This window comes from Pagrus major, chromosome 19 (genome assembly GCF_040436345.1).
Source record: "Pagrus major chromosome 19, Pma_NU_1.0".
Classification (NCBI taxonomy): domain Eukaryota; kingdom Metazoa; phylum Chordata; class Actinopteri; order Spariformes; family Sparidae; genus Pagrus; species Pagrus major.
Window position 1 is genome coordinate 14,981,998 of NC_133233.1, and position 144,179 is coordinate 15,126,176.

The 144,179-nt window shown below is 43.1% G+C and overlaps 1 protein-coding gene across 1 annotated transcript; it reads right to left on the reverse strand.

Annotated features, from left to right (window-relative positions):
• Nucleotides 1–10,198: 10,198 nt before the first annotated feature.
• sema5a (sema domain, seven thrombospondin repeats (type 1 and type 1-like), transmembrane domain (TM) and short cytoplasmic domain, (semaphorin) 5A) lies at nucleotides 10,199–102,619 on the reverse strand. Its single transcript, XM_073488559.1, has 21 exons — nucleotides 102,472–102,619; nucleotides 91,770–91,869; nucleotides 88,717–88,762; nucleotides 79,525–79,587; nucleotides 76,117–76,215; nucleotides 71,113–71,326; nucleotides 69,556–69,841; nucleotides 66,768–66,903; nucleotides 61,791–61,995; nucleotides 58,128–58,335; nucleotides 56,098–56,215; nucleotides 52,389–52,570; nucleotides 50,479–50,622; nucleotides 45,569–45,716; nucleotides 35,222–35,447; nucleotides 21,748–21,957; nucleotides 19,098–19,268; nucleotides 18,695–18,850; nucleotides 15,991–16,035; nucleotides 13,928–14,139; nucleotides 10,199–10,318 (listed from the first exon to the last, which is right to left on the reverse strand). The coding sequence occupies exons 1-21, from the start codon at nucleotides 102,617–102,619 to the stop codon at nucleotides 10,199–10,201; spliced, it is 3,237 nt and encodes a 1,078-aa protein (XP_073344660.1).
• Nucleotides 102,620–144,179: the final 41,560 nt, after the last annotated feature.

Below are 144,179 nucleotides of genomic sequence, written 5' to 3' on the forward strand. Positions count from 1 at the left end.
CCACCGCCTCCTGTCATACATTTTTAATACTATTTTTCTTTTGTAAACACAGCTGTTAGCAGTATGCATGGCGATGAGGTAATCTATTTGTGACTATGTAAGATTAATAATGTATTATGACGACAGTGAAACAAAGAAAACTGTACCACCAGACTAGAGAGCTGCTTCTTTTCTCAGTCTGTGAGACTCCTCGATTCATCCTCAGCACTGCGCCATAAAAAAGAGTTTTAATTTCATGGTAAGTTGGAATCTGACCGGCAGGCATTTAGAATAACTACAATAACAATGCAGAAATAACCAATAACCTCACTGATGGCCTTGTTTAAAGTAAAAGCACATAAAACAGGTTGAAGGAAAGCAGGTTCATCTCACACACTCTGCCACAAACATGAGAGACGGATGATTTACAACGGCATTGAAGAATTGCTTAGTCCTCTGAGGATGACAGTAAATAGGATTCTGACTTTGTGGATGCAGATATATAAAATCCACAGTGATTCACAGGCGTTTGGGCACATTTCCTACCTCATAACTGTCGGCTCTGCAGTGAAACACAAAAGTCATTTGGATGTACAAGTTTCCACAAAGTCAATATTTTGGTTTGTTTGATGTTTGGTTTGCAGTTATCCATTTTGATGACTTCCATCATTGTTTATTTTTCAAATATTGATTCAAATATTGTAATTTTAGGAATGCCATAAATGAATTTAGCTCAAAGCTGTGCTTATGATAGAATTTGCATATATAGGCTGGAGATTGTTGGGTATGTTGAACAGATCTGCTGAATGCATATTAGCAGCTTATGCTTTCCCCCTCTTTATTATTCTAGTGCTATCAGCAGAGCTGTCAGGTGTTGGACAGAGAGTAGCAGCGAGTGAGAAAAAAGACCTGGACAATCAGAGCAGAGAAGTGGCCACTCTTAGGGGAGTGTTAAGTACGACTGAGAATCAAGTGCAGCTCCAGAGGATAATTGTAGAGGAGAAAGCAAAAAATAAAAGTTGAATACAGATGAATGTCTCATATTTTGACTGGAATCAGTGAGGTTCATGTCTGAATGATGAGTGAGGCTTGTGTCTGAGTTTGAGGTTAAATAATAAGAATGAGAAGAGCATCTGATATATTTATGCCCTATGCTGCTTGGTTAGTGGAGTTGAAATTCCTGAATTTTTATTATTAACTCAATATAATGTCAAAACTTCGAGTGTGGCGTTACGCAGCCGCCATCTTGGCTTTTTGAAACTGCTAATTCTACTTGAAGAAGACTTGAAACTAGCGATTGAGACCATAAACTCATTAGGATACTGTTTACTAATACATCAAGTGAGAAGTAGCCTCATTGTCTCATAAGCTTACATACAATTTGACTTTAAACCAGTGGAGTCGCCTCCTGCTGGCCACTCGAAAGAATGCAAGTTTAAGGCCGTTTTGCATTGGGGGAAGCTCCAACCCTATTTTATACAGTCAGTGTCCAAAATGTACTTGTTTCTTCTATACTACTACTGTTTACTGCACTTATATCGATTACAAATACAATTTCATCATTCCCTTGCTTTTCAGTCTGCACACTCAGAGCACTGAAACCAGATTAAATGCTGTGGGCTTCAGGGTGACAGCCAGTGAAAAAGAAGCAGAGGAGCAGAAGATGGAAGTGGTGTGTCTGAGAGAGGCCCTGAACAGCACCATGACTGAACTGCAGCTCCAAAACAATGACATAGAGCAACTGCAGAAAGAGACTGCAGGTAACATAGACAAATGGCTTGAATGTAAAAGGTTATATATCACTTTTCTTGTAAAGCCAGAGTCAGTCACAATAGATAAAAGTACCTATTAATGTCTGTGCTGTTTCCAAAGACCATTTTGAAGCCTAATTTATAAGAAAATAGGTTTTCCATTTTATTCAAAGGATATACTTAGGCTGTAGATGTAACAGCGCCACTAATATAGAGTAAACACTCAAATTAAGTGTAATGATCACTATTTATCCCAAACTACCGGAGTAGCCTTCAATCCGCTGTCTAAAATGCTCTCACTTTTTTCTGGATGTCAGCTCTATGTCACTTTGTGATTAGGAGGAGTACTACTTCAGATTCGCTGCAGCTGACCACCACAATGAGAACCTTCACCTGTATCGCAATAACCAGAATGTAATGTCCGACTGGGAGCAGAACAATAATGAAGGACATTTATATTTTCCCCCTGGGTATAGCTTTCATGATCAAGATAATCACAACACTTTCAGTGGCTTCTTACTTGTCAGTATGTGACGGTCATGAGATTGTGCAGCTTGTTTACGGTGAAGCAAGACATGATAAATCACCACGATCAGCTGTTGTCTCCTGAACTATTTAATTGTTTAAAATGTAAACAGTTTTTTGACACTTCATTCTGGTGAAAAGCCCTAAAATGACCCAGGTCTGAGCTAAACCACCTGCAGTTAAGATTAAATCTGACTTTTATGAACTACAACTCAATTTAAAGACTCATCATTTTGATGTTTCTGGTTAGAAAGATAATTGGACACCAAAATGGATTGCTTTGTTTGGATTAAATCAATCTTTAATTACCTTTATGCAGTCATCTCAAGATGAAAAGCACTGTTGTCGGCACGCTCGGGCAGAGACGGGTTCAGTGAGTTTACACTCCTACACTGAGAGAGTTTGCTGTGTTGGTTTGATGCCAAGATACCAAAAAATAACTGTTAAAGAAAATATGATTGAGATTGAACTTCATTCTTCCCAAATAAAATTGTGCATATATCCATAGTAGGCTCAGCCATGCCTTTGCTATCTACACATATATTACCTAGCCTACTAAAGCAAAATAAAATATGAAAACACGTATTTACACATGTAACAAAGCAACGTACAAAGTGCTTGAAACGTAATGAATAAAGCTAAAAGTCTAGTCTCTATTTTGAGCTAAAAGCTAACAAGCTAAATGGTAAAGTTAGCATGCTAACACGCTCGAAATGACGACGCTAATATGCTGATGTTTAGTGTTCACCATCTTTAACTTCAGCACTAGCTGAGGCTGATGGGAATGTCTCTGCAGGCACTTGGTAATGAACCAAACAACTGGACAAATTAAAGTTCAATATGACCTTTAAATCCTGTATTTAAATACAATTTTGAGGTACTTGTATTCCATTTTATGCAACTTTATACTTTATGATCCACTAAGTTTATCTGGTAGGTGAACGTATTCGTTACTTGTCAGATTTAGACTTACAAAGATGTTTGCTCGAGAGGGGCTGCCAAAATCTGGAAATGCTGCGGTGAGTTGAAGAAGTTATCTTGTAGCCTATTCGGCCGTCTTTTGCCTAAAAATGTGGCTGTTTTGAGTATTTTAGGAATCATGTGTATTGACTGAATCATCATATAATTATTCACTCCAGTGCGGGCCACTGATTAAAGCTTGGAAAGCGCCGTGAGACAACTGTTTGTGCCAATTCATCAGTTGTGGAGATATTTCAGTCCAAAGTGATGAACCAACAGACAGACAGAGAGACAGACGTTGGAGCCATGACGACAGCATGGCTAAAATGAATGAAAGTGCAAAATGTGTTGGCTAATGTGTCGAAAGTAATACAAAAAAAAGAACAACTTTAAAAAAAAAAGGTACTTTTATGTTTTTATATCGATATAAAACATAGTTGACTCTATAGCAATAGTAATCAATGTCACAACATCTCTCAAAGAAAAGATAATTTCTTGTTGTGTCTTTCATATGTCAACAGCAAAACACACATAATTGCACTTTCTCATTGCAGATGGCAGTAATAACACTCTTCCAATGACACATGATGAAGAACTTCCTATAAATGATCATTACGACTCTGTTTTCTAATGTGTGTAATCATCTCAATCAACGTGTTAATTAAAAACTGACTGCAGCTCTCAGTTGGTTCATTGTTTACCAGTATTTGCCACTGACGCTGCACTTTGAGAGACACCTTTCTGCTATTGGTAAGACCCGCTGTACCGAACACCAGAGCAGTCATCAATAGCCCTTGTGAGCGAGTCTAGCGCTGACAGAGCCCTTCTGTTCTGAAAGGTCTCCCTCTGAGGAAGCGGAGCAGCGCCAGAGCAGCTGGGCACGCTGAGGAGAATCAGGGCTTGTGGGGAAGCTGGCAGAGAGAGATGGAGGAGACATAGTGGGTAATTGGAGCGCAGCGATATCCGCCATCTTGGCTCGTTACCTAAATAACAGCTTTGATTGAGGTGAATAGGCCCATAAAGGGTTGTGGTGGCGCTGATAAGCTTCAGCGTGGCTTGGCTGGTGTTTCAAGGCTCTTGGCAATCCACGAGAACTCTTGGCTTCCTGTAGCTGAGTTCGACGGGACGGGCACCTGGGATTCCAGATGTCTTGGGGTGGTATCTATGGTGGCATCCTTCAGCTGGCATTAGTGCCTACGGTGACATTCATCCTTCAGTCTGGCATGACGGAACCGGCAACGTCGAGCCAGCTTCCGATCTATCCACACATATCTATCTGAGCGAGCGCTGCTGGAGGTTCCTTCTGTCTGGAGAAGAAAAAGCAGAGTTTGTGCAGGACTGCTGCGCTATCTGGAAACTTGGAAAGTTACACGGACAACAACAGATGCTAATGTAATGAGTTGAGGATTCTGAATATGAAACACAATTTTCCTAGAAGATGTCAATGAAGTGGAAAATATTTCACTTTAAGCGTAGCAGCAAGGGCGTTATGGAGATTAGAGCTGCTTTGAAAAATCTCTCTCATCTGTTTGCTTTGAATACATAGGAGCGTTAATCTGGAGCGAAGCTGCATTAAGGAATGTTTGCTTCAAAATACACAAGCACAGAGAGAAAATGTACTTAAGGGGATGCTCTAATGCGTCGGGGAGTAGTTAAAGAATCTTCTGTCGAAGCCGGCCTATTTACAGCCTCAAAGTAACAACAAATAAAGTGGCAAATCCACAGGGCCTCACCTTGGCCTCAGGTGGAAACAGATAGAGAGTGAGCGGAAGGTAAGCTGCACCTCAGCGCTGCTTTGCTGTGAAAACTAATTTAAAGTGTCTGTGTCTGCGTGCGCAGATAAACGTGTACTAACTGTAACCCCCCCAACACCCCCCGCTCGAGGAGTCAACTGCACGACAGGCGTCTGTAATCACTGTTATTTTCCAACCGAAAAAAACACAACATTTATGACAGCTCATAAATTGTTCAGTAGTCTTCAGTCTTCCCTGGGGTTGTTTAGTCAACATCTACTTCCATCACTTCTCCCGGCTCATACAAACATAACGCAACAATACATTCATCATTTTTTTTTTCTCCCCGAGAACATTTCTTAGAGGGCAGTGCACCGACTGCGAGGGGTCCCAGACTTAGATTTTTTGTAATCAGAAGAGAAAGACTGACCTCACAGGACAACACAACTGTTTTACTTTGTTTATATGTGGCGGACCCTGCCACCTTTCTAGCTTCAAACTGTGTAGTGGGGACCTTATTTTCTTGTTCATTCAGGTATGGAAACAATTTATATTTCTGAGTTTGGCTGGCTCTACTTGGTTTGACTCAGCGCGGACGGGATTTTGCATCTCCGCCACGACTGGGCTACCTGCTTGAAGGTGTGTCTTTAACCAATGACGCGCTTGTCCCGATCCCCGCAGTACTAATGAAGAATCACCGCTAACAAAGTGGCTCCGCTAATTCAGTTGCAAACATGTTTCATTTTTATTTCAACCTCTCCACAATAAAAGCCCCCTGTTATTTAGTTATTTATTTGATACTTCTATTTGTATCTTTTCTATTTATTTCTTAGGGACTACGGATGCAAATTAGCAGCTTTGCTATAATCCGGCATATTTACATAGATATTTAATATCGATGTTCATCAATGTGCACTGTCCCTATCCAAAAATAAAGCATTATTATTATTATTATTATTATTATTATTATTATTATTGTTATTATTATTAATATTATTTAAAATCTTTTATCATGAAGCAGCATTACAGGAAACGCTGTGTTTTCAGCAGCAGGAACTAAACACGACAGCTGATACAGCTGAAAGTGAACACGATGAAACAGTAAAACACAGCAGATGTTTGAAAGTACAAACAGGACGAGAGAAACTAAAGAGATTCAGTTGGAAGCTGCAAAAGTACTGAGAGCTGAACACACTGACTTTTGAAAGATGTCTTTCTCTCAGGTCTCCCGCACAGACGTGAGTTTTCGTTGAGCAGGACCATCGCCGGCACGGCTCGGTTTAAGGCAGTAAAATTAGTGATGGAAAAGCAAATCAGCCGGACTCGGTATGATGACTCGGCATAGCTAAAAGGAAAAACAGCATTGGTGCCCCTTTAACTTCCTATAATTCTCTCCACAATCAATGACTACACCGTTCTGGCTAGATTAACCACTGGCAATGAATAACATCATTAGACACTTGTAGTCTGGGGACATAATTTATGGCCGTTTGTGTAGTTAGTCCTGCTGATATTACAGGATGGTGTGGTGTTCAGGGAGGCTGGCGTAAAGCACAGTGATCCATGTGAATGAGAGAAAAACTGGGTCTCGAGAGGAAAAAAAGAGGTGTTTAATGGGATGTTCACGCTCTGTTACCTGCCCGACAGGAACAATCTCACTCACTCACCTTGTTTGCCACTCACAGGCCTCTGTACACAGGCTGCTAATTAACGGAGCTCCTGAATGCTTCATGAGCTAAATGGTTACATGCGCAGAGAAGACCGGCTCATATTTGGAGAAAGCTATTCATAGGAAATGTGTTTTGTATTCAAATGGCGTCATGAGGGTATCAATCAAAACAAATGTTAAAAAAAAAATGAGCATGGCATTCACAGTCTAGACAGGATTTTTATGGGTCAATAATGTTGTTGATATTGTCGTAAAGATTAAATTTGAACTCTTCAAAATTGGGATCATGAGCTTATCTAGGATAATGAGATGTTGTATTCATACACTTCAAGTCATTGATGTAATACTAATTAAACAGCTGACCTTTTCAAATACATTTACATTTTTTACCCTTCTGTATTGTCAGTTTACTTGTTTTGGCATATCCATGATCAAAATCTTACCATGACAACTGACATTAATGTAAATTGAAGTTGAAATACCGGCCAACAGGTGAAAATATACAGTAGTGCCCATTTAGTGGTACTTTTACATAATACTTTAATTGTAAATTCATATTTGATTTATGTATTCATTTATTTTACAACGGCAACAAAATGTAGCTTCCTGGAGAAAGACATTTGATTGTTGAGTCTCTTAAAATACTAACACTTTGGAGCAATGCATCCAATAGTTGTTGATGTATTTCATTACAAACAACAAATGTCAACTTCATGGTGGTGCTACAGGCATTCTTAGAGTATCACTATCACTATTACTATAAAGTAGGATATATCATCTGGGAACCATGAATGTCTTTATCAAATTTTGTGCCAAACTGTCCATTAAATGTTAAGATATTTCACTGGCTAAGTGAAAACATTGACCTGTTGGTGGCGCTAGAGAAATAGTCAAGGGATCACCAGAGTCCGTAGGATTCATCCGCTGGGGAACATGAGTGTGTGTTCAAAACTTTACAGCATCCCATCCAGCACATGTTGGGATATTTCAGATTGTACCAAAGTGGTTGTCGCTATTTCGATTATACCTACGTAAAACAGGACGCAGATTGGAGTCCGTCTCATCCTGCGAGTCACATCTCACTTTGACTTCTTCATACCCATGCAAGCACTCACACAGTCCGTTTCTCTGACAAGCTCAAGCCCCGCTATTGCGACCTTTAGCTGTGACCTTTAGCGGTCCCTGAATGCCACTTTGGGAAAGTCATTCATTGTCCTCGGCGCTGCTGTCAAAGTGGAATGTCACACGTGTCTGCGAACTGCATAGCTCATGTTGCTCGCGAATACGCGGAATGAGGAAAAGTGCTGAGGAAAGCTTCTCACCCTGTTGGTTGTAGGTGTGTGTCTGGAGGAAACGTACATTATGTGTGCATCCACTAATGATTCATCAATCAACATTTGGTGAGGTCAATGTGGAACAAATGGCTGTTTTATACAACATGCACATAGTCTGAAACTGCATATTGAGAGAGAAATGCACCCTTTTTCAGCATCTCACACCACTTTCCCAACCTTTAACACACACACTTACATGTGCATACACACTTGCATACACCCACTGACCTCCACTCCCTACATACACAACCATCTGCGTGACGATTGCTGCATTGGTAGTACGAATGAACTCAAGGTAGAGAGATTGATTCTCTGGAGCAAACAGCGCTGGGCTGTACATTGGGCTGCCTCAGCACCCTCCCACCTCGCCTCCATTCAAGCAACCAAACAGTGGGGTGATTAATAACACCCCCTCCATTACCCTCTGCACACAGATGGGACGTCAGGTTGAAGGTTGATGGAGAACAGCGCGTCGGTGGTGTTACACCCCATCATACAGATTAGAGTTTGGACTTCAGACAGCGCGTCCCCCTCCCTCCACCTTTACCCTGCTGCCGCACGCGATTTGTATCCTTCAGGTATCCTTCCACTGCTGCCGATGCCATTTGTCACTGCAGGGCCCTGCTGAAGACTCCCTTTAAAAAAAAAAAAAAAAAAAAACAGGTGGAGGGACTTCCACTCTGATTTTGAGTGATTTATGAAGTGCTGCTGAGCGCTTACAGTGCTGTGGTTTTACAGTGTTTTGCCGGAGGAATATCAAAGTCTCTGAAGTTGTCAGAGCAAACCACAGCGGGCAGAAGCGTCTCTCACTTGTAACTGAGTGCTTTATATCACTGCTTTCATTTCCAGCTGAAGCCGTCTTTGTGTCATAAAGCAGAGGAAATAAAACTGCGGGAGATCAAAGATTCACAAATGAGGAAAAACGCATCCAGAACTCACACTCTGACAAGTCTGTTGTGTACGAAGCAGTTTTTAATTTATGCACAGTAACACAAGCAAACATGTAAAAAGAGTTAGTTGCAACTGAGCCATTGAATAACCTAATATTTGGTTATACACTCTGAACAGAAATATCTCAACTTGATGAATGGATTTCATCTTATAGTATATGAGTAGCACTCCAGCTCGGGGTTCAGGAGAATAACCTTTGCTACGCTCCGTCTGTACAGTAAATGCCGTTAACATCCTGCTCTCACAAACACATACTGAACTCAGAAGCCAAAGGAAAAGCGAACACTATCAAAATTCAAAAACATTATTATTATTTTTTTTTTTTACAAAAAATATAAAAAGTACGGTGACAAAGACTGAACTTGATGCGGGCTGATGTGAAATCTCCCAATTTTCAGAATGCACATAAACTTCTTTTCAAAAGGAAATGTTTTATTTTAACACTTGATACATTGAATAAATGTATTTAGAAAACTACAGACATAGGCTTCAAACTTAACTTCCTGTACAAAACATATTTACCTTTAAAAGCAAATAATAAAGAACAAAACTGTAAGTTCAATCACTGCGAGCTGCTAGAGCCTGTAACAGGAAGAAAAAACAAAGAAATGGACAAACTCGACCACAGACTTCAAATATCTACATCCTGATTCGAGGACTGGGGGGGGGGGTGGATTGATATTGATCCGTCTGGAGGTTGCTGCAGCAGTAAATAGTAAAAAGCCACCAGGCATCACCACAGTCTTTGCTTTTATGACTTCCACAACCAATCCCGAACCAGAGACCAGCGAAAACGCTTCGAGTCCCCAAACCCTGGAATGCGACCAACCATGCAAAACGAAACAGAGAAAACACGTCAGATGAAGTCATGCAAAGCGGTTTTTGTGGTTATTTCCCATCATTACAAATACATGTCTTTTTTTCTTTTTTTAGAGGCGTCACAGGAAAGTTAAAAGGGATCACATTTTTCCCACAGTTTCATTGAGTTCTTAATTTTTCCCCTTTTGTCCACGTCGGGAAATCCAGTTGTCCGTTTCTCAGCGAGAGTCAAAAATATGAGCTTTCCGAGCGTACCCCAAGGCACCTGAGAGAATGTGGGCGTTTCCCTCTGTTGGCAACACTGCGTGTCTGTTTTTACGTTACATACCAGCTGCCATAGAGTCTCAGAGTGGGACAATCCCACGCATGGTGTCACGAATCTCAATACAAAGCACACAGAAAAGAATACAGTCAAAAAATGGATGAAAGGGTTGGCGTCCTCTCAATGGTATGGAGTCTGAACTGCCGAATCGAGGGTTAATAGTCATCGTAGGTGTTGAGGTCGGTGAAGTATGCGTTGGTATATGTCTTCCCGGCAAGCTGTGGGTTGAAGTACTTATTTCTTTCCTCCAGGATCAGATTGTTTTTGTTGAAGGCCTGGGGGATAAAAAAAAAAAAAAAAGAATAGATGGAGAGGAGAAAGGGAGAGGAGTCAGTACGGACTTGTTTGCGACACATGGATCAAGTGATTATTCAGCCCAGATGGCGAGGTAAAAAGCAAATCCATCTAGCCCAAAACAGAAAAAAAAGGGGGAGCAACACAAATCAATGGGGAGGCCGCTCAGTGAATGAAACATACATTTCACAGAGCAAGGTCAAAGCATTTGCAAACAGGCTGGAAAAATGATAAGCCACCACAGGGCTAAACTTTTTCAATGCGCGTCCGTATGTCCACCTCTGTCATCCCTAATACCCAGCATCAGCAGTTTTTATGGCCCTCAGATTGTCGGCCCTCTAGGACAATCTCCACCATAAAAATCCATCAAAGGAGGGCCTCTTCTCCGTTAAACAATAAGGAAGAGCCATGAGGGCATCTTCTCTGTGCCTGCGTGACACGGTAAACATGGAATGAGCTTCTGATGCGGTGCTCAATACAACATCAGCAATTTGGCAAATGGATGTGTTCATAGCCAGTCTGTTGTACACTGAGAGTGTGTGCTGGGAGTCCCTTGGGGCAGTGTAATTGAACACTTGATGATGCTGCGTTTGCGGCTGATGGATGTTTCAGACACTGATAGGGAACGAGCGTGCCGGACAAAAAACTCATATATTTTGCCTGTTTCCCATTATGTGATTTGCACACAGAGGGATTGTAATCAGCACTCCCGCAGCCCCGGAGACGGTTATGTGTCTCTGCAGGTGGCCCCATGGCTGCTTTTAAACAGCTGTGCTGCGGTGCTTGTTAGCATTATCTACTTTGTCTCCTCGCCTCAAACCTGCTTAATTGGCTGGAGAATGATTACATTTGAGTTTTTTGGCGCAGTAAACAAAATTTGCCTAAACTATGAAGTGGCATTAGTGATAGAGAGGTAACAGAGGAGCATAATGAAACAGCATCACAATGAAATTGTCTTCCGCCACCCATCAAATCAAAACAATTAAGTAAAAATAGAGGACAGAACAAGACAAACATGGAGAAAAAAAACATGCAGATGGAGGCACTTGTTGAAAGAGGAAAACAAAAAAGCAGGGATACACTGCCTTCTCACAAGCCGGGCGGGAGAAGTGGGGTGGGGGGTGGGGGTCGTGATGGAGGGATGAAGGGGGTCTGAGCAGTGAAAGAGAAACTAGAGTCTGTACTCCAACCTGCCACACACAGGAAGTGCCACAGGAAGTGGAAGGGCGGGGCACGGTGGGGAAGAGGAAGTAGTAGTGGTTGGGGTGAAAGAGCTGTTGGGGGGGTCAAGAGGCGGGACGTTGCAGAGGTCAGTGGTTAGTAGAAAATCTCCAGGCCGCGCATGGACACCCCCATGTTAGCAGAGAGAGGCTGGTGCATGGCGGGGTCGTCCAAGGGCAAGAGTACCGACACATCTGGCTGCAGGGAGGAGAGGAATGGGCAAGAGTCATCCTCAAAGAAACCCTAAAGCCACGCTCTGTCTCAAGCCTGGAAATATGATCAACTGTACATAAAACTACAGATCAATGGTGACGTCAGTCTGCTGGAGACACCAGCATCTACGATACATTGTGACTAGGATCATCAGGATTTGAGCCAAAAACTCTAAAGCATGGCGTCAGGTGTTCATCAATCCTGCCTATAAACGCTCAGAAGGAGGCATATTATGTTTCTGCACACTTAATGGTTTAAAATTCACTGCAGCACCCAAACTGTTTAGGCTCAGTGAGTGACGGTCGGAGGCAGACTGTGCTTTAGAAAAAAATTAGACACTGTTCATTCGTCATGCAGCTCCTTTTGTATTTTCACATCGACTGTCTATATTCATATCCAGCGCTATTTGCAACAGAACTAACTGAATTACGCTCTGTGCTCCTGACTCTAATTGCATGACAGATGAACGCTCCTCACACCTTTATTCCACAATGAAATTACATTCGGGGGGGCTGACGCTTGCTCCGAGCCAGAGGATCTGTTCTCTCCGTGCCACAAAACACTTTAATATGTGTGAAGCAGTTTTGCAAACAGAGATCCATGATTTCACTAAGTTTATAATATGTATCTGACACTGAAGAGTTTCTCTGAGAGAATTGAGGATATCAAACATAAACAAAAAAAAAGATGATTTATCAATATAGCACAGTAAAATCAAGTTAGCGCATTATTAATTAACTAGCCTACATTAGCTTGTGGGATAATAGATTACGTTCGTGCGCCTTCACAGTAAAAAAACTGTTCGTCTGCTTTAACATAAGCTGCAAATGTTAGCAAATTCGGCTGTTAGCTTACCGCCTAAAACATTAACTGAGAGTTACCTCGAAAGCTACATCATTACCTGACTAGATTAGCGTGTTGGGTAATAGGTTACATTCAAAAAGCAGTTTCTAACTACCTCCACTGCGTATTTTCCTATGCTATCAGAGTTTAGGCTAACATTAGCAGCTCTGTTGTGATTAGCTTACACACCAGCAAGTCCTGCTTACGTTACATCTGACAAACGCAATATCCAAAAGCTTCTTTTCTTTTTTTTTTATTATTAAGAAGTCAGTTCTTGTCTGTTTGAATTCAAGGACCCATTGTTTCAAAAGTAACTACAAATTTAAAATTCTTTCTTTCTTTCTTTTTTTCACTTTTATGATTATTAAGAGCTGCATATCTGCAGTGTGAGAATAGAAAGCTTGACAGGCGTAGTAGCAGTAAGTTGGCAATTAAATCAAGCTAAGCTTCCCTCTAACAATGATTCATGCCATGTAGCGTGGCTGCATATATCCCAGTAGCTGCAACAGGAAGACAAGTTGTTGCCAGAGCTTTTAAGTGGCCTGCTAGTGCCAGACTATCTTACAAATGTAATTCATAAAGAATATTTTGAGGCTAATTCTTTTATTGGTATAATCTCATGATACCAGATTCATCACTTCTGAAGCTCCTTTGTGGGGCTCAAAAAATGCACAGTGTGTTAAAGTGGTTGAAACACCCTTTAACACAGAGCACTGGGAATCCTTGAAAAAAGCCCAGCTGGAGCTTGAAGTAGATGTGGACAAGCATTAATCACCAGCTCAGTCTGGCATTAAAGGCCTGATGTATGAGCGGATAAGAGGCTGTTTGAGTAGCTGGATCTCTGTCACAGGCTCTGCTACATCCGACTGTCTGCAATTTAGGATGCAATAATGACACAAAGAACCTGTCTAAGCAGGGAAAAGTGCAGATGCTGAGCGCCTTCGCTGATTACCTACCCACGCGCCGATAAGTACTGTAATTGCATTAGTATGTTATGAGAAAGCAGTGTATGACCACTGACACAGAACAAAGTCACACACTGAGACACACAGCGGAGGAGCACACGGAGAAGAGGGTGTACGCACAACTGCCTATCTGTTACACGACTGGAGAGCGTCAGTGCACGACAGGAGGTGGCGTGACAGTGAGAGTCATGCAGTAAGAGGTGTGTTTAATCACCACCGACACTGGAGGAAGAAGGGGCACTGACTCAAAGTGTGACATCCATAGATTAAGTCAAACAGTAAGGACACGTTACAAAGTGCTGCTCTACACATCCTGACCCCCCCACCGGCGCAAACCTGCCCACAGACCTTGATGGCTTCCACCGAGTCGTACTTGTCCAGCTTGTTGATGTGGTTGGTGATGCTGGTGTTGAGCGGGGCGGCTGAGATGGGGTGGATGACGGTGGCGTCGTGCGACTGCTGCTGGTAGCGCTGGCAGTACGAGTACACGAGCAGGGTGACCAGACAGCCGAGGATGGAGCTGCTGAGCCCCACGGCGATCATGTGGAAGAGGTTGAAGTCTGGAAGAAGAAAGGGAGAAGGGGTAATTCTCTGTCAGTTCGCACGCGTGGAAGTGGTAATTTAAGCTGCAATTCATATGGTAATAATGGAGTGCTCTGCAATAAAGAAGACGCTCCGGGACTGTTGAAGAATTTTTTTTCCCGGTGTCTTCATTTTGCTCTATTCTTACTCTGTGCTGTCGGGACCTACCGTATATCACAGATGAAAGACGTGCACGTGTTGTGTAACACATACAGCGCGCCCTGTTTTCATCTGGCATTAAACGTGCCACTTTAAACTACATCTTGTACACATTAGCTGTAATTACGGTAACAATTTGTCCGGCTGTCTACTTCTTTTTCCTGCAATAGATGCCACTTTACTGCGTGGCCTCCGACTGTGAGACTGTTGTCAGAGAAAAGTAAGAAAAGAAATAAAAGAATGAAAAAAAATGCTATTTACTGTATTTTTAAACGCTGCTATATCATGTATTTAGCAGTCAGACACAGTAATAGCTGCATTGGTATCAGTATTATTAATGCACAATCCCAGGCGTTGTAAAATGTACATAAATATACATAAGTAAAGGCGTGTATATACACTATGGGTCGACTGATTATTGGATCTTATGTTCTGCCTTCTTCTGAATCAGTATTTCATTTTCACCTGATTGCAGATAAAATATATTAATTTAAAAACGCACTAATTTAGCTCTGATGCAGAATGCAATCAGCAAAGTGAAGGGCCTTTGCACACCAAGTCGTTTTTTAAAAAGAAATATAAGCCCATGTTGTGCCAATCATGCTCACACTTTTTGTTTTGCAATCACTTTTGATTTTCTGCACTTTTTGCGCCTGTCAAAGTTGTTTAGAGGGTTATTTGGCTACTCAGAGCCACCGTAGTGTGATAAAACAGACTGACCACAGGATTGACCGTGAGCTTGACCGATATCTGTGGCTCCAGGTGAAACTAGCACTTTTCTGATGCCATAATTTGGATACTAACGATGTAATGTGATGTGTGTGGTGTGTATCTGCGTGTGTGTGTCGTGACATCGTAAAAATACAACTGGAAGCGATCTGGATAATTTCGCAGCTCCTTCATCAGCAGGTGAAACTCTCTCTGCTCCTGCTCTTGACTTGTTTTCAGGAGGGGATGGACGCAGTATTTTATTTTTATTGTTTGTGAGAGGACCACAAACTCATCTTCACTGCTTGACGACAAATTTTTGCATTAAACATTATAAATAACTGATCAGAATCCATGTGCAAGGTCTCTGTCTGTCTGTCTGTCTGCAGAGCTCCCTGTCAGACCTCCTCCTCCTCTGGGGTGCAAAAGGTCCCAAAAGTCTCGCTTCTCCTCAGGTGGCTTACTGCATTCTCATATTTGGACTGTGCAACTTGGCAGTAAGATGACACTGTTAAAAGTGACTTTATTGATTTGTCCAAACTCCAACTGTAACAGTGGAAACTGCAGCGTTCTGGCCATTAAACGTGGTTGAAGGTTTTCCAGAACTACGATTTTTTACAGTGTAGTCTGTGGCGTCTGCTGTGCCGTCTCGAGTTTACGTTACTATTCTGGGGACGACGTGATATTTAGGGCTTGAGAAGTGCTGTGCAGTATAAAAAAAAAAACAACAAATTTCACACAGTCTATCTTTGACTACCTCCAGATATAATCAGATCGTCATTTTTCTTGAATGCATCTCGGGGACGTTTCCAGCTGGATTTATATGCCGTTAAGCAGGATTAGAAAGCTGTCTCATTGCTAAAGATGCTGTACATGTGCAACGCCAGGTGTTATCCTCACATCTCTCCCCGACACACATACACACACTCTCTCTCTCTCACGCACACACACAAAAAATTTACCTCCACAGCGCCTCTCCTCCTGGCTGGAGCGTGCAATCGAGACTTCTGACAAAGGAAAAGAAAACAGCAAAAGGCAGCAGAATTAGGGCCAGAAACCACACGCGCGAACACGTCCCTGTTAGCATGACAAATCGTACCCTTGAAGGTGAGAGTGGAGATGAAAAGCCGTGCTCAATATGAAACAGATCATCGTAAAAAACTCTGCGAGCTAATCACGGCTGTGGCACCTGGAGTGGTTTATGAAAAGTATCAGCTCTCATTAAAGGAAATGAAGTACAAGACGCTGCTAATGAACCTTAATGGACTACCTTTCCCATTAAAGGGGATGGATGATAAGGTATGAAGGCAAATGGGTGATTTTATAAAGCCCTGTGATAAGTTTTCACGACTATCATATCCCTGCTAATTAATACCGAATAGGTTACACATTTGTGTTTCAATCAAATGTTTGTTCTGTCTAACAATTAACGACTCTTGAAGTTTGAGACTCAACTCATCAATATATAACTTTATCCAAACGTGTACAGCTGCGGCGACACAATGTGAATAACACACAGCATCCTTTGTTGCAGGGAGGAGTTTTAATGATCTCTGTGTAGTCGAGATCAATGCTGTAGAGTGTCTCGCATTACTAGCTGTCAATAGGGTGATGCCTGTCTAAGCAGATATCAATATGAATGGTCGGTGCGGGTTGTGTGGTTCTATACGCTGTTTATGTAGGTTTTAGGGGAACTTTCTAAACTTTAATGTTGTCAGGAAGAGTTAAACAGCTGTTAGCTTAGCACGTTTAACCAATGAGACTGTGGTGAGACGGATTGAGAAAGACTTTGGGGGGTCCGGATTGTTATTTCAGCCCTTTCCTTCAAGATTTTTTATATATTAAAGAAGAGATCAAACAGTTAGATCAAAAAGATGGCTTTTTGTGTCCCCCACAGGTCATAAAGATGTGTTTTACATGCAGAAGATCAATCGTATCTCTGTATCAGGGTGTCGCTCTCATCATCATCAAACAAGCAGCTAATGCCCGTTTTGAAAAAGGCAATACGTGGGGATCTTATTAGTTATCGCTGATTGAAGGTCTCTAGTAAAGAGCGCGTCAGTCGTCTGTATGGTTTTTCTTTTCACCCTGCAGCATAACAGAAAGGTAACCAACAATGAGCCAGTGGCGGAGTCAGGATGTTTGAGGGGCAGGGGCAATAGAAAACAGAAGGGGCACCAGCACGCCAACGTAAGCTGTACTGTTAGAATGTCGGGCTAATTAGCTTTCTACTTTACCTACAGTCGTAACGAATTGTCACTACCGAGGCCAGGGAGCACATCATTAACCAACTAGCTTAGTTTGTGGGGTTACTTTAAAATCAAACCATTCATAATTAGCATCTCTACTCTATAACTTATCAATCCCGGAGGCTAGCAGAGTTTACGGCAGTGTTAGCAGCTGCTCTTTATTGCATTCCTTTACAATCCAGCAACCCGAGCCAATATTACGTTAGCCAAACACACAACAGTCTGATCTTACATGTCTTCTTATCACACTAACAACAGGCTACTGGCACTAAGTGGCTCTATGCTGCAATAAAAGAGCAACTGTTTCACCATTTAGCATTACTATTACTAACTTTTTGCCTGGGATGTGCAGCTTTATAGCCTCAGGTTTTTAGTATTATCCTGATGTGAAGACATCAAGTGCATATTTAAGACCCCTTCGCCAGGTTCTCATTTTAAAACGAGTGTGCTTGCAACATTAAAAAGTCAAACAGCTCATCAAGCTAACATTAGCCTAATTAGCTTGCAAGCTGCAGCCATGCGACAGTTGTCATTTTGACTACATCTGAAATCAAGGAGCCTTTGTTTTAACATTTTGAGGTGGTAAATGTGCAACGATTATCATTAGTAGACTGTGGATGTGCTTGAAATGGTAAAGTCGATCTTATCTTACCAGATTTCTAAAAATAAAAAACGAAAGTATGTAAGTAGTCTACCCTCGATGTAGTTAATTAAATTGACTTGACATTTAAGAAGTTGTTGCACTTGCGTTGTTAATAAACAACAGTAAAGCTCCCACACACTATTTACTTAATGCTGCCATTAGAGCTACATTAAGAAAAAGGTTGCATTATTAAAGGGCAAAGGATCACATAAACATGGACACCAGACAGTAAAGTAAGAATAAAAATGCTTATATGACCAGGTACAGAAAACAGCACACAGGAGCCATTTCTCTCTTTCCTTCCAGCATTTGAAAAAAAAAAAAAAAAAAAGTAAAACTGCTGCTGTAAGTGCTTTTTGCATGGCCTGACAAGACTCCTAGGCTCATAATGAAACTAATATAGCAGCGGGTTTGTTGGAATGAGTAGGGAGACAGCCCTTAAGTGTAGCAACCGGGGTTCACGCCCCCGTGTAATCACCTACCGCACTCAGGAGTCCTTCAGCTAGACGCTAATCCAAACCATCCCCAAAAGTGCTGCCCTGACGCTGAACCTGACCTCTGACCTGCTATGAGTTCCTTAGAGGGATCAATAACGTATTTCATTATCGCAGGATTCTTGGAAATGAACTGAATTACCGCTGTGGGCATATGGTGGCAGGTGGCGCAGAATGAGTGTGTGTGCTCAAAGTTGTGTGTTTAGTCATGCAAGAGTGCCTCAGACTTTCCCGAAGAGAAGAGGCGACTGTGTCAGTGTGTGTGTGTGTGTGTGATCACCTGGTATAAAATTGGAGTCAGGAGAGCACGGTCTGGTCTCGCTGTTGTTTCCCGAGCACTGGTTTCCAGTGGGAAACAGGACGTCGCAGTGACGCACACGCATCTGGGCCCCGTTGGAGTCGCAGTGGGACCACTCCGACCAGCTGGACCAGCTCTCTAGAAAACGGCGATGACAGCACATCTCATTGCCTGTCCAGTGTGTGTCCATATGTGTGTGCCTGTTTGAGTTGTGTGTGTGCGTGTGCCCTCAGTTGCACATTAGTCATGCATGAGTGCCCCCCGAGAGACTAAAGAAAATAAGCAATGAACCTGTGATGGATTGGTGGCCGAGTCAGAGCCCTAAGCTGCTTATCACTGAGGTGTGAGTGTGTGGTTCGGTGTGTGTGTGTGTGTGTGTGTATACCTGGACAGGATTGTGTGTTGCACAGTGCCTCCTCGGTGTGCAGGCCCAGGCAGATGTCCCCTCCGTAAGCCGGCGGGGGGTTGCTGCAGGTTCGCGTCCTCATGTAGTGTCCCCCTCCACACGTCACGGAGCACTTGGACCATGAAGACCAGCACGACCAGCTGCCGTCCACTAAAACGGGGATATCAGGGTCATATTTTTATAAGTTAAAGGAGCAATTCAACCTGACAATCAATAAAATGCATATTTTCCTCTTATCTGTAGTGCTATATATCCATCTCGATTGTTTTTGGTGTCAGTTGCAGAGTTTTGGAGATATCGAACATAGAGATGTCTGCCTTCTGCAAAACTTTTAGTTAGCTTAGTTAGCTAGCCTCTTGCCCTTGTGTAGATGTAGGCTGTCTTCTGCAGAGTGAGTGGTGAGTTTTTCAGACGTACTTTGGCGCTTTGGGCACACAAGGCGAGTGGCTTGTACGTTCATTATATTTGAGTGAAGGCAGACATCTCTACAGTCGATATCTCCATGCTCGGCAACTCACACCAAAACAATCTAGATGGATTAATAGCAAGAAAAATATGTACTTTTGATTTTCGGTTGATATGAAAACTGTATGATTAATTATGATGAAGCCTTTTTTTAACTCTAAGATTCTTGTTTTCGAGTAAAATATTTATCTTCTCTCATGTTTTCTACGATCGAGGTTCCAGGTCATTTCCAAAGACAATTTCCTCTGAACATCAAGCGACTGGAAGTCATTCCAAGCCATTTCAAACAGCGATGCGTGACGCGCAAAATATGAAGCAATTTGAATATGCGTGCCAGAGCGTTTTGAAGTGACAGGAAGTGTTCTTCACCCAGCTGTTACAGCACACGCCTGACCCCCTCCCGTGCTCAACAATCTCTCCTCTGATTAATAAAGATAAATGAAGCATCGCAATCCGCTGTTGTTGTTCCTCCCTTCATGTGGTGCCAAGTGGCAAACAGCAGTCGATTAAAAAACACATGGAAATTCATGACTGTATCAGCACACGAAGAAGATGTAAACAGATGAGTGAGATGTGCGAGAAATGAAAAGAGGGGAGACTAAGGAGCAATAAAATGGGGGCATTGTTTGGCCATGAATCACAGCAGAAGTAAATATCCTCCTGGTCAATCATCTGGATAAAACCTTACTTCATTGTGACAGAGAGAGATTCCCTTTTCAGAACCACTAGAGAATTGCTTTTAAAGACCTGCTGATGGCTGGCAGCAAAGTGCAGGTAATTGAAGTTGCCGATGCTTTTTGTCATCTCAGTGTAATTTCTCTATCACAAAGTGACACCCAAGTCGATTCCCGGCCCTCGATGACGGATCGTCTCATCCCGGGTGCAGACGCAAGAAAAACACGGATTCATTCGTCTCTGAACCAGATGGATGTTAGGCATAACGCCTTTTCTCTCCCTCTCCTTCACAGTGCACATTTAAAAAGCACTGGATTAGCCATAGGAGGATTACAATTGGTCTAGCGGCGCGGTCTGCCTGCCTCAAAATAATATCTCACTTCCAGAGGGGTGCTAATTGAGTGTGCATTAGTATTCATTGCTACTCAGGCTGGGTTAAGTCAGTTCCTTTGGGGGACAGGAGTGTGGAGTTGTTCATCAACATATTGTAGCTACGGTATTATTACAGTCAACAGAATAGGTGTACCACATGTATTAGCATAGCGATGCGGCACAGGAAAAAAATCAAAGTACATCACTCAACGTTTTACTCTGGGGGAACACTTTTGGCAACCACTCAGGCAGGCAAAACAAATCTAATGCTCTTAGATCCATCCAAAGTCTTCATCTGAGCTCGCAGCTGATAACAGCTCACTCTATTAGCGACTGCGTTCAAGCTGTTGGGAGCTGAACAGCGGCCACTTTCACTGAATGAATTAACAGGCTGTAAAAATAGTATCGATGGCCGTCCACTCTCCTGTGCTCCTCCGCTTGCTTGCAGCGTGGCAGCGGCCATGAAGACAGATTGCGCCTGCTGAAGATGACGCGCCGATCCAGGTTTTTTTAGTGGGATACCTAAGCCCTACTCCAGGGGGCTTGATTAATAATCATCTGAGAGAACGCGTCTGCTTGTCTGCTCGGCGCCCATGCTGGATACCAGGTGTGCTTTATGCCAAACTAAGCACTGGATTTCCATTTAGACAGCTTACTTCCCCTGTCAGACGGAGCATTCTTTTAATTAGAAAGCTTCCTCTCGCTGTCTTCCGCTTTGAGGAGTGTTGAAAATGCATTGTCTCAAGGCTTTTCACAACAGAATATGGCCTCCCATGGCTGGCAGCATAATTACCCAGCAATGTAATTACATACTGGAGCGCTGCAGGGATTGTCTCTGATTCCTGGTGTAAATTGGGGTCTTCGTCACACCTCTTATCTGCAACTGATTTCTTTTGTGGTTCCTGATGATTTGGTAAGTCATTCTGTCAGTGTAATTCTTTATCCATTAATCAAGGGGAAACATAGCTTGAGTATGTTGTGGATTACTGTGTATTTATCTGTGTCTGGGTGAAAAAGAGAGCTGACAAAGTAATTGACTCCCGGTCTTTTTAATGTGTTTATCTCTGCGTGCGACTAAAACTGGCTTGCAGCTTGTGGTTACGTGTGCATTTCTTACCTGGACAAGGGGTGATGTTACACTCCTGATACTCCTGTGCTGGCCCCAGGCAGGTCTGTCCTCCGTACCTGGGCTCTGGGTTACTGCAGGTCCTCTTCCGGCTGCGGATTCCCCGGCTGCAGTCTCTGCTGCACTGGGACCAGGAACTCCAGGACGACCAGCCGCCGTTCACCGTGTGGCCCGAGATCCTCCCGAGACGAAGCACTTCTCCTGGGAAGAGAGTCGGCAACATGAAAAATGTTGACTACTGCCAAAACATTTTCTACTCTTCTCCGCATTAAGACGGCATTTCCCTTAAAAAGCTGCTCTTTTCTGGTAGAAAGTGGATGATACTTGACGTCCCTTCCTGGCATCACTGTGTGCATTTGTTTTAAAGAGCAAGAAGAGGGCAGAGAGTCAAGAGCAGCTCCTGATCACGTCGTCTTTATTCCACAGCTTTTGAAGTGTCACGATCTCTAAAAGCTTTTGCTTGGTTTATGCTGAAAGAGCAGTGCGCACTCCATTTTTTATGCTGTTATTAAGTTATTTTGTGCTGTAAAGCAAATGGACAGATTTAATTTCAAATCAACTGGTAGAAAACCATGTGCATTCAGTCTGTGAACTAAATTATACCTGAAATTACACTGGTATCTTTGGAACACTGAAAAAGAAAAGCCAATTTATTGATCCAAAATCATTTTTATTAGCCATGTTGGGTTGCAAGGCTCTAGCGCTGGCAATGCAAGTCTGTCTAGCACTTTTATTCAAGCTGAAATATGTCTGAAAGCAATAGATGGAGTTTCTTAAACTTTCCAACACATTCAGGGTCCCAAAACGATGAAGTTTAATTACTTTTCCTCCAGGCTTCTAGTGCTGCTTGACAACTATTGCTGGGATTGCTGTGATATTTGGTACAGACATTCAAGTCTCCCTCGGGATGAGCTGTAAAACTTTTAACTTTTTTCATCGCATAGCGCCACCATCAGGTCAAAGTTTCGGTTTGTCAAGACGTATGACATTTCCATCAGCCTCAGATTTGTGTTCAGTTCGAATTAGCATATGCTAGCATGCTAATATGCTAAAATTAAGATGCTGAACATGACAGGCGTTTTACCCCGAGTTCTTTTTGTGCACTAGCACGAAAAAGTAATAAAAACAGACTGATAAAAATAATAATTAAAACAATTTAATTCTGTATTTCATCTTTTAAAAATTGTTCTAGTACACCTGCTGCCACAGCTCGAACATGAGTTGCCAAAATGAGTATTACAAAAACAAACACTCCCGACCAAACTTTTCTTCCCACCTGGTTTCACACATCAATAAATAAATAAATCAGTAAATCTCCCGACAAAACTTATTTCCCACTCGGTTTCAGATTACAAAAACCAAAAGTTCTCAAGTCACAAACACAGTTTAAAAAAGTTAGAGCTGAAAGAGAATTCACCCGAGAGAACGGAGCATTAGATAAATCCAGTACAGAGACAGATAGAGAGATAGATACCACATCGATGGTGTCAGGAATCAGCTGCACAAATGTAATCCATCATTTAATCCTTCACAGGCCTCGTGTCACTCTCCGAAGATGGATTCCGTGAGAGCCGAGTGTCAACACGCGAACCCGCCCCTCATCAAACAACATCAGCTGACTAATCTGTGTACTCTCATCTGGAATGAGTCGAATAGAGAATTCCTAATGAAATATGAAACAGTAATTTCTATTAAACTATAATTACCGTGCGCATTAATCAGCACCGTGGAAATGAGCAGAATGAGCGGAGAGAGAAAGCTTCTGGCCATTTCTGAATGAAAAGAGTGAACTCATCTGTTTGAGTGAATGATAATCACCTCCAATGAAATTACAGACACTGTCCAAGCACTTCACGGATGATTCACTCGTTCAACAAACTGGGTTATTATCGACTTTTTCAGATAACATTGGAGGACTTCATTTTCCGTCTGCTCCTGGTTGACGTCATCCTGCGTTTTGTATCATTCTGCTCTTTCAGTTTTCGGCCTCTTTGCCTTTATAGGAGAGCATTTTGTGTGTTGTTGAAACGGACTGCAAGAGCACATCAGGATCCTTCGTCTTAATCACTCGACCACGTCACAGCAACCTTCATGTTGTGTCTAACTCTCCTTCTAATCTCTTGATTTATCTTTTTTTTATGATCCCTATCTCGACTATTTTTCTCTCTGCCTCTCTTTCTCTGTCTATCTTTCCCATTAACCTTCTCTTGCTTTTTGTGTCCGCCCCGCTCCCCCTCTCGCTGTCCTCCAACCTGGCCTCGTTGTTTTGTCAGCGTGCTCTTTTCACTGACAGTTAGCGTGGCATGGCTGCTTTGTATTCTCAGGGAGAGGACAGTGTGTTTACCTAGCCCAAATCCTCGACCTCTTCATAACTACGGCCGACCTTGGCAGTGCATGGGCCGACTCACCCCGGCATCAAGCTGGCGTGAGCGTTGACAGGCCCGTCGAGGCTCCAGCTCTTTATCGATTCTGAGCAGGCCGTGGCATGGACAGTCCCGCCTGCCACCATGACCCGCAGTCTTTATCAAGCCCTGTGTAGCTCGAGAGACTGGACTGCTGCTCTCCTCTGAAGGCAAGGGGGTGCTTTATACTATCATTCCCATGCAAACATGTGTATACAAGGGCCGAAACTGGACACACACATGCACAAACGCAAACACGGACACTTAATTACGCCAGTGGCCGCTATTCAAACACTTTGCTCACTTTGCTTGGCCTGCTCTGATGTACTGTGAGCATTGTTAAAGCTACTTCACAGGGGCTGCCCTCCCGTCGCCAAAACAAACAGTGTGGTGCCCTCCCTCTCAAATAGGTAGCGACTGGATCTATCGATCGGCTCAAGAGCCACACACAGCCGGAGAGAATTAATCCTCGCTCTCCTGACGAGCTGGGCCGAGCCAAAACTAAGAAGGACACAGCGAAACATCCAATAGTCCCCGCTGCAAAGAAACTAGGACATGGGAAAAGTTCCCTCCTCCCTCCCGTTGCTCAACCTTACACCCTGCTCAAAGGCAAAATACGCTGTAACCAAACTTATGAACTCGTGTGTGTGTGAGAGAGAATATAGACGGATGCATGTGTGCATGCGGGGACTCAGCGAGGCCACACAGACACGCAATGGCGTGCAATCTAATGTACTGTACAGGCAACTGTAACGCAAAAGAAGAGAGAAGAAAGTAATAAAAAGAGTGATAGAGGCGATGACAGTGACGGGGTGACATCTGCAACCAGGAGAGACAACCGCTTTGATACAGACGGATCTGAGGGACAGGGAAAAAAAGAGATGCATTGTCATGTGTGAGTTTTATCAGCGTCAGAGTAACAGCGGACCACACTGGGGGAAATAAAAGTGCTTCATCCCGACTGTCCTAGATTCAGAATTGCACATTTACTCCCCATTACTCTTCCTCCCTCCCCCCTTTCTTACTCACATCAGCAACGTCTCCCCGCGGAGGAACCCATTTCTCTGTCCGCGTGTGCTTGTACATGCAGTCTATGTGGCTGTTTGTGCACACGTTGTGCCACACAAAATCACAAAACCAGGGTTTACAGTGGCACAGTATGACAGCGCTCCCAGAGCTGTCCTGAGGTCTGCCGAGCGATGGTTGACCCAAAAAGCCTCCAGAGGGTTATCCTCGCGAAAAATCCGATGAAAAGTTTGCAAGGGCGCAATTAAAACCCTGTGCTGGAGCGCATGAGGGATCAGCGCACATGTACGGAAACACAGACGCACACATAGCCCAGAAATATAAATGCTAACTTAAAGTAAAGGTTTAGATTTGTTGGACTGAAGTGGTTTTATTCATTTTCTGTCTGGGCTTATAAGGATACAAGGACAGAATACACAACATTACCTACTACTAGCGTGAGACATACTTGTTTGCTTTGTGCAAAGGGTTTAATACTAAAAATGATCTGCAGTAGGTTTAAACTCAAGTTCATGGTTACGTTGCTTTGCTAGACCATTAAGTTCAAATCACACACTGTTTCCATCACTGCCAACATCCGACATCCAAAGTTTCTGTGAGCTGCTGGAACCGCAACCTTTCAGTGCCACAGACAACTAAACCTATGTTATTGTTTCCTCAATGTCTCATCGTTTGTCTGGTGAGTTTGATTCCAGACGACGCGTGACAGGAGGTCCTCGGCTTCTGACTGAAAATTTGCCCTCGAATGCGTCATCAAGGAGAGCGGTGAAATCGGTCCATGCCGGTGGCAGACTCAGGATGTTTGAGGGTCAGGGGCGAAAAAAATGAAAAGGGCACCAGCACACAGAAAAGGCACTGGAAGGACACCCTAGAGTGCACTTTATCATGTTTGATCTGCCATAGGGGCATCCAAGAGGGCACTTTGGCTGCGTTTTTTCGAACATGGGGGCGATCGTCAACGCATGATAGAGGGTCCTCAGCTTCTGACTTACAATTTGCGCTTGAATGCGTCAACAAGAGGAGTGTTTAAAATGGTCCCTGCCAGTAGCAGACATGGGATGTTTGAGGGTCAGGGGCAAGAAAAATGGCAACTAAATGTTTGCTGTGATGGAGGGGAAATGAAAGGAAACCAGCAAGTGGTTGAAAAGTGGAAAATCAGCCTAATACTTTATGGTATGTTTGAGAAAATTGTTGTGATGTAAAACCCATTTAGATGTAACTGACATTAATGGGTTTAAATATGCAAAGCAGTGGTGCTTTAAGTCATTGATTTAACCAAATATCGAAGATAAATGTGCAACTTTTTAAATTATGGATTTCTCTCGGTGCACATTTCCTCAGTATGAATTGGCTGTTGATGAAACCGGCCTTGATACACTCGCACAAAAGCTCTCACGACCAGCTTCTTGTTGTTTTTTGATTAAGGGAACACAGCAGTAAAAAGCAAATATCAAGAGGTGGAATTCGAGACCAGTTCTCTCCATTTATCCCTCTTGCCAATACAATCACAGGTAACACAAAGTACCAGCTGGTCCTGCTGGCTGCAGCGGTGGGCTTCAAGTGTCTTAATTGTAGGTGCTTTCAAAAGAACGGGCCAAGTCCAACAACCTGAAATTGTCAACAAACAGTACAAACAGGATTGATTTTTTCTTCTTCTTCTAGTTAAGGAATCTTGCTTCCATCAAAGAAACAGCCATTTCCTTTTTCCCTGGTAATTTGAAGTACCCACAGCAGTGCTCTCTGCTCTGAGGTAGCATCCGGCCTGATTGGTCAAAACCAAAAAAGCACCAAAGCGGAAAGTGAACCAGTGTCAGAGAAGACAGGCGAAGACAAGCTCATGAATAAGTCAGAAGGTGTGAGGGCAGAAAACTTTCCTTGCGTGTTGTTAATCTTAAGTGCTGAAACCTGATTAGAAGGTACACTGTCAAAACCTTCTGTTGTGATGTTTTTTAAGAGCTCAGAGCCATAATTACACACACGCATGTTGAGTTAGGAGAGGCTTTGTGCCAACAAAGTTGATTTTTTCTGACAGGCTTGTGTGTTTTCTCATCGCCTACGCTGATTTGCTAATTTGTTGACTTTTTCACCAAAGTCTGTTCCCCCCTGTGAGTGCCATGCTGGGGGCAAATGTGAAACAGGCAGCGTGTCACTGGCAGTCCATGGTACTCTGCAAATTTGGTGTCAAGGATAATTGCAGTAAGGTTGTGAACTCTATCTGACAGTAATCTGGGGAAAGGGCAATGGGTTACATACTTAACTGAGGCATGACAGACTGAGAGAGACATATATAGAGAGAATCATCATCAATTTGGAAAGAGCTACTGAGCTATATGAGAAGAAGCCATATCACATTTTTCAGCAGACTTATTGGGCAAGAAGGACAGACATCCTGTATTAAAAGGTATAAAATATAACATTTCTGCCTTTCAGCAGCAATGTTCAAACCCAGAGAGATCCCTAAGTATACTCAAGGTGCATTTAATTTAGACTCAGGATGTTTGAGGGGCAAAAAAAAAGAGGCATCACTGTGCTGTATTTTTTTTTTTTAACATGAGGGCACTGTCAGTGGCACTGCAATTTCACATACGGTAATTTTTCAAAATAAAGCCACTACCTTGTACGTACCCACAATTACGCTGCTTTCCAGACAACTCGGAACTTGAACATTTCCCACTTCTGACCAGAAAAAGTGCAATAGAATGCCAATCAAGGTCGTAATTCCTACTTGTAGACTCGGGGCACATCCATCTACCCGGACTTCATGAGGGATCAGTTGTCTGATGTCACACAACAATGGCAGCACCCATGGGAAGGGGCTAGGGTGTATTTGTAGACTACTTTATTTGTAAAAGGCTGTGAATGAAATGTTTAGATATGTTTACAAGTATTAAAGTGCTGCAAAATAAGATTTATAATGGCGTCTGTACTGCTGAGGGTGCAACTCGGTGTACACTTGCCAAAGAGACATCATGTTGTCACGGTCAGACAAGTTTTTTGTTCACTTTTGGCAACTTTGAGGTCGGAAGTCTGAAGTTTCAACTAGGAAATCTCCGATGGTGCCTGGAATGCAGCATAGTTTACTGCTGGCTTTAAATGGACCTCTTGAGCTTGTTCGTGCTTATGTCATGAATAGCTGAATATCAATATACAAGAGGTTAAGTCATGAGAACACTGGTGTTTGGCAACAGCTTCTAGAAGCCACTGAGGCTGACAATTTAGCAAGCTACAAGGCAAAACAAAGACGAGGACATTTAACTGTATTATTTATGTTTTTTATCCCTATGTAGCAGTTTTTTCTAACTGTTGTACATGTATTTCATGTATATGTATTATTTTTATTTTATTCTAGGATACTGCCGATGAAAACTAGCCACTCATCTAACTTGGGTGTATTTACATTTGTTTGAATTTTGATTAATGTACACGTTCCCTTTTTTAAAAAAAAAGGAACTGAAGAATGAAAGAACATAAACCTTTTCCTCAGACGTATAAAATCACAAAGACAATCTCAGAAAATTATATTATTTTAACTTAAAACCCACCAAAAATCTAACATCTGTGGCCTCCACCATTTCTGAAAACATCAGCGCACACATCAGAACTCGTGAACTCAGAGGTTTGACAAGTAAGATATATGCTTTTTTCATCATTATAAGTCTGTGACTCTCTTTCAGACCTACAATTACACAACCTGCCACTGCCTCCCTTTTTGGGCGCTCCAACTGAGAGCTTCCATTTTCCGCCCACTGGCTTTAGTCCACCTCCACCATCACCAGTGTCTAGACTCTGGGGGAGTCATGTCTTCTCTCAAATCATGGACTTGATAAATATGCTTCATAGCTTCTGTATCGTGATAAACAAAGTATTTTTCTTACATTATGGTGTGGTAATTCAAATATTCAGAGAAAAAAGTCCTCTTAAGCCCATTGTGTCCTAACCTTCATTTTCAATAATAGCTCTGAATAACAGAAACTTGGCCATTTAAATTTACATACGCACGTATTATTTTGCTTGAGGTGCCTGTTTCCAGCTGAAACTGGCTCCTCAAGGACCAGACTTAATTTAGCTCGACCGTGCGTTCGCTTATAAGCTCAACCGGTTCTGTTTCTTTCTTGATAAACACTCAAACACTAAAAAAAGAGCGCTGACTGTAAGGAGAGAGAGAAAGAGACAGAAAAACAGAAAGACAATAAGGACGCTGGAATGGTTGCCATCCGTCAGAGGCGTCCCTCAGCACTGTCCTGCGTCTACTCAGTGTCTGCTCATGACATCCGTGCGGGAGAAACTAATCTGTCGCCCATGAGAAGGCCCTGGCCTTGATATCAGATCAGCTGAAGTGAAACACATCAGGCTGCTGACACGCTACCGTTTCTCCCTGGGAAAAAATGAAGCCATCACTCACCGACACAAGCCGGCAAAATTACAAACTCGCAACCTTCTACAGAAATGTCTTTCATCTTTTCCAGTTGCTTTCTTTTTCCCTGGATGTGTCTGCTTCTGTCTTTGTGAGATGCAAATGGAAAAAAAGCGGTGATGAATGCCTGAGTTCAAAGCCTTTTTAAGCCTGATACTACTACGCCGCATCATAAAAGTGGCGACTAAACTTTTCAGTCATTCATATTGTGAAGAGGCATTGATTACATCAGACAGGCTTATCTGTTTCATAGACATATGGCTTCACAGAAATCATCGTTTAAATTGTCGATTTGTGCAGCGGGCCGGCCTATGGCAGCAGAGACAAAGTGACTAATAACAGAGAAGTTTGTAGTTGGAGGCTGACTAATGATAGACAGGTAAATGCTTTCAACCCTGGAAACAGCGGGAGGGTGAATTCCAGCTGTATGCAGACTTCTGCAGGCTGGCTACTAATTAACTGTTTGCAAAACCCTAACAGCGAGTGTCCAGCCACAGCTTTGGCAAACCTAAAGTACATATACAGGGCCCGTCAAGCTTTGGATCTCTCCGCACGCTGAAATGGTGTGCAAGGGGTGTTTCTAAAAGCAAAAAGAAAAGAGCGAAAGAGTAAGGAATGGATTAAACAGCGTGTTTAGTGTGGCCTTCTCAGCTACAAACCTGTGAGGTTTCATGGCTGTATCTTGCACAGTTGTGATGGTAACAGGAGTTATATCCAAACCAAAAGGAGCACATTATTACGTGCATTGCTTTGTCAGGTTGCATTAAAAAAAGCCCAGCTCACAATTAGCTCATCCTCTGTGTATTATTTCTGCACCTGGGCACCACGATGTCAGAGTTTTAGTTTGCAGCGTTGGCACCTCTGCGATGCTCTTTATTGGAATTGGGGAAAGTTTAAACTCCAGCAAGTGCAGACAATGTTTGTGGCAATCTTTTACAGGCCTGCTGACAATTTCAGCCATAACTGAAATGTTTAATGTTCTTATTTTATGTATACCACCTAGAAACAACTACCTCATGTTCTTTATGTGCTGCTTTTTTGGCATTTCTGATAAACCAGATCTACCAAACAGCGACACACCACTGCCGGTCAGATTAAGCACTAATTTTGGGGAAACTCAAGCTGTCATTTTCTTCAGTTTGTGGCCCAACAGGTAATTAGTGAAAGTATTGTTATTATATGAAAGCTTCAAACATGGATTTTAAACCTCTTTTGCCAAGCTGTCGGGTTCAGTTCCATGCCGTCCTGTTTTTGCCGTTGACGTACCAAGTAAACTAATGTGATACTTGCAGGCGGAGTTTAAAAATCATGTTAATTAAGTGTTATATGAAGACATTCTGTATTATTGAGCGAAGGGAAGGGTCGTGTAGTGGACGGAAAAAGAAAGCCATGTTTTACACACTGCCTGTAGGATTTTCTGTTTAAAAAAACATGTCTATGGAGGCAATTATGCAAATCAAATGTTTGGTTTTTCATTCAGGCATGTGAAATGTGATAAAAAGGAAAAATTGGCTACAAAAGATCCAAGACTAATCACTGGGTGTACATGACAAGAGAGGTCTTTAAATCACGACAGATCTTAAGTAATTAACTCATCGCTATCATTAAGCTATGATCAGTGATACGAAACAAGTCAGTATGTTAGATAAAAGCTCATTGTAAATGCTTGGTTGAATCATATATTCACAATTTATCTCTCATAATAAAGACCGATAGAGATCTTAATATGAGAGACAAGCAGACAAAAGGAAAAAGAGAAGCTGGGGAGAAGTTGGGAAAATCGCTAACATATCTCAACAACAGTTTATTCTCTCTATTGATGGGGGGATTAATTCTCCATATCTGTGCGTCACAGTCCACACTTCCAGGCGTGTGTCCATAACAAGCGCCGCGTCTCTGAGTACAATCCAGATCGTCAAATGTCAGGTTTATCTGATGGCTCTGATGCTCAAAGCTACAAACACGGTGACATTCTGCCCGAGCAGAGGGAGACGGGGAAGATCTCAGACAAACATGGCAGGGTGGGCTTTTTATTGAGTGTCTGTGGAGCGACATCAGTGGGACGTGGACAGCAAAGTATTCTTTCAAAGTTCACATGCCGGTTTCAGATGACAAAACAAAAAGGACAGTTCTGGCTGTAGGGTGTGGGGTATAAATTCTGATGAAAGACTGAATGCTAAAGATGTTTGGTAAAGGGAGAATGTTTTGTTGTTTGCAGACACAGTTTCTCATATTAATTTTCCTCACTGACAAAGTGTTTGTCATTCAGACATATGAAATGAACCCATACATACATATACTGTATATATGAAGCTTAGCGTGAGTTTATTATTCACATTTCTTCTCACTCTTCTCCCACTTCCTTCAAAATCAGCTGACTATCTGCATTTAAACTTGTATCCAACCAGATTATGCCACGATATTCATCAGCCAGGATCCCTAGCTTAGCATTGGAGGTTTGGGAAGGTGGGTAGTCGGATAAAATAAGAAAAATGCACCTCTTTGTAACTGAAAGTTGTCTTTTCCATATGTTGTGCCATTTTAGCTGACTGTTAGCCACTGCTAGCGTCACCTACATTCAGTTAGTAAGCCTACAGTTGAGGACGGGACTTCTCTGGAGCGCTCATGTGGTCAGTCAAATGGGCTAAGCTAATATTAGCTGTTGATAGTAAGTAAATATCTCCAAACTGTTGGCTAGCTGCTTGTTGAACCACCATATCTTGTTCTTTATTTACTGGTGCTCATTACGAAAGACGGGATGTGTGGATAAAACGGGCAACATGACAGAGTTTTAGTTGAAAACACAAAAAAAATAACTAACAATTATCAACAGAATGTGAAGAAATAGCAGTTTTGACGTTATGATGTCTATGCGCTAACCAGCTAGCCTCCTGGTCCAAAGCTCCTGTGCTAGCGGTGTAAACAACAACAATCCCCTGGCTCCTGAGCACCCAGTCTAAACAACTAGCTGCACGGCTAACTGAGCCAACTAGCTAAAAGCAGCTCTAGTTAGCAGCAGTTAGTGGTTACTCTGGTTTTAAATAGGAGTCTGACAAGGTTGCCAATTCTTACATACTGCAAGTAATGCCATTAATTACCCTTATTTGGGGAATTTAGTGAACAAATACAATTACTTTATATAAGAAACTGATGCAAATATTCAAGTCACGTGCCCAACAACCTGTTTTTTTTAATGGTTTATAATGAAGAGGTTGTGTGGAGCTCTGCTCGAAACTTAGCCGCCTGATGCAAACAGTAAATCTTTATCGTGTGACATGCCATTCCTTCTGGGTGCTCATCATCTCAGAGGGATTTCTGCATCCTTTGCCCTCGTGCTTGGACATCAATACACACCACCACTGAGGTGGTCATTAGTCTGCAATGGCTGCTTGCTTTAAGTGAAGTTAACCGCTGTCCCAGAGGCTCAGGCACCCCATGAATCTATGGTGGGGAGAGAATGTATTGGAAAAATGTCATGTCCACACACACACACACACACACACACGCATTCTCACACACAAGCTGATGCACACATCCGCCTGCTCACAAAAACCAGCAAAAATGCACATCAAGCCACCTTCCTACTTACTTACACACACACACACACACACAGAAAGAGACACACCAGTGCTCTCCAGATGGATGGCAAGTTTGATAATGGTTGAAATGAAGAAGTGGATCACAGGAGTCCATCCTCTTTTTCGACAGTTATGACCTGATACTCCTCCGAGAGGTGAATCATATTGAGGTCTGGAGATGAGCAATCAAAGCGGGACAAGAGGCGAGTAGCAGACAAGGCCACGGACGCCCCGATAGCTCCTGTTTTCACTCGAGCTGTACATTACAACCGGAGCGAAACAGCGTTTTTTATAGGAAAAAGGAAAGTGTTTCATATTCTACATGGAGGTTTTTTATCCCCCTCAAACGTACATCGGTTGCGCTTTTGATAAAAAGATGAACCGCATCTTTTGAGTTTGATGTTGAAAAGCAATTTTCAGTGAGCATTTAAACACATAAAATCACAGCTGTATTAACAAGGCCATGCTTTGAGGCAATGTAGACCAGCCATACTGCCCGCAGTGATGTTAGCTACTTACCAGGTTAAAATACCAATATAGGAGGAATAAAAAGTGGAATAACATGATGACTAATTACTGCAGTTCAGAATCTTTTCCACTGAGTTTATAAAGAATGTCTATTAAAATTATATTAATATGATAACTGTCTCTAAATGTGACCTGCAGCACTGCTGGTACATACTTTGCACTTTCATAAGGTGAGCTGACAGAGTTTCTCACTGTTACTGATTCCTGTTCCCTGACAACAACAGGGATTGTTGAAGGGGATTTGGCGCTTGCGCCACTCAGCTCATACATCACCATCTGCCTGCTGTAGCCCAACACAGGCTGACAGATTTTGCCAAAAGTGAGCACTGAACCCTCAGCCTTCGCTTTTCAATTGGTATAATTAACGCTGGAGCTAATCTGACGTCAAGGCTTCTGCTGACAACCTCTAATGAAACACACGGAGCCTGTGACTTCCTCCCACTAATCAGAATCAAGACAGGCCCATTAAAGCGCGAGTCTTTGTTCGCTAATGTCTTGGATGTGTGTCTGTCACTCCTCTTAAGGCTTTTGAGTCCTCAGGTTTCCTCCGTGCCTGCCAGCGCTCACGTAAAAACCCTTCAGGAGCATTCAAGCGTCTGCTTCAAAGTGTGAGGAGAACAAGTTGTACCAGCGACAGCACAGCAGGAAAGACGGATATTCATAATCAGAAAATGCGGAGGAAGAGAGAGAGATCAAAAGAGAGAGAACGCCAGTGATAGCGTACATGAGGGGCTAACCCTGGTGATTACTGGTGCAGCGACAGACCACCCAGAGACACGCAGGAACTCAAAGGGATGGGAGGCCGCCGCCGCAGCTTAGCTGGGCGCTAACTCCAAATAAAAATCTGCTTTTCCTCTCTGAGGCGAAGAGCAACACCATAAACAAACTTTAACTACTGCGTCTGCATTTGAAGCCCTTTTTGCTGTGGTGTGGTGCCACCCCGCCTGTCTCCCCTCTAATATGGATCCTTCCACTTGACAACATAAACAACTTGTCAATTAGCAGCCTGTTTGTACAAACATTTACAGGGTTTAATTCACAGGGGGTGTGGCTGGCTGAGACTGTGTGGTGCGAAGGGGAATAGCTGGGATGACGGATAAGGAGTGAGTGTTTGTGCTCCTTTGCAAGACTATAATTTAAGTTTGAGCGTCTGCGTCTGTGTGTGTTTGTGTCTTTGTGAATGGCTGATCGGCTTTGTGGATTGGAAGTTCATTAACAACGCTCGGCGCTTTGATCTGTTGATAAAGTCGTGGAAGACGGAAGAAGACGTAAACACGAGGGCTGATTAAGACGCCGCTCTTTCACAACTTTTGCAGGACAGAAAACGAGCGAGGGGAAAAGTTCGAGGGAGAAAGATCTAATGGACAACAGACAGGGAGAAGGAATGGCTCGAGGCGAGGAGGCCAATAACTAGCCTGCAGAGATACGGAAAGCCAGTTGGAGGGAGATAACACAGAAACATCCAGAGGCTGAGATAGCCGGAAAGAGACCATCTGTCTCTTCCACTCTGCACTCACCGTCAGTGGAGCAGCCCGTGGAGCCGTCGCTGGAGCAGTAGCGCATCTCGATCCTCTGCCTGCCCACTTCCAGCAGGCTGGGGTCCGGGATGCGAGCTTTGCAAGTGTATCGGAAGCGTTGCTCGTAGTGGCCGCCGTTGTCGGAGATGTTGACGGGCGTCCAGGGAGTCCAGGGCGTGGTCTTCTTCAGGTCGGGACATGGCAGGGTGTTGCACGACTGGTACTCCTGCAGTGACAGAGAAGCATTTTTTCACTGCATTGTAGTGTTTCTTCATTTCAAGCACGTTTTGCAGGCAGGTGAATTTGCCACGTCTACTGTAAGCGTGGGAGGAGATAATCACAAATCATTAAAGCAATAATTAAACATGACAGGCTCGGACAGAATTTCTGGTGTACTTCCCAAGCATGATAATGGACAGGACAATTGCTTTTTGAAATTCTCAGCAGTGACTAATATGAAATTAAACAGCTTATTTTACGAGGAAATAAACATCCTTTTCAAAGCTCTCATCATCATTCATCCTTGAAAGCCTCCTGATTCTAGTTCTGGCTGGTTTACTGTACCGCACGTTGCCAATCCAGGGCGGCTCATCCCCCAAAACACCCCTCAGAATCCATCCGGGGCCACGTTCGCCTGGCCGCTACATAACCTGCCAGTCTGCCGGCAGGATGCGTTCCCATTAGACCACTTGCTGAACATGGCATGAGGCAAACAAGCCAGGCAGAAAAGGTCATTGATCAAGTTTAATTTATAACCAAGGGGAAAGGATGGAGGAGATGAGGCAGGAAGAGGAAGAAAAAGGTGTGGAAGTGGAAGGCAATAATGGCAACTCTTTCTCCTATCTGCATCTGGCTTCGAGCGCCGGGCACTAAAAATGAAAAACGCAGCACTGAAGCTCTAACAGCATGATATGTGAGTCTCATTCAGAACTCTCATAAGTATATATTTTGCCTCCACTTCTCTCAGCCAACTTCTATTTGGACTGAATAAAAAACACTCTTGCTTCTTCTGCGGCACCGCTATATATGATGATCTCATTCAAGAAGATAATAGGTGGGTAATAGGCAGTCCGGACCTCTTTTGTGCCTGGCTAAATAAATAAGGGAGGCGGAGGTAGTGATACGTCTGAAGGGAAAATGACACCGCAGAGGGGAAGGTGAGATGGCTGCCATTTTCCCTCACACTTGTTTATTTATGCTGAATAGCCCTTGAGTGACTGCCAGACCTTGACAAAATAAGATAAGAGTTCCTCTCTGCACATCCGTCAGCCTGTCACACGGGATAGGCTGACAGGTCAGCCGGGGAGAGGAGCACTATACAGTATGCACTTCCATTTCTCACCATCCCACCTCTTCTTTTATGCTCTCTCCTGCTCTCTCACATTCCATCCATCTATCCATCTTTATGTTTCTCTCAGCCTCCTTTTCACACACTGTTCATAACTCGCTTTGTGTCAGCTCCCTTCCTCCCTCCCCTTGTTTCTTTTTGCCTCATCTCTCTCTGTCTCTCCCCATCTGCCCTCGTCTCCTCCCCCTGCCTCTCTTCCCTGGGGTACCAAGGTTAAAAACACAGGGAGGATTTAGATTCTGTTAGGGCCCCCGTGATGAATGAGGGTGTCACCTCCACCGCACTTCCTGCCTCTCTCCATCTAGCGCAGTAATCATCTCCAGACATTAATATTTAACATCATCACGCATCGCGGACCGGCCCACAATCTCTGGTTATCGGCCAATAACAAAAAAAGGGAAGAAAGGAAAGTCCACCTCAGCGTCTCGCCGCCGCCACCGCAACACATGGGCATGAATGGAGGGGAGAAAGGCAAGCGATCTGTGGGTGTTTGTTGTGTGAGTTGTTGATGGTGGCCAAACACAGTAAATATTTAATGAGGCTTGTCTGCTAAGCGTTTTTTCCTGTACTCTCTTAGGATTAGTGTCGATGCAGAGGGCTAAGGAGATAATTACTGGGTTTAATGCTGAACTTGATTCAAGGTCTCCGAAGGCATCCACATCTAGTACAGCTAAAGTAGGTGAGGTGGTCAGTGTATATGTAACAACAAGAAATCAAAAGCTGTGTGGCACAGCATGTGTACAGCATGCACTGGAGCTTTAACTGGATACTCTGACCCGTTCACGCCTCTAAAACCCTTCACACAAAACAATCTGAGATGGAAGAATGACTCTTTGTTTAACCTGCTCAAAACTTATATCCACATTAAGGCCACAGCCTGTGACAGGCAGATATTGCTTCGCTTTAGCCAGTCAAAAGCCCAAAAAGTCGGTGACCACTGCTTAAGGTTTGTAGTGGAATTGTAGGGATTTGGTGGCAATTCGGTCTGAGTACAACCTGAAACACATGTATTTGTATTATTTCAAAGGAGTGCAATTAAGAATACATCCCTCATACACACAAACATCCTGTCGTTCTCTCGATTGTTTGCAATTCAGAATCATCAGGATTAAGACAGCAGCAGTGAGGGTTAGCTAAAGAGCCTCGAGTTACGGTGATTTGTGTCACCAATGAAACAGAATCCAGTGGCTGTCAGCTAAATGTTCAGTGGGAGCCATGCAAATTTAATTGCGATATTTCCATGAACCTTACATATTTATAAATGTACTGATTTATTTATGTGGAAGGTAACGGGCACTTGTTCAAGCCTGTGGGTTTGATGAAAGCGTTTGTGAGAGACATGTTTCTGGACTTTTATTTTGAAAATCCTGTCAAAATAGCTGAATAATAACAACAAACTACAATCATCACTCCGCAGTTGTATGCAACCGCTAACCAGTCAAGTTGCACATTGCATCCGTTTGTCCAGATTCATATAATAGTATATGTTAAAGCTGCTGTGAGCTATGTTTTAGCTAACTTCCTGTCGGTTTTGCAGTTAGCGATCCCCTCCCTCCGCTCTACGTCACCACATAAATGCGACGCGGTAATTGCCAGACAAAGCAGCAAACAGGAGGAACCTGCTCTCTACACGTTCAGACAGGACCGCCTCTTCATGGAGTTCTCTCTCCTGATTGGATAAAGTGGGCAGGGATACCAGAAAATGTATTTTCTCTTTTACTGGATGAGCAGGGGGAGGAGAGACATGCGTTACTGACCACTCTATATCAGTGAGCTATTTAACACTTACTCCAATAAAAATATATCACTTACAGCAGCTGATAATGTCACAGTGAAGTCGACCTTTGACCTTTTGGATACAAAATGCCATCACTTCATGATTTTATCCTATTAGACATTTGTGTGAAATTTTGTCATAATTAGCGTGTGAATTCTGTGTTTTGTAAGGTCACAGTGACCTTTGACCTTTGACCAGATCCCCCATAATCAGTTTATGTGTGTCCAAGTGGGTGGCTGTGCTATATTTGAAGAAATTCCCTCAAGGCGTTCCCGAGATATGGGTTCACAAGAAGGGGACAAAAGGACAACTCATAAACATAAAGCCTCCAAACACGGCTGGCACTTCCACAGAGGTGTAAAAAAAACATTCCGGCAGCAAAGATAATAAACTCTGCTGGTGTAAATATGACGTAATGCAATGAAGATATGATGGTGGTCTCCAGTATCATCCCACCTGGGGATCCATGATATGAAAAATAAAGGTTGAAGACCCCTGCTGTTGACTACAACATCCAATAAAAAAAAGGTGAAGGGCAGCGGACAGTTTATTGCCTTTTCCTGAAAAAAAAAAAAAGAGCCTTGTTATATTGGCTACGCACATGAATACAAAATCTGGCATAATAACAAAAACACAGTCAGTCCCCTTGCTTTGAGAGTGGCAATTTTTATAACGTTTTGAATAATGCATTCAAAATAGACCTGAGGATGTGAAATAAACATCACTATGTCTCTGCCCATAAAAAACCCTAAACTCAAACTCACACACAAGCAAATGACATTCACCGAGCCCGAGCAGTGAATAGGTCATCTCAGGCATACATTACATGTCAGCCATGTAAATGTGCCTCTGAACAGAAAAGACTGTGTTTTAATTAAACTTTTGATTCACTAAGAGGCAAAAAGAAGCTGATCAACATGAGCTACTGAAATGTTTTTAGCTCACTCTTTCCACTCGGTGTGTCCAGCTAATAAAACACACTAATAAAACCACAAGAAAACAACAAAAAAACGGGAAACATTTCCTGCCACTCGCATCTCAATTCCAGAGAAATTAACCGAAAGTGAAAACATGGCGGAAGGCAGTGGAACGTGACAAGTGCCATGTGGAACACAAAATTGGATTCAATTAGTCTGCTGATTTTCGTCTCATATCCGACCCCCCTCCCTCCGAGCGTGAGCGGTGATATGCATTATGGGCAAATGGAGAGCAGCGATTTTCTGCTGTGCAACACCTTTAACAGGCAGCTGCTCGGAGACGGCCGGCGCTGTAATGTGTTTTTGGCTGGAGCTCAGGAGAGCTGGGTGGGAGGAGGACGCCTGATAGCATCTTTACTGCCTCACACAAACAAGCTGGTCAGTATGGAAGTGGTGGTCTGGCTGAGTGAGTGTGTGTGTGTGTTTCTGTCAAGTTGACTGCTGAGTGAAAGTTTGACTTTAGGCTGGCACTGACTCGTGTGTGTGTGTGAGGCGCGTGCATGCTTATAAGTTTATGCATGGCTGATTTATGGATTCAGGCGGCTCCTATCTCCCTCCCTCTCCATCCTTTCTGCAGACCCTTTCTGCTTATTTTTTTAGGTGTTATATGCTGAGGGGATACAGGCTGAGGAGGAAGAAGAGGGAGAGCAGTGTGTGTGTCAGCATAGTGCCTGAGAACTGGGGAAGTATAAGCCCTCAGCCTCTCTCCTTATTTTTATTGAGGAATGTATGAATGTGGAGTGGGGAGTGAAATACATTGTGGGTCTTAACTTGTATGTGTGTGTGTGTGTGTGTGTGTGTGTAGGTACAAAAGGCTCTCTGTGGTGTCTGGCCAGCTGTGGGAGGTGAATAATAAAGAGTCGTGCCACTCCAGCCTGCTACCATCATTACACTCATTATATGTCTCATTGGACTGGGAGAGCTGCGAGTGTATGTGTGTGGGAGAGAGAGAGAGAGAGAGAGAGAGAGAGGAGAGGGAGAGGAACGTGTGTGTGTTAACAAGGACGCCGACGCATACACACTAGTGCCCAATGTTTAAGTAAATGGTCCAGATGTGAGATGTGAGAGTGACTAATCCTCTCCAGTGCTTACATCTTTATCTATTGTGGTCGAGTCCACGGAGACGAAGTCCTAATGTTTCTCAAGTCTCTGTGACACATCAGTTCAATTAGCAGCGCCGACCACAACACACTTTGTCAAACACTGACTTCCTCCTCTCTCTCTCTCTCTGGTCTCTCTGTCTCCCCACAAGTCTGACTCCATAATGAAGCCTGCTGTCGGCCAGGAGCAGGTCTCCTGGCTACACACCAGTGCGCACACACACGCCAACACCCCAACACGCACACACAAACACTGAACAACACACAAAAAACTGCACAAGTGTGTTCACACATCAGTCTGCCTACACAAACACTGGGTACTTAACTTTCATTTCACAGCCTGGCTGCACTACTGAATTTATCGCAGGTAAATAGAACAGCTCTCGGTGTCATTAAGCACCTCTGCGCATCGTCAGTTCTGCATGGCCCCATATCTGACTTACTTAACTCTGTGAGGGAGAGTCAAGATGTGCAGTTCTGCATAGAAAAATGATCCTTTTCGATCATCCTTGGATGTGTAAGACATTTGATGTACAGTGCTTTGGAGTATAAAGTAGGAAATTCTAGAAATTACTTCTTGAAGGAGATTTGTTCCTTTGGTGCCTGGTGAAGAATGTAATGGGCAAACTCAAACATCAACTGAAAACACCATAAAGTAGCCAGGAAGCTGAGACTCTGACAAAGCCAAATTAAGACTGCATGTTTGCTGTGATGTATTGTGAAGGTTGGACAAGTCTGTGGGAGTTTCCTCTGTTCTGGGGACAAAAAATGAGTCCTCACAGCTGATCAGTAAGCTGACTGCAGCACCAAAACTAATTCATTAATTATGACAAATATACAAGTCACTTTAATCTTTTATGCTCATGAACAATGATTCCTTCAACTGCTCAGTCAGCCTTGATAAACAGCATGTGGGTTTTACGATGAGGTGTGAAGTGTAAACCCGCTGTGACGTGGGTTCAGCAATATGGCGGTCACCATCTTGGTTTATTCGAGCCAGAAGTGACCACATTTGGACGAGAGGGTGGAGATAGGGAGGATATCCCGATTGGATCTGTCTGAAGATCATTGATCAAGCATACCCTGCTTTCCCTTCCATTTTATCCTAAATGGGACCATAATTTACAAAATGAACATCATGCTGTGTTGAAGAACCCCTCAAACTAGTGATTGAGTCCATGAATCATGAATAAACCAGTTACTGTGGTAATAAATCAAGTGATAAGAAGGGCCACAAAGAGGTGGGTGGTTCTGGGGAGAGCTGAATGAACCCTGGTTACTAAAACACATCCACCTAGCTGGAACTACCTAGCTAGCTAAAGCTAACAAGCTATCTGTGTTTGCACAGAATTGCAGGATCAGGGTTCATGTCCGCACAGCGTTTTCAAATTTTCAAAAAGATGCTGGTAGTGTCACCGGCGCTCTTTTTCAGGCAACTATGTATTGGCCGGGAGTTGTCACCCATCACCCTGGTAACCAAGAAAATGGAAGAACCTTGTTCTGGCTGTGTTTGTCTATCCTGAGCTTTATCAGTCTGAAACTGAAAAGTCCATTTGTGGGAGCAGATTGTTTGTACTGTACACTGACTGTTGCTGATGAGTGTTGTGCTTTTATCAGCCTACGCGTTGTAAGCTTGTTATCAGCTGTGTGGTCAGCCCTTGTTAACATATCGTTAATAGCTGTCAATCAAAACCAACAGCGATTTTCTGTCAGTGGACACGGGCTCCTTATTTGTGTTTATTCACCCCAAACAGCCAGAATACCTTGCTGTAAATTATCCCTAAGATAGTGAGTAATTGTTGGCATCGAAGGTGTATGTGTCTGTGCTCAAGTTCAGTTTAGCTTTTGGTCAAAGGAAATCAGCTAAAGCGATCGAAACCGTTTTTGTACCAGCCTGCAAACATGTTTAATTCTGTTGTAAAGTTGGGCATTTTAATAGGGTCTTGTGGGGATTGACTCACTTTTGGAGCCAGCCTTAAGTGGCCATTCATGGGACTGTAGCTTGTTGCACTTCCGTTTTGGCATTATTCGTCAGCCCCAGATACAACCGCATTGTGTTTTGGCAGCACTTAAAAACTTCCAAATCTTCGGTATTAATAACTTCTTTTTCAGAGTACCTAACCTTTACTGAATTATGACTCATCACTTCATTGACATGGGAAAAAACATGTTTTTTTCCCCCCAAGTCATCCAAGGTCGGCTGACCGAGCTCGCATCCTATTTTCCAGAAGAGTTTTTGAGAAACGACACAGGCAAAGGGTCAAGAGTCAAAAAGCGCTTGTGGTACGCTGCATCACCAGATTTTGCCAGCTCCTCTTGGGAGTCAAACCTGTAATGCGGACACAGTGAAACGAGAGAGACGGAGCAGCGCAGTGCATGGACCAGGGCTCAGACTGATGAAGTTGCAGTCATGTGGCCTTTTGCATCAGCAAAATGAGGCACGGAGCACCTCAGGACTAAGTACTTCGATGATGATAAGACTGCTGAGGGCAATGGCACACAGGGCAACACTAGGGCAGGTTTGATGGAAATTATGCACCAAGAGAGTTTGTTTCTTTTAGTAACATTTAGTTTTTACCCTAGCAGGGCTGTAAAGTCTGTGGAGACACTTTTGTTTAAACTTAAGTGTCCTTGACCTGAATCCCTACTAGCTTCACTTGAGCTATTCTGTATCTGACTCTGCTGTGAGCTCCCTGTGGAGGGGTTATAAGTGTAGAAAATTTCGCTTCAGGGATCAATAAAGAATCACAAGAAATGTATCAACTGAATGCTCAGTGATTGACCTGAGACTGGTTACTTTAGTCCATCTCTGTACACTTTTCAAACTTTCATGTAAGTATTTCTCTGCCTGAAATCTCAGTAAATCACCAAGCAGATGTTGGCTCACTGCTGTCGATTAATGTCTGGCAAACGCCTGGAGCTGACCGCAGGTGGCTGCAGCGATATCAATCCTGGCTGGTAAACATGAATACTCACAAGTACATACCAAACACCAATGAATAAGACATACACGGTGTTCATCTCTTCAGGTCTCAGTTGGGTGCCTGGTCTAAAAAAAAAGTAGCTGTGATGACAGAAGCTGCAACATGCGTGTGTGCAATTATGTGTGTGTGGTCTCCTTCTGTTTAATTAAACTTAGATCCATCCGGGGGAAGAGAACTCCGACAGATGGCACATAAAAAAACATCACATTTATCACTTTTTTTTGGGGGGGGGGGATACTTGATGAAATTAAAAGAACACACTCCCATCATCATTGATCTTCAAGTGAGGAATACAAATTTATATAATTCATTTCACTGAAATGTTTTCCTGTCTTGAACACTTAAGCTTTACTTCTTCCGGGCATTAAGTGCATTGAAGCAATTGTTATACATTACCAGCTGTGTCATTAAGCACCTTATCAGTGTTGTAAATGAAAGGCGGCAAATGTTTCTTTGATCTGAGTAAATATGCAGCTTGAGCACAAGCTAGCCAAGCTGTCCAAATAAAGTCGTCCTCGGGAAAGAGAAGGTGTCTGCAGAAATCTGCATGTAATTACAACTCTGGCGGGTGACATGGCACCAATTAAGTCCGTGCGGCCGTGCTCGAAGACAGGGAGTCGATGAGGCAGCAAAACAAAAAGTGACAACAAGTTAAAGTCCGAGAGACGGAGTGGGTGAAACAGACAGAGAGAGTATTGAGTCTATACAAGGTGATCTTTTGACCTTTCCCGCTGACCCGCCTCAGCTCTCTCTCGTATGTCACTTCCTTGCCTGTAATCACTATGAAACTGTCCCCTCAGCTGACACCAATGAAAACTCTCTCTAACATCTCCTGCTCAGTGAGCCTGAACTCGTCTCCAGACATCAAAAATACCAGACACTCAGAGACGGGCTTTCCCCTTTTGGAAACGGCGGCGACGAGCTTGCTCCTCGGATTTCCTCGCGCACGTCATCGCTTTACTCCTCTGAACCGAGTTCCTCCAGGAATGCTGCTGCATTCCCAGGATGCTCCGGTGAGGATAATGGTCGCTGCGCAGTGACAGAAATACGACAGCTGCCATCCGATGGGAATGTGTGTGTGTGAGAGAGACACGGAGAATGAGAAGGTAGGTACACGTAGCAGTGGGTGATATGGTGTGAGTGCTAAATTGCGACTTAATGGGAGGTCAGTCTTTTCATTTGGGCGTTCCGGAGCTACTAATGTGTCATGGGCAATTATCAGATACTATATATGCTCTTGGGGTTGCGAGGCCTTGTGTGGGATGTTTCATAATGCTGGCAGTGTGTTATTTAGCGTCACAACGGGCCATTACACAACCTGTGGGATGTGCTTTTTCAGCTAAATGTTATTTGGGTCATTGAAGGCTTTTTCAGTGTTTGGCAGAGCTTTTTTTTTTTTTTTAAACAAACACCATCCAAGATCCTTTTAATTTTACATGGTGTCCGATCATTTATTCCACACGCAGACACTGAGAAAAGGCATGTATTCATACATGCAAATACAGCACCAAAGAGGTAGCATCTGTGTGTAATCCTGATTATAATCTTAATTCTATGCCTAGATTCAAAGCAGCTATTCAGTTTTTTTTCCCTTAAACCATCTAAAACTCTTTTTTACTCAAAATGACAAAGAAGCAAACAAACAAACAAAAAAACACACTTCAGGGATCTCATGCATCCACAAGACCCTGACCTATATTCTTTAATCCGTTTCCAAGAGGGACACGAGAAGCTACAGCTATCATGTTCATTCTCTCTTATTTTTACCCAGACTGTGGATGAGTGTGTGCGTGTGTATGTGTGAAAATGGCAACAGAAATAACACGAGCATCACATAATTCTGTCAACAAGAGGAGCGGTCGTATTTCAACACTTCCCTTGCATCATCCATGCTTTGGAAAAAGCTTTGCGGCAGAAAATAAGCCTATTCATATGTGAAGTGATTACTGTGTGTGTGTGGTATTAAATAGGTCTTGGTAATAAATCTGATGGCTGCTGCCACTGTATAAATATAGCCAGGGGATTTGGTCGTGTTAGACGTTCCAATTTCATCACCACTGACTCTTCATCGCATTAAATGACTGAGGCTCAGCTCCTAAACAATGAGCAGACGGATAGAAAGATGGTGTGTGCATGAGAGCCATTGTTTCGTGTGACATACCTGACCACACCCGGGACAGTCGTTGCCGTTCTCACAGGTTCTGCGACGTGACTGGATGCCTCCGCCACAAGGCTGGGTGCAGCGTTCCCATGCCGACCAGGCTGACCAGTAGACGTGCGGCGGGCAGGGCAGGTGTTCGTTACAGTACCTGGGAGGGAAGAGCGTAGACAGCAGGGGGTCAGTGTGCCGATATTCTTTACTTCAAAGCTTATTTAACAATTATAGGCAGTTTATAAACTTAACATAAATAGTTTGTAACACATTATAACTTAGTTTTAAGTAGATATAAATATGTATTAATGTACCTGTAAATGACAACAGGAGTGTGGGCACCCAAAAATGGAGCACAAGTTATTATCGTTGACAAATATTGCACATTGAGAATGTCCATATACCTCCATAAAGATTGTGCTCAGAAAAGGTGGATGGGGTGGTTAAAGTGAAGTCTTATTAAGGATAAGATCTAGCGTTCAGTCAGACAACCACACAACAAGCAAAGAAGAAACAACAGATGAAAAGTCGGACAACCAGAAAAACAAGTAACAGTTAATTTAAACAAAACTTAAAAACAGTTATTGACAACAACTATAAAGCTTTTTAATCTCCAGGGAGAAAGGAATGGTACAATATATATATTAGCTGTTTGCAATTTATTACATTTTCAAGGAGCACAGCACCATTATATATATATATCTGCCAAGGCTAGTACGTGATATAGTGGGATATCCAAGGTTACACATTCATTAATTGAATTTTTGTCCAGTTGGAGGAAGCACAACAAACAAGCTGTAAATACAGAACTGATGTATAATCACGTAAAAAGCTTTTAAGGACAAAGATCATGGCAAACTCTTGGCTATTTACACATCCAGCAGTATGGAGCAACATTAACAATTATTTAGAGTCGTGCTTATTACTCTGCTAGCACCAGACCTTTGGACCGGGATGGGCCAGGGTGAGGTTGTTAGCATGATTTCAGTATATCTCTGCAACATGCATGGACCTGTCACATCAAAACTGTTATGTCTTCACATTCTTTTGATCATTTTAATTAATTTTTAAATGTTTTTAAAACTAAAATTCTTACATATTGGGTCTTTAATATATTAGTGTATTCAGACGTGCAGGAACAGACCTTCGTTGTCATGGTAACAATAATAAACACATGGTAAACAAAACTGCTTGGTGAGGGTGAGGAAAAAATAAATTAGTTACATCAATTAAGCTGCGTGAACTGGTGATACCAGAGTGTGTTTATTTGGAGCAATAGTCAGAAAACATGGGCTTTTGGTCTCACGGGACATTGGCTCCCTTTGGTGGTGGGCTGGTAGTGTACAGTGGGTTTATCAGAGCTTTTTTGTCTGAGCAGTTTCCTGCTGTTAGAAAGGATGTTGGTGAACAGGATGAGATTGAACCAAGCTGCGGACATGAAAATCAAAACGAGCTGAAAGATACTGAAAATGTTTCGTAGCGCTGAAGGCTACTGTAGATGTATCACTACGAGTGATCCCTTTCACACTGCACACACTCATTTGATCCATTGTTATTACAGAAAAAATGAAGAGTGCAGCTTTAACTGGATTGTTTACTCTAGTTACAAGATTTAAATGACAGATACAAGGCAGCGAGCTTCAACAATAAGCTTTACTCATACTGGATAATGACTGACGCTGTCTTTTGAATGGTCTGTGGAAAATGGAATAGCTACTTTATCTGACTGAGCACTAAAATTAAATGTGAAGGGCACTGAAGACGTCACCACACTTCTAAAACCTTGCCGCTGAACTGAAATAGCTACAAAGAGTTCATACCACAAGACAGGGCAGTCTGAGCAGGCGTGTAAACTCCACTTAAAACAAACTTTAACAAATCCCGGCGTATGTCTTTGATGTGGCCGCAGACTGCAGAGAACACGGTGAACACTGCGAAGCAGAACATCTGATCGACTCATGCTAGTAGAGACAGGTCCGTCTGCGCGTGGCATAACAGCCAGCGTTGCATAGAAGAACATCTAAGAACATTCCATCTCCAATCTTAATGATCATGCATATGCATTTTGCATAATTCATTGACACAGCCAATTAAAAAAGCCACAATGATGCATGCATCATCTCTAATTACATCGTTTTACAAGACAGGATTACTGTGATGTCTAAAATACTTAATTACTCAGTCCCCATTATACAATAACGACAGACGATTGCCAGGCTTATTAGAGCCATATAATTTATTTTACAACTTCTACGCATCCTATAAAATTGCTTTTATTGCTATTTTGTTGTGTTTTGGCGCATGACTGCCTTTTGAGGAAAACTGAGTCTTCTTGTGCTAAAATAGCTTTAACTTTATACCCTTCCTCTGGAGGCTCAGGCTGGGTATTTCCATTGTGCTCTTCTCAAAAACTCTTGCTATTGTTCATGGCAAATCAAAAGCTACACTCTGTATACCCTGGTTATAAAAAATCCTCAGAGCAGAGTGTTCTTTCCCACTTTTACTAATCTGCACGCTTTTAGTGGGATGATACGGCGGGGGAGTGTGGAGCAGTGAGGAAGAGTGTGGATTACAATCTCGCTGAAGCCTGAGAGAAGGAGGAAGACGCGCACCCTCACGCGCACACAAAGACAAAATACCCCTGCTGTGCACCGCAGCGCAATGAAAAGCTGCCGCGATCAATATAAAGCAGATTTAGGGCTTCAAAATCATCATCATACACACTTTAATCATTTCAGACAAATCAGAGGCTTTAGTCCCTCTTATCCTTTTCTCTCCTCTTTAAAAAACACACAGAGCTGATGGGACTAAAACGCTGCTAATTACTCGCTATAGGCTGAGTAAGCAGTGTGGACGAAGTCAGTATGCTGAGGGGAAATACTGACAGAAGGTTCATAAATGCAGGCATTAACCAGCCAGATTTAAGCCCATAGCGCTGCTGCTGCTGCACGGTCGGTTTCAGAACATTTGCTTTATCTTTAAAAGCTCTCCCTGCTGCAAACAATCAGGGCCAAACTTTAGGGGAGCCTGTCGGCAGAAAAACGCCACAGAGAAGAGGTGAAAGAAGAAGGACTTTGAATCTTTTTTTTTTTTTTTTTTAGTTATGTTTGTTTATGTACACATGAGCTCACGCCATATGCATTCATGTCTGAACATAAAGTCTGGAGCATTAATTCGAACAGGGCTCGATAGGCAACACGGGAAGAACAAAGTGAGTGGTGAGGCTTGTAGCAGACGCCTAACACCTCTGAAAGGAGGCCTGTGCCCCATAAAATAAAAAGCCTTTTGCGGCATTAAAAGAATCGTTCGGTGAGCAAAAAAGCGGATAAAATGCCAGTCCTTTTTCATGCTATGCGTATTAAAGCTCGTACAGAGGACTTGACTTATTTCACACATGGGTAGCTATAAACAACAGATGTGCTGGAAGTTTTCAGGACGTTGCGACACAGTTTGAAGTTTTTTTTTTGGGTGATATGCATGTCTGACACACATGGATATGCTCATGTCATGAACACACACAAAAAACATTTTCTCGCATCCCTCGCCTATCTTTTTCTCCCTCAGGCAGACTCAGACTGACACAGCATAATTCATCTGTTAACACATTTTCTCTTACTATCTGTCTGTCTCTCTCTCACACACATTCACACACAAAATCTCCTCTCGCTTCTCTTCTTCTTCTTCCAGCCCTCACAGCTGGCCTCTAACTGGCCTAAGGTGTTTTTAAATAGCTGAACGGAGCAAGTACCGAGAGCAGTGAACAAAGGAGATTAAAGAAATAAGAGGGGGTGGCAAAAAAAAAACCTGCTTCTAGGCCTGCCGTGGTCTTTCGATGCCAGCCAGCGGTTTTTTGGTGCGTGTAGGTGGTGTAACTGCGCCGTGGCCGGTTCACTCAGAGCTGCTGGTGGAGCAGTCGTTGAGAAAAGGACTGCTCAACCAGGAGCACTAGTGAGTGAGAAAAGGGGTGGTGGGAGGTTAAAGAAGATGAGAAAGTGTGAAAAAAGAGGATGTAATATGAGGTTCATCCTTGAAGGTCCGTATCCAATAACTCGTCCACCGCAATGCTGTTGCTGTTGCCATGGTAACAATTGGTAACAATTGATTACTCCCTTTTCCTTCCCCATACCCTCTGAACTATATTTATTTGCTCTTTTCCTGCCTCCACCTGTGGTTAACAGCAGGAGTTGGATGAAAAACACCAGCATGATGCCTCACAAACACTATGGACACGGGAGAAGTATGCCCGAGTTCATTAAGCAACACCAGTTTCTATTAAAAGGGAATTTAAAATAATGTAATAGAGCCACGCCGTGTCTAATTTTTTACCACACCACGGAAGCTGTCAAGGTTTTTTCCGCAGTTGTTTTTTGATTTGGCAAACACTTGAAGGGAAAGTTTGAAATAACCCGAACAAATTGAGAGGCGAGCAACAACTTCTCAGCTCTTGACCTTTTCTACCTGGGCTGCTTTGTGTGTCTCTTTGTGCTTTGTCACACTCCCTCTCTTTGAAATACTGATTTATTTTTTGCAGGCCTTGAAGGTTGCTTAGAAACCACACAAACATCTTTAAAAAGGCGATTATTCTACGCCAAAGCCTCCAAAGCTTCAAAACGCAGCCTCGGTCTGTGTGTGAAAGCCAGATAATTACCCAAGCACAGGCCTATCCCACTCATTCCTTAATTGGCTGTCACAAACTTGGACAGAAGTGAGGGGGAAAAAAAGAAAAAGGAACAAGAAAAAGTCACAGTCAAAGTCATACTTACAAACTGCAGGTTGCAAATTATGGAACAAAGAGCCTATTTTCTTTTTTATGACATGCACGCAAATCCAATCGCAGTTACTGCATGAATTTGCTTTCATCAGGACATGGGAATGAATGTATGAACATGCAATCGTGTGTGTAGGTGTGCGCATTATACCTCTCCTCGCGGTTCTGGCCCACACACACTCGTCCGCCGTGGCGAGGGGTCGGGTTGCTGCAGGAGCGCTGTCGGACCTGGAAGCCGATGCCGCAGCTGGTGCTGCAGGGAGACCAGGAAGTCCAGGGAGTCCAGGCTCCGTTTCTATGGAGACAAGCAGAGCAGCATTAGTCTAAGCTACAACTTTAGCCACCGATAGAAGGACAACAACGAGATAAGAGCGAGAGGAAAGTCACATTATTCTCATGAGCTGATAACACCACGAGGAATGACTTTGCTTTCTCATAGAGGGGTTACAATATGGCTTAAATTTAAGTTCTGGAAGCTGATCTGAGGTTGTAAATCAATCTAATTAAGAACACATAACAACACAGAAGTCACAGAAGATGTTTTTCTGCCAGATCTTTATTGTTCAGGAAGAAATAAAGGTGCAGATATAGATGAGTTTCACAGATGAAGATCAAGGCTTCTGGGGCTGTTATCATAAAGCTACAAAGAGTCGCTCCTAGTGGTGACGATCCTGTGACGAACGAGTGACGATCCTGGTAAAGACAGAAGTTATTCACAAAGCGTCTAAGCCCTAAGGAGCGCTCCTAAGGTGGAACACTGCAAGGAGTAGAGAGGGAGGACTTTTAAGAGACAAAGGAGTTTCTGAAGCAGAGGAGAAAATGGTGGAAAGTTGAAGAGGAAGGAGAAATAATTCTCCAAATGCTAAATGACAACGAGTTAATGAAACGCTACAGTTTATCACGCTGGGATAATGTTTTTGGTCAATCTCATTAGATATGCACTCCCATCTCCAAACCAACGCAATAAAGCTATAAAGTGATCACAACACTAAGATATTTGGCAACTGAAAATGCAATAGTGCGGCAGTGATGACTCGGGTCTGTCGCAACCTTCCATCAGCGGAGTGATCACACAAACAGCTTTCACAGTCCCCCTCTCCCCTCTCGCTTTATACTGCAACACATACCACCAATTTTCACATTCCTCACTGGTGCATACAACCAAAGGGAATGAGGAGTTTATTTGTCGCACTACGTTCTCCAACACCTTCCTCTTTGTTTGCTTTGTAACACCTGCGTCGATCTTTCCTTTTAAAATGGTTTCATGCTCGTTAAAATCAAATACATTAAGAGGGACTACTAAACTAGTTCCTGTTGATTTCACTGTCAATTTCATGCCCAGGATATAACTTGATGTATATCATATGTTAATGTTTAACATTGTATTGATGGCAGATGTTAGGCCGTGTGTATCTCATGCTTATCATCTTATCTGGCCGCCTTTTCACTGTCCTTTAGTGTAATTGTTCTTTGTTTTTTTCAACTTTTGTAAAGATGGTTACACGTCCCTACATCCATCAGCTGCATTTTTCTCTTTCTGTTTCATCGTAAATGTAATATCTGGGGCTCTGGTAACTTGCGATAAGCACATTATTACTTTCAGACATTAATTAGACTAAGAGATTTAATGCTTCTTAAACAAAAACAGAGATAAATGAATTAATAATGAAAACAATTCTTAGCTGCCTTATCAACACAGATGTGATATCTTTTATGCATGGATATGTTCATAAGCTCTATTTGGCAGGCACAAGATTGATGCACACCAGCAGATAATTTTAACCCGGAGTGTTAAAATCATTCTCATATCAGCTGAGCGAGTGGAGTGAACAACACCCAATCAACACTTTTCAGCCCCAAATAAGTGACACTGAATGTGTAATAGGAAACAATTAAATGTGTGTGCTTTTCTGATGACTAGGTGTGAGGATGCAGGGAATAAATTAACAATTTTTGGTATCTACACCCTTACTGTGCCATCCTCTTTATACAAAAGACCATTGTACATATTCATAAACTGCCGGCAAAGACAGATGTGGCGTCGTCACAAAAATGATTTACCTGGAGCAGTTGGCGACCTCCACGCTGATGCCATGGCACTGCTGGCCTCCGCACTGAGGGGCGGGGTTGTCGCAGGCTCGTGTCCGACACAGACAGGACCCCGCGCTGCCTCCATCATTATGACTACATGTGGACCAGCCTGACCAGGAGCCAAAGCCTCCATCCACAGTCACGTTGCGGATCTGTTAGCAATGAAAAGAGCAAAAAATAAACAATTTCAGAGTAATGGCCTTTCTCGGAAAGTGGTCATTGCATTAGACCGATGCTCTCAGGGATGTGTTGCTCTGGGAAACACCGCCCACGGCTACTATGGCGGACGCAAACAGAAATCAATTTCCCTCAAATAGATGCAAAAATAACTGCATTACATCATCTACAGCACATCCAAAATTGTGCGGTTATATGGGCGAAAATGTGCCATAAACACGAGGAAGATGTATGAAAATTGTCTCAGGGTATGATGAGATTCCAGAATAGCAAAAGGGAGATTCAGAGAGGAAAATCAATGCCGTGAATGGACACATTCAAAGGACAGAAATATGAGGAAAAAAAAGTGGCAACATAAATAGATATATGAAGCAAAACAGAATGAAACGCGAAGGCTCCGATATTGCAGGAGCTATGAATTACGAGTGATGTCCTTGGCGTACGAGCTAAATACAAAAAAAGCACCGGCGTGAGATTCCGAGCTGCAGATGATATGAGCCACGTCGCTGCTGCATTCCAGGGTGATTTAAAAATGCAAAGGACACTTATGTATGGGGGGAGAGGCGAGAGCGTGATCATCAGCTGCTTTGGCAGAAGCAGAAATAACGTCTGCCCTCCGCTCTTGCTGGTAATTGAACTCTGCCGTCTGCCTAAATGGGGGACGCTTGGCTAAGACAGACAACATTTGCATCAGTGGGCTGCAGAGAAAACAAACAGCTAGACAGAGACAGGCAATATCGCACCTTTCTTCACCAATCATTTACAGCTTAGACCATAAATGATATAGGGCATGAATATATACTGATCAGTCGAAACCACTTAGTACTATCCAGTGCTCTGCTGGAAAAGCTTGAGTACTAGGAATCTTGTGGATGCCACGTCCACACCCACCTAAACATAAACATTGTACACCCCCTCATGGCAACAAGTTCGATCCATTGAGGCCCCACCGTGGATCAGACTTAGCGTTTTTGGATGATCCTTTGAGCCCTGTGGGTGGTGATGTAGGGCCTCCATGAATCATACAATTCTGGCACGACCCATGGATGGTCGATCGGTTTGTGATCTGGGGAGTTAGGAGGCCATGTAGACGCATTGAGCTCTTAGTCATGTTCTCCGGGCCGTTCCTGAGCAGTTGCAATGTGGCAGGGTGCATCATCCTGCTGCAGGGGTAATTGCTATTGCCGATTGCCAATGCCATGAGGGGTGTACTTGAACGGTAAGGTGTTTGGGTGGTGTGTGCCTAGTGGAATCCACCAAAAATGCCAGGACCCAAGGTTTCCCAGCAGAACATTGCATTGTAGCGAGTGGTTTCAACATTGTGGCAGATCAGTGTATGGCGTTATAAATCTCAGGTTGAATATTTGTCCCTGAAAAATATATATAAATAAATAAAAGAGTAGGTTCTTTCATTCAAGTATAAAGCAGAAAGAAAAGGACACAAGAAACAGGATGATCGATCAACCCCGAAGGATGATGAGAACCACTCATGCTTTATGTGGTTTATAAGAGAAATCATGTCTTTTTCACAGGCTGAAATTGGAACAGCTGTCCCATTTTTTTATTCTAAAGAATATTTTCATTTTACCTGAGTGAAAAACATACAGAACACTGACTAAGACTTGTACCTTCCCCTGAAATAGGAACTAATTTTTGCTCGTTTCCATATAGATTTGAGACTGTGTTGCCAGATGGTGTTTGAGAACAGGTTGGTAATGTGTATCTACTGTCCCTGCCTACACAACGCAACTCACTGTACAAACCCTTGACTGGCCTCCAGCTCCAGACTTCCAGACATTCAGCCAGTTAAGCCTTTTTAAAAACTGTTAATGGACTCGTAGGGAGTGAAACACTAACTGTGATAAAAGGCAGCTTCTTGTTTCCCTGTTTTTTTTTTTTCCAGCTTGGCATTAAATTGTTGCCAGCAAACAATTTAACCATCCTGCTCTGGCTTCACGAGCCCTATTGTATGGCCATTTCACTCTGCCAGCATTCAAAGTTATAACTGCCAAAGTTAATTCATGCTCACGCTAAATGGATCGGACCTGGTTAGACCAAGGGTAAGTGAGTAAATACAGATGACATTGCCGGTGTGGACGGTGCTGTGGCCAAATACAAATATAAAATTAAAGGCTTGGTGGCCACACTTCTGCTGGAAACACAGATTTTTGCTCAAATCTTGCATTGAAAGTAATAGTTTGGAGACAGATAGCTTAGCTTAGCTTAGTGGACAGGAAACCACTGCTCACGTACTGCTCATGTTCCCTTTATGCACTGATTAAAGTAGCGATATATAAAGCACACAATGGGTTAACTGGTGAGTTTTAGAGGTGTGGATTGTTTTATTTGTTATTTATTTATCTTTGGACAGATCCAGACTGGCTGTTTCCAGTCTTTATATTAAGTTAAGCTGACTCTTTCCAGGCTCCAGCTTTATATTTGCCATATTTATCTTAAAAACATGAGGGTGGTATCGAGCTTCTCATCTAAATTAGCACTGTTCCCAAAATGTTTAACTATACCTCCAACACATACGGTAAATAAACTATAAGCTAAGCAGTTTCAGGATGAGATAAATGACAGCATGACTATGTTTAATGTAGTAATGCTACAGAAATGCTCCAATTGGCTAAGGGAGTTTCAGTCTCCAGCGTATGAAAATAAATGCTGAGTTGCAGCCAATGTGACTTGGCAAAATCATAATGTGTGTGCCTGTTTATGCATATAGGCATGCATGTATATATATATATATATATATATATCTATATATATATATATGTATATATATATATATATATATATATATATATATATATATATATATATATATATATATATATATATATATATATATATATATATTTATACATATGTGGATGCAGTATTGGCCAAGTTTCTGCCACAGCTTTGCTGACAGATGCCACTGGGCGCTCAGTGGCTCAAATGCCAAATATCCCTCTGAACACGAAGCCACATTAAAGGGTAGGGAGGCACACCGCACTCTCTGCTGTGACTGGCCTGAAAATGATGTCCGCGAAACGCTTAAAAAGGAGTAGAGCCATTCTGAAATTGATAGGCTTGCCACCCCCTTATACTGCTCCCAAATTTGGTGCACGTTAAAATAAATGGATGAGATTGTTTCACTAATGAACAAGTAGTCAGAGGTGAATGATTGAGGCAGCGCTCTGGATCATTCCCGGGGTGTGCGTCACTCCCTTAAAGTCAAGTTGTTCAATCCCAAGATGCCCTTTCTCCGGCGCGGATGTGTTTCCGAGGCTGGTTTTTAGGGGCTGCTGCTTGGAGATTGTGAGTGTATGGAGAGAATACAGAGCAGGCTGTGGCTTCCAGAGGAGCACAGATGAATGTGAGTATTAAATCCACGTGAAGAGGAGAGCATGAAGGCCGGGGAAGTATAATTGTGTTTTCTTACAACTTTAAAGTTTCAAAGTGGAGACAGCCAGTGAAGTAAAATGATGTATGTAGACATCAGGTAGCAACTCACAGGGCATTTTGTGATGCTCTGCTCCCACTGACTCATTCTGACACTCTCCTCCAGCGTGGTGCATTTCTTCAACAGCAGGTCCCAGCCACAGTACGGGTCCCTGGCCCCCACACAGGCTCTGAAAGGACGGAGAGAATAAAGTTAACTTTTTTTTTTTTAATATGCTTTTATTAAGCTGTCTTATGTGAATAGAGATAGCTCTGCACTGTGACAGGACACATAATCAAACATCAGGTTTAGACAGGGAGATTAAAAGAGCAGAGATTATGGAGAAAGTTGGGAGATAAGGTGAGGAACTGATGGATGAAAAATAGGGAATGGGAGAGATAAGATGGGAGAGGAGGGCAGGGGGAGTGAGTGACAAAGGAGAGGAGGGGAGAAACATTGAAAAAGAGATTGGGAAAAGACAGAAAAGTGTCGAAGCTGGAAATTAACCTGGACGAGAGGGAGGAGAGAAGAGGAGAGGAGAGATAAGACAGGCAGGAGAAAAATTATAATTTTGTTTATTTATGAATGGAGAGTGCTACGATTCTCTCTACGATGCTTACATCGCATCAGCGGCCTCAAATCATGTCTTAACACAATGCGCTGATTTCTCAGGTAATCTTCAGCGCCAGGATTATAGTTCTGTGTCCGTACACAGACACACACACACACACACACACACAGACACACACACACACACACACACAGACACACACACACAAACACACACACACACAAATACATCTCTGACTCAAATAGCTTATCAGCCCAAAAAATATTGACTGTGAGGATACTGTCGCGAAGATAGCTGGATCCGTCTCTGCCATATCTGCTTCGGGTTGTTTATCGAGTGCAATAAAAAGCCTGATGTTACTCTTTTCATGCAAATACTAGTCTGCGGTGACAGCACAATGACATATCTCCCAGCTGCAAGCATCAGCGCCGCCTGACATGCCTCGAGTGAAACGCAACCGAAGTTGTCCGTGGCTTTCATAACAATGAACCGAGCGCCGACACAAGTGCACTTATGCAAGGACACGGGACTAATGCAGCCATCCATTTGAGAATGCGGAGAGGCAAACACCCGGTGGTCGCTCACGCACGCAGGGTGACTGACGTAGCGTCTGGGTGGCTAAGGAAAAGCATAGAGTTATGGATAGGGATAGAAGGGATGACGGCAGCGGTGCAAAATGAAAGAGTGACAGAACAAGCTAATACCTGTCTTTCAGAGGGCCTTCAGGGCCTTGTGGTTGTACACCACCCATCAGTGAGTCACACAGCAAAGACAGCCAAAAAGAGAGACAGCCTTCTAATATTTCAAACAGGTAAACCTCAAAGAAATGTCAGTGATGAACCCAGTAACTCTCCCTGTACTGTAGCTGCCAGTTCGTGTGCAAGCTTTTATTTCTTCTATCTGTTTTGTTTTCCCTTGCACTCTCTTAAAAAAAAAAAAAAAGAAAAAAGAAAAAGCCGTGAAAGAGGTGATGAAGTGCCATAATGGCTGCTGCATCTATCACAGAGCCACAGCTGTAACATGAAGCCTTGACTCTTCTCTGTATTCCAATAACAGCTCATTGTGCGGGAGATAAGGAATGCAGGTGTGATTCCTTTTCTCTGCCCGTGATGATGGATGGGATCCCAATCTTATGGTGAGTCTTCGCACCGCGGCCTCTGTCTCGGGTTTTCTTTGCCAATATTTATGCCTTGACGGCGCGTCTTCCAGACGGACAGAAACTCGATACAGTATATCTGCTTAATACACACACACACACACATACACAGCTGCAGCACGGTTCAATGACGAGAGGAAGACAGTGAGACGGACAGACGGAAGGCAGCCCTGGGCACCTCCAGTGGCTCAGACAAAAGCTGATTTACGGGGTTTAAAATCTCAGCGAAGGCCCCCTGACCAACACACAGGCCTGGCCCTCGCAGATAAAAAGCATCTTATGAAAGAGGCAGCTTTAAAACTTCGTCGTGTGCATATTTGCTTTTGACAGTTTCCATTGAGATTAATGGTGTTTTTGTTTGTGCGCTGCACTCACTCTCTGCTCTTGTGGTAGCTGCATCTCTTGAGCGGGATCTTGATGACCTGATCTCTAACACCGACATAAAGCTCGCTCCGGCTGTGCAGGATCAGCAGGCTCCGGATCGGCTGCCGCTTCCTGGGTGGGAACAGCTCGATTTCCTCCAATAGGCAGCTCCCCGTGGACTGATTGAGAGGAGAGAGCACTTTCCTGATAGTACCGTAATCTGGAGGGGAAGAGAGGGAGGAAGAGAGGATTCGGTCACAGAGAGGAAGGAGGGTGTTTATCTATACGAGGGAAGGCAAGAGTGGTGAAGAGCGAAGAAGAGGAGGGGTAAGAATAGCAGAGTTTGAAGAGGGACACGGAAGTCGACGTGAACTCAGTGTGAACCACACACAGAAATCACTCCCGAAATAAGAAAGACTGGTGGCGGCTGACGTGCCAAGCTTGGTTATGCCATCAACATGCAGTGCTGTAGGTGCAACCAGGGAATTGGTTATGGTACCTGAATGCATGATTTCTGGCCTACTTTTCTTTAAGGGGGATATTCCAGGGGAAGAAAGCACTTTGTAGTTCTGAGAAAGAAAAGCGTGGAAATGCATGTCATTGTGAATACGTCCTGACCTTTATTTTTACGTAAGGTAGGCCCCGGGAGATAAAGTTAGGGGCAGATTTTCTTTTGGGAGAGCTAAAACAAACATAATCTATTATACATGAAATCCCCTGGGTGAAGAAAAAGTAATTAGGTGCACAGGGATGCCATGGGAAGAAGGGTGAATTGCTAATAGATTGTTTCAAAGTAAAGGATATAAAAGTTAAGTATTGCTCCGAGCAGGGTTGGACAGTAAAACATTACTTGGTAATGTGTTGCAGTAATGTTACTTTTTCAAGTTACAAGTAGAGTAAGGGATTACAATGCAGTTACTGCTCCCAGTAATACTTCATTATTAACTTCCAATCAGTGAGTAGACTGGTCCAGGATATGTGCACTGTTTTTCCAACCCTAAGCTAAGAAAATAGCAAGACGGGGCACTGAATTTATTGAACGTAAGCTTATCAGACCATAAATGAGACGAGAATTAGCTAGCTAGCGTGCTATTTACTAACTATATGTTCAGTGGGTGTCTGGTGTTGAGTAATGGGAAAGTCTCTTTTTTCATGGTGTGTGTTCTTAGCTAGCTTGCTATATATATATATGTATGTATATTTAAGAATTCTTCTATTCATTCATTTCTCTTTGTGCTGCTGCAGCGCACTGAGGATCAATAAAGGGATATCTTATAATGTCTCCTGTTCTAATTCCACACAGGTTGAAATTACCTTTGCTGTTCAGTAATTACGAAAGCAATGTAATTTAATTAGTGATATGTAATGAGTAAGTGATTAAAGTTTTCCAATAACTTTCCAACACTGGCCTTTTAATTATTTTTTCTCAAGGCATGTAACTTCACAATCTCTCAACTCCATTACTGGTTTTAAAAAGTGGTACTTTGGGGAACCGGGAACTTTCGGAAATCTTTTGCAGTTAACTGAATTCTGTTCACGTTAACTGCAAGAGAAAAATACTGCTGCAGGGCTGAAATTAGTAATGAGGGCTGAGTAACAAGGGAGTTGAAATCTGCTGTTTGAATAAAAGAACCTTACACCTTGACATCTTTGGACCCCCAGTTGGGAGCTATCAGGTTTTCCACAACGGACCCAATCAGCGGAGAGCATTTATGCGTTAATAATAGAATGTGATTAGGTACAATATGTGCGCTACCCAATGGCCTTGGCAGCGTTTCAGATGTTTTCATTAGCGTCTGGGTAGTGTCTGGGGAACTTGCAGTGTGGGCAGTTCTGGTCCGACACTACATTGATCACAGCGCCATGCAAACAATGAGAGGGGAGTTTTCGAGGGAGATGCCAAGCACAGAGCCACTGAACTGGAACGGGCCGTGCGTGTGTGCGAGAGGGTGTGCTTGTATGTGTGATATCCTAAAATAACACCGACGGTACAACAGGAAGATCATGTTGACATTTCCCAGTGGGCCTACGGTACATTAGCACAGTGAAGTGGGTCACTACGTTCAAATTCTGTTCAGCACATCCGCTCATAATCCATATTGTCTGTTATATCATAATACAGAACAGACACCGACCGCTGCTGTGTATCTGGTGTCTTGCTGATACTGTTTCCAGCACTTTGCCAAGTCCAACATCACACATTGTCACACCCGTGTGATCAAACAGTCCACTGATAAGCAGGCAGCGCCGTGCAGTTCAGACAGGGATAACGTGGAGGGGTTAAATCAGAGCTGCATGTATGTATATGTTCTTAATCACCCATCTGTCTTCTTTTGACACATGTGGCTCTTGGCTGTTTCACAGAGTCTAAGATCTCTTAGTGAGGGGTTGCACCAGAGTGATACGTTGTGCATATGGAGGACATATGGAGGCGAAGAGCGATCAAACTTGTGTCAGACAGCTAAGCTTTGATGTCTCCTCAGAACTACAGATCTATTGGTTTCATTATTCTTCTGGCGGGCCCTTTTCTCATACATAAAGTGCAATTTGGGGACTTGAAGCTCCTGAACTTGGTTTTATATTGTATGTATTCATCTATAAAAATCAACACTCATGACAATAAAAGCGTCAAGTAAAGCTCAAGCTGGCAACGCAAGGTTAGGTGTTATTTATTAAGAGTTTAGCACTCCTACAACTATGTTCTCCAAGACTATGCAGGTGTGTGTTGATCAGATTAGCCTGACAGTGCTGGCAACATTGGCAAACATCCCCACCACTGTCATTATTGCTTCATCCTGACTGGTGTTCGATAGTTTGTGACGTCCAGAGCCCTTGAGTAGAGAGAGTCGCGCCATTGCCTTTCACTCCAAGGCAATTTCACTCCATTTTTTCACTGCAACGGCGGATCATGGAGCCTCTCAATAGTTAGCTGCTAATACTAGCAGCTCAATAGAGTTTCAGCAGAAGAGCATTTATGCATTTATTGACTACTGTAACCAATAATTGCTGTTCTGTCTCTATATATTCTCTATAAGCTTCCTGGAACTATCTGAGGTCTCCGTGAATCTCGTGACAGTCAGCATTTTGAACTTTCGTTGCTGCGACTCTCTCCAATTAATGGCTCTGGTAAAATTGTGTCCCTCATTAACAGAATGATTAACAATTATAAATACATACATTTAAACAATAATAAATGAATAAATAAAGTGGAATATTAAATGGGAATGTAGATAAATAGAGGAATTAATACAAATGCAAAAGGTACAGGTACATTGATATACAGGTATATCGATTAATGTAATTTTTTAAATTATTTAATTGAATTTATTTTTGGCATACAAATTGTTTTACTGAGTGATTTAGTCGCTTATGATTTTGGCAGGTTCAGTCCTCCATACGCCCACATTAAACCTGTGAAAGCAGACAAAATTAAAGACAAAAACACAGACATCTCTTCTGTGAAATTACCAAAAAAGAAAATTACATATTTATGAAGAGCTCCATCACTCATCTTAGGATCACAGCAGACACATGCAAGACTCCCAAAATGATGCCAATGAATAAAAAAAGAAATCAATATGTACAGTATGTAGACACAAATAGTCTACATGTATGAAAACCTACTGATTTTGCTAAACACGCACTCAGAAGTCACTCAGAGTGCCAAAAACCTACCAGTAGCCAAGTATATGATGTGAAACAGCATGTCTTTCCCCTGCACCACATCCACCGCCACATGAGTGAAGCGCACGTTGTCCTCCATGAAGTAGGGCACGGGAACCACGGGTTGGACCACCTCATGCATCAGCAGAAATTTCTGAGCGTCCTGCAGGTTTCTTTCAGTCAGGTTCACGTAGGAGCCGGAGTCGATGGTGCCGCACTGTGGAGGTGTGGAGGACAGAAAGGACAAGTTTGACTGACTCTGTTAATAACAGCCAGGCTCTTTGGGATTGACAAGCTACATTAATAAGTGAGTTTTTGCCCAGAAATGCCAGCAGAGACGGGAAAAGGGAAGGACCGAATGATTAAATGAACAAAGCTTTAAAGTCGATTGCCGCCTCGTTGTGATAGTTTGCTATCCTCACAACCTAAAGGCTTTGTAGTCAATACACCACGGCTGATGGGAGAAGAGTGAATGAATGTTTGACTGAGCGAGTAGTTATCTGTTTTATTAGATTCTTCCTCATATGCATATATATTGCTGGTGAGTACCCCAATTGTAATGTTTCTGATTGTTCATTCAAAAATAAGCTAATATCTTAAATGTTTTCATCTTCAGAGCTTCATTATTGCCTTTCATATTACACAAAACAAACCGCATTCTCTTCTGGTGCAATACCCTTCAAACAAAGTACCCCAAAAAAGTATTAAAATGTTTGGATCTGTCTGAAAAACAGTCCAGTTGGAATAACGTAAGTATCTCATATAAATAGGTAGACTTCATTGTCGCAGATTAATTTGGTTTTATCAGGCGTTGTTGGCTCGACGTCGTCGTTCTGCGTCCCAGCAGAGTTTTCCAACCTGGAGCCGAGTCGGTGCCACAGCTCGTTGTTATAACCTCTAATATCTAATATGTACGATATTTCCCTGAGTTCTTTTATTAAAATGAGCTCAATAAAGCGAACGGTCTCCAAATGGGACTTAAAACAGGGAAGGGAAGTTGCAAATATGGTTTGTATTTGTGTGAGTTTCTGTGTGTTTTAATAATAAAATTGTTAATTTCTTTAGTTTTAATGACACGATTTTTACTATATTTCTTTATTTTCTTGTGGGATACAAAATGAGGGATTATCTTTGGCATTTTGAAGCTGAAAGATGTTCCAACTAGCACTACATAGTATATCATACTGCTGAGAGAGGCAGGCTTTATCATCATGGCACACTGTAGCACTGATAGCGTGCTAAAGGAATATACAGTCTATAGTTTTGTGGCATGTTGTCGTTGTCCAGTGAAAACTATCTATCTCCAGATTGTAAAGGATTAAGTTGCAATATGTAAGAATAGGCCACCTCTTGAATTCATACTCAATACAAATAGGGGGCGGCATACAGTATCACTAGAGTAACTGCTAACTGCTGCTAACTAATAGCTCAGTTAGCCATGCAGGTAGTGGTCATAACAATTGAATTCTTACATATTGCACCCCCTCTTCTTTGACCAAATAAACCATTTTAAATAACTTTTCAGCTCATAGTTAAGTGTTTAATCTCTAAGATGAAAACAGGCCATTTTTTCTGTGAAAATCTGACATTTTGGAGATACATGGCCTCCCCAGGACAGCTACAACATTCATGCTTTTTAATGTAGTGCCTTTTTTCCACCAAGCAAAATGGAGCAGAGTGAGGCTTAAAGCCATCCCAGCAGAGGCAGAGCTGGATGACTAAAGCTAACCATGCATGTCCTTCTCAGTAAAAGAGGTCAACGGCTGGGGTCAGGATTGTGGATTGAGGCGCCTTCCACAAAGAATAGACCTTCTCCAAGACGTAGAGCGGCAGGGAAAACAAAAATAAGCCGAGCACGACAATTACACTAACCCAAATGACGGGTGCTGTTTTTGTTTTGTATCACAGATGTGCTGCACGGATTTTGCTCCGGGCTAGCCTCATCGTAGTTAGCTACGACTGGACCTTGGGTGGTGATTAGTTCCCGCCGACTAACTTTAGTAGCAACAGCACCACGGACACTTAATACAGATCAATCTGGCCTTCCCTGGGATGACAGATGAGAAACGTAGTGGGCTTCCCCTGGATGGGCAACGGATCAGTGCCCTCGCCACATCAGGAGATGAGATATTAAAGCCCTGAAGGACAAGGAAATGCAACAGTGTGTGTATGTGCCTTGAATGCGGAGCATGTGTGCGGGCTGTATAATAACACATACGTCTAAGGTTTCCTTCTGGGATTTGTCCTTGCATTGCGTGCATGTGTGTGAATCCCAAAGTGTCTGCATGATTGTATTCCTGCCACAGTGAGACAAAGTTAGGCGCTGACCAGTGAGGGTCTATGACATCTGTGAATGTACCAAGAGATGGATGTGGTGATTTCCTCAGAACAGTCAAGGTGAGGGACATCATTTGGCTGAGGGCCCATCCAACACTCAGCTGTCCCGCTCATCATCAGCACACTGTGCTCTGCCAGGATGATAAGTGCCACTGAGAAATATGGTTGTATTACAGCATGTTTTTTTGCCAAATGGGCTTTTGTTTAAAAGGCGCACCATGTTATCTAGCATTTAACAGCATCCCGGTAAGATCTGATTACAATATTTTGTCAGTTTTGGGCTCAAATTGCTCATCAATGTTGAACAGAAAGTGCAGAAAATTGACAGCTCTTTCAAGATAACAAAACTTTCCATCCCTCACTTGGCTCAGACTCCAACCTAACATATTTTCCTACATATAGAGCTTAACAATGAATTGTTTTTTACAGTAAGCAATTACAGTATGACAGAAAACCTATACAAAACGGAGATGGTATTAGCTCCAAACGCCTAACGAACATGACTCATAGCCTGAATAAAAACCAGCGGGATCAATCTGTGTGGTTCAAATAAATGGGGAGATTTTCTCTGCAGACACACATGGAATTAAGCTCTCAATCAATGATCAGTGTGAGGGTTGACTGATGAGTTCACAGTCATAATTATCCCTATTTGGCAGCGATGAGCAACCCTCTATTTTCGCAGCCATATTTGTACAGTAGATATGTGCCAGCGGTTCGGGGTTTTTATAGGAGGCTGGTCTGCCCGTAGGTGTATGTTTGTGCATGTGTGTAGGTGTGCACACACACACACAAAAAAGGTGCAGGCCATAAATCCTGCGCTCGTAAATCTAATCCTCCAACATTGACAAATGCTTGATGAAGATGTCACTGAAAGCTAGATAAAGTGTGCATCGGTCCAGCAGTGAGGAGCAGCTATTGTGCCGGAGCTTAAATAGAGATATGTGGATGGAGAGGAGGAACTGATCCTGGTTTATCCTGAAGGAACACAGCCTCATGGTATATAAGGGCCTCTCAGGGATGTACCCACAGTATGCAGAACAGGGTAAACCTGTGGTCAGCACTGACCAGATAGAGGAAAATTGGTTTCCTTGACGGTAAGTTAATTTTATGTACATGTAGATAAACGCATGACGGCAGTGAGACACCTCCCGTGTTACACATTCATGAGTATGTATATGTGTTATTCTCTGTAAACTGTCACAGCTAGCACTTTCCTGCATGAGCATGTCATTATAGATAATGTGTGTGCAACTTCTCGATACCAGGCGTAGCGAACGCTCGTGCATATGCTGGTTTGACGGAAACATGATCGAGGGGCCTGTGATGTGGAAGTGAGGCGTGTGTCACCCATTGGCAGCCAGACCTCAGAGGGAATTCAATCCCTCATGGAGAGCTGCGTGGATTAGCTCCCTCGCTATCTGCTAAGCCTGCGACAACTGAGAGCCACTTCTGCTAATAAAACATTCCCTCTGTGTCGTCAGCACAGAGCAGAGCCTAAAAACCGGGATGAGGTGCCCCGGCACCGCTCGGTTTTCCCCTCCGGGTTTTAGGATGGAGTGTAAATACAAAGTGGCACTTGTGCAAAACAAGGACGGTTTATTAGAAAAGAGACTACAGTTCACAGAACGAGGCCATGAAACATCTTTAAGGAATGATTGTGCCATTGTAAAAATCACTGGATTTTATAACGAGCAGTCGTAACGTGCGTTCATGAGGAGAAAGCGGGATGATGGAAAGAGGGAGGAAATTAATGAGAGTGAAGAGCTTGCCGGGACTCTGAGGCGGACTCATCAGGGTGAACACACATTCACTATCAGGACACGACCACATGCATACATTTCCGTAGGCATGCATATTGCTACACTGATTGGACAGTATGTTGGGTCCAAAGCACCTCAAGCATGAACAAATGATCATTAAGGATTAGCTCTGAACTTTAACTCACATACACACTTCACAAACTGGGGGGACTATAGTGATGCCAGTGTTGGTCTAGCGCCTACAGAGGGTTGACATTTTTGTTTTTTCCTGGAATATAAAGTGTGAAATAACGGGTATTGGATGGATTGGCACAAAATTTTGTACAGATATTTAATCAGCATGAACTGAAGTTATTATATTGATCCCTTGACTTTTACTTTATTGCCATCATTAAGTGTAAATGTCAGTTTGTCCAATACTTCAGTTGGACATTCCCATCAGACTCAGCTGTATTTTGTGTTTTGTAATTATTAGCAAGTGTTTGCCATATCTGTCAAGCTTAAACACGACACTGAGAAGATGAACATGGTAAACATCGTATCTGCAATTTTGAGCATATGTTAGCATGTTGGCGTTAAAGCACTGCAACCTCTCACAGAGCTGCTAGCGTGGCTGTAACCTCAAATGGGACAGGTCAGTGTGCCAGGTGCCTCAACAGAGGGGTGAGGAGAAAACATACCTGAGAATAGTCGTTTATTGGCACCATCGATCGCCATCATCATGTTAAAATTTCAGTTCTTGGGTTGGGCATTCCCATTAACCACAGCTTTGCTTTGTGTTTAGAGTTAGTAAGCGAACATAAGCATGGTACAATATGGTGAACATACATTATACATAACGGCAAGTTGGCATTTTTACCATGTTAGCAAGCTGGTGTTAGTTTGTTACCTGAAAGTCTGGGTTGGGGTTGGGGTAGGGCAGCCATGCCGACCGCGAGTTCTCCTGGTACTTGAAGGGCCCGTTGAAAACCTGTGATATGGCACTGAGATTGAAGGCACACACCGCAGATGCAGCAATGCTGTTTCTGAAATAGAGAAACAGGGAAGAGAGACCCAGCAAAAGGGGCAAGGGGATGGAGGGGATTGTGGATGAGGGAGGGAGAAACAGAGGGAAGTATTAGAAGAAAGAAATTAAGAAAGTTGGTAATTATAAAGCTGACCTCTGTATGTTGGTATTGCTCTCGGCCAACAATACAAATCAAACACCGGACAGAAAGACTCAGGCGGTGGCGTAAGTGATCGTCATTATTGGATTATAAATCCAGCAATAGGACACAATTAAGCTGTTCGGCTTGTCTGATTAACTGTACAGATCTCGGGCCTGAAATACAGCTTTGACTTTTTAAGCTGTCAGTTTCAACAAGTACCGGTCTCCTCCCTCTGTGGAGAAAGTAAAGAATGAGAGTATTAACTCTCAACTCAAACTGTGAGACTTGGGCGATGTGAATTATAATCCAATGCGGCTGTTCATTAAACTCTGTGCCTGCAGGGGGATATGTTTCCAATACCCTTCAAAAGACTTCTTTTTCAGCAATGTGAAGGCATTGACCATAAAGAATAGATTAGTCAGCTTTTAATAACGGTCTGTGTGTACATGTAGGTACGTGTGTGTGTGTTTGTGGGTGAGATGGAGAGACAAAAAGAGGAAGTGTTTGTGAAAAAAATATTTTTCACACTTGGATGCAGCCCTTTATCTCACACCCCCCATGTGCAATGTGCAGTGTACACTTTTAATACATGGCGATAAGCTTCTTTCATGGGATTTAAACATGAGATGGGGCTAGAATAAGTGGTCCTGTTTGGAGGATGGTTTGAGGGTTTATGGGAGAAGATTTCTCCTGCAAATTCAATTTAAGATGCGGCTGTAAACAGGCCATGTAAACATCATTGTCACATATCACTCAGTTTTATATACTCAGTGTGCATGGCATGAAAAGGTCACATGTCAAGATAATGCAGTTGCCGTTGAAGTGTCTTTGTTTACACAAATGACAATGTGATGTGAGAAACATACTGAATTATACATGAAGCTGTTCTACGGGTGCATTAAAAAGAACAAAGCATAAAAGACAAATCTGATGATAGGTGTTGATATTTTGTATCTGATCTCAGGATACTGTTAGCTCGATCTCACTTTGGTTCATCCTGCGAAATGCAAATTAGACATACTTTTAAATATACCAGTGGAGCTGGGATGATCGTGGAAAAAACACTTTTAAAACACCTAAAATTGAATTCAAATGACATGATAATTGGCTTAATTTGATTATTTACAAAGGCTGCGTTTCTTTCAAATAAACTGTATGCAAATCACAACAGAAAAGGAAAATAATAAGCACTTAGGGGAAACAGACTCATTTGTGAAACATTTGCATAACAATCACTTGTAGAGGAAAAGAAAAACAATTTTTCTACAAACAAACTTTGGAAAACGCAAAATTGAAATGTGTTGTGTGTGAAAACATAAATATGTACAGTACATATTAAAATATGTATGTAACATTATAATTGTAACATACTACACAAAACCTCTGTCTTGTAAGTATGTAGCTATGCAGCTAAACAGGGTTATGTGAGAATAATACAATTATAATAGAAAAGCACTAGGACTACTTTCTTTTTATCCACATCATCTATGTGGATCATAAACTGTTGGAGGATGCAGAGCTTTTGTCTGTGACTCATGTCTTAGACGTCCACATCATGTATGTAGCCGTCAAGTGAATATCTAAGACACTTTAAAGAGGATTCTTGTTTTAAAATATCAGCTGAAGAGTGCGCTTTCAATCAACCCATGGAGATAACCTTTGTGAAAACAAGGACCTATTGTTTCAAAAATGACTCAGACTATATTTATTTATTTATTTATTATTGTAAACTTCATGTTGTGTGACAAAGTTTGACAGGTGGAGAAACAGTAACTGAGTGGGTCTGCTTTTATTATAATTTCACTTCTGTGGGAACAATGTAAATGTTTTTTGTGAAGGAATAATGTATTTTTACATCATTCCTATGATCCATGGGTCCAATGTTTCCCAGAGTTACAGGGCACATAAGGAGAACATGACAAAGGATTCTATGTTCCCTGGGTCCTATGTTTGCTAGCTGTAGTAAGGGTTATTTGACTTGAACACATAAGACCCTCGAAGCTTAGGACCCTGGTAACATACCACTCTGGGAACTTAGGGAACTAGGAACAGGGTACCCTGGTGACATAACACCCTGGTAACATAGAACCCTGATGACATAGCACCCTGGTAACATAGGACCCTGGTAACATACCACTCTGGGAACTTATGGAACAAGGAACAGGGTACCCTGGTAACATAGAACCCTGGTAACATAGGACCCTGGTAACATAGGACCCTGGTAACATAGGACCCTGGGAACATAGCACCCTGGGAACATAGCACCCTGGGAACTCAGGACGCTGGGAAAATTAGGAACCTGGGAATATGGGACCCTGGGAACTTAATGCTCTGGGAACATAGGACCCGGGAACATAGCACCTTGGAAACGTTGGACCCTGTGAACATATGGTCCTGGGAACCTTGGGAACTCAGGTAACTGGGAGCATAGAACTTTTGAAACTCAGGACATTGGGAACATGAGACTCTTGGAACACAGATACGTCCCATTATTCTCATTGTACTTTTGTAAAATCTTGTTTTACTCACACGTTGGTAGTGAAAATGCCGTAGAGTAGCTCCAGCTCAGGCAGGTAAAATGTTCCCTGAAGCTCGTTATAGTTAAAGGGGATTTCTCCTGGTCGGGAGCAGTTCAGCCTGGCCTTCATGAAGGTGGTCCACGTGTCCTCCAGGAGGAAGCGGCCGCCAATGTCGTTCTTACAGACGCGCCCTGCTCGGGAAAATACCGTCCGGCCACAGTCATGCTCCACTGCGTTTTCCCGGAAGAAGAAGTAGGTGAAGTTGCCGATATCGTAGGAGGAGACGAAGTTCGGTTCTGTGGAAGGAGAGGTAACGAGAGACGAGGAAAGTGAGTGGGAGAAAAAAATGACGAAGAAAGAAAAATTGAAGAAAGCAATGAGTAAGATGAAGTGCAGAGAGACGAAGAAGAAATACCCAAAGAACAATATTTAAGGCTGTGGGAGTAAGAAGGAGTGGGAGCGCGACTGGGTATGTGTTATGACTGATTGACTCACAGTGTGTGTGAGCGTGAGGCCCACACAACAGCAGGTGATCAGGATTAATAACTACAGGCTATGTTATTAATGGCGTTGTGCTGTAATAAGAAAACTCATTTTTCACTCCCCAAACCTAAAGGTTAGGATGAGAAATGACCAACACAGGTGTAGTGTAATAGCTCTCACCCAATCTGAAACACGCGACCTCCACGACACTGTCACAGCCACGGCGTTCATCTTTATGTATGACATTATTGGATCTAAACCGCACACTTTATTCTCGCTGACAGTGATTTAATTCACCTTTAAATGAAAGTGTTCCCCCTCCTCCTCATTTCAGCCCTCTCCTCCCCGTGCACCTTTGGAGGGCAGCGCACAGGGAGACAGAGGAAGAAAAATCAATTCGCCATAAAATTAGTTATTAAACCTTTTCCCAGAAGGTTGCTGCAAAGCGATGTATGTGGTGGCTTTTAATTTATTTTTTCAATCTAGCTTAAATGTGAATCAGATAAAAGTCACTTGCTGACAAGATACTGATTGACCTGCTCCTCTGTAGGCTGGACACCTTAAGCCGTCTGAAGTTCTCCAATCTGCACTGAGGAGGTTTGTGCTTGAAGTGGCTCCAAGCTTTCAGGGGGAAAAGACATTGATTTCTGAAGAATTCACAATTTCATGCTCTTTACAGAAAGGGCGAGATAAATACGAGTTTCTAGTTGCTTAGTAACTTTAGAAATAATTGTTTTGACTGACACAAAGGCAACAGAACAATTATGAGGAGCCTTTTCTTTTTCGAGAACTCGCTACACTACTTTGCGCAGCACAGTGGTGATTTGAGTGGGAATACAGTTCTTCAACCAAGAGAGACAGATTCCAACTCCCATGTTATATAAGCATCTGCCATGCCGACGTTTTCTTGAGCAAAACATTGAATCCCCACCAGCTGCAGCGCTTATGTTCAAATAGCTGTGACGGGGGAAAAAAAAAAGACGTTTTTCTCCTTCATTGTGTTTCTCACTGTTTAAAATGCCCATTTATCTTTGTGTAATGACTTTTACACACATTTACATAAACTGTGCCCAAACTTTCCTACCGTTCAGCCACTTTGAGTTGTACTGTGCGGTGCGCAGCGGTGGCAGGCCGCCCAGGCTGCGGTAGATGGCGGGGTCTCGCCCGGAGAAGTCCATGGCCGTGGCAGCGTAAAGCTCCCCGCTGGAGGTGATGAGGGCGGTGGAGTTGTGGAGGGGGTTGTAGGGACACCGAGCCATCCCGCTTATCTGATCGTGGATCTCTGTCAAATTTGTCAGCTGCGGTACAGAAAAAAAGAAGAGGATGAGTTAGGGGACGAAAGTGGCAGGTTTACAGATGAAAGAGAAAAAATAGGCATCAGCAGGACGCAGGCATTGCCCGGAAAATGATTTGGATTGTTTCAAACAGGAGTATCCCTTGAGTTAAGAGATGAAAACATTAGATGTAATGTGCTCGGGCATTTTCTTGTTATTTCTAAATAATGGATCATTGCAAAAAAACTGCATGAAAATATACGACAGAGTATCAAAGGGCAACATTAAAATGCAAACCAGAGAAGTCTGGTAATGTTTTGTTTGTTCCTGCCAATATGCAAATGGTGCAGGCTGAAAAAAAAAAAGACAGAAAAAAAAAGAAATCTCATTATGTTTTGTTTGGTTTACATCTACTGAGAGACACAATAATATATATAAGCAAAAACCTTCAGGAGCAGGAAACATAATCAGAGAAGCCATTTCGAATCATTAGTAGCATAAAACACACAAATGGAGCAGCTGCTTGAAGTCCAATGTTAAGAAACCACCTGCTCAGACAAAGAAGTCCTTAAAGTGGCTCCTTAACTTAAGTTCCTCTTGGCTGCAGTGTTTCCTCGCTTCGGTTGCTCTTGTCTCTACAGGACAACCAGCTGTTCGTCTCGTTATAACGTTATTATACCACAACTTTGAGGAGCCTCTCCAAGATCAAAAGAGGCTTGATGTGAGATGCAGTGTTCCCTCGCTTTCTGCCTTTGAAAACGAGGCCAAATCCGACTCCCCGCTTTTTAAAAATACTTTACAGCATGACCCTGGCTTAGCCCTGACACACTGCACTGGTTCCTAGTTTTTATAAAAAAAATAAAAAATACAAGCCATAGCTCAGTGACTCAGCCTTGAATGCCAAAAAGGAGTAATGCATTTTTTAAATCCAAGATGTAATTATTTTTTATGGTGCAAAAGTAAACACAGTATACGAGGGGATTAGCTCATGGATTGCGCTTCCATCCAAGTTCATCTAAGTTCTGAGGGCACATGCGTGTTGCAAAGAAAAAAGATTGCACTAATCTCAGGTTTTGACATCCAAAAATTATATTTAAGATGTTTCTATTTGCAATTACTTTTCCATCAATCAGAGTTCCACATTTTTTGACTCCTCGCCGCTCGCAGAGGCCCTCGGGTGGCGGCGGCGGCGGCGAGTCTTGAAAGATTCACGGCTCAGTCTCTCCTCTCACTGACTGAATAATCTGTGGACAGCACTTCCACGTGGGAGGCCGTACTCCATTCAGCGCATGTGTTCAGGCGACTTCTTCGGGCCAATTTCCTGGGAGCTGGTTCGATTTGGATCAAGGGTTCTGTTAACTCCTGCCACCTCTGCTCCGCCCGAACCACAACAAAACAGAGCAGCTCTGTCTGAGCTCTACCGGCCTGAGATGAAAGCCCGGTATTGACGGGACTCGTTCGTTGGGCCGGAATAGCCGCCTTTAGGTCAATTGGGTCATTTAGAAAAACAAGAGGAGGAGTGCTAAATAGATGGACTGCAGTGCATCCGTTGCATTTTTTAGGACGGGGACTGAAAGTCATCTCTATGGTGCAGCCAGCAGCTGTGCGAGCAGGACACTGAAGTGACTTTGAATCCTTCTGATGGAGACTTTTTTAGTAAGGGACAGCTCACAGCTCAGACAGACTGCTGCGAGAGCCAGTTGGATGCTAATCACGCTGCTACAGAGACACTATTGTGGCTTTTGAGAGAATATCTAACTGCCCCACTATGACAGGAAATCTAGCCAACAGCTTTTAATAAGCACGACACATCCTGGCAGCTACCTGTCATATGAGCGTGAACAGAATTAAGGAGTTGTCACCATCAGTTCTGCTGTTGGACATAACTTCTTTGCCTTCGACAAACTTCTACTAAACACAAGAGATCACTGTCATCAGCTTCTAATAACCACCTTTATCATCACCAATCTGATCATGAGCAGCACTCGCATTATTATAACAATACAACAGTTTTGAGAAATGCACTTATTTGCTTTCCTGCCAAGAGTTAGATGAGAAGACGATGCCACTCTCATGTCTTTAGGCTAAATATGAAGATAGCCAGTGGCCGGTTAGCTTAGTTTATGTTGCAGGTTTTGCTTCCTTTGGACAGAGCTGAGGGTCGCTGCTTTTCTGTTTCCAGTCTTTATGCTAAGCTAAGCTAACCAGCTGAACCTTCAAATGTAGAGAGCAGACATGAGAGTAGTATCATCTTCTATCTTGTCTAACTCTTGGCAAGAAAGTGAAAACTTTAATTTCCCAAATTGTTTGGACTTTTCATTCAATGTCATCATAGAAGCAAGTAGTTTCTAACAGTCACAGAGTTATGTATCAGGGAACTTGTTTATTTCTGTTGTCAGATTTAGCCGTAACTAACATCTAAAACACATTGTTAACATGGCGGTCCAGCCTATCTGACATTTCTGCTGTGCTTAATTAACGCACTGTGTTGCTTCGCTAACATATTCCACATGTACCCCGCACTGACACCCTAGGCTGGCTGCTAATTTGGAGTAAACTCGAATAGTTTATTTCTTTGAACCAAACAGGAAAGGTAGGTCTCTGAACTAACGTCAGTGAAAGAGTTGTCACTAATGAGACAAACAGATGCTTTGAGATGTGATCTGTGTAGGCTGCAGTTTGTTAAAGATGTTAAATGTATTATCGTCCTTATTCTGAGTTATTATTGACAAATATTACAAGGTTTAACTTTAATTTCTGTTTGGAGACTTTGCATTTCCTGCAATACTGACCGAAAAAAGCGAAAAGAAATGTATTGACACCTCCGTTTCCAAAAAAGTTAGGACATCATTTGCAAACGAACTGTTTACCGACAACGGCGAGCCTTTCGAGGACGTCCCTTTCATACTCGATCATGTTGTTATCACCACGTTTACCTGTGCAGTGTTCCAAACAGGCGTTTCTGTATCACTCCACAACTTTCTGAGTCTTTTGTTGCTCCTGTCCCAACTTGTTTGAAATGTGTTGCTGGCATCTAAATTCCAAATATACAGTATATTATGATATTTTAAAAGATCAATGAGGCTGATAAGGTAAACATAATATATACTGTCTTTGAACTATGTGTGAAATGCGTTCTTTTTATATGTTTTGACGTGAAGACATTGTCCCTGCTTCTCTCCTCGTTAATAACGTTATCACACATAAAAAAAAACAAAAAACTTCTATCATCACCATGACCACTCTCATTATCACCATCATCAGCGTCACCATCAGGGGCAGCACCGCTAAAAGTCAGACAAATTAACAGCTGTTTAATCTGTAACCTCCGAGCACTTATTAAACTAATACGGTATTCTGCTCCGTCTCTGTTCATCCATCACGGCTGATAGTAAATCTGTCGGAGCGTGATTCCATTGCTGTTGCTGTGACCAGTGTTTCACATTACCAGACGTTCAGTGGGTAAATATGACAGCGCCTGATGAAATACTGCTATAATAATGTCATGACATTTCAACTATATGTATTTTCGCAGCGGTAAACAGTCATTATGAGCCCGTGACCTTTGGATGCAGTGCTTTTGGACAAAAACAAATGTCATCATAATAGTAAACTCCTGCCGTCCCCTCCGCTGAAATCCCACAAAGTAGACGCAGATATTTGATATGTTCTCAGGTGAGCACACAACTCTGACATTTCATTTCTATGCTCAACTTCAGTGGGCACTTGTCACCAACAACAGCAGATAAAAAAAAGTTTTGTAGTTGACACTTTATTTACTGAGAAACATGGTTATTAGCACCAGATGCTTTTTGCAATAAAAATGAGAGGGTGACAGCAAGTTACGCACAAAAAATAAAGATGTTTCAAGCCTGCTGACACACAATAGCAATTCAAACTGAAAAATCTCAGTAGACATCTCTTTAAAATACGGGATAAAAAGCTGAAAAGGAAACTGCAGAAGCATGAGAGATAGGGGAGTGAAAGCATTGCAGCGCACCAGAATTAAATATAGAAGAAAAGACAGCGTGATTTAATAGAAGCTAAAAAGCTGCATCGACTTATGAAAAAGGGCACGGCGGTAAAGATGAAACAAGGATGTGTTTACTCGTAGGCCGACGCCAAGATCATCAGGAGTAATGAGCTTAAGGCGATATTTTGATTGCGACGTTTAACAAGATGGAGGTAACAAGACTTCTCCAATGAGCGGGCTTAATAAGATTCATCTTATAATTAGTCTACATCCCTGACTGCACAACAAAGGAGGTGAAAACAGCAACAGGAGCCCCTACAGTAAATCCTGCCGTATCAACATCACGACTCAGTCACACCTCGATTAAATGCGTTGATCAACTTTGACCTTTTCCTTCTGACATTGTCAATTCAATCAATAACGCTTCAGCTTACATACTGGCAGTGTTAACAGGCTTACCCAGCTTGACAGATCACAGCTATTCAAGGATAATGACTTATTAAGACATGCTCCTGGGCTAACAGGCTTTCTTGTACAGATCTGTAGTAAGTAACGACACATGTTACACATATTACAGAAAATGAAAGAAACTGAGCGACTACGGCTGCTCTCAACTTATATATATGAATGAATGAATATGGATAGGGATTCGTACCACCTGCAAGGTGAGGGTCGCGTCACTGCCAAAGACACTGGAATGTGTCAGACTTTACTTTGCTGACTTTACTTTGACCAAACAAAGGGGTTCAAAAATAATTTGCATTCATGTGAACAAAAGTAGCATGGTGGAAAACAAGCAGAAAAGGGAAGCTACAAAGAGAAAGTCTGCTCTTGTTTGTACCGTTCTGTTGGTGCAGATGGGGGTGAAGGCGTTGGTTCCGCAGGTAAACAGCCTGTTCCCATTCACCAGCAGCACCCTGATGTAGTTCTGGCACTCCTCCTGTGAAAACACAGCGGCAAACACACATATCACGGTTAGCAGCTAGCAGCAGCGCCATTATCTACCCATTGACAAGCAGCAGCATTAGGCAGAGGGACAAAATTACACTTTATGCCAATAAATGAGACAAACACCTGCAACCACGGGAGGGCTACTCTCAAACGTGGCCAAGCTTGACAGAGTCAAATCAAGGCTAATGCCCACACGGCTTAGCCGTGTCACATCTTAATTCAACAGGGACCAGATTTGGAGAGGGATCTGAATGAGGTGGAGAACAGATAAATGCAGCGGGAGTGGGAGAGGACCACTCAGGATTAGTAGAGAAAATTGCCTTGGCTTTGTTGACTAGTCAAAAAGTGAAATGAAAGTGTAGCCTCTCACACGCTTCATTCGAGCATGTTTCTCCCCACATTAATCAATCCGAGCCACTTTTCTTTAAATTATAGTGAAGTACATGCTCACCACTATTTTCTTGGCTCGCTCCCCCTCTGAGGTTTTGGCCTGGGTTTTTTAGCAAACCACTCTGCACTTGGTTAAAAGCACACAACAAATAAAGCAGGACAGACGGAATGAATGATTGACCAAATGATTGATCGCGGGCGAATGTTACGAACTCGCAACATTGCTGTCAGGCCTTGCTGAGGATTTCCATCAACCAAACTCGAACGCAACAACAACGGCAGTCAGTATTCATGTCGGAGAGTGGCATTTGTTTTTGTCCTAGGACGCGGTAATAAACACATAGGGTCCCCTCCATCTGAAAGGGTCCACGGCCGGGTTGGTGAGGGCCCCTCGTAGAAATTTAAAACCCCGTAAATCTGCTATTGTCTGAGGCACTTGAGGTGCCCAGGGCGAGCTCGGCTCCCCCTCCTCCCCCCTCTCAAGGACCTGATTTAGGAGTGGAGGGCACTGTAGGAGAGATGAAGGGAGGAAGGAGGGAAGGGCTTTTATTTCCCCCTATCAAGATGGAGGTTGACTCATAAAACAACTCGTTTCCTGGTGCTAAGCACAGTCTAAGTATGTGTGCATGTGTGTGTGGAAACACTTGTTATGAGTGCCTATATATCTGTGCTGTTTGTACAGCTCGTTGTGTGCTTTATACTTGTGTATATGCGGATGCAGGAGCGGGGTTGTGTTGTGCGAGCTCTGTATAATTCAATTCGTCTCCGCAGTTTGTTTCTACGGTAAATAACGCTGTGTTTAATATTTGCCCGGCCTCGCAGTCTTGACTTGTTTATGAAAACTTCCTGACAAATGTTCCACGTCTGTACTGTAATACAGAAGCTGTTATGCTTGGATCCCGCATTATAAAACAAAACAGAGGCAGCAATCAAGTCCTGTCAAGTCAATTTAACTCTCCTTTCTTCTCCCGGTTGAAATAAATCAAATACACAAGAGAGGAGCGGACACGTGTATTAAGAAAAAAAAAAATACAATCTTGTAAATTCACTCAAAGCACGGGCACGGTATCTGTGTAATAGCTTAAGCGATGGTATATTGCTGCGCGCTGAGCTAGGTAATAAAGCATCGAAAGCCCTGTCAGCTGCGGGAGAATGAAGTCTTTTAATGCTATTCTTAGTGTACATCACAGGAGCTGATCCTCAGAAGGGAACAGTGAGCAAAACAATTTGACTCTTTAAGACAGCAGTGACTCTCAAGGACTGAGGTAGCTTTAGCCTGTAATTCACAACAGCTATCTGGTGCTGGCCGGCCCGTGCATGCCTATTATGGGCCCCTAACCACCTTTCACATAAGGATAAATACACGGCGGTGCGCGCACACACACACACACACACACACACACACACACACACACACACACACACACACACACACACACACACAGGGATCAGGGCTGGGCAGTTCACCTACAAGTCAAGTTCCTACTCCTAACCAGCTGTTGCCAGAATGGCAGCTAACCACATACAAAAACATACACCTCTGCACTAAAAGAAAAAACAATAGGAACTCCCTTTATGCAAAGTCTATAAATAAGGGCTGGGAAAGCTTTTAACTTCACAACACGTTGATTTATATCCTTTTTGAAGACAATCCCACATACAAAGCAGGGATTCCCAGTGAGTCTATATGTTGAAGCGCAGTAAAAAAAGCTCAACGTTGCTTTCAGGCTTCAATATGTTTCATCATAACTTGACATTTTTTTTATGATTTTCGTGATTTTCTATTCGATTGATGTAATGTCTTCCCTGAAGGGAGATCTGTTATTTCTGCTTCGAGAAGATTTGACTTTCTCTCACCATTATCCCTCACTGACGCACTGGTGGGAAAGTCCAACATCTGGGGCCTTCAGTTTCACTGGTAAACAGCATTCATCCATGTGTTATTTTCGGGCATAACCAAACCCACGGGGAAATGTTGAACAGCCATCAGCTGTTTAGAAGGCTGCAGCTTTGCAAATGTGTTTGACAGTGGTGGAGGCTTGCTTTTTAGTTAGTGGCTGTTTATATTATTGTTATGATTTTAAGCGGAACGCCATCAGTTAGTTTTACATATTAATACATTGAAAAAAAAAAAGACAGCTCAGAAATAAGTTAAAATAACAATGACAAAGGTGTTTTTTGCTTGTGACAAGTAAACAAAAACCTGCTAGTGGAACAACTGAAAAAATCTAAAAACAAGTCCCTATATCTCCGAGAAAGGTTACGTTCTCTGTGTTAGTTTTCTTATATTCAATGTAATTTGATATTTTGACCAGAAAACACAAATACACTTGGTCAGATTTGGAGATTTTGCAGTGTATTAATTTATAAGTCATCTTCCAGGGCTCTTGTCAAGTCCTTATTTTGGGTTTTACATCTTTTGCCAGGACAGTGGCGTAGTTTGAGTAAATGCAATATTGGTGGATAGGTTTGTCAAGCCTGTGACTGCCATTAAAAATTCAAATTTTTCAATAATTTGGTTTATGATCTATCTACTGAAGTTCGCATGCTAACCAGCTAACCCTGGCCCATCCTGCTCCAAAGCTAACTGAGCTTACTAGCTAACGCAGCTTCTGTTAGCAGCAGTTACTCGGGTGACATGCTTCCCCCTAGGTGGTCAATTCTTACATATTGCGCCTTACATGAAACACTACATTGCTGGAATACCCTTTAATCTATGCCATTACAACCAGTGAACTGAAAGTCAAAGAAAGAAAGAACCACATTCATGAAATACACCTTTCACAGAGAACAAGACGATTTTTATATAACCAACACTGAAACTTGTTTTCACAACACAGTGACACGAGTTAGATAGAGCAATATAACAGTCTGACATTTCAAATACTCAGACATCACTTAAGCTCACCTCAGATTTTCCACGACTGAAGCAGGCTCCCTTGGTGAACTCATCGCAGTGCCACTCAGCCTCCTGCGGAGAGAGAGAAAAGCAGTATTGAGGCTCCCAATAAACCATCAAGAAGAAGCAAACATCAGAAACAGTTGGCGCCTTGTCACCATGAAACACTTTGAAGACCACTCAGGGAACCCAAACAAAACAACGCCTGGCTCTCGACTGTGGCAAAATCCCCACCTTTTTGAAGTCAATTCGATGTCTGGTGACTTGATGTCTGAGATAGCGAGGCAATAAAAATGCCACAGAAGACGGGAAAACAAATGTAACAGAAAACCATGCTGAGATGAGGTTGACTTGAGTAGGAGGAATGGATTAAAACAGAAGCGAACAGTAAGTGAATTTGACATCACATCTTCACTGTACTCAAAAAATCCCTCATACACACACTTATGGGTGCACGCTTCGAGCACGCGCACGTTTTATAAGCCATGTTAAATACAGACACGGAATCCAATTAAGGTGCATACCAAGACGGGACCTCAAGAAACGAAAGGCAAGTGCGCGCAGAGCCGAATGCCAAACTGATTTATGGGCGAGGTAGAAGGAGGGATCTTAAGACATAACACGCGAGTCCCCAGAGCGGGATGTCAACGTGATTTACATGTGAGGGAGAAACAGAGGGACGCCTTTTACATTTCAACCCAGGAGGGAGAGGACTGAGAAGATGAAACCTCTGCCTCGTCTCCTCCGAGGGGTGAAGACACCAGAGTGCTCCAATTCCTAGCATTTAATTTCAGTGTGACCTCTGGGGTGGGGGTGGGGGGCTTCTCATTGATAAAAGTTCTCTATTCATGAAATGAGTGTCGGCCTCGGGACAGCAGCGGGCCGCTAAGACAATCACACTTGTGACAGGCAGAATTAGCCATCACTGCCACCAGCTCCCTGTGACTGGCAGAGAGAGGAATACTTAGCATAGAAACTGGCGGGCACGCTAATATGCTTAACGCCGAGTCACGAAAAGTCTCTAAAAGTTAAACTATTCCAGCTTCTGTTTGGGCCACAGAGGTACGACTCTCTTGCAGTAATAACCTGGCTAGCTGCCAGGGGCGCAAGCCTTCACTCTCTGTGGGAATATAGTAAATATCGCTAACTGAAAGAGAATATTAGATTTCACCTTGGTATCAGGATTGTTTTATGCCAGGACAGGAGGGGGAAGGAAAGCCGAACCCCCCTTAGCACTTTGGAGAACTTCTTTCATTTCCTCTTTGAGAAAGCTCGGGGAGTTTTCCTCTGTGTGTTTTACGACAAGGCCTTCGCTTTCCGCCTCACTGGCCTTTGGGAGGCGTAGAGACGCCCTGTATGTACACACTCGGATAAATGCACACATAGGCAGTAACAGGAGGGAGCTTAGAGGGAAGAGAGAGCTCAGGGTGTGGGCTGCTATTCAGGGAGGATAAGATATGGAGTATTAATGGGAGCTGGCTCCTCTCTTCGTCTTCTCGGTGTGTGTGCCTCATGTCTGTGTGTCAGTTCACATTCCAGGCCAAAGCAGGCTATTCTGGGGCTGCGCAGCCGCCGCAGACACAAACCACACACATCAGCACGGGCGGCTCGGCCTGCACACACAGCACCACAGCGTGTCCCAGCTGAGTTGAATGTGGGCGCTGAAAAGTGCTTTCACTAATCGCAAGGGGGGGGAGAAAACCTGTTAATGGCCCGAGACCTTACTCACTCATATTCAGTGCAAAAATCAATCATAATACGATGCAAAATTACAACTTGAGATCACATTAAAGGGAGCAAAGTGGTTGCTTTTATCATTACGGGGCGATTATGTGATTTATCATCATCTGGAATAGTTCAAAGCAGATTTTCAGAATATTATATATTTCCATTACATCTCTAACTTTATGACCACTGAAGGAGGCGATGTCCGTGAGCATGTAAGTGGGGGATGTGCTGGCATCATTGACCATAAAAGCCACCCTATCTGACCGCCCCGAATCAAATGGTCCAGAGTGAAGAGCAGAATCACAGGCATGCGAAAGGCAAGTGCAAGTATCATTAGGAGACATTAAAAGCTCATTAACATGCTATTGTTCAGCCACTGTGCACCGAAGATGAATCTGTCTTTAGCAGAAATATGGCTGGAATGTGCCGTCGTTAAATAATCATTCTTGGCTTTATCAAAAGAAACTGCGTCATGAAGACAGTTTCTTTCTGTGCCTTTGTCACCTAGAACAAACTGAAACAGAGACTTAAAGGGGAAACAAAGAAGATGAGAGAATGAGAGAGGACACAAATTAAATTTAGTGAGCTGAGCATAGTGGTGAATTTCCCACAAGAACAAAAAAAATATCCACCATCGCACTGTAATCATCTTTGGAGAAAAGCATCCATTGGATATTGTGGGAAAGGAGGAGATATACAGCTGTTAAAGGATAATTATGGTTTATTACAACTATTTATTTTCATAGTTTTGGTCGCCCCTTTCATCGGGTACAAACCCGGATTCCCAAAAAGTTGGGACGTGGTGTAAAACGTAAATAAAAACAGACTGCTTTTTCACATAAACTGTGTTTAGTGACAACAGTTTTACGAAGTGTTCCAACCATGTGTTTCACAAAGTGGTGAACCTCGCTCCATCCGTACTTGTGAACGACTGAGCCTTTTGAGAAGGTCCCTTTCATACCCAATCATGATCCTATCACCTGTCGCCAGACCTTGTTGACCTGAGGAATGTCCTAGGTAAGAAACAGTGTCAGACTGTGAAGCAATTCTGGTCTCATCATGCATACAGGCCCAAAATATAGGCAATATCAGTCTACTATTTTGTTCCATCATGTTAGTGGGGAGGCAACAGGAAGTCAGCCAGAAGAGGTCTCAAATGCATCTTCTCTCGATCACCTAGGCCAGAAAAGTTGTGTTCTTGATACATACAGGGTATATATGGATGTTTACAATGAACGGTTTGGATAATAATTCTACCCTTGGCATCTCGTGGTGTGGTTGCAGCTTGCAACCAACTGAACACCCCTCGTCTTGCCCTTCCCTGCGATGGCTGCTAAAAACAGGAAAAATGAAAAACCCAAAAGGCCCTCTCCAGAGCCAGTGTTTAGTTTGTCTGTTCTGGGCTACTGTAGAAACGTGGCGGACTCCATGGAAGACATGCTACCTCAGTAGCCATATAAAAGATTCTTATTTTCAGGTGATTAAACACAAATTAAAACATAAATATGTTTATTTTATTCTATCTCCTCGCAAAGAAATCTCCCAAAATCTTACACACTGGACCTTTAAAACTGGTATGAATATCAGATTGCTCGATTTTCTTGCCATGTGGGACAACATTGCAATATTACCACCCTCCTAGTTCTCAGCTCTGTGAGCAGTCTTTTTAATACCAAATGGTACCCTAGCCAAAGCTAAAAAAAAACAAGGCCAGTGTTATAACCAACCAGAACAATCCTTTAAGCAAGATAAAGTGTGATTAAGATGCAGAAATTCAGCAGGCTGAGGGAACTTGGCACAGTTGGTAGCAGTCATCTGTTGCTTCAGGGAAACTGAAGGAAAAAAACCCTAAGACATGTTACGTGTTCGCCCTCTCTGCTGTCCCCTGTAATGGGTGCAATCCTCGGAGATAAACCATTGTGCTCGGGACTCACACTGAGGGGCTATTGTCACTGCGAGGTGGGTGCAGGAGAGATACCAGGGGAGAGAGTGGGCAGGGAGGGAGATAGACAGGGACAGAAAAAAGGACAGAGAGAGGAAAATAAGGGACAAACAGACAGAGAAAAAAAAACAACAAAGAGAAAACAGAGTCCAACTTAGGAGTCAGCCAGAACAAGGGAGACAGTGTGGGCAGGAGTGAAGTAGTCAGTGAGACGGAGGAGGGAGTGAGGAGCTGAATTCTAAAACGGCACTGTTTCCAGACATGATACTGAATATATTTTGCATAAGGAGGGTCCAGAGAACACACTCGCTGCTGACAGCTGTCTAGCTTCATGAAATGACTGGCTGTGTGTGTCTCATTACAAGGGGACGGCGGGGTGGAAGAGTGAGAGCTGGACAAATCCTGCCGGGGAAAATCTAATCTGTCTTATGAATAGCTGATACTACCTTTTGATGTGCTGGCACAGTATTTACCATTCACACTGATGTCTGCTGATGTAAGCTGCTGAAAGATTTACACACCAAATTGGTCTTGATGTAACGTCTCAGCGAGTGTGTAGGTCTGAGTCACTACATCACATAAAAAGTTAAGTCAGTGTTGTAGTGACCCCCTGCTACGCCTCTTTTCTACTCAGACTCACAGTCCTCTTGCTTCGACATGAAACGCTATGATATCACTAAACGTGCTTGTATCTGCATCTCCGATCCCGTTGATGCTTTTTATTCCATGCATTTAAATGGCCACGTTAGCAGGGTTCTAGTAATTGAATTAGCAATGCTTCCAGAGCTATGGAGGACGGTTCCTGTTAGCTACTGATTAGCAGGGCTAATTGTCTGTCTGACAAAGTGTAATTGCAAGAGACAGGCCCATGAAATACAACATGTGCGACTGGAGAGAGGCTTTTGTTTTCTTTGGAGTCCCCTTCCCCTTCTGTACGACACAACAATGCGGGGGGAAGTGAAGAAAAATGGATGCACGGTATACATCTCAACATCCAGTCTGTGTTGCCAACGGGAGCTGTTATGGATAGTGTTTTCATGGAGGAGAGAGAGGGGCTGGAGTGAATATCTACTATTTTCCTCCTCCTCTGGTGCTGTATTGAATGGTGAACAATGCCACTGATCCTCCTCATCCGAGTGCTTATTGACTAATGCCGTGCCACAGCGTTTCTGTTGAAACTCAGCCTCAGCGTCTGCATCCTGTTTCGATTTAGCTCGGGAAAAAAGCAGGATAGTATTGGATTCTTTAAAGGGATGCTTTTTTAATTTCTTCGTACATTAGCACCGTTTGCGTAGGATATTGTGAGGTTGACATGCTCTCATTGTGCCTGAAAATTAGACACTTTGGGGCTTTCAGGGCCAGCATGAAAAGGGTGTTATTAGACCAGGTGTGCTAGGGTAAAGATGGAGCGCATTCAATGACGTCAAAGGGCATTATTTGGTGAGCTCATGGGCAGACTGGAAAACTAGGCTGAGTGGTACATGGAGCCGATTTGGCCATTCATCAGCCCTGGCAACACAATGGGAAAATTGAACACAATGCAAATGCAGAAGAGCCAATTCATCAGCGTTCGTCCCCTCTCTGCACTGGGCCATGGAGGGTGCAAAATGGCGATGCCAGCATTGATTCGCATGCCCAAGGTTGGCAGGAGCTGCGGGCACGGAGCTGAATGAAGGACGGAGGGGGCAGAAGGACAACGGCGAACAGATGTGAGATTTAAAGTAGGGTTCACCTGTAGATCAAGGAAGGGTATTTTTGCTTTATGGCTGCTGTTTTCAAAGCTTATTCTTTGGCTGTAGTAGCTTTAAATGCCACGTTGGTTGGGTTAGGTCAGTTTCTCCTTTTTTTCCCCCCCGTCAGCTGCAAAAGTTTGTAAGTGGAGCAAAGGAGGAAAGTATCAACCTTTTGTTCTTGACAGTGTTTTCCAGATCAGTGAGGATGAGGGTAGAGGTTGACAGGGAGAGGAAGGCCTCTTCAAGCTGGTAAGACACTGCAGAAAAAAAAACTTTAAGTACCAGATATTAGCTCCAATCAAGGCCATAGGGAGGGCTGGCTCGTGTTGCAGAGCCTGGCTCTTCCCACTTCAAACCCTGATTGCCTTTCAGTTTGAGTACATGCTCGCAAGTTCACAGCCTGGGGACTATAGGAATCTGCCCAGCTCATTTGCTCTGGCAGAGAAATCTGGTCCCCCTGCATTTGAGAAACATTTCTATCCGATTGGTACTTATCCGGCCATTCACAACCATTTTATCTAATATGGCACAGGTCTGATAAGTTGACTGACGGAGAAGCGTTACCGGTTCGGATAGCCACATGTTTCACTGCTGATGGTTTGAAGGCCTATTTTATTGTGTTCAGATCTGTCCAGCGGCGCACCAGGATCACAAAACTTAGATCAAACTGTCAAATGAGGCAGTGCTGATCAAATATTTATCGAGGTTCTACTGCATTACCTTGAATGCTTTCAGATGCACATTGTAGTGTACAGTTTGGTTGTATTACAAGATCATTTGTGACCAGGTCGCCATTCATTTCCTGCTTGAAGTCGGACCAAGAACAGCCCCAACGGTGTAGCACTGCTCTGATAGGTCACGATTCATTGCATTGATATGTTTCGGTCTATCCAATTGCGTCCATAGGCATGTTGGTCTTGTCCCCTTCATGACTAACCTGAACCCTTGTAAATCATAAGATAATTGAGAGGAATCACTCATATGCATTTGGGAATTAGTCTGCCAGGTTCACGAAAATTTGATCAAACTGTCAAACTAGGCAGTGTTGATCAAATATTTATCAAGATTCTGCTGCATTGTCTTTTTCTCGCCTCAAATGTTTTCAGATACACATTATAGTGTACAGTTCAGCTGTATTGCAAGATTGTTTGTGACAAGAATGCTTTTGTTCTTCCTGCTTCGAATCGGACCAACAGGACCAACAGAGCAAAGCGTTTTATTGCTCTGATTGGACAAAGGTCACGTTTCTTTACTCATACGCATTTGCAAGTTAGTCTACCAATGCCCTGCTAGCAAGATCATGCAATGTGGAAGGTTTTCTACTTATACTACTCATAAATCTGGACCCAACTCTCAGGACTTACTGAAAACCAACTCTGAACTGTGGCCACGAAAAACACACAGGCGATGAGAGCCCACAGATAGCTGGACATCAACTCTTTTAACAAAGGTCCTCTGTCTTTGTCTCTCCAACTTCTGATGTTCTTGGCTCTTTTCTATTTTTCATTACCTCCAAGCAAGGAGGGCATTTACTGAGGAGATTATGGTTGCTGGGCTCAGCCTCTATCGATCTCTGCGAGTCTCAGACTCGATATGTGCAATAGAGCGGGTTAGACCAGCAGTGTTTAGCTACCACCCAGAGTGTCACTACTCTCTAAACCCTCCATAAGACTGCTGAGTATTTGGGGTTTATTTCTGCCTAACAGAATGCTTTAAGACAACTCAAATCATACTGCACCCAAGGGCAGGAAAAGTGGGTGTGATTCATTTTGCCTTCACGGAGCATCAGACCTTGGTGGCGGCTGTTTTCATGAATGTTTCATGCATGTACATACAAGATGAGATCAGCCTGTCATCGATCATATGGTAATTATATCCACCTCTTTAGAGTATTACAGGCTGTTTGTACTACACTGGCTCTAAGCCTTGTGCTCTGTCAAACCATTCACAGCCTCCCTCTTAACGCTGCCAGCCATGCACGAACAAATCACTGCCATTGGGCATTATCTGACAAGGCTGATGTATGGTGATGGGGGTGAAATCACAAAGACAAGCGTAGGTGTAGCTTTTAGCTTGTTTTCCTTCTGCAAGAAAGAAAGGAGAAAAAAAAAAGAACCTCATGCAACTCTTTTGAACATCGGTGCAACAGAAATAAAACGCAGTGAAATACTAACGACCGCTTGTGCTAAAACTTTCTGCGTTTGAGCATTCGCTCTGGCATTTTCAGCACCACATCCCCCTTGTAAATCTATTTGATCAATCAGCAATGCATGTAAAGTGAGTGGAGCAACAGAGCCAAAGGGGAAATCTATTGAAGTCTTTCATATCACACAACAATAAGAATGACAAAAAATATGTACACCCAGCCACACAGAGAAACCAAAACTCTGTATAATGTATCTCCGGTTTTGATAAAAGAAGAAGGGACCAAAAGGACTGAATGGAAGAATAGCACTTCAGCATTTGAAGTTAGCCTTCCCGTTGACTCTACAGCCCCTCTTCCAGTCAAATGCAAAGCAGGGACTAGAGCACAGGTCAGCTTAAATTGGCTCCAGGCCTTGGCAGGGATTACCAGGTCCTATTCTCTTAAGAGAAGATGTCCTGGAGATGAGGGGTTGATTGGGTCTGTGGAATCTCCTCGCTGATTCTGCAGCGCCAGCCGAGCGCAGGATGAAATAAAGAAGGAGGGATGATTGGACTGTGCGGATGGCACAGAGCATCTTTAAAAAGCATCTGCGTCCCAGTGAGCGGCCACAAAGGACAGGCTCTGCAGGAATCCTCGTCTCTCTCCGTGGGGGGGGGGGTTCTCTGCTTTCTTCCCTCAGTCTGCTGGATTCCTCTTTGTGTGTGCCGCCATGCACTCCTTCCTGCCCAAAAATTCAGCCTCGCTTCTTATTTCATCTGACCATTTTTCACATTTTCCCCTTTTCAGACAAATTTGTTTCAACACCGCTTCCCGCTCTCTCCCTTTCGCTCCATCCCGCCCATCCTCTCCCGTGGTTTTCCAGGGTGTATATGGCAAACTTCAGGAGCTGTCTGATCATCAAAGAAGCCTTGTTGCTACCACCTACAAATGAACCCGTCCATGTGTCAATGTTTGTATGGCAACTCAGTGGGTCACAAAATGCTTAGCTCCACAGGGAGGGATGTGGGCTCATACAAGTGTGAAAAAAGAAGGGAAATGAGAGGAAGTAGAAAGAAAACAATGGGGAGAAGGGGAGTGAAAGACAAGTATAATTGCTGCAGTGACCACATTTCTGGTTATGCATGTTTTGTGCAAGTTTAACAGGCAGAAATTCTCGCTCTGAAATTAGCATTTTTTAAATTTCCGTTTCTCTCCTGTGGATTTATTTGACCTTGACAGCTTGAGAAGAGCAGGAGAGTTTAACCAAAATGTTGGAATCCTATTAAAGAAATCACACAAGTTATTAATACCCTATAAAATGTGGAAAAGTACAGCTGCAGAGTATATGTCATATATGGTTCCAAATTGGATTTGGACACCCTTTACCTCCCCCTGCGTATCGACCCACATCACAGTCGACCAAAAACCACTGCCACTCCAACGGATGGGAAGTTGTTGTGACATGTGAAATGTTAAACCATTTTACTGTAACCAGCTTTAAGTTATGGGAGCTGGCAGCATGCTACAACTACAGCGCGGCGTTTGTTGGAGGCAGGCAGCGCTCTATAAGTCATATGAGCAGACAGAACGTGTAGATATTCACTCAAAAAAAAGCGTGCAAGTCAGACTGAGGGAGAATCAGAAAGACATAGCGGGAGAGACTTAGCACTCACCTGGATCAGTGTCAGGTCTTCCAGATTGAGCCTGAAGAGGTGATTTCTGTAAAGAAAAAAAAAAGAAGGCAGTATGTGAGCTGATGGAGACAATTTCTGTGAATAAACCAAGAAAAAAAAAGTGTGTGGATGCTACAGCAGCTCTTTTCAAAGGCCAAAGCGCTCTACAGTTTTTATCTGTGTTCTCTCTCTAGTCCTTTCATCTCCAATCCCCAACCCATAGTGCCACCAGAACAAAGGGATTTCCACCTCGGAAAAAAAGGGAGCATACAAACTTTAAGTGCTTCACCAGCATGTTTGGGGTGAAAATTGTTCAGACAAACTTAAAAGAGTACTCCACCAATTTGCAGTTTTATAACATTGTCAAACTCACGTTGGGTGGTTTAATATAGGATCAAAACTGACGCACTCCTTGTCAGAACCTGGTGCAATATCCACAACGCAACTGGACCATGTGTCATGCTGGTAGCAGCTAATGTAGCCTCAAGCAGACATGAGGATCAGTCAGGCTTCAGAGGTCTGGTAAGCCCGAGAGCTGCAACGATTATTCATGTAGTTGATTGAAGAAAATGACTCAGCATTTTTTTAAGTGGAAAAAGTCAAATATTTGTAGGTTCCAGCTTCTTAAATCTGATGATTTGCTGCTTTTATTTTGTCTTTAATATTTGTGTATAAAGAGTTTGGGGGTTTTGGACTGGAGGTTGGTCAAAAGAATTCATTTGAGGATACTCTATGCCACCATGTGACATATTTGCATGATTTATGCCTTTATTCCTGTTGGAAGTAAAGCTGAAACACAACAGAGCCGACTGGAAACACAGTGAGAAGTGCTGGCTCAGGCGTGTGTGAGCTGATCAATGAGAGCACACTGGGTATTTGGGAGGCGGGCCTTAAAGAGACAGCAGCTGGAACAGAGAGTTTCAGACAGAGGGGGAATACAGTGCTGCATAGTTGGAATGTATGAGGAAACTGAAGTGTTTTTTTGAGCAGTAAAGCATTTAAACCTATTCTAGTAGTAACCCAAAATAAAATAACGAGCCTGAAAATGGGCATAATATGTCTCCTTTAAAAGAAACTTTTGCATCGGTGGCATAAGGAGTTGTAAGAGTTTAGTACGCATAGGGACCGAACTTTGTGGATGGTTGGATTCAACCACTGCAGCAAATGATGGACCTCTGGGTTCATCCAACCCATAATTAGGAGACAAAAAAGACTAGATAGAGCCAAAATATTTAACTGTATGCTCCTTCCTCCTGGAGTTTTGTGTGTGTATGAGAAATATGGAGCAAGTGACAGAGAAAGAATAAGATTGAGAGAAAATCAAAGCCTGGCAGTGAAACTCCACTCTAACAAGCATCTATCCGGCCCTGCCTGAAGCTTCTTCAAATTTGCGCAGCACAAACAAAACTGTTTCATTGGCATTTTCTTGTTTTCTTTTTTCCAACTTTTCAAGACACATTAGGCTCTAATGAATGCCGTCTCAAGGGGAATATTAAGTATATTGAGTAATGATGTCTCGGGCTGTCTACTAAAGCCATTATACACCATTACCAGCATGAGAAACATGAAACCTGACAATTAGGACTTAAATGTTTATTTATTGTGATTTCTTTCTCTTCGAGACTTCTGTAATCTCCATATTTTGTCGCCAATCATGATCCAAGAATACTGTCGACCCACGCCACCAGAAGAAAACCGTCTTAAACATTCGGTAAGTTCAGTGCAATTTCACTGCAAAAGATTGACCTGATAGATTTTTATTGCATTGCTTAGAAACTGTTTTGCAGGCAGGGATCTTGCAATGGCTTCAACAATAACCCATAATGTGTTTTTCTTTTATACAAGCAATCATTTTTAAAGAGCATGTATTGTATTTTTCATAAAGTAGATATCTCACTTCGGATTGAAAATCTTCAAGCATGTTCACATACACGTACATAACGACACTTTCGCCGAGAGACATCAGCCTCCCGAGCAGTGGCTATCAGCCAGGTCTCAGTGTGGCCGCGGCCCCCTGTTTTACTGTATTGATATTTGCATCGATCCCTCTTCCCTTCCATTATCACTCATACTTCTAACCCAGCCTGCAGCCATCCATCCAACCACATCGCCTTTCACAGTTAGACACTCAACAGCCAGTCGAGCTGGCACCGAGGACTGAACTAAATCTCTTATTTGATTTTTTGAGTGCTCCAAATACCACGTGTTGATGGAATTGTCGAGTCGTGGCTAAAAATAAATGATCGCCAGCATAAACATCGTATTTCTGTTGTATTATTATAACTTTGCTAGAGGCTTCAGTGGAATTCACTCCCTTCTTCGACCTTTTACTCTTCATGCATCCACACACACACACACACACACACACTTTCCCTGATTAGCCCTTTTCCATCTACGTTCCTGGGGTGCATTAGTAAATTCCCTGGGCTCACTTTGTTTGTTGTTGTTTCTTCCTGCTGGCTCCTCTCTTATCTCCTGTTCACGTCGTAGTGAGAGTTTCTTTCTATTGACAACTAAGCCATTAAGAGAAGCGCAGAGCGTATTTCATCAGCTAGAGACTCACCCAGCGTGAATGTATACACTCAGTCCTTACGCACACACGCGCACACACACACACACACACACACACACACACACACACTAACATTTAGAAACATGCATAGGCTTTGATTTTCTCACATGCATGCACGAACATTGCAAAAACCCACAGTTTAAAGCAGAATTATTTATCTCTAAATGTGTGCAATCCTTTTCAGATTCGGTGTCTCAATCACAGCGAAATTAAAAAGACACACACACACACACGCACATACACACACACACACACACACACTTGGCTGGGCTTGACAAAGACAATAGATTTGGAAACAATCCCCAAAGCCATTTTTCTTCGGCTTTTGAAGGCATCTATAGAGAAAACTGATCATTACTCATGCGATGCACCAGCAAACACAGAAAAAACAGGGAATTTAAGACAAGACAATAAAAGGACAGAACAAAAAAAGAGAGAAGAAAAATGAGACAGAGACGGAGAAAGAAAAACAAAGGTTTACCTGGCACCGACGATCAGTTCGTTCTGGCCGGGGTCAAAGGTCAGCTGTGAGTAATCCACCGTGCCCTCCGCCTTGAACCTGAACATCCACGGCTCCATCTCTGCCAACGACACCACAGGACACATCAACAGTGAGCCAATCAGAGCGGAGAGTTTATGACTGTAGAAGACAGCTGGGCTGATGAATTAGGTGCGTTCAAAGGGCTGCTGTAACTTTTCACAAGACACTCAGAGAGTGGGGGTCAGATTTATAATAGCAGCATGTCTTCCAGCTACTGCTCTTGTTCTGATTTTTATCTTGCTTCCCTGCATTTTAAGTGAATGCCGCGAAGCATTTGTGATGTAAATATTAGAGCAATTGCAAGGTAGCAGTGGGAGTGTTTCAGACTATAATTGAGATTTTAATGATAGGGCAGTAACGCTGCATTATTGGCAGGTACAAAGAGTTGTTGCCACACATCAGTACAGCCTGTAAAAAACAGACAGAGGAGGTGCGGCTGATTAAAAATAACAGCTGCGTGGGGAGATCAGTGTACCTGCCATGTACAGTCAGACAATGATGATGATGTCACAGTTACTGACATTGTGTTATTGTGTTCAAGAGTCAGTTTACCATTGAGAACAAGCAGCCTCCCAATGAAACATATCACACCTGAGCAAACTGGTCAAGGGCAAGAATGTGAGTGGGAACAGTGGGACCAACACTGTTGGAAGGACATTTACTGAAGCACAGAAGTATAGATGAAATGTACTTTCCTTGAGTATTACTAGCTACTCCACTTCATTTCAGAGGGATTATATTGGAGTTTTCCTCGAAGACAAGTCACTAGTTACAAACAAAATGATCTCCATTTCAACCAGATACAACTTTAAAATGCTGCCCACGCATGAAATCATCAGTAACAATAATCTAATAATATATTATGTAATAGTTCTGCACCCAGGGGCAGGTGTTCAGAGTACTTGTTTTGTACTTCTGCTGTTATTTAAAGCAACCTTATGTAGAAATTGGCATTTTGTTTGATTTGACACAGCTTCTGAGTGCAACACCACTCTTGTAAATACAAATCTCAGATCTGTAACAATTTGTCAGACGTAATGTAGGTGCTAACCCTGTAACAGAGACACCATTCACATGATTTTAAGACAAATTTCCAGTTACAGGGCTGCCAAACCAGTGTCTGAATCTATGCTTTAACATTTGTAAGTGTGAAACTACTAGATATTTCTAAAGAGATCACGGGGTAATTTCCAGCCATGTTTGTGGCGACAAAACTGGGTGTTTTTTAACCAGAACTCAGGACATCTCCAGCTGTGTTCGTGGTGACCAAAACAAGTGTCGCGAGCCGAAACATGATGTTTTCCTAACCCTAACCAAGTGCCAAGTGCCTAAACCTAACCAGAGCGTTGTGACAAGACCTAAAGAAACGTAAAGGTTTAAACTAATCTGTGATTTAACAGAAACTTACTTTGCCAAAATGTATTCGGGCAGTTGGGTTGCCTGCCTTGATACAGATACGAGCCCTCCTACTGAAGGAAATTACGAGGAAATTGAAAATAGAACAAAAAACGCTTCAACCTGTCCTCGCTTGATAAGGTCACTCATTTAAAAAAAAAAATCATTTTCCACGGTTCATAGTGACCTTAAATTACAGCTTCTCAGCCTCTTTGTCTTCAAATCCACCAAAACAAAAGTGAGACCTGACACCTCCAATCACGAGCGAACGTGTACAAAATACTGAAATCCAGCTTCTCGTGACTCAGCGGGGAGGCCTTTGATTTCTGTGAACCGTCACCACAGCTGATTGACCGTTTTCATGGAGACGTATACTGCGGATGAACCGTGAAGATCTGACTTTTTATGGGGATTGACCTTGTCTCCTCCGGCATGCTATGGTGAATACATGACCACATAAAGAGACAGCGAGAGAGACATCCCAGACAGACACTGACATCTTATCCACAACATGCCTGTTCTCATGGCGCCCGGCCCATTAACCCCTGACCAATTGAATCACCCTGTCTACCGTCTGGTTACCCGATAGGTTTAGTCTGGGGTGGTCAATCAGTCATCACTGTGACGTGTTTTCTCCATCGCTCATCACATGCTTGAACTGTAGTCATAATATCTTGGACTACTGTATACACAGGTCAGATTACACCTCCAACAAAATCCTCACCATATATTGGACATTTTATCAAAGTAGCTAGAAATGAGTTTCTTTGAGCGAAGTGTCAGAACTCTAGCAGCGGGCTGCCACAGTGATTTAACATCATTCATCACTACATTTGTGAGCCGTTCCCAGACAAAAAAAAACTCAAAGAGACTTTTTTTAATTTACCAGGGAGCTTTCCATCAGGGCCGGAACAGAGGGAGAGGACAGCTTGAATATCCTCCTCGAAAAAACACATTATCTGCTTCTTCAGGCACACCTGTCAGACAGCATTTCAAATGAAAGCTCGTCCCCCCTTCGCCGCATCAAAAGTGAGCACTTCGGGTTTCGGTGACAAACGTGGGATCTTCAGAGTGTTTCAAAACAAGGACAAACAGAGCGAGAAAAAAACGGAAGCTTCCAAAGAACATCTGCCTCCTCCAGCTCACGTAGTGGGACCAAACTCTGGCTCTCCTAACAAAACATTATCATCTGCTGCGAGACAGTATGCAAAGACGCTCTCCCTTGTTCTTGCTCAAGTCTCATGCGACGAGTGCAAGAGGAAAAAAAAGCATTGCACGTCTGGTTTCGCGGCGCTAATACATTTTCATTAGTCGCGGTGAAATAAATATCTTGGAGATCACGACCAACTTCACCCCAGAAGAATTCATTTTGCTTAATGGCTGCTGCGCCGCTTATTCTGGAGGGATGACACAGAGTTTGGGATGTGCCAATCCGTGAGCTCCACTGGGCTTGTTTTTCACACCATCCAGAGGTTCCCTGGAATACAAATGTAGCCGTGACACCCCCCGGGGGAAGACGATGCTTGACGAACCCGGCTTCTCCCCATAAATCTCCCAGGCTCACCAGGGGAGGCTCGCTAACGGGGTGATGGAGTGTCTGCGGCTGGATGTGTGAATGTGCAAGACACAAAGGGAGAGGAGAGAGGAAATTTGTTGGCGAAGGGGGCAAAAGGTTTTAATTGAACACAACACGGCATTCAAAGGATTTATGGTCTTTTGTGACGAGGCCAAGGACCATTCATAAACATTCATACCCAGCGTGGATGGGCCCTCCCAAGGCTGTGGTGCTGAATATACGGAGCGTCGCAAAGTCAAACTCACGGGGGTTTTAGCAGATCATAGTTCCAGGAACAAAACTGTGGCACACTTCACTGCAGGATGCTGGGTTCGCCTCACCGCTGAGACTAATCACGCTGATTTGAACTCTGATCTTACTTGTGATGTTTATTTGTTTCTGGATGGGTTGTAATAACTCATTTTAGGGGCACCCAGGGAGGTTTTAATGCTCCCATCAGAACAACCTTATCGTTAACCCAGCAACAAAGGAAACAGTGGGACAACCCTCAGCTAATAATCATCCCCCCCCCGAGGAAAAACAAAATCCTATCGCCCCGTCTCACTTCCTAGATTTCAGGCCTTCTTTGCATGTTACATGGGTTCACATCAGCCGCACTTTAAACACATGTGATAATGTAATCACATCACAGCCACGCTCGTTCAGTAGCCGCCTGAGTCAGGGGGTTTGGCTGCCGATGAGACGAAGGCGTAATCGCACACACAGACACACACACGTGCAGACTCGGGATGAAAACGCAGAGAGCAGCCAAAAGCTCCGGGCCAACACGAACACCAGCATTTACACCCCTTCCCCCTTTTCTCGGTCACATCTTATCCCCTTAACCCCCTGCCTCCCTCCTCCTCAAAAATAGACTGGCCCCATTGCTCACATTCCGTTTGTTATGTTCCCGCTCAGACACGGAGCGGTTGACACAAAGACAAAATGACAGCGTGTATAAATATTTACAACTCGCATCAGAAGCCACGCCAGTCTACAGTCTACCAGCCATCAAAGTTAGTGCTCTACAGTACTGCCAGGCCGGCACACAATGGCAACATGTGGAACCAATTCTGAAACATGAATGGTTTTTCTGTGAGTAGTGCAAATAGAGTGTGGCAGCAGGCGGGCGGGCACATAAATGAAGAGCCAGTTCACTCTAAATGCAGCCCTGTGGTGGTGGGCAGCAGAAAGAATGGCAACTATTTGGTCAAGTTGATGCGAGGAAACGATTTGGCCGGCCGAGCGGTCGAAAAACAAACACCTGCTCGGTTTGAAAAAGTCCAAAGCGAGAGGCAAGGTCAGTTGAAATCCACGCTTTAAGGTTTTCATCCTATTATGTTATTTTGAGCAAGAAAAACAAGCACATTTCGCAGCTAAAAGTCCTACGGCTCAAACTGCCGTGGCACTGCTGCGGCCCCCCGGGGCAGCGGGTGAATCATGCAGAGAAAGCCACTGTGAAACCACAAATAAGTGTGCAGTAAAATATTTAAATCTGATGTGTATTCAGGAGCAGAGTCCTCTGATTCGAGGGGAGACAACTTTTTAACAAGATGACCAAGTCTCTTCAGGCCACTTGAGAAAAAAGGACATGAAAGTAGGGAAATGGCATGTGGGACTTTTATTGCAGCGGGTAAATGAAAGACACACAAATCCCAAAATATGGACTGGCCCTTCTTCATGCTGTCGGCAGCCTGTCGTCCATCAAAATAAAACATGGCTAGAACATGGCTGACCTTGGACGTGAATAGATCAGAGATGATGTTTTGATTTGAAGCTCAGAAAATCCTGAAGTACTTTAAATTTAAAACAATCACCCCCAAAAGACCAATTAAAAGATCTCTGATTCTGCTTGTAGCCTGTTGCATTTATGAATGCGATGAGGCCATTTTTTTTTCTTTTTTCTTTTCCTGCTTTCCCTCCCATCTCTCTAACGATGTGTTAGACGTTCAGGGATGATAAAAGCTGAGCTCAGTCGGCGGCTGTAAAACAAGTCTGCCGGTTTCACTCCTCAGAGACATGGCCCACAGCTTGGCCTGCGAAGGCATTGTTTACACCACAGTTTATAACCTTTAAAAGCCTTCAAGCCTACACCCAGGAACACTTGTTAAATACAACACTTTATTAATACTGTATATCTCAGGGGCTTCGAGCTAAAATAACATTTCACGTGCTCAGTCAGAAGATCTCTGCCAAAACATACCCTTTACCAAGAATAGGAATGAAGTCTTTCAACACCCCTCCGAAAATAATTCTATAAATTACACACATTTGCGTTGGACCTCTGCTGAAGCTATATTCAGGCCTGTTTTTCGTGAAAGCGTACCTTTTGGGTAAACATTCTGAACGTAGCTGCTGAGCTGAACAGTGTACTTTCTTTTCTGAAACCCTACATTTCCAAAACCGCCACACAGAGCACAAAGCGGTCGTTAGGCTATAGCATCCTCGCACCACAGTAGCACTTCTGTCAGCCAAGTGTTGTGCCAAGTCAGAAAACCACCATCCCCAGTGGGGTCAGACCCATGCGAGCCACACCCGTCCACAGTCAGGCCACAATCACACAGAGAGAACGAAGCGCCGTCGCTGGAACGCACTCAGACGAACCTTGACCTCGGCCTCTCACGACGGGTCATGGACGCTCTGTGAGCTCCGTATTGTTTAATTGTTTGTTCATTTCCAGAGCAGCTGGGTCTGTGAGCTGTTTCAGTGAATGAGCAGGTCAAGTTACACTCGCAGCTACAGGAAAGCAGCATATCACTCTTTTATTTCTGATCATGCTTTGTCGCTTCAACCTTGAACAAGGTTTCTATCTTATGTGAGGATAGATTAATCTATCTGCCCTTGATTAATCTGTTTACTAGTTCTTTGAGGTAATTGTTTAACCTTAAAAAATGTCAGAACATTGTGAAAAATGAATGTCCCAGAGTCCAAGGTGATGACGTCAAGTTGCTTGTGTTATCACACAAACAGCCCAAATCCTCAAATTTGAAAGGCTGAAACAAGATCATTTTAGACATTTTAGCTCCATAAATGACATTTTCCTAATTCTATGAAAGTTTACAGTAGCAATACAGTAGCATAGGCCAATTCAGCTTACTGTTTTGTGCTCGAAATATTCTTTTCCTGCTTCGTACTTCTCTTCCCACATTTGTAGTGTTTTTGAATTTTTCATTTTACCTCAATTCACTATCTTGCCATCATAATTTGAGTTTAGTTAACCATGTTTCAGGCTGAACCAAAAATATTACTGGAAGGCTAAACTTATTCTAAATAATATCTCAGTTAAGTATTTAAATTTTCTTGTCTTTATCCAAAATATGTAGGCCCATAGCTACAGCCAGCAGCTCTGTAGCTTAGCCTAGCATAAAATTAGCTCACTAATTAACACATTACATCCCGTTAGCTAATCTCTACAAAAATGGATGTCTAAAGCCAGCAATTGGTGGTTTTAATGATTGAATTAAAGTCCCAATTCGTACTCCAAACAACTCCAAACATGGCCGCTAATTGCTGCTAACTGTAGCTGCGAGCGATCTTATTGGCTGACTCTGACCGGACTGGGAGCTCGGAGCACCGGGGGAGTGTTGGTGTTGTTTACTATCGACTGTTGAAGTACAAAGTGGCTAGGAGCTAGCTGGTTAGCATGCTAACTTCGATAGATATCTCTGCAACCCACTACACAGTTGCCTTTGACAGAAATGTTATTTCTTCAAGTTTTGTTGATCATTTTTATTTTGAAAAGTATTAAATGCAGATTCTTACATGGTGCACCTTTAATGAGGTTGAGAGTTGCTGACAGATTGTTATCTTTGAAACCAGCTGTTTCCCCCTGCCTTTACGCTCAGCTAAGCTAACCAGCTGTTGGCCGTAGCTTCATATTTACTGCACAGACATGAGAGTGATCTTTTCATCTAACTCTAAAACTAAGCAAACTAGAGTATTCACAAAAATGTCAAACTTTTACTTTGACCAACTGAACACGTAGGCCCGAGCTATAAGATTCAAGCCAAACCTCTAAATGTACGTATGTTTGTGTATCAGAGTGGGAGTGTTTCTGTTGTGAGGGGTATGTTTAATGTGTTTGTAGTCCTCCTAGCTCGGCTGAAGAGGAGCAATGGCAGCTTCGCTCTGCACATTCTCAACAACCAGGGATTACACTACATTACATGGAGCACAATGACTCACAAAAGAGAATGATAATAGGTTTACCGAGAGGTTTCTCTTCTCTCACGCACTGTTCCTGTGCGTACATTTGCGTGCGTATGAGTATGTGTCGGCGTATTCTGTAATGAATCAGCTTTTTGGTGTTTATTGTAAAAAAAGCAAAGGGCTATAATTTGGCAGTCCAAAAAAAAGCTTTGTATACTGTACATTCTGCAACAAAGAGATGTGTTTGAACCGCACAAAGACTATCATCAGCCCATGAAAGGATAGTTATTAAAAACCTGAGAGAAATATAACTGTGAAGGCAAAGATTAATGTACGTCTTTATGAGACCATAGACATCAGCAGCTACTCAGTAAGGGTGCTGATTCTTGCACAAGGTGAGAGTGAATAAGAGTGGGATGTGAGTAAACAAAGAATAATGATAAAACTTGAGTTAAAGTGAAGCTTTTTGTCCACAGAAGCTTCAGAGCTTTGAGACCTGTGCAACAAAGCTGATGTGTGGACAAGCTTGTGAATTTAGGTGAACTTTTAGGGGTCCACAGGTAAATTAAATGTAAATGCATATTGTACATGTTTCTGCATCGGTGCAGTTCCATTATATGAACAATAATTCCACCTTCTAACAGTTTGAATGGTGACAATGGTTCACACTGAGATCACAGCCTTACCTTTATCAACATAAAAACTAAACTGAACTACGAAACATCATCCTGGCATCACCCACCGTCAGTCAATACTTAAAATATACATGTTGGCGTGACCTGGATAAGTTGAGAAAAGGTTCAGCCTCCTTTGGCACGTGGGAATTTCGACTAGGAGACGAGTATTTGCTCTAATTTTGATTCCCTCAGGAAGCAAAAGCACAGTTGTTTTTTTTCTCCACTCAACTGCATGAAAGTATTTAAACCTCCCATAACTGCCTAACCATAATTTAAGGTCACCAAAAGTTAATGGGGTCTACTCTCCCATCCCATAGTTTTTGTGTAAGCATGCTGACAAAACAGGCAACCAAACAACGAAGGAACCAAGCAACCAAACAAAAAAAACCAACAGCCAAGCAACCAAGCAACCAACCAACCCAAGGAAATAATGATCCGTGTGTCCAACAGCATCCTGACTCTGAAAATGATGCATTGCAACAGATTGTCTGGGAAATGAACTACTTTGTTGCGTACTTGTATAGTAGCAAGGAGAGGAAATCACTGGCCAATCAGTATGTTAATTACTGAACACGCTGGTTTGTACCAGCACCACAAGTTGAATTTATTGTACTGGCACGGCAGCAGAAATTTCAGAGACACACATTTCACAATCTGGTTAAACTAAACAGGAACTGTGTTTGTGTTTATACCTCGAGGGGTAAGTGAGTAAATTTAGGTTGAAAGTTTTCTGTAATCAAGATAAACGGACCTTTTAGCTTTCACCACACAAAATCTACTAAATTCATCACAGCTGATCATTCAGACCAAAGACACTGACCCACAGACAGTGAAGCCTCTGAGCGCCTCTCTCTTCTGTTTCTGTTCTTCTCTACAGCAGGTTTTTTTGTTAGCGAACCATGTCTGATTGCTAAATGTACTGTCGACCCTTTTTTTTTTATTAATGCTCCTATATTTCAACCAAAGCATTAAGCCACTGGAGCTTAATGGGCCATTCTGGTACATTAGAGAATACAAACGCATTGACCACGGCTGACCCACGGGCTGCCGTGTCATCCCCCTCATGCAGAAAGCACAAGGCAGGAACATATCATGTTAGCTGGGCAGTTAGTCATCATCATTGCACTCAATTGGCGCAGAGGGAAGAGAGCCACCTCAGCTAACAATGAAGCGACGATGACTGCGAGGAAAGACGGAGTGAGAGAGAGGAAGGGTACAGAAGAAGAGTCCTCGCGACTGTGCTGGGCAGATGTACCGAATCATTCTTTACATACATCTGGATCTTTGAACACATGCTATGACCTTGGTCTTCTAGTCAATTTCACCCTAGACAGAACGCTATGTGATTATCTGACTGGGACTGCGCTGGACTGAAAACAGCTCAATGACATTTTGCTGCTTCGCAGTGGGTAGACAAGGCTGCATTGATCGCTATCGATACTCTCTTTCGACTAAGTTTCACAGCATTTGGTTACACTTCAGTTGTTCGATAGCGATGTAAGAGAAGAATAAGGACGATGAAATCTGATGTGGAATATATTGTATCTAAAAACTGCAGAGCCATGTAGTAATTAAAGGCCTACGAGTGAGGTTGTGTCTGCGTCGTCTCTCGAGGGAAGGAACAGAGATGAATAAATAGGAGGCAGGGTATTAAGGAAACGAGAGAAAAGAGGAAGTTTTTGAGATTCAACAACTTTAAATCAATAAAGGAAAGTCCACAGGTGACCTTTCAGTAAGCCTCCTTCCCTTAGTTAACCTATTAGTGCTACTCTACTCCCAATTCTTTGTCATTTTTTAAAGAACGTGTCCTTGATTTCTGTCCGAGGTAGACAAAAGCGGCTCTTTTTAGTCAGCAACAATTCTGCAGGCGGACATGCTGTGTCAATTTCTTACATTTTCACTTGTGAGTTTTTGTTTTTTAAAGAGGATAAAAAGAAGACACTGCTCTTCAAACTCTTTAAATGCTCAGTATCGTTCTGCACTCAAAGGACATTTCCACATCTGGAGGAAATACATAACTTGACAGGCCTGCAGTGCCTTGTTACAGTTGTTAAGCTATGTCTGGAATATCACTGTTCGAGATCGGGGTTGAGCAAACGTTAAATTCACCTTTATAACGTTAGACAAGCATGTCAGTAAAATGTGTAGAGGAGGTCAAGGTTTGAGTCACAAAATGTATTAAAACACAAGAAGTCAAATGTTACATCTGCCCCCACGTGCAGGAGCATGTTACAAAACGTGTAGGTTTAGACTAATTGTTCAAAAGTTCTTGCGAATTTTAACCTAATATTGAACACGGGCCTGGACAGCCCTTTCTCAAAAGTTATTCTTCTGTTACTCTCTACAAAATAGACGAATAACATTTCATTTTCATTTTGCAAACAACATGCGAACCCGGCAATTTAATCAATATCTCGTTTGCAGTCGGGGGGGAAAGTATATTAACTATAAGAAAGACGGCGGATTGCAAACGAGATACCCAATAAAGATGTCAAGCTACTTCTATACTTTACGGCACCACCTACTAAGAGCTGACAACATGTGTCCGAGTGTGTTTATGTCTCCTAGCAACAGTAAAATGTCTTGATGAAACCGACCAGAAACACATCTAACCTTGTGAGGAGTGAAGGAAGGGAAGATGTTGATGGAAGAAATGATGTGATTAAGGTTAGAGTGAACGACTGGAGGGAGGGAGAAATGGTTGTAGAGAAAAAGGATATAAATAACAACACACGGCGTACAGAAAAGTTTGCATAATTTTAACAAGGAAATAGAAAACTTGTGAGTCGAATCAATCATCTCACCCTGCTGTGTGCATGTGCGTCTTTGTGTGTGCATGCGTGTGTGTGTTTCCTTGAGCACTCACCGGAGTGTGGGATGAGTGGGTGCTCCGTCTTGTGACAGGGCGACTCAGGCAGCAGCACCGGCCCTCTCCTACTGGCCACGCCTCCAGGCCGCAGGACCAGCATGCACTGCAGCAGCAGCAGTGCATGCTGGGTAACAGGGCGTCCCATGGGGGCCTGGGCTTGGCTCACTTCTCCTCAGGCCTCAGGGGCCAAGAGCATTGGAGAGACACACCTGAAAGAAGAGAAGGATTTGGGTTTAAAGGTCAGATTGAGAACATTTTCACGTCGGCAAGTCATTTTTTTTTCTCTTTTCTTTAAAAACATTATTATGATTGTGAATTAATACTTTTGCAATGTTTGTTGGGTCGAAAATGATTGTTTTGTTCATGACAGTGTAAAAATGACGTTAGCTGGTTAGCCTGAGCAACGTTAGCTACAACAAACTTGCAATCCAAGTGCTGAAACGCTTGATGCAGTGTAACACCTTGCTGCAACCACCAAGGATTCACTTCAGGAGATGAAAAGCAGCAAAAATAAATCCTTACAGAAAGGGAACTGGGGAGATCGGTGCAATGAAGAGAGACTGTGACAGATGGGTTAAAAAAAAAAAAATGTGGGGGAGAGCTTTGGTGAGCAACACAAGCCTATGTGCTACCCAAAGACCTCACAGCCCTCACCTCTGACACTAAGAGCATGAATCAGCCAGGGCTCTGCATTACCTCACACACCTCATGTCTGTGCCTGTGTCCCCCAGTGTCTGAAACTCTGTGCCCTTTGTGCATGCCTTTGTTTCCACTGCAGCATTTAATGTAACAATGAAGGGGAGCGTTAATGTGTTATTCATTATGAATCTATCCATCTATTTGTTTCTGTGCAAACAGTATGTGACTGATATATGCACGGCGCTGCACCGCACAGCGCCCCGCACGGGTCAATTAAATCCTGTAGCTGCTGTAAATTTGATGTGTTTTTATTCACAACCAAACACTCAAATCGCTGGATGTGATTATTATATAATGCTTACGGCAGAATCATGCTTCCCAGAAGTCATTCGCCGCGAGGAAAGCAAGCCACATTTTACAACTCAATTGGTTATGATTTCTTTTCTTTGTGGGGGTGAATTGATGAGCAAGTCTAGACCCTAGACATCATTACTTTTTAATCATTTATGTGATGCTATTACCAGGAATGATGCATGCTGTGCGCAACAGAAGAATGAGCCTCCCTGGCTGTATACCACATTGTGAGCAGCGTGTGTGGTGGAGTGAGTAAAGATACGCTGCCAGTAATGTTAAGCATTTGCTTTGCCAAAGCTTTCATGACAGAAGATGTATTTTTGTAGCCGAAACTCAGGGAGGGTTCTTTTTATTTCATTGTACGCGAAATAGGCTTTTCATCTGTTGTCCAGTCAGTGGTGGAAAAAAAAAAAAAAAAAACGGTGCTTTGTAGAGCAAGAACAGAACAATCCTCCCTCCATGACAGAGTTGATTTAGTGTGAATGGTAGGTTGCAAATAAGCAAAAACTATTAATACCGTGTTTGTTGTGTGAAGGCGGCAAAATATGAGAAAATCTGCACGCTGCACAAAGGGAAAAAAAAAGAGGACAAACTGTAGTGAGCTGAGAAAGAAAGAAGAATGAAAATTTACTCCCCTCACACAAACCTCATCTCTGCTTCCCTCTGAAGTATGGACCCCCTTAGTGCGAGAAAGCTTAAAGTGGCTCTGGGGTAGAACATAAGGCACCTCTCTACTCTGCTTTCAAACGAAAGCTCTAATGCTGAGTGCGGTGGTTTTATTTCATTTTCTCCTTCAATGGAAAGTTTACTCTGCCTTTAGTGTGCTTGAATAAGCTCCGCGACCTTGAGGCCTTTATGGAATTCATTCAGAGTCCAGTGTATAAATGCACAGGCAGCGGGGAGATGTGGTTTCTTCCCTTCAGCCACGGAGTAATGTAAAACACCTGTCAGCCACAGCAGGCAAAGCAAGTGACAGCCAGTGCCAGTTGCCTCGCTGTGTTCCTGTTCCCTTTCGTCTTGACGGTTCACACGTCAGCTTCTGTACTCTTTGGCTGTTTCGCTTTAGTCAACCTGTCGTCTTACGTGTCACTTTTCTTTGTCTGCTAGTTTGCTTGACAGTCTTTAATGTGTTTTTTCCCTCACCAACAAGCCATTTTACCTGTTGCAGCTGAGAGCGAGTGAGTCATTTCCCCCAGGTAGCCCCTAGTTTGGACATTCTTCTTGTCATTTTTCATACAGTCTTATAAACTTTCACGTCTGCAGACACTTAGAGGGAATAGTTCATAATCAGTAGGGCGCCGAAGTGAGCTTAGACGTAGGAAACTGGATTATTGAGTTGTGTGTGAGTGGTCGGAAAGGGTTGTATTATCGACATAGACACACACACACACACGCAGACGCATATGCAGAGGGCTGGTTGACAGGAGCAGGCGCCGAGGCCCAGTGAGTCGTTGCTCTTTGATGACCTCGCTACCTCTGTAACAGCCCTGCACACGACCTCCCGTCGGCTCGCACATGCCTGCACACACAAGTGCATGAACCCACACACACACACACACACATACACACACACAAATGTTAAATGAAGTTTCACCACGTTATCCTATTTCAAGAACAAGTATTAATATCCGTTATCACTCATGTTTTCTCTTTGTTATATTTGATTCTGATGTTAAAGGTGCCCTGTGAGGCTTTTCTAGTATATAAACAAAGATCATGCTTATATTGATTCTCCCCAAGGCATCCTTGAGGTCAAACAAATGTGCTTGATATATTTCCTTCCTCATAAAAACCTGTAAGCCAATTTTTTTGAACATTTTGAATTGTGCAACAACAGAACACAAAAATGCAGGGAACAACCGATCAATAAAATAATTGCCCTCTTGGCTCTTTATTATTTAACCACAGACTAAAAACTCAAAAATCTGTAAAAAATAGTGAAATACTGATGAAGGCTATTGGATTTAAATGATGTCCAATAAGGTTGGGCTGAAAGACAAGGCCAACTGGAAATCAGTCGGCGTTTTTGCACTTGCGTTTCCCATATTCTCAAAGGCAATGAGTTTTTTGAATCGGTTTTTGGTTAAATGCCTGAAATAAGGTCTGTGGTTGCCACAGGCTTAAAATATTTACACGTTTTGTTCTCAGTATAAAAACATAATTAAATGACCAACAATTTAATTATAAAGTGCTTAAAACGGTCTTTGCTATCAAGTGGCTAAATGAGAGTACAGAAGTTGTCAGGGACATTAAACGTCATCATGCCGAACACAGAGACTCATCTACTCACTAGTCCGTCTTTTTGGTATTTTTTATCAAACCAGCTCAGTTAGGCAGAGGGATGTATGTCGGATTCTTGCCAGGCAGGGATGTGAGAGTTTATCTGACTCCATTCTCTGGTGACGGGCGTCATCTCAGCTGGGTGAGATCAGTAGGTCAGAGTAACGGTGCTAATGAGCAAATCCTGCCTTACAGCAATTCAGAGGGGACAAGCTACATCAAATCCCCTAACAACAATGTCGTCATCCATCGCCATTGTTTCACTGTGGACATTGGTCAAACGTGTTGCCCAATACATTTTTTGATGCATATTTAAGTCAAGTCAAAACACAAGTGAACCCTTATTGTTTTTGCCTTACTCTCTACATATGGTTAAAATGAATCTCAAACTCAATCTTGTCATTTGCATGAAAATGAACCCTAATGAAAACCTGTCGCCACATGCAGAAACAATTAAGAACTGTAAAATCTAAAGATGCTGTAACTATTCATAAGCCATCATTTAAAGAACGCACGTGTCACTTTAAAGACGCAGAGATAACCTGATTTACGTCCACGCATGCTTTTGCATCATGCCTTTAAAGTGACAGAGCACAGACAGGCAGCCATGACTTGATTTAAAACCAAACCATCTGAACTGTTGTTGCATCCCTCTGAAGTGATCTCTGGTGGATCCTGTTTTCTCTTTAACTCACCACAAGCCACCGACTGGTCCTGTGGGAGACAACTGGAAGAGCTTTCTGAGCTGTTCGGTGGTCTAAACGCTAAATCATCTCCAGGGCCTCCGCCGCCGCCACCTCCTCCTCCTCCTACCTCTGCTCCAACTCCTACTTCTTTCTCCGTCTTGCTTTCACACCTCTACAAATACGGACACACAAAAACACACCTACAGTACCAGAACACTCACAGCACACACACACACAGTGAAATCACCCAGGGACCCGGTGATGGATAACACACTGGTACATTCAGGGCACTTAGCACAGGGAGCCCTTTAGCCACACAGTAAAGTTAACATGGGGTAAACGACGTTGACATTTGAAATACATGTGCAGAACAGATAATACAGCATAATTCTTCCTTTTTTAAAAATTTCAAGAAGGAACACAACCTTTTTCCCTCCATTTGCATCTGAGTGCCTGAGTTTGTCTGAATAGTCAAAATGGAAAACATCTACTTCTCTTTTTATCTGTTTGACTGTGTAAATCCTTACATGCAAAATATGTCAGAAGACTACCATCAGTAGCAGGATGTAACTAAGCACATTTACTCAAGTGCAAATCGGCGCCCTTGTACTTTGCTTAACCATTTATATTTTATGCAGCTTTATATGTCTAATCCACTACATCTCAGAGATTATTGTGCTTTTACTCCCCTACATTCATCTAACAGCCCTTGTTTATTGTTACTCTTCGGAATACAACTGTTTCCAGTGAAAACCATGTACTGTATCTTGCTGGAAACATTTGGGAAAACTAGCTGTTTTTGCACATTTTAATACAGAATTCCTACATATATTATATTTAAGTCCTCCAACTTCTTCACGGTTGAAATTGATGTTTCTATGACATGTAATGTATACTGGATCAAAAAATCAATATTCCAGCACACACCAGGATGTGATTGACACTTTTTTTATTAACAATAACACTAAAGCGAACTACGTGTTTCGCATGTTGTTCCTGAAATGTATATTATTCTACTGTAAATATCGTCCTCTCAAAACCTCCAGTTAAAGACAGGATGCTGTATGTCAAACTCCCAAAAAGTAGTAGCAAAAGAAGAATGCAGTCACACTTGCTGTGAAACATATTCAGGTGAATAATGGATTGGTTCAGACAGCCGGAAGCAATTCACTTCATAGTTTTGGAAAGTTACATAATGGCGCATTCAAACACACACACACTCCTCTGCATCCTTGCATTTCAGGAGCTGAGGTGTCGGCTAACTAATCAATTGAAGTCTTCCTGCAGTAACGAGTGCAGGGAGGATCATATTAACACCACTATTGATTTTGTCTGAAGGAGACTTCATGATGGTTAAATTACACTATACATAATGAACAAACTCCCGAATAAAACGCTGGCTTTGTGATCGTCCTACACACACACATACACACAAATGGACTCACATGCGAGCACGTTTGTCAAATGTGAGTGGTGCGGTGATGATCCATCTGTCCAAACACAGTCGTGGGAGTGTGAGATCGGGGTCACAACACTCTGCTGATAGATGCTTCTCTCTCTGGCCAGACAGGACACACACCAGTAAAATGAAGCCAGACTTTGCTTTAGACCCGAGCACACAAAGACAATGCAGAGCTGCTTTATATTGCTGTACGTCAGGCAAAGCGCTTGTAAATGTGTGTGTGTGTTGGGATTGGTTCGACTGGGTGTTTGCCTGTTTATCACTCTGCCTATCAGACGGGTTATCGCCAGTTTTTATTTGCTGTTCTGCGTCTCTGTCTGCCAATCGGTTATCTGTGATTTGGGCGTTTTAGACCAAAAACACAAGCGAAATGACGGAGATGTTTGCTCTTTACTTTGCCGTCTGTCTGTCGCAAAAGGACAACGGCAGACTATCTGATTTTATGAATGTCAGACTGAATGATTGAACCGTATTATTGATTGATAACGAATAAAATGCTGACAAATCCAAAGTCAAAAAACGACTTAACAATAGGGAAATAAACTGGTTCATGGACTCTGCGTGACCGACAAACTAGAAGACTGACTGTCAGGCTGGCAGAGTGACAAACGAGCTGACAAAGTAACAAACTGACAGAGAGACTGATGAGGCGCCCGACTGAGTGAATGACTGCAGCGTAAAACAACATGATTGACAGGCCGAGTGGCCAACTGACTTTTCTTCTTTTGTGGCTGTCAGGAGGGTTTTTTCCAGTGCCATCTGTCAGAATTCTCAAACTTCTATCGTGCCCCTTTCTGTTTCTACCTTTCGTTGACCTTTTCCCCCACTGTTTCATACTATCAGCCCACCTCAGTCCTCCGGCAGTCTCATGGGGGCTCAGCGGAGGATGACAGACAGAATGACGGAGTGGTGACATCGGCGTCGAAGGCTCATCGCGGCACAGCGGGGTCCTTTCCACTCGACGACCCCCAAGATTGGAGGGCAGATTGATTCCGTACGAAGATCCCATGAGTGGGACTGGAAGCCATCCTCGGATCAGATGGCTTGTTTGTTTCGAAACCTTATCTGTGGTGCACAGCGTAGCTTTTGAAGCAAATGTAATGTGTATTTGTGCAGTTTGTCTTTGATGAATGCATTTCACGCTCTCGCTTTATTACTGTACCGATAAGTCTCTGCAATTGGATCAAAGACGTCATTCTGCTTTTGTGGGTGACAATGAATGCAGAAATTTACAAAAAAGAAGACATTTTAGTTTGGTTTATTTTTCTGCAGTGACAGCGCCTCACATATTTGTGCCTGGGTGGATTTGATTGCTTCGATATATCCGTGTGAGTGGGAACTAAAATAGTAAGATCAGTTTCCAACATTCACACCAGCTGGTGTGCTGAGTAACATCTTGCGAGAACCTGTCTTCGTCTTTTTCCTGCCCAGTTGGTGCCTAAACCCAACAGAACTGTGACTATTTCACATTTGTCAGCAAGCGTTTATTTTTAACTTCTAACCATTTATTATGTATTATTTTGATTTATTTATTATTGCATTTTTTTTCCACAGAAACCTGCTCATGCAAAACTGACATTGGAGGGATAAGTCATAGTTTGATGCTAAGGGCCACTTAGCTTCAAACTCTGACTGCCATATTTGATGATATTTGAGTCTCATGGCAAACGCTGCCATGGGAAATGCCAACCAAGAAGCTAGAAGCTTCACAAGGATGTATATATCCAGAAGAGTTTCATCCTCTTTTGAAAAATGGGAAAATGTGCACAACAGCTACTGATCCATTATAGTTCATATTTACTTGCATATGAAGTTTCAAATTGCAGTTCAACTTTTAAAAGCCCAGTGGCAGCATGTTGCCACCGTGAGGTTTCCTTATCCCCTATGTTTGCAGATGCATATATACATTTTAGTGTAATGTTATATTTTTGCCTGCACATAATCCGACTCTGAGCCTGAATTCCATCATGTTCCACAAACGGCTCTATATTGGAATGAACATTAAATCGAACAAACACTGGATAAGTCTCTCCGTGTCGGAATGACGCTCCAAGATTGCAATCTGTTGTTAGATTTGCGACCGCCAGTGTAAGAGTTGGAAAAACAGAACTGTGATTTCTGCTCTGAGCATATGGAGGGAAGGGACACCGCTGATGAAACACAGGCGCTGGGGATGGGGAACAGCAGAACAGCAGCTTCGCAGGTACTCAACTTACTCAAAGTTTGTTCTCCTGGAACTTTTTACAGTAAATAGTCTTGGGGTCAATTTAAAAAAATGTCACCCTCCTCTGCTCCTGAGTAATGGTTGCACACACCTCAGCCTCGCTTTTTTTCTACATGACTGAAAAACACAATGAATCTTAAACACACCAAAGTCTGTGTCCTGTACTGAGCTGAAAGGCTTTTTTTGACCAGCCCTGATGACTGGCCTGACCACAACGATAGCTTTGGTCCGGCTAAATCTGGGACGTACATCACACACATTTGCCACAGAAACACACACACACATTCACTGACTCTCTCTTCTGTCTTGCTTAAAAAACACACCCAGCAATTTCATATCCGAGTCCCACCCTATAACTCTCCAGAGGTTCCCAAATCCTGCTGTTATTTTTACTCGACTCCCTTACCCTCTAGCACTCGTGCTGATGCATTACCACGTGCCTGGATGCGGTCTGCGTGAGTGTCGACACAACACAACTCCAGACAAGGAGCGTTTTCAACGACACGCAATATGTGGCAGAGAAAAGTGACATCATGCCTGAAAAGAGAGAAACATCCGTGTGAAAAAGCTCTCGCACGCCACTAGATTACATGACCCAGGGCTCTCTGGCTGCCTCTGTGATTGCTGGAGGTAGTTCGGTATGACCTGTGACTTGAGGCTATTACAGAAATCCTGGTGGAATACTGAGAAGGGCTTTTCAATCTGTTCACTTCCAAACTCACGTCAAGGTAGGACAGAGTCAGGACCTGTAGCCTACACAGCCGACTTCGTAATTACAGGGAATTAATCATTTCTCAGGTTGGTTGGCTTCTTCTCAACTTCAGACAAGGGTAATATGAAAAAGGATACACTGAGTAATTTAATTTATATTCATTTCTTTTAGGAACTGTCGCTTTGATGTAAAGGAAAACTTTGACATTTTGGGAAGTATGCTCGTTAATTTTCTTGTTGAGAGTGAGATGAAAAGATAGACACCACTTTCGTCTCTGCCATCGCCAGCAGCGAAATAGGGGGGAAATAGCTAGCCTTTGCTCTGCTTACCAGCATCTCAAAACCTAACGCATAAGTTTACCCAAAAAGACAATTCAGGGATTTTCCCAGCCACATGTCGACAGAAAATCACGTGAGGTTTCATAGTTCAAAAATATTTCTGGCGGTTGAGCTCTTGCACCCAATCCGTAAACACATGTGCGCAAAATTGAGGAAGTTTGTTTGAATTGTGTCGTTTCCATCCACCTTTTCTAAAGCGAAATCAAAATGTGCATAAAAAACCAGAGCCAGGCGACCAGCTGAGACTCCAGGAAGCTACTGGCCCGGACCAAGAAATAGTCCAGCACATAATCCCTCGTAAAATGGCAATTTGTCCTTCTTACACTTCGGTTTTGTGCAGATTAAACAAACAAGATGTAACCTGTTAATTAGTGAGCTTTAGAGAGGCCAGTGGATTTTATTACCTTGGGACAGAGCCAGACTGGCTGTTTCCTCCTGATTCGAGCTTTTATGCGAAGCTGCTGGCTGTAGCCTTATATTTAGCATATAGACGGCCTTCTCATCTAACCCTTTGCAAGAAAAGCAAATATTTCCTAAACGTCAAACTTTTCCTTTAAAGTTTTCTTAAAAGAAAAATACCCTGAAGGAGTTCAAAGACATAAACAAAGCCACACGCAGCACAGAGAGGATGAAAATCAGCTTCATCTGGATCTGTAGACAGCACACACTCTGCCAATTAACAGTCATCCACATCTCTACCTCCACATCCAGGCTGCTGCTGCTGCTGCTGCTGAGAGTTGTCTTTATAAACTCGTGAAAAAAATCCTGTGGCTGACCCGGGCACTGATCGGCTGTTGAGACAGCAGCTCTGACACGCAGCCCAGACCCTCAGGCTACTGTCTGAGCTGCTCTCAGTGTCAAGAAAGCGCAGCTCACAGGGAGGAAAATTGTCACAACAACCTTGCAGCTCTGGAGTGGCTTAAATCTCGGAGAAGAAACTGAGTTTGTCATCGCTGTCCCAAGACGACACCTCACCGAGAGTCGATATTTCCATACACAACATCGGCAAGGTACTACAAAGTCGCCTCTCTGATAGGGAAGCGAGTGTTCGGTCGCTACCGGCTCCCTGATACAAAGATTCGGGGTGCTTTCTTCAATGCAAATGTCAATGATGACTTTGACTAACACAGACCCCAAAAACCCTTAACTGATTTGCAAGCACAAGATCATCCCCTCATGGCTGTTTGAAGACTTTTCTGTCTTTTTCTCAACGTTTAAATGCTCGGGTAAAGTATCGGCATCAAAGCTTTCTCGCACTTCAAAGTCCTTTGTTCTCTCTGCGTTGCATTAGCAGGGCCGCTCCACGCGAGAGGAGCGGTGTCATCTGACGCCTGATCGAGACTTATGACAAAATAACTCGCCCCCACATGCAGGAAATACAAATATTAAGCTCACGCGCTCACACTGGCACATGCACCGTCACCTGGGACCGCAGCGATAAGGGGCATAAAGCCCACCGCTGAGGGATGGTGACATTTTTAAAGCTTTAATTACATGCTTGGCTAACGGGTAGCCAACTGTCTCACTGGGCGCAAAATTACACTATCACTGTCTACAGCTGTGCACAGACGTCTAAAGTCTAAAAAACCAAACACACCTGCCTTCTGCACCTCTGGGGCGAAGAAGCAATGTGAGAGCCGCTCGCCGCTCTGCTGATATCAAGGGTAACTCCTAACTACAGGACCAGCTCACTGATCTCTGCTTTCCAAAGGGCACAGAGGAGGATGAAATGCTACCTTGGTGCTAACCAGATTCCAAATGAAAAGAAAATTACAGTCATCCAAGGGTAAATCTCTCCCATCGAGCTGAGATTGTGAAATCAGTGAGTGGAGACTTTTTTTTTTTTTGTTCTGCACAGAATACTGCAGTCTCGAATCATCCAATTACTAATATCGTAATCAATCATATCAGCTTTAGTGCTGACAGGATATGACTGGGGGAATGATGGATGAAATCTCTCGCAGATAGATTTCACTGCAGGGGAGGTCGAGTCTCTTTGGTTAGACTTGCGGTAAATGTACAGAGCTTTCAACTGTGTGTGCTGTTGGATCTTCTCCAGCGGAGGTGGAAAATTAAAAGACACACGCTCGACACTTCATTTTGAGAGGTTAAAGGTAATGATGTCAGCTAAATATTGTGCTTTTACTCTTGTTTAATTACTTCATGTACCTGTCACGGTTACTTTAAAGCAGCATTTTTTAATTTTGATAATTACAATGGATCAAATATCTGTGTGTGTTGTGAAGGACGTTGCTTGTAGTCTGCAGTTCCCCTCAGCTCTACGGAGCTTCACAGCTTCTTTCTAACTCGCTGTTTTTGGTTTTTCCATCAAACAACTTCACTGTTTTGATTCACTTCCATCGTGGTGTTTTCGGCCACAGCTGGCTTCAGTTTTTGTTTTCAACAAAAAGCTCTGAGAAAAAACCCCACCATGTTACCTGCGCAGCACAAAATGGCAGATATTGACTACATTTATGTGCTCAAACTATTCCAGTTTTTGCCAAACAGACAATGTTCCTATTGTAATAAAAGGAGTACTACGCAGCCTTCCTTTTCCATTCATTCAACCAGGTTCCTGAAAAGATCAGCGTTGCGATATTTGTGCCTATCCAAAAACCTGTTGTTATCAAAGTCTTTTATAATGTTTAAAAGTAGGTCAGTTTCTCCTTCCGACCTGATGTTTGCTTTTCTTTCATTCATGCATCTCTACCCCAAGCTTATAAACTGTAGGCTGGGCAATGCACAGAGCTGAACGGAAACAGGCAAGAGGCCATGTCAGAGAAGTGACAAGAGAGGGGGCAGACAGCTTAAAGCCTTTTGAATAGAAAAGTCCATAACAAAAGAGATGGCGGTTGTATGATACATATCCCACCCTTTCCTCAAAAAAGCCAATCATAAGCCAATCTGACACGATTGCACAGTTGATACTCACAACCTATTTAATGTAGATGGACTTCTGATACGCATGTAAGAGGAGGATATCACGCTAATGCACAAGATGACCAAGAAAGGGGAGGTTATTCAAATATTAGACATTAAACTCCGGTGGGATGAGCTTACAGCATCATGCCACGGCACTCTGGATCAAGCCGTAAAAGAAGTTGGTGTCATGAAACCGTGTGTGGGCCTGGTTTTGTTAGCGTAAAAGGACTTTGGTCATGTGTCAAAACTTTTCTCCATTTAGCGTATTTTATGTATGTTTGTATCTGTTTCTTGTCACTGTGTTTTCCCTTTTAAAGTGTGCAGTATACTACACAGAGAAATAAGATCAGCTACAACATCAAGTATTTCCTACCCATAAGCTTAAGGCAGAATAATGCAGTAATTGCTTTTGATCACACTTAGTGTTTCTTTAAAATCTGGTCGTTCACTGACAAAAGTCCCAATCAGTCAAGCCCAAAGGGAGGCATGGGGGCAGGGAGAAGAATACTATAATCAATCTTCCCACATGTTTCTTGCAATCAACATATCCGAGATAACGAGCCTAACAGGCTGCCAACTCCTACAACTCGGTAATTATACGCCTGAAAAACAACAGCAACCACCACCTTGGCAGAAAAAACCCAAACATACACACATATACTTACATAAAGCACCTACAGATGGGGAGGGAGCCAGGAGGAAGCTGCCTTGAGATGACGCGTCTTACTGTATCTGAAGAAATGTGGCAGGAGGGATAGTAAATTAGCTCCTGGCTCCACTGGAACCAATTAATTACCCGAGTGTGTGCATGTGTGCGTGTCTGCGATTGTGTCTGTTGAGTGGCCTGGCCTTTGTAATTTGTCCCGTTAACACCAGAGACAGGCACAATAGCAGAACGTTAGAGCATTAATGAGGGGGGGAGAGATGGGTTTGGTTAACGGCAGCTGTTTTAACACAGAAGCGATGCAGCAGGGCTGGTCTTTGTGTGTTTGCGTATTTGTGTGTGTGTGTCTGCCTGAGTCTCCGTCTCCCAGAAGATGTCTCCCAAGGGTGAAGAGGAACAACAGTGGAGCAGAGTCGGAGACGGAGCCTGCAGGCATCTGATGTGATCGTGTCTCTGCTAGACCAAGCAAACAGATGTAGGCCTATCCCCCCTCCACCCGTCTCGCCTCTATCCCTCTCCCTCTCTTTCTTCTTCTGCATGCTCGTGACGAGTCTGAAGGATCATGTTTCACAGAGAGTTCAATTGACTAGTCCACTCTGACACTCCTCAAGAATCGAGACGCAGGAGACTTTTGCAGCGGCTCTCAGAACCAACCTGTACACCTTAGCCCCGGGCAACACGAGTCTCTGGATCTATTAAGGCCATGTAAAGGCAAAAACTTCAGCCTAACTATGGAATGTACTACTTGAGTAATTCTTCTTCTAGCTCCTCTTCTCTGTTCACTTCTGCTGGAGCAGGGCCTCAGGGTAGAGGCTCTAATTGGGCATTTGATTCCCAGTTTGAGTCCAGAAGAAGACTATTAGTCAGTGGTACAATTAGGCAGCACCAAACTTGAAAAAGTATTGATTCTCCATTCATATACTTGAACTGTCAACATACTTGCATAGTAGTCAAGAGGGGGTGGGGGGGGCTGGATAGCTGGTGCCCTCATGTTCGAAAAAACGCAGCAAAAGTGCCCTCTTGGATACCCCTATGGTAGAAAAACTTGATAAAGTGCCCTCTAGGGTGTCTCGCCAGTGCACAAAACCTGCTAAAGTACCCTTGAACGACTTTCTGTGCATTTGTGCACTTCCACATACACCTGGTGTCCTTTTTTGTTTTTTTCGCCCTTGCCCCTCAAACATCCCGAGTCCACGACTGATTATGAGCCTCTGTGTAGTCGTAGCAAGTTAAGTTTGATCAAAAGCCACAGAAAAAAGATGGGACTTGAGGTCTGATCTGATTTTGATATGGTGCGGCAGTTCCACAGTTTGGGGCTCGCAACAGAGAAACTGGATCGCCCTTGAGCTTCTGCCAAGCCTGAGGGACGACCACAAGCGACTGGTCAGAGGACCTGAGCGGTCTTGGTTGGATGGAGGGGATTAAAAGCTTAGATAAGTATGAGGGAGCCAATCCATGAAGTGCTTTAAAAACAAATAGTAAAACTTACAGTATCTGACAACCTGAGAATGGGACTCAAAAATCTCAGTGCACACTGGCTTGCCTCACCTTTCTGTTTCCTCTCTCCCAGCAACGCTATCTGCTTTTTCATCAGCAGTAAGGTCTATAAAGGTGGCCAAAAAACACACCACTTGAAGCTTGTTGTCAATTATGTAGTCGATCAAAACCAACGTAAGCCTACCTTAAATAGGAGAGGCTGCATCACATTCAGTGTGTTCACAGGAGGGATGTAATAGCACCTCTCTGCAGAGCATGTGTGATTGACAGAAGACAGGAGGGGAAGGGCGAGGGCAGATTGTCACCTAGTTAATCGATGGCGGATGGTGTCCTTCTAGTATAAAGTAGTATAAACTGCTAAAATGGGTTGCCAAATATACTTGGACAGCCGTTAATATACCTGGGCAGACTGCCCAGGTAAAATATATGTGTGGGAAACACTGAAATACGTTTACAGGAACCAGTTAAAAACCTTGCTGCAGCGTTCAGCACATACTGCAGATGAGGGAGTGAAGGCTGACTGTCAAAAAGAGTTTCAGTCAACAAGGCGGGACATAATAGAAGCACAGATTACTTTTTCAGTCTTCAAATGATGAGAAGGTTTTTACTTTGTTAAGGCCTCCAAAAAAAAAACTGCCTCCAACAACAGAATTTATCTATTTATTGAATTTAAGCGCAGAATCTAAAATCATCATCTCAAGGATTTTTGCATATAAAAGATGACAGTAGGCCAAGCTTCCCACAGTTCATTGAGCTTCAAGAATCTCTTGATCTCTTGGAAACAGTCAAAATGAGGCTGCAATGACTGAGGGCTGTGGCATTTTAGTGGAAGATATAGGAAATAGCTGTCCGCAAAGCATCTGAAGGAGATGCCACGCTTCCTGATGAGGGGGCCCAGTGGGAGCATATTTAGGGAGAAGAGACGAGGCGCGAGAACAAAGCCCTGGGGAACCCCTCAGGTAAGGGAGGAGAAAGTCGACCAGAAAAGCTACTATCCTCCAGGGAACATGTGAACCACTTTAGGGCTGTTCCCTGTTCCCCTACATATTGTTCATTGTTCTAGTCTGGTGATAAGCTGCTTATGATGGACCGTATCAAATGCAGCGTTAAAGTCTAAAAGTATTAAACTAGCACAGTCCAATAATGACATGCTGCACGCACCCGCGCATGAAGAAATGTGTTTTGTCAACATCAAACCTCAAGTTAAGTCGCTCTAAGTGCCGTTTTTGCAGGAAGTTCAATATGTTTATTCAGGTGCAAGTCAAACACATGGACACACACACACACGACCAAATCTGCAACACCTACGGAATTTTTCAGCTTTTCTTTTAATAAAAGCGAGTTAAAAAAACATATTCACTGTAAATATATTAATTCCACTGGTGTGAAATCCTTGAGAGACTCTATCTGAATAAAGTCAGTAGTTCCTCTTGAGGTCATGGGCTGCACATATTAAAGAAATGGCTTGTTAATAAGCTTATTTACATCCTGTGAGGATGGGGAGTGAGTAAATCAAATGATTTGTGCTGTGTCTTTGAAATTCAACACATTAAAAGAAGCTAACTTTTAACATCAGGGCTCAGTGATTAGGAATCTGCTGGGAGGCGGTAATTGCATTTCCTTCTGTGTGTGATCCAGTGTATTTTCCCCATGAGGGAGGCCAGGCTGTTTTTCCAAGAAGCACAACAACATCACACAACACACTCTCTCGGAGGGGTAAAACCGCGAAAGCAAGGAAGAGTGGGGGCAAATATTAATAGATGGAGAGATGTCCATCATCGAATGGTTGCATCATGATGTCAGTGTAACGAGGTTTTCACTTGAGGATGATGCCTCAACGCTGTCCCCAATTATATAGCAAATGAAACGTCAATCAAACAACGGATTTTATTCACCATAACTCCTCAGAATGCAGTGCAAACTCTGCCTCACGTCTTCTCTTCCCTTTGGTTCAAAATAACTTATTAACCTTAATGCCGCCCTCCACAGTGCAGCATGAATATTCACCATTCTATTTATAAAGCACTGAAGCCGGTAGCTGACGGCTTTAACAGCCCATTTTTTACATCTAACACCAACTCTCTTCAGAGTCAACACCGCCGCGCTCCTGTAAGGTAAAAAGCTTAAGACCACTCCACATACGGCCCAGTCATTATCTCACCCACATCAATAGATGCCATTATCTACATGCTTAGGTCTAAAGGCTTAATGATCAAGTTGTCCTTCACCATGTGCTCATTAACCAGTGTGACAAAGCCTTTTGTGCAGGTAGATTTCCTCTGTAAATGCCAGTTGGAAGGTCACGAGAAAGCAGTGAATTAAAGCGTCGGTTGACGAGTTGCCAAGGAAGAGGCAGTGGTTAAATGGAGGTGCTGCCCTCACATAAAGAAGTGCTTGAGGTGATATATAGGGAAATGGTAGTACAAGTTAACCAAGCTAAAGGTGAACTACTAACATCTGTGTGAAATTGAAATTTCTCTACACAGGAATCCACAATGTTGCTATTATGTAAGGCCCTTTCATGGCAGCATGAAGGCTGTGGTGGTGGTGGTGGTGTGTTGGGGGGGTGCGTTTGAGAGGCTGCCACACTTAGACAAGGACAGGAGGGGGGACGTCAAACTTCTAAGGGAAGTAAAAAACTGAGGGCTCAAGCAGATTTTCTGCGGGTGTCATTATTGATGCTGATCCCTCGGCGCGTCACGCTACTCTCTTACTAATCAGGTCTCACTATAATGTTTCCACACTGCCTCTTTCTCTGATCGATGACACTCTGCCCTGCTTTAAAAGCATGAAACTTTAGACAGAAAGCGTGAACTGCACAGTTAATCCACTCTGCCCGGTGTACTGCTAAATCATCAGCATGCCACTTTGGATGGACAGAGGGGAGGGAGAAATGCAAAGTAGGCAAAGATTAGATCACAGGTGTGCAGGGAAAGTAAAGACACACTCAAACACAAGTGGCTTTGGGGAACTGTCTTTAAAAAGTAGGGATGCACCGGTGTGATCTCACTGTGTCAGTATTATGGATCCTGACCATCCTGACCAAACGCCAGATCCACATTAAATACATTAGATACCAAATTCTGTACCAATCCAGTAGAGATTTCACAGGATAAGTGAACACTTAAGCTGCTGGCAGTGCTCCATGAAAAGTCAGGGGTTCGCCAAACACACTGAGATTCATCCATGAATGTACCAAAGATAGAGATATTTCAATCTGGACTTAAGTGGTGGACTGAAATATCGACAGACTGACATTGCCTGCTCTAGTGGGCTAAAAGCACTTCAGAGGAGTTGTGTAGTGTTAATTTAGTGTGAGTAGTAGGTTTTGGTTTGTGAAAAAACAAAGAGAAATTACTCAATACTTGGTATCAATAGATTCGCTAAGGTACTGGAATTCATAAAGATTTCACCAACAAAGGAAGGTGATACACGCAACAATTTAACAAAAACATTATCAGGGTTAGACGTTTGAGACGTTATTGATTACTATAAATCCAGTAATGCCGTCACCAAGACGACTGTCCAACAACAATTCCCAAAATTTGACACACACGATGTCCCTCCTTTACTTTGTTTATATGTGGCGGACCCTGCCACCTTTCTAACTTCAACCTTATTTTCCTCTGAGAACAGCTTGTTTATTCAGTTATGGAAAAAATAAATACTTCTGAGTTTGTATAATTACCTTATTAGTATTTTAAATATTAAAATTCAGAGTTTGAATTTCTTCTCCAAAACTACACAGTGCCCCTTTAACTTACTGCCATGATTCCAACATGACAGTGTTTACTTTTGCAGGTTTTAAACAACAAAACAAAATGACAATGTCAAGCCTACCTGTGGTGACTTTACTAATATGAAACAACAACTCACTGTGCATAAAGGGCTGATGTCATAAATAACTTTTGCACAACTGTACAACAGCTTGAAGCACACACACTCAGTCACACGCAGGCAGTCTTCTAAACAACAATGCTCCTCTCAGCTCACGTCAGAAATGCCTCGTAGCGACAGCTGAGCCTTTCAAGGCCTCACATGACAAACATTTGAGGACGTCACAGTCAGACCTCTTAATTGCAGGTCTTTGGGGGAAGGTGCCACAGTGCCCCCGATACACCAACAACACAAAACAAGTTTCCTCTAATTGACCCAAATGAGCCGTGTAACGAAAAAGAAATCACTTTGATAATGTGTCATCACTTCCCTCGGAAAAGAAACTGAGAGAGCAGAGCGACAGGGAGTGGAGGCTACAAAGAGTGAGAAAACACATCCTGTCTGTCTGTGTGAGCGAAAAAAAAGTGCGTCATGTGAATGCACAAATACGATCTGTCGGGACAAATCACATATCAAAAAGAGACATTCTTCCGTCTGCGTGAAACTACAAAGATAGAATTATCAAGAAGTCACCCCTCCGTCTTGCGGGGGGAGGTGGGTGAGTAGTCTATAATTGTTATAAGAATGCATGTGTCAGCAGGTATACAGTAGAACAGCAGGTGTGTATGTGTGTATGTGTGTGTGTGTGTGTGTGTGTGAATGTGCCGAAAGGCTTCAGGCTGCATGTTGGTGTTTAATGAGTTTTGTGGGGGGAAACTCCAAGGTTTCCGGGATAAAAGTGAGACACTGTAGTCTCTATTTGGGCTGGTATTAACTCTCTGAGCCTTGGTAGCTGCAGGCTTCTCTACTAACTTGATTAGGCAGGAACGGGGGCCAGGTGCTTTGCGCCCTCCACATGCTGCAATGAAGGCTCTTACAAGGACGAGCTGTCACTGCCAATCTTTGTCTTCCCTCGTATCTTTTTCATCCTTTTTCTTTCTTTTAGCGCGAACATCACATGCTGCCACACCCCCCTCCCAAAACGCCACCCGGGAGCGAAAACAACTGCATCAAATTAGCAGCAACGGCTCCATCAACCTCCCCGACAGATGAACGGGACATACAAGCTGGTGTGGCATGTGTCTATAGCAGTGACAGGTCTAATTTAAGCTCACAGCTAAATATACAGTACAGTACGGTGCAATGCTGCCCCTCTGAACCGTGGAGTTTCATGATGCCTTTGATGGCATAACATCAAAGCTGAATATCATTACTTTTAACTCCAATATATTAATTCACTTTCTATGTTTAGGTCCTGCCTCATATTGCTGCCGAGATGAAAAAAAAACGTTGCCCTCGTGATGCATATTCATGCAGCGTGAACATGTTACAACACCTCAGAGTCTCGAGCCACACAAGACCCCGCGGAGACTCGTCAGATTTTGGTCGACTGACCTAAATTTCCCAGAAATGATGGCGCTATTAATTTGGAAATGCCTTCCTGTGTCATTAGGATAACAATTACAGGTTGCGGTCCTGGTTAATACCCCTTTACCACTTTAAATCCCCAGGAGTCGGTCGCAAGAATACTGGGCGTATTTAATGTGAGGTCTCCACTGGTGTTGACGCACCAGCCCTGGGGTCCATCTGGGCTTGATTGTAGGCCAAAACCAGATGTTCCTGCCCTTATGTGTGTGTTTGCTTGGTTTCTTAAAAGAGCGCGTGTGTGTGCACAGCTGTCTACCTGACCCAAATGTATCTATTACTGCTGAAACGCCTCTTTGTCAGCGTGCATGTACCTGACCCACTTGTATCAGTTCATGTTTACTTGCATGATTCTTCTGAGAGTGGGAGCTGGTATTCGTACCTCCTCATATTTATCACTGTGCGATATGTCGACACTTTAAAAGGTGTTGTGAACAGCTGCTTATCTGATCTTATTTGTCGGTATTTACATGTCTCTTCCTCCTTGTATGAACATGGCGGGTGCCAAGGAACGTGGTATTTGTGTTTCTTTTATGTCGGCAAAAATTAAACCCAGATGAAAGAGTGTTTTGTCGAGCCGAAATAATTCGATGATTAATTGCTTTGTCAATTCACATGAAAAATAATGTGCAACTATCCAAAATTAATCTAATGAAATTCTCTGATGCCTTGTGTGTTTTATTTCACAGTAGACTAAATATCATTGGGTTTTGGACTGGTAGTTAAATGAAGACATTACTTCAAGCTCCCAGAAAGTTTAATGAGCATTTATTACTATTTTTTACACTTTATGGACAACTAAAGATTACTCAATAATCAACATAAACATAACTTGCAGCACCATGCAAAAAAGTACTTTTATATGCACATCAGTGTCATCTGTGTGTGTGCCTCTTTATACTTGTATGATTGTGGGTATAACATGCATGTCGTCGCTGTCCGGTGAAAACCAAATTTGGTGTTTCTGACTTTGAGACGATTCTCCTATTTCCTAACCCAAACAAACCATTTACAAAGCCACTGAATCAGCTGAAAAATGCATTGCAACGAAGCTGAAAACATGGTGAAAGCGGTGCCATATTTAGTAAACCACAACAACACCAAAAAAATTCAGAAGAAATCAGAAAATGTAAATCAGTTACACACCAGCAACAGATTATGCAAAGCACTTCATCCGTACAACAAACATGGTAGACTTTGGATTTACCCGAGTAAATAGACGGAACAAGACGGGCAACTTAAAGAAGAAATTGAAACTATGCTCCGTCAAAAGGCGGACATCTATCATCATATCTAGAGACAAAACGCAGTGAAATGCCCTCTATTTGCTTTAAATACGATACGATACAAAATACTTCATCAATCTCCCAGGGGGGAAACTGAGAGTCACCATACATATAAGACAACAACAAGTAGGACAATAATAAAAAGACAAACACATCTCAGGGCAGAACAAAATAAGGGGAGAGCACAGCACCATAAATAATAAATAAGAACATTTTACAGTAATCTAGCAGCGCAGTCCACTTAAGAAGACATGAGAATGACAAAACGTGCCGTAAAAACCAGTCTAACAAACAAACAAAGGAGCAGGTGAGTCGTCACTGTAATGGGCTGACAACCGGAAGAAGACTTTCTGCGCACTGGTGCCCCCCCGCATACATGTGGTGCCCTTTTTATTTCTTTCGCCCCTGTCCCTCAAACATCCTGAGTGCACCTCTGCATATGGATATGTTAGACTTCACGTTCCTTTTCGCTTCAATTTTCAATTTTATGTTCCTAAAACGCCAACATCTAAAACTGTGGTCTCTCGATTGGGCAGCTGGGCTGGAAACAGACAATCTCTTGTTGAATTCGATGCAGACATTGTCCAGAGTTCATGTGACAATAGCTTTATACAAAATAGCAGACCAGAGTCATTATAATCATGCTTTCTTTTAAATATCTAGTGAGCCTTTTTTTTCTTTTTAATGCACCTGAATCCGACAGAAATCCCTCTTTCAACATCAACATGAGGTGCAGATTAGCAGCAACTTGGAAATATTTACCCCAGATCTGCTTATTTCTGTGGTTTTGCTCATGTAATCCTTTACATATTCCCAACTGTAAAAAGTCTATAAATTGTAATTTCTTGCTTTGAAATGTTAGCAGACTAGCTGATGGAAATTTTGAGCTCTTCTTATTTTTGCTCCTTTTTCGTGTTATTACATTGCAAGCTGTCACAACTGTGCATTATCCCACGGTTACTCTGACTTATTATTTGGATGCGTGCAGTCGGTGGACAAAGTCAGAACAAATTTAAGTGTGTACGTGCGTGACGGCGCCGTATAACTGTGCTGCGATTTATGCTGCGGCTGAAACACTCCAGCGAGTTTGTCTGGACGCCTGAATAAATTACATTTGTCGCTATTTTCGTTCAAGTGAGCGTATGTGGAAAAAGTGCACACCATGAATATGAACATGCATGTCAGTGAATACTCGCAGACTGAGATGAAGAAACCGGCGTGCTTTCAAGACTGACCTGCTCTCCAAAACGTGAAAGGAAAAGGAGCAAAAGAAGTGGAGAGGGTGAAGAGGGGAGAAAGTCGTTTAGGGTCACTTGAGGTAGATTACTGCGGAGAGGCCGGTAATAATGAGAGGAATAGAGGAACAAAGGATGAAGGAGACGCGGGGAAGGATGGAGAGTAGAGGTTGGACAGGGATGAAATAAAGGGACGGGGCGCAGACGGAGGGAAGAGGAGAGGGGTGCTAAGGAGGTTAAGCAGGAACAAAAGGAGCGGTGAGTGAGCGGGAGAATGGAGAGGATTAATAGGAGATGGGTTTGAGATGGAAAGAAGGAAGAGGCACTTTGGAGGAAGGGAAGAAAAAAAAAGTGGGTGGCTGTGCTGTGGAGAGAGCCTCCGTGAATAACACACAGCACATGCCATGAAGCTGCAACTCCTCACATCTCTTGAGTCCAGCGTGCATATGTCGGGAGAGTGGTCCCACAGAGGTAATTGAATCAGGACATGAAAACAACAGGGGAACAGACTCTGGGTGAGGTGGCCGGGCGCAGCTGGGAAAGCAACATTTCCCCTTCATTTTAAGCTGAAGGGAAAGGAAACGGCAGTATGAGGAGGATCTGGGACTGTGGCGCCTAGAGAGCTGACTCCACATGGCCTTTCACAGGAGCTACAGCTCCAGGTGCAACACAGTGCGGGTCTGTTTAAAATCCAATTCCCCATGTCTTCTATTTCTTTGGACCACCTCGACCCCATATGTCTCTGTTTTCACCAACACGCCAGGCTTTTGTTTTATGTAAACTGCAATCATATCGTCCATCGCAGTGTGAAATGATGACAGAGCGGGTGAAAATTGATTCAAACTCGCCCCTGACAAGGAAAGGCAGACTGAAATACACCAAAATATATAACAACCTGGCCCCGCTTTTACAGACTAGGAAATGTTGTGAGGGAAGGAGCCAAAATTGGGCGCGAGGGAGCTTAAAGTGCTCTGTTTGCCATGAGGTTTTGGGTTTTTTGTTTTTTTTTCATCCGGGCTCATCAAGCAAACTGCCGCTATTGTAAAGAGGAAATTGCCTGTAAAAACTTCCCCTCTGCCACCTCAAGAGAAAGTCTGGAAGTGAAGGTTCATTGTGGCAGCAGCTTGTAAATAAACGTAAACAACACTAGGTGTAAACGAGCCTAACAGGAGCATGAAAAAAAATAAAGTAAAGGTGGGTTAGTCGTCTGTACAGCTGGGCCAGACTGTTAATGTCTGCACTTTTTCTATTAGACGGGACCCCCTGGCTGCCTCATACAATTATGTTATTCTTCTGGGGCCGTGAGTGTGGGTGTCTGCATTGTGAGGCCGTGTCTGGAGGTGATAAAACAGCAGAAAGCACATAAATAATGACTTAATGATCCCCCTCCACCCTTTGCCATAATGATGACGGCGGAGTTTTCCAAGCTGGGGCGCTGGTGGTGGTGGTGGGGGGGTGATCCACATGTGGCCTCCAGGTGTGCTTGACTCCATCTCTACTACTTCTTTACCTCCCAACTTGCCACTTTAACTTTGTCCATCTTTTATTATCCCACCATCGCTGTACATCCATCTTTACATGTATTCCTCCCTGTGTGCACACTCATCTTGTTGCACTTGCAGAAACATGCGTCAAATACTTGCAAAAGCGTTCAGTTCTCAAGAGAATGACACAGCTGGGTGATCTGCATTCATCATCCCGTCATGTTGAATTCTTCTGCACTGGTGGACTACTGGGGGCTCTCTTGGATGTCCCTATGGTCAGTAAAACATGATACAGAGCCCTAGGGTGCCCTTCCAGTGGACAAAATGAGGTGAAGTATCCTCTAGATGCCCTTCCAGTGGAAAAAAATGTGACAAAATGCCATTTAGGGTGCTCTTTCTATGGAGAAAACATGATAAAATGTCCTCTTGTTTGCCTAACTCTAACCCTTCCAGTGGAGAAAACGAGTGCCCTCTCTCCACTATAAATATATCACCACTGTCTGCATGCTGGTGGCCCTGTGTACATCCTGTGTACGCCGCTGTTCCTCTGCATACGGGGAGTGCATGAAAGTGGTGAATGTGTTTGTGGAGCAAAACAGGTAATTTTGAGTGACAGAATGTGTGGGACCAGAAGCAGAATCAGACATGCGGCTAAATTATAGTCCAGCCGCCGAGGCAGAAATAACAGAGTGATTTGCGTAATTGTTTCTTTAGGTAAGTTCTGCTACCAGTGCTTTACAAGGATTGCAGTAAACCATGCGACTGTACACTGCAATTAACATCCCTTACCACCTTCTCGGTTATCTTTCTCTGCGGGGTAAAGATGCAAGCCGATGATTTGTATAAGAAATATTTGAGCCTTTTCTTCTGAAGTTATTTTTGAGTATTTTAGCAGCCTCTCTAAAGCAACATGCTCGATTTCGGAGTCTGAAGTCTGAATGTGATCGATTCACACTGTGAGGGAGGAGAAAAAGGGCGACTGAGAATGCAAAGGGCAAAGAATCAAAGATGAAATAAAGTGTCTGTAACCTGCCAATTATTATAATTGCCTCTTCAGCTAAAAAAGCTGATGAACCCTGGATATCTGAGAGGATGAGGAATCACACATGGGCGCAAAGCACGTGCGCTCATATGCAATTACTGAAAAACCTCTTTAAGACCGGGGCCAAGAAGAAACACATATTTGGAATGAGAGAGTGTTAATTATGATATATGGAGGAGGGAGAAAGGGAGGCGGTGTGGGTGTGGAGCTCCGCTGATCACAATGTCAGGTTACAGTGGGTCCCATTGTGTGCACGGAGACCTGCCACTGCCTGTGGGTGTTTGGCCCGATACTATTCTAGGAAGCTGAACCGCTGTTGTTTCATGGCTATTAACACACAACAGTGGCCGTAAAACTGAACGTGAGGGTCCTCGAGTAAGTTACTGCATCGGACCCTGCACTGTGACCTTCTCGTAGCAGAGGGGAGATATTTCCCTCCGGGGATGATTAAGTGTTGTATTAACATTAAAGCTTTTAGTGTAGAGTGAGAAGTTTGGGTGGGAGCTGTAATGGAGTTAAGGGATAGGAGAAAAACATCAGCTTTTTCTTTACAAAACGATTCAGAGTGGTTTATAGATCTCCAGCTACGAACTCCACGTTTTCTAATACCAGCAGATGCATTAATAAGTAGGAAAAAACACTCAACTATCTTTACGCGCACAATTACCTCCTCGGTATCTGCAGCTTGATGGTCTCCAGCAACAGTTTCCTCATCGCGCTGCGCGATATAACTCCTTTTTGTGTGCTTTCCTAAAGTCAATAAAAAGACGTCGACCCTGCAGGAAAGAATCCCCTTTTGCCCTTAACTGCTGCAGAGCAGGGAGTACTTTTCTACCCTGAGAGCCTTTGGGGGAGAGCACGGAGCGCAAAATAGATCAGGATGCTACGGGGCCCTTGCTTCAGAAGGGCAGAGGTCTATTTTTAATGACAACAAGAGCGCTGAAACAAAGTGTTGTGGTAGGGCAAGTCCAGAGGAAATGTATCCTCTGCGTAGGAGTGCCTCCCTCGCTGTGCCCGTCCTCCGAGTTGTGCAACAGCTTAAGCGAAAAAACAACTGCGAAGGTTTCCTGCAACAAAATCCACTTTATCCTTCGTTTTATGACGATTTGACGGAGCTGATCTCGGCTTATCCTCATTAAGAAAATTGTCTTTTCTTCTTATAGTCGGCCGCTGCTGAGCAGTGTAGGAGCATGTGTTTTCATGCGACTGTGCACCTTTCTCACACATCTATATGCCGGGGCCCTTTTCCAGCTGGACCCTCCACGTTCTCATCAACAAATGTCACTCTGTTTGTGGTCACACTGAAGCACTTCATTTCGCTTCGTGGCGAACAGGAACCTTTCTGTAACCATGGTTTCATTTCAGCATCTTTCAGATGCGGCGTTTCTTTTTTTGTAAACAGCTTCTCTTTTTCATTCTGATCATCATTCATAAGCTGCTTGGGTTTTTGCAACAGTGCTCGTAAACACTTTACAATCCAATGAACACGTATGCCGTTTACTAGATTAGACTCAGGTATATTTGATCTTAAATACAATGTTACTTTTAAGTTGTTATTGTCTGTATTAGGCAAGGGACGATATGAAAATTTCATGTCACAATTATTCTGGCCAAAATAAACGCAATTCAGGATGGCAACCATTAATCCTTAAAAAATATGCTTCATACTCATATTTTTTAATTCTTTGTGGATAAATAAATCCACATCCACACATCCAAGTCAGTGATAAGAAGATTTTGCAGTGACTGGAAAGACAAGGGCTCCACACTCGTGATAAATTCAAAATAATCCGGACGTCAGCCAGACCGGTCTTGCATAGCCAGACTGATCTCCTATGTCAGTACTGGAGAAAGGTCTGGCTTCACCAAGTATTATTCTGGTATAGGGGGGACCAGGTCAGTGTTAGGGTTACTTGACATTTTCAGCGTGTATGATGTAAAGATAGCGGAGAGCAGAATGCAACCTGAAACAGGCACCCAATACCAAGAGTTCACACCCGCTGAGTCAGACGAGCCTCGGTGCAGACTCGCTGTGGGAGGGTTTTTAACTCACTTCCACTCCCGGCTATTTGGGATTGGCACTTCAAGTGGTAGACCCTCCATGTGGATGCACAGGGAAAGGGTGTAGTAGAGGGGATCCCTTGGTATTTCTCTTTGATAGGGCAGCAGAGAGGTTGGGGGTCAGGGTTGGGGTCGAGTCTGAGGTCAACCAACAGGGTCTCTGAGAAAGTGAAACCGGAGAGTTTCCTTCTGACCCCCTGGAGGCCTGACACATGCACCTGAGAGCAGAGCTGCGTGTGAAACAAACAGCAGAGCTAATAATAACCTTCATATTTGTATTTTTGTTATTCCTGGCCGGTTTGATGTCATCTTTCCGTGAGAATCTCGGTCTACATTATGCTGCTGGGATGTGTGTTTTTAGGTGTTTGCTTGTATTTGAGTCTTCTCTCTTTAGTATGCCAGACGGAGGAGGGAGAAAAAAAACACACATCTCATCCCGGAGAATCTCTAAACAATCCACTTCAGTCCCAACAGGGCAGGAGAAGCAGAGGCAGAGAGTCAGCACAACTCTTGAACGTAACTCGCTTCTCGGGGGGATTCGGTAACACAATAGAGCCAGAGCAAGAGAATAGCAACACTCTCTAGTTTCATGAACAGCATAATCAGACTGTATTAGCTAACCAACACTGTGTATAGAGAGAGGACACTCCCGGCCATACCTCTAGAATTACTCCACTGTCTTTTAAAGCAACTGATATCCTTATCGCTGAAGCCCAGTACCTGGCTAGACTTTTAATAGACTTAATGTTCCATAACAAAATATCCCTCGAGACCAAACTCCTACTCATGTACAATAGCGTTCAACTCCAAATGACCATTTCCTCTCGTGCAAAGAGCTTAAAAAACAAATCAAAGTCGAGTCAGCTTAGCGTGCTGTAAGCGTGCAATCAACAAAAAAGTACGGCATTCACGGCTGACAGCCAGGTTTCTAACTGAGGGTTCATTCTGCGTGATAGTTTGTTCAGAGGAAGAATGAAATGTTATTCAGAGGGAATAATATGTGGTTTGTTGTTCATTGCCGGTGGTTCAGATCAGACCACACATCCTCTGTGTGGTTTCACCTTCAGAACTGAGGCAGCTTTGTGTCAGCACCGGGGTAGACTACACGCTCGCATTCATGCCCGACACAGACTAGTAAAGGACATGAGTCATGGAAGTGTGGTGTCTGGAGTGTTTGCAGGCAAGGTTTTAGAAAACAATACAGAAGGTGTGCGTGTGTGAAGGAGTACTACACCTTCAAGACTACTCGACTGTGTTTTCTTACTTCTTGTTTTGCCTCTTTTTCAAGGGCGTCTGTTTGGTTTCAGGCACACGATGAAGTCAGAGGCTCTTAAATTAAATACTAAGGACGTTGCTGCATTACTAACGTGGTATTCTGACTTAAAATCACATTGATGTTCAATTCCAGCTTGTTTAAGGAGAATATTTACAGTGAATACATTTTTTAAAGGGGCAATATGCAGTTTTTGGAATAAATTCAAACTCAGATTTTTTATATTTACAATATTAATGAGGTAATAATACAAACTCAAATATGTAGTTTTTCCATATCTGAATAAACAAGCTGTCCTCAGAGGAAAATAAGGTCCCCAGAACACTGTTTGAAGCTAGAAAGGTGGCAGGGTCTGCCAAATATAAACAAAGTAAAACAGTATGAAACGTTTAAGGTCAGTTTGTTTATTCAGTGTATTCAATCATGAAAACAAAGAGAGTTTGTTTATTTAGAGGTTGAGAGGGAAAATACCCCAACTACAAACTGCTTTTTTGTGAGGGGCCACAAGACAAAAAGATCTAATCCTTAACATTGCACTGTATTTGTAATGGATACTATGTAGGATTTTCCTAAAAAGCTGCATAGACTCATTAAAAAAATAATCCCTCTCACAGTGTATTTTCTTATTATTTTAGCAGACCTTTCTGCGCACTAGCAATTGTAGAAAAAGATGGTTGAGTCTCATTCCCAGGTCATCAGAACACCAAAGTAACTCTGTTTGACGACCTGGGAATGAGACTCAACCATCATGACATTCATCATGTCTTTTTTTATATAAAAAAGGAAAATCTTCATCTGTAACTATGCAACTACTAACTGTCAAATAAATGTAGAGGAAGTATAAAGTAGCATTCAAAAGACAAAGTATTTCAAAATGTAAATGTGCTTAGCTACTTATCGCAACTGTATGTAGCCTGAGAGGCAAAACTCAGGGCAGAAATGTCTCTTAACAGGTGACGTATCAACATTTTTGGACTTTGGTGGCAACAACATTTGAATGTCAGCATGCTGACAGTGTGATACTGTTCAGAAGGAGACTGTAGACAGTAAACAGTAAAAACTGAAACTGTAAAACTGTCACCTTTATCCCCAGTGGAAAGCACGCATTTGTTTTCTCTTCTCTCCCTTCATCTTGGTTTTCTCTTTTCTGTCTTCCTCCTCTCTTGCTGCCTGCTTTTCCCTTTCTTGTCTTGTCCCGTCCTGTCTGTCTGTCCGTCCGTCCCTCTCTAAGGACCTCCGGCACTGACAGATGAATCCGGCAGACAGATGCGTCCGGGGTACCGACTAGACTGCTGCCTCTGGAGAGAAACTCCTCCCTGTATATTTAACAATCTCCCTCCAAACCAGCCCGGCCCTGCCTGTCTGCTCGTCAGCCCTCCTATCGCCCCTTCCATCTCGACATAATTCCTCTTCCTTTTTTCTTGTGCCCTTTTCTTTTTCCACTCAAAAGAAGCAGGCGCCTCCCTTCTTTGTCTGGGAAACCTAAGTTCTTATCTTTTCACCTCCCTTTTCTCTCTTTATATCTCTCCTTTGTATCTCTCTTCTGCTCCCGGTTTTCCTTTTTTTGTCCCCTTCGTGGCCGAACTACAAGCGGCGCGACGCTTTATCTCTCAGATGTTATCGCAAACTTTCATATAAGGTCGGATAAAAAGAATATAGCACGCTTGGTTTCTCATTCATCCTCTTTGCGACTTGAATATTTTCTTCTTCGAGGACACCGCTCCATGATTAGCCCTTCGTAATGATTTCAAAGTCGAGATAAATGTTTTCATTTGCTGAAGATTAAAGGATTTTCTGTATTTATATCCTCTCACTGATCAAATTAGAGCTTCTCTGGCTGTTTTGCGGCGGCGCGATAGATGAAGCTCAGATAGCTCTAAACACATCACATCAAAACAGCTTCTTATCGTCTAATGATATGCTCCATAAAGATAAGATGAAGGTCCCACGAGGAGTAAAAAAACTCGAAAGACTTCAGCTGCATCGCCCCCCCCCCTCCGCTGACGTTAACAACATATGGCAAACACAACACGGCACAAACAGCCACACATACCCGCGCACCTGCTTTAGTAATAGATTTGGGCTGCTAATTTAGCTCCGACTATACATAGCGACGAGTGTCAAAGTCTCACAGGAGGCAGTCCAGTTTCTGCTCTCACCTCACAGGTACACGCCGCAGCCTGAAAGAACAGGAAGCTCCTGTAAAAAGAGAAATGTACGAGCCGAGCGCCGCTATCGAATGATCCTCTCATTCATGCCTCAAAGTCATTCATCTTCCAGAGAAATACAGCTGGGTGACGGCCCAGAGGGGGAGGAGGGGGAGAGGAGGGGGGGGGAGAGAAAAAAGAGTTTGTTTCTCTCTGTGTGTTTGGTGACAACTCATGACTCATTTCACCCTTCAAACGGCCCTGTGGTGCTCCATCACTCAATAAACAAAGACCAGCAAAAGCCTCTTCGCTCCCTCTTCCTCGATCTCTCATTTTCTTTTCACCCCCCCCCCCCCCGACTCATTACACCTCGTCACACGCTCTCTCCGCCGTCTCCCTCCCTTCCTCCCTCGTCCCTCTGGGTGCCCGGTACAAAGTAACTCCAAACTTAAATGAGTTTACAATAATCGCTTCTCCTGTTGTCACACAAGTTTGGATCCATCTCTGTTTAACCTTTCAAACATCCTCTCGGCTTGATCCCCCCAGTGAAAAAGAGGCTTTGGGGGATTATTTAATCGTGACCCAAATAGAGTCTCCCTCTTCTTTTCCCCTGTACTGGTTAAAAGACACATTCCTCTGCTATTTGAGTGGGGTTTTGAGGTTTGTAGCGGGGGAGAGAGTGGGGACAGAGCTAATGTGGTGTAACAGCGCTGGCGAGTGAAGGCTGCTAATTCCCTCTGACGTGCGGACATGAAACTGGATGTTGTACTCAAACCGCAGACGCTCGCTCTTGGATCCAGGCTGCAGACGAAACAGCGCATCCAGGGTCACATATCGCTCGCCTGTGATTTCCTACACCTGCCCCCGGTGCTGCCTCTGCTGTTTAGCATGCAGTGTGAAATTATCACAGCCTCCCCTGCCTGTTTAACAAGGATGTGTCCCATCAGAGAACTGCTGTGTGTTTTGGCGTTTCACATCAGCTTTTATCACACCACTTGCAGCGCTTCTGCACACATGTTCGTTCTGTTGCTCTGTGTTCACTCCAGCATTATGCTGTAGCACAATATCCCCGGCAGAAGAAGAAGACGTGACAATGAGCCTTTAGAGTGTCAGTTTCCCTGTGTGAGAAAACTTCCTGAGCTGACCTTGACTGAGAGAGATGTACTGCAGCTCCTCTTTATCTGTATGGCAGCAAGGTAGCCGTCACGCACAAACAACAGATGCTGTGGGGTGGCAGTGTGTATCCCGCTTGATAGCTTACTCACGACCTCTTTGGCCTTTAAAGAGCAGAAGTGGCGCGGATGATAAACTTTGCCAGCGTTTTCATTTCCTTTGTGACGGAGGCAGCACTCAAATCCCCCCGCAGGAAACCTTGGGAGTAGCCATAGCAACGTCGCAACCGCTCACCAAAGGAGAGCGAGGATGCTGGAAACTGTTTGCTCGCGCCGTGGCAACTTTCTTTGTTGGGCACAAACAGGTCAGAAATGTATCTGAGAGCGCTCAAAAACATGAGCGGAAACACTTTGAATCCTCTCACATGTGGGATGGCTCTCCGCAGCTGCTACTGTCTTGAAAACAGTAGTGGCACTGAGAACAAGAGGGGGATGAGATAATGGCAAAGTGGCTGCGATGTATAAATAGTCTGCGGTGGTGAAAGGACAAAGCACAGCGGGGAGGAACAGCGCTTCAGCTATTGTTTGCGTCGCAGAGTTTACTTGCACAAGAGCTATAAATCATCCGCTGATGAGAGTTTGTAAAAAAAATCTTGGGCTTCTGTGCAATGAAGCCGGATCCTTTGTGAGGCTGTGTGTACAGGGACAAGCTATCTCCGAGCACCATCTTGCTGTTGTCAGACAAATAAGTAACCAAGGGGCCTTAAAGAGCACCCAGGGGCCAGAGGGTAATGGCTGTTTAGTTAACACGTGCATGATAATGCCTTTCACTTTCACTCCCAACGGGGGCTCGACCCCCGAGGGGATGCCGAATCACAAAGGTCGGCGACAATGGGCTTGTCATTCAACGGGTTTCCGTGGCGACCACACAGCCCGCCGAGGCCACCGGGGTCATTTTCATCAGGGCATTCTCCGGGCTCGGACTAATTGCCGTGTTTGTGCTGGCGTTCTGTGTCAGCGCTCGGGCAAATTCCCAACACAGCGCAAATATCAATCATGCTAATCATATGCTGCTCTTCAGCAGGCACTGGAATGTGTGGCTGGGGTCCACACTGCTGTGTGTCTCTGCTGCTGATCTCGTCTGCTGTTATGACTCCACGGAGCAGGAGTGCGAGCGGTGATGTCGTTAAAGGCTGCAGCTAATGACTGTTTCTTTAATCGATTGATCCGCCAATTATTTTCTTAATTAACACGTTCACATTTTGGTCGGCAAAGGTGTCAGAAAATCCACAACCTGTCGACGGTTTAATCTGAATGTTTTATGCAACCGACAGTCCAAAAGCCAAGGACAGTAAGCAGGGAGTAAAACTTAATTTAACCAAGGGAATAAAGATAAAGAATAAACAACAGAATAAAGATGAAGAAAACCAGCAAATATTCACATCTGAGAAGAAACAACATGTCAACGCTTGGTGTTCTAGCATGAAAATTTGTTTGTCAAATATTGAAAATAGCTGAAATTTTCACATCATTTCTCACATTTTTTCATTCCCCTCTATTTTGACAGATATTGCGATTGTGACATGATTCTCGATGGGTGAGAATGATCATTTTGTGCGTCGCAATTCCATCAAAAATCAAGATGATGTGACATTTGTTGGTCCAGGACATCTCCGCCTGACTACAGCACTTCATTTAAATGCTGTTTTGTGAAACGTTTTAACTTTATCAAAAACCTGCAGCGTCTGTGATGTGGATTCAGAACAGTTTTGATAATATTTTGATTAATTTTGCCGCTCTGGCTGCAGCTGATTATTATTTCCTTTATCAATTGAGCAGCCAATTATTCTTTTGAATTAAGCAATTAAGTTTTTAGCCAGTAAAGTGATGGAAAATGCACGTCACGTTGAGAAATAAAAAAATGTTGTTGTATGAAAATTGAAGAAAAGCAGGAAATAATGTAATGCTAGAACCACTAATTATTGTGTTTTTTCTTAATGATTTGATTAATAGAGTTCAAAGTGATGTCTTCAAATGTCCTATTTTGTCTGACCAACAGTCCAAACACTAAAGATATTACGTCTACAATCATTTAAAACAGAGAAAAGCAGCAAATCCTCACATTGGCGAAGCTACAACCAGTCAATGTTTGGAGTTTGAACTGAAAAAAAGAGCTGCAGATTTTCTTTTTTCTCCTGTCCAAATCGATTAATCCACCAATCTTTTGCAACTGATGTTGTTTTTTTCTCCATGCAGTCTTCCTCCAGCCCTTCAGCTCCAATATAAACTGGCAACTTTAGCCAGAAGGCATCATGTCACATGATTTCTTGATTCAGCACTTTCACATCATCCTTCTCTTTCTCTCTCTCTCTCTTTCATTTAGCTTTTTCATCTCCTTTCTCCTCTCTCTTTTCCTGGGGGCATTTTAAGCATCCGATGTCTAATAAAGGCCTGCGAGTCCAAAGTAATTCTACCATCTGGGATGAGGGTCCCCCTTTTTTTCCCCCCCTGTTGGTAAGCGCAGTGTGACAGGACGGATGAGCCGCAGCATCCTCGTGGGTCTGAGGCCAGAAGATCAGAGGAGGCTGACTGTGTTTATCAGAACTGCAGCTTTCAAGTCCTGAAAGCTAACACGAGCAAAACAACCACAGAGCTGCATGAATACCAATGGAAAGGATGAGTGTCCGCTCGGTGCTTTGCACTCCGGACACAGCCTCGGAGTCCAGATTTGCATGTTGCCTGAAAAGGTGCTGGCCTCGGGCTTGAAAGAACAACAGCGATAAGTGACTCAGTTAACAATTACGCACGGTTAATCGTACAATAATCGGAGTGATCAGAGTTGGAGATTAGCATTCATCTAAACCTGCTTACAGGCTGACCAAGGACAGAGCCGTGGGGCACCTGAACCACATTTACAACACCAAACAGAGGCTTTACCTTAATCCTCCTGAAGCCCCTCACTGGGAACACTATAGGATCCTTTGTCAGGCTGGCTTTAGTGGAAGATAAATGTTTGCTTTAAAGGGGCACTGTGTAGTTTTTGGAGAAGAAATTCAAACTCAGAATTTTAATATTTACAATATTAATGAGGGAACAATACAAACTCATAAATATGTTATTTTTCCATAACTGAATAAACAAGCTGTTCTCAGAGGAAAATAAGGTCCCCAGAACACTGTTTGAAGCTAGAAAGGTGGCAGGGTCCGCCACAAGCTCAGTTTGTTTATTCAGTCATGAAAACAAAGAGAGTTTGTTTATTTAGTTTGTTTAGGCATACAAAAAAAACAGTCAGTCCTCTGAAAACTACATACTGCAACTTTAATTCTGAATTTGTAAGAAACATTCAAATGAAGCTCTCACTCTCCTCGTAAAATAAGGCTTTTCATAGTCTTAGGTAGCGTTCAAGGACTCTGTCATTGTCTGGGATGAAAACCTCGACAAAGGGGATGTTGAGAATGAAAGCACATCCAGACACTTTTCATCAAATGCAGAGTTCAAGTAATAAAGGTCACACACTCTGCTCAACCTCAACACTGACATCACTTCAACAAGAGCATATAGAACATTTCCATCCTTTAAACCAGATGCACTTCACAAGTCACACACTGCTGCTGTTATATCCACCTCCAAGCACTGACATTTTCTTTTCTCTTTTTTAAAAAAAAACACTCTTCACGCTCCTCTCCTCCTGAAACTATCGACTATGACGCCAGCGTTCAGTTGTCATTAGACGCTGAGAGTGGAAACGAATTTTGCACAACATGAAGATTTGCAGAAAAGGGCTCTCGGGAGCGCGGTGAGGGGCGCACTCTGCCAGCACCACCAAGCGGCCGCACGTCGCAAGGCAAAATGCAAAACTTCTAAAAACTGATATTTTGGATCCGTGCACGAGTGCGTGCTTCGTGCGAAACGCTGGCGTGGTCCCATTTCGCAACACATATCGACCGATTTTAACTTAAAAATAGTCGACATGACAGGCAGGAGGAGTGAGGAGGGAGCAAACACCTCGTCAGAGTGTGTGCACAAGCCTGTGATATGCCTGAGTATGAATAAAAAAACAGACGCACAATCCAAAATCAAATGTGTTTCGTCTTACCAAGTGAGGTGCCCAACTCCCGTTCATCTATATGGAGCGAGGCTGCGCGTCTCGTCCCGCTGAGAAGAGTGTTAAAGGAGAGGACGAAAAAGGGAAAAGATGAGCTGAAGATGATATATCCTCAGTGTTGCTGTGTCACTTGTCAGGGGGAAAAAAAAGCGTGCTTCGGTTAAACTCCTTCTCTCTCTGCAGAGATCCCTCTGTGCTCTCTGTCGTCCCTCCGGAGCCCCGTGTGCTATTTCTGCCCCACAGTGGAGCGCTCTGTGCCGGTGGCTCCTCGGCGCACGGCTTGTAATCGGACACCGCACTGTCGCGCTGCGCCACAGACAATGTGCCTCCGCTCTCTCTCTCTCTCTTTTTGGGGAGGTGGGGGTGCCAAAAAAGCAAAACCACGAAAAAAAAGAAGAAGAAGAAGAAGAAAAAAAAACTGTCCTTTAACTAAGAGCCTGCGCACAAGAATCGGAGTGGAGGTGGACGATGTGTCCGGCGCTGCTCTCTCAGTCACAGCTGCGCATCTCACCAGCGTGGGGTTTTGATGGCTGAGGAGTGCGCCCCCACTTTGCGCGTCCACTCCAGCAGCAGCAGCAGCAGCAGCAGCAGCGAGGAGAGACGTGGCAGGCGGAGCACAGCTGTCCTGCAGGTGGAGGAGAGGAATACAGCTTCGCTAACCGCTGGAGGAGCTACAAGTGGGATGAGCGAGATTTTTGGACAGTTTGAGCTATTTTTTTTTGAAAATCTTGACCGAGGGCGCAATATGGTGCTCCAGAAGTTACATTCTCCTGTGGGTTGGTCTCTGCCAGGGAGGTCAGAGGTCAACATCAGCCTCAGGAAAGCACTCGCCCATTAAGCATTGCTTATTTGCAAGTGAATCTGGGAGTCTTGACCTACATTTTGACTATTTCTTAAAGGAAAACTTGTCTTTTAAAGGTGCAGCTTTTTTTTTTTTTATGCCTAATCAAACCAAATAAACACACTCTCTTTGTTTTCATGACTGAATAAACTGAATAAACAAACTGATTTTAAAGGACAACACAATGTCATACTGTTTTACTTTGTTTATATGTGGCGGACCCTGCCACCTCTCTAGCTTCAAACAGTGTTCTGGGGACCTTATTTTCCTCTGAGAACAGCTTGTTTATTCAGTTCTGAAAAAAAAAAAAAAATTTCTGAGTTTGTATTATTAACTTTTTAATGTTTTGAATATTAAAGTTCTGTGTGCCCCTTTAAACATCAGTGTCGCACAAAAAAGCTCAGGAAGCGTTTTTCTTTTAGTGCGAGGGAAAAAAAACAATCTAAGTTGAATTTTTGTCATTTATTTTATGCAGTATATGCAAATGTGTGCTCACATCACTGCAGCTCATATGAAAAAGTTGATTGGTCTCCTTTGTGCAATCATAGAATGGAACATTTTTCTTTATAAGCCTATTTTGCATGAGCTGCCTCTTTGTTTCTGTTCTCTTCTCATAAAACTATGAACCTCAATCCTCGAACCAGCACTGTCTTTGGTGGAAGTGCCTCTAAAGTTTTGCACCTTCATCCCGGTGTGAGCTTCAGAGACACCTTGAAATTGATTATTTGAAAAGTATGGAAAAGTAAACATTAAAGTGTGTTTACAGGTGCTGACAAGTACGACTGCATTTGTGGAAAAAGTAGTATCAAGCCTTTTGTGGCTCCAGAGGAAGCTGCATGTAATCTGATAAACTGCCTCCAGTGATGTCACTCAGTGGCTAGGCTGCATTGTGGGTAATGTAGGAGCCAGGTTTTGAAAAGCAGTCTGGATTGCACAAAAATTGTATTGTGTTAGTTGGACGGTGAAACATGGATAGGGAATGTTGAATAGAAATGGGTTAATTTCAGCTCCTTGCATATTCCACGTTTTATTGTGTGTGTGTCATGTGATTGTCTGGCCCGCACTGGTCCGGTATTATTCATTTGACTACAACACGACAAAATCCTCAAACTTGTGCTCTTCGTGACAAAGCTGGTAAAAATTCAGTTTGAAGGACACTTAAGCAGAGAGGATGCTGGGGCTCGATCCCTGCCATACATATCTGTAACCTGTAACCTCTGTTTTTAACAGAGAAAATAGGTTCATTCCTGTATTCAGCTCTATTTTGAACTCTGCAAATGGATCCTTTCAGAGAGTAAATGTCTCATATGAGGTGGTGTCTGTGTGTGTTGAGTAGATAGAGAGTGGCAGCTCTGTGTTTCGCTGCCTTTGTGTGTTTTAATAGTGACATCCCCAGTTCAATTACCTATTTATCCCCCCGGTGAATGAATGCAGCCTCTATCAAGCTCCAACAGCCTGGAGAGTGTCGTACACAGCTTTAGGGCTGCGACAGCAAGTGTGTGTCTGTCTTTTTGACAGACACGTATAGCCGAGTCAACAACAGCTTGTTAATACGCCTCTTCGTTCAACAGGAACGTGCCTCAGTGAACGCCTCGGCTCCTGTATACCCACATCTAAATTCAAATCAGGTAATTTTCATAAAAATGTAGCTACCCACGATTGAGGGGGGGGGGGGAGCAAAGCTGAGATTTACATTTCGAGTGGCCTCTGTGCAACTCTGGGAAACGCGTGGGTAACCTTTTCCTTTCTGTTGCTGCGCATGGAGACTCAAAGGGAGCAGATTCTGCTTTCTTTGAATATCAGAACAGATTGGATGAAAATGTAGCACGCCAAAGGCGGTGACAAATATAATGTAGGAACTAAATAAAACAATAAACTAACAAGAAGCTCAAGTCAAATGTTAGTTACAAAACCAGCCATCAAATTTTAAAATTCATCTACTGAAAAGTGCTGTGACCTCCACAACTTTTTTCCTCTGTGCTCCAGGAATTTCAGACTCTCTCTCCTCTCGGCATGGCTCGCTCTCTCCTACAATAGATGTTCTACTTCCTCACAGCCAAAAGCGTAACCCACAGAGCTCCAGCTAAACTTCAGAACGAGGCTTCAGCTGTCTGCTGCTTCACAGAGCAGGTTTCATCAGTCAAAAACAATGCAGCCATCAGACTCAGTGATGGATGATATCGCCCTATTTCTATTATTTGCACAATCGCAAAAACTTTTGAAAAGCTTATTTTTAACCAGCTGTCTCAGTACTTAAATTCATTCAATATTCTATCGCCTTTTCAATCAGGATTCAGACCCAATTTTTCCACTACCACAGCCTTGTTGAAATTCACAAATGATGTGTTCACCTCCTTTGATAAGGGTCAATTTACTGGTGCAATCTTCATTGATCTGTCTAAAGCCTTTGATCTGGTTGACCACTATCTGCTTCTCGATAAACTTTTTGCTATTGGTCTCGATCAAAATGCTCTTCTCTGGTTTAATGCTTATCTCCATAATCGTCGTCAATGTGTTGTCTTTCAAGGTCATCAGTCTGACTTTTTAATTATTGACAAGGGTGTTCCGCAAGGCTCCACATTGGGTCCGCTTCTTTTTTCTGTTTTTATTAATGATCTACCTAGTATTTGTTCAAACTGTCATACCCACTTATATGCTGATGACACTGTTATATACACCTCTAACTCTGATATATCACAAATCCAGACCTCTTTACAGTTTGATTTTGATATGGTTCAAGACTGGTTCTGTAAGAACAAACTTGTATTGAACAAAAAGAAGTCATGCAGTATGATTTTCAGTACACGTCACCTCCGATCCCACTCAGTTGATTTTCATATTTATTTTTGTGATGGATCGCCTGTTGACAAAGTTGACACATTTAAATATCTTGGACTTTGGATTGACCCCGAACTCACCTTTAAACCTCACATTGACTACACTGTTAAAAAAGCATATGGTTGTCTCGCCTCACTTTACCGTTCAATCAACTGTTTCACATTTCATGTCAGAAAAAGGTTAATCTCACAACTAATACTACCACTTGTTGATTATGCTGATATTGTTTATCAAAATACTTCAGACACTCATCTTAAATCTCTGACTGTATTATTTAATTCCTTATGTAGATTTGTTTTGAGATGTCCTTTTAGAACACATCATTGTCTTATGTTTGATTCATTGAACTGGTTACAACCCAAATCAAGAAGGCAATCTCATTGGCTTCATTTTCTTTTCAAATGTGTTTATTTCCATTGTCCTCCATATTTAAAAGAACTTATGATTCCATACAATTCGCCATACTTACTTAGACATACGAACTTCCCTTTTTTCTTTGTTCCCAGAGTCTCGAAAGAGGTTGGTAAAAGGTCATTCCATTATAAAGCTCCATCGGATTGGAATGATCTCCCTCTTTTTTTGCGTTCTATTACCTCTTTTCATTGTTTCAGGATATCGCTGTACTCCTATCTTAAAACAAATTGCTCATGTTTCTAATTCATTCATATATATATATATATATATATATATATATATATATATATATATATATATTTTTTTTTTTTTTTTTTTTTTTTCCTTCTCCTTTTTCCTTATTTTTACTATGTTTTTATGTTCACATCATTGATCCTTGTTATCTAAATATCTCTAATCTGTATGTTAAACTTATGTGGGTAGGGGTTGTGTGTGGGAGTGGGTGAGCAAGATGTCTGTATTTGTCTTATGTTATGTATGTTATGTATGTTGTTATGTATGTCTATAATGTAATGTAGTGTATTGTTGTCATGTGTTCTATGTATATCTCTGTCTAGGGACCCCCTTGAAAATGAGATGCTACATCTCAAGGGGCTATCCTTTAATAAATTCAAATATCTGAGTACATTAGTTCATGATGGGAGGCCCGAGACAGAATGAATCAAACCCACACCGGCATTCAAGTCTCCTCTTGTGCGTGTGTGTGTGCATTTGTGTGAGTGTGAGTGTGGCCACCTTTGTTGCTCAGCATCCCTGTTTTGATGTCAGGCTAACGCACTCAAGTTGCCAGGCAACCGCAAAAATTCAGTTTCAGGAGGAGCCTACTATATTTCACCTGGTCATATAAGATCTCAGTAGGGTGTATGTGTGTGCTAGTGTGAGTGTGTGTGTGTGTGTGTAGGGGGTGTGTGTGTTTCATCTCTCAGCTTTTTGCACAAATGGGGTTTTCTATACTATTTTAACTCTACTGCGCGGTGACCATATCATATTTTCAAAAAGCAACTAAAGGCCAACTTTTATCTGTTCGGGGGAGGGAAGACATGCAGGGAATATTTCAAAGCTTTTGTTATTGATCTATTTCCTTCATGTGAACGCGGATGTAGGAAGCATTTTAAATGTGGGTTTTAGCGAAATACATTTTTGAGTAGAGTAGATGTAATTTCATGTGTTCAGGTGAATCCGTGTATCATTCGTTCATTCGTTTTTCAAAATAAAACCAAAAATAAGAAAACGAAAAAACAATTCCTTTTCTCAGTATTCGTTTCCTACACTAAAATGAAAAAACGGATAACGACTCGTTTTTTTCAGTTTTCGATTTTATGCTCAAATGAATAATGGAAAAAACGGATAACGAGCGTTTCCCGTTTCATGTTTTATCCCATTTTGATCTGAAAAAAGTTCAATGAGCCGGAAGCGGAAGTGACCGTCTCTGTCTCTGTACTGCGAGGGCGCGCAAAACAAAAATAATGGCAGGACTTGAGGATCATGCAGATATAATTGGACAGCTTTTTGAGGATGGTAAAACGCATGCCGAGATTTCTACCACGCTCTGGTAACGTCAGAGAATTGACTGGCTCTGCTAACGTTAGCTTTGCTCCAGGCCACTTCCGGGTGACGGTAATTTCCGGTGTAGGTACCAAATGCTTGCAACATGAAACGGGAAACGCTCGTTATCCGTTTTTTCCATTATTCATTTGAGCATAAAATCGAAAACTGAAAAAAACGAGTCGTTATCCGTTTTTTCATTTTAGTTTAGGAAACGAATACTGAGAAAAGGAATTGTTTTTTCGTTTTCTTATTTTTGGTTTTATTTTGAAAAACGAATGAACGAATGATACACGGATTCAGGTGCCTTTTAACAGGTGGCTTGATATTTTATCTGGCTATAATAGCAAAATATAAGCTCCACCTGCCTTTATCCCATCTTGCTTACTTCACCTGTTCCTTCTCTACTTCTTCATTTCTCCCCCTCTGCTTTAGTCTCATTTGCCATCTTACTTTTCCTCTTTCCTGTCATGTTTCCCTTCTTCCTACCTCATTTCCTCTCTTTGTACGAGAGCGGTGACAGTGTGTGACTCAGCTGCCTGTCATCGGCACTTCAATGACTGGTTAACGTGTGCTGCGCATCCGTGTGTATGTGTACGTGTGCTCCGTGTTAGTCTGTATGTCAATCTACCTCGGTGCAAGGTAGCAGTAAAAACGTGGTATGGAGTTTAATTTATGTAGACATTCTCTCAGTAAGTACGTGTAATGGATTTAATAGCAAATGAAGCACAGACGGAGCGCTCTGAAAAGAGCGCCGAGTGGGACTTTTCCCATCCTCGTATAATGGCTGTGACGCCCATGCGCGTGAAAGTGCGCATCTGTAATGGCTCAGGTGCATGTTATGTGTGTCTGTATACATACCAACGGCAGGCCAACCTCTTGCTTTGGTGCCAAACCTCAGTTGACCGTAGCTGAGCCCCCAGGTCCCTCATCCCAAACACGCCATCTGTCATGCAGTTTCTCTGCCGCTTCGAGCCCGAGGTCAGCCCGCACCTTGCAAACACAGCCAGCCAAAAAGCCAACCACTGGGATATGCAAAACACACACTGGCTCACTGACACATAAATGCAACATTTTTCACATGCAGAGGTTGGATGCCCGCACACATGCATGACTGTGCAAGAACATTTGACTGACTCGGCCAGGTGAGAGTACAGGTGAGTGAGGGAAGAGAAGGGGTCATTTCCCACAGGGTTAAAAGAAAGGGGACATAAGGAAGAAGAGTGTGAGAAGACAGCAAGGG

Coding starts and splice junctions, on each gene's coding strand:
- sema5a (XM_073488559.1), bottom strand. CDS start 102,619: ATGGGACGCCCTGTTACCCAGCATGCACTGCTGCTGCTGCAGTGCATG. Junction 21,958..35,221: donor CACGGGCTGCTCCACTGACG/GTGAGTGCAGAG, acceptor CTCTCTTCCCAG/GAGAAGTGCTTCGTCTCGGG. Junction 14,140..15,990: donor GGAGGAGAGGCGCTGTGGAG/GTAAATTTTTTG, acceptor TTCTTCTTCCAG/ACTTCAACCTCTTCCACATG.